At 45.8% G+C, this 144,179-nt stretch overlaps 1 protein-coding gene and 1 non-coding gene across 2 annotated transcripts; both read right to left on the bottom strand.

Moving 5' to 3' along the window:
- Nucleotides 1-52,496: 52,496 nt before the first annotated feature.
- Nucleotides 52,497-121,616, bottom strand: LOC103678562 (paralemmin-2). The gene is made up of 7 exons (XM_040631341.1): nucleotides 121,609-121,616; nucleotides 121,229-121,406; nucleotides 108,899-109,029; nucleotides 69,847-69,961; nucleotides 68,970-68,991; nucleotides 63,370-63,471; nucleotides 52,497-53,369 (listed from the first exon to the last, which is right to left on the bottom strand). The coding sequence occupies exons 1-7, from the start codon at nucleotides 121,614-121,616 to the stop codon at nucleotides 52,630-52,632; spliced, it is 1,296 nt and encodes a 431-aa protein (XP_040487275.1). The 3' UTR covers nucleotides 52,497-52,629.
- On the bottom strand, nucleotides 103,649-103,753 carry LOC121103180. The gene has a single exon (XR_005835338.1). It is a non-coding gene; the product is annotated as a U6 spliceosomal RNA (small nuclear RNA).
- Nucleotides 121,617-144,179: the final 22,563 nt, after the last annotated feature.

The following is a 144,179-nucleotide window of genomic DNA, read 5'->3' as shown; positions in this document are numbered from 1 at the left end:
AGCAAGAAAGAAGGGGACACGTTGATGGCTGTCAGACAAGCAAATAGTAGGGTCTGAAGGACAGGCACATAGGTTGGAATGTCAGCAGAATCCCTGATATTTTTTAAATGTTTATTTTTCTCTCATTATTTTAGCTAGAAATATATACTTGAATTCATAGAAGTTAAATACACAGGTGATGCCAGTACTCAGCCTTGCTTTCTAATGCCAGCTCCCTGGTGAGGTGTCCAGAGTGACATCACCACCTTCTCCCTCCACAGTGAACTCACAGCCCTGAACATTAGTCCCAATTTTTAGGGCACTCATTGGGGACTGAGCAGGGATAGCCCTTAAGTGTGCTGGCTGACAGTATTGGCTCATCAGTGATGCCTGAGAGGAACCCTATCAACTGGCTTGTAAGCACTTGTGGGCAGGGATGTGGCCCGATACCCAGTTAGCCTCCCCAGGTGTCGGTTAAATGAGAAGTGTGAGTTTTGGGCAGCCAGGTTGGAGGGATGAGAGCTTCAGAGTGGGGTGTAGGGGTGAGGGCAGAGAGTGCTCCAAGGAGGACGGGGGACGCTGAAGGAAAGGGTGTAGAAGGCATTAGAAATAGCACTACTGCTATGCTAATTCACTCTAGATGCTAAAGAAACAAACAGGCTGTCATTGGTCCTGTCCTCCCAAGCCAGGCAAGGCCTGGTGGCCCTAGTCACTTGCCTGCAAACCCAGAGATAGGGAGCATATGGAGGTGTAGTCACCAGACATAAAACATCTGGGTGGTAGGACTCCGAGCACTCTGAGTACTCTCTACACCCACCGTGGGCCTTGAACTTACAACCCCGAGATCAAGAGTTGCACACTCCACCGACTGAGCTAGCCAGGCGCCCTAAGGATGCTGAGTACTTTGAAGCCAGGGCTGTGCAGTCACCAGCCCCATCCAGGCTCACCTCACCCTCAGTCAGCCCAGTGAGGGCCAGCATATAGCAGGGGCTCATTATATGTTCCCCAAATTGAATTGGAGTTGGAAGGGGCCTCAAGCCAACTGAGCAGCTTTCTCATCAGGATAGAAAGCTCCTCTACAATGTCCTCAGCCTCTAGGTGGTAAGGGAGGTACCCTCTTTTCTTAGGCACCTTCCTTACCACCACTCAAGGTCATACTGATTGGACAGCTGGAACGTCTTAAGAGTAGCTGAGCCACAAACAGATTGGGGGAAATGGAGCCCAGATGACGACCTACGTTCCCTGGTTTTAAGGAGAGAACAGAGGACACAGTAGAGTCCCCGACTGCTAGGAGACTGTCCCTTTTGTTTGTGGGGGCTTTGGTGGATGGAGCCTGCTTAGATGTGGCCAACCTTCCTATCCATCCCAGCTATTCTCCTCCTCGTCACACCTTTGCCTCAGCCCTCATCAACCTACTGACCCATACATAACCCCAGAACTTCAAGGAAGTCTAGAGTCCAGCCTTCTGTGTTTTCCAGAGAGAACTGAGACTTCAGACAGAAAAGAGTGGCCAGGGTCTCCCAGAAAGTCACTGTTGAGCTGGGACCAGAAAAGACAAGATTGCTTGATTTCCTAGACCAGGGTTCTTCCTGGGACCCAAATTGGGTCAACCCTATTTTACAGACAAAAGATCAGCCCACTGTGAAAACATTTTACCTAATCACAATGAAAAGTATAGGGCTAGGGCCTGGGTCCCACCTTTCTTCCTTTGCCACATCTCTGCACAGAGTCACCTGGGACGGAGACTCACTCGGGTATTTCTCTTCTTGTAATTGCCTTTGGCTATCCTTGGGTTTTAAAAATCTCACTTGGTTCTTGAAGGAGTTCTCAGAAGGATGGTCATTAAAACTTACCGGAACTTCAGAACAATGATTTGCCTTTAAACACTTGGTTTTGGGAAACCCCACCCAAGGATAAGCTGATGGGGCCTGCTTCCTCTAGAGGGAAAGCTCTGCCAGGGGCTGGAGGAGCAAGCAGGATGTGGTCCCAGCCCAGCCCAGCCCAGCCTGCTCCAGGTGGAAGCTCATCCTTGAGCCTCAGCCCCAGCTTTCTCTTTCGTGGGACAGATGGAAGGGCCAGGCCCCAGGGCCTCCAGGAATAATGGTGGCAAGGGCAATTTCCCCTCTCTGGGTTCCTCTCCCTGAGAAGAGCCCATTGAGAAAGAAAAGGTCCATCTCTTGGATGACAAGTCATTTTCCTCAAACTCACCCAGAGGTCAATGAACCCCTTCCCCCACCCATACATTCCTAGGTAAGGGACACCTCTCTGGGTGCCTCTCAGGGGCAGATGTTCAGGTTGCTCAAAGATGCACAAAGAAAAACCTCAGTGTCTTGCCAAGTGTGTCCCCCATGGCTTCTTGACCTCATTGCTGTCCCTCCAATATAGACACAATAAAACCAGTCATGACAGCTAAACCGTCCTGGGGATGTACTGTGGGTCGAAGGCTTTATGTATAACATTGCATTCAATCCTCAAAGAATACAGGAACATGAGGCAGATATAATACTATCCCCACTTTACAGATGAGAAAACCGAGGCTCAAAAGACTTAAAACTGAACTATTAAGTGAGGGAACCAATACTTAATCCAAGTGCTCTGACCTCAGAGGCTATTTTCTTAACCAGTACACCTTATTACCACCCAAAAGATAGTATTTCTTTCATTTTCAGAGATAGGAGAACAGGAAACTTGAGGACATATTGAAAAAAATCAAGATTCACAGGGGGGAAATTGTCTTCCCGGAGATTCTGGTTCAAGCTCACAATGCACACATCAAATAAAGGTTTTATGGTGGGGCCCTGAAAAAAATATACAGGCGGGCACCAAACCCAATCCCATGCAATTCAGCAAACATTTACTAAGGGTTTACAGAGCCTCTCCGGGACAGCTAGGATGGGCAGTTCTCCTTTCATGCAGGAAGAGCTTCAGTCCTATGGGATCCCACATAATCTAATTCCACAGAGGGTGACCTGAGCAGCAGAAATTTTGAAAAATGGAAGAGGATTAAGAAGTGAAAGCACCTAGTGCCTCTGAGTGTCACCTTGAGTTTTAACAGCCCACAAAAAACACTGGGAAAAACTTTGGGTGATTGAAGAGGCAATCATGCATAGGAGAAGAGGTGAAGACTTAGGAGTACCCAACGCTGGAAAATAGTTTGCTGATTCTACCTGACTCTCCCTGCAAGCATGAGGTAAGAAGGAATAACAACAATAATAATAGCAGCTATCAGCTCTTGAGTGCTTATTATGTGCTCTTCATTGTGGTATATTTAACATATATTATCTCACTAACAGTCAAAAGCTCTAAGTGAAGTAGGCACTATTTTTATCCTCATTTTCCAGAATGCAAAAAGGAGTCTTGGAGAGGTAAATAATTTGCCCAAGAACACAAAGAAGCAGAGCTGGGATTTGGAGAAGGCTCTCCAAGTTCAGTGCTCATGCTCCAATATGCTGCTACTAATCGCCTATGCTAACCAAGATGCCCTTGGTGAGAAGGGCAAGAAGGAACACCCCTCTTGAGACCAAGAAGGTATACGTACACATGTATGTGCCTGACATGCATATGCTCTGTGTATGCACACACGTACACACACATGCAGAGCCACATATGCACTCAGGCATAACCCGTGCACAAACCCATGTGTGCATGCATACACGTGCATGTCTGGGCATGAAGCTGCAACCATTTTTCAGCCATCACTGTACACTGAGGAGTCTTGGACCTTCCCTTAAGGAGAAAAGAACCTTTCTCTCTCACAGCATCCGAGAATGAGTTGAGAAAATGGGTGTTTCATCTCCTGCCCTACTCTCAAAGGTGCTTTTTAAGCATCCCTCATAATGTGAAGGGGATAGCAAACTCCAACTGCATGAAAATGAGAGCAAAATAGGATCATGGTACGGTGCTTAAAATGACTTTTATGAGACTCTGAGGCCCAAACCAATTTTGAAAATGGTTTGTTTTGGCTGGCCTGAACCAGTATTCAGAAATTAAAGCCTTTTTAGGCAACCACGCTACTTGCAACAAACTCAAGGGACTGCTCACAAACAGGTTCCCTACTCAAAGGTTAGAGAACTAACAGCTTAAAATCTGGTTTACTCTCAAATTAATCTGCAGATATTACCATTCAGAGAGGCTTCTCCCCAAGTCCAATAAGAGATTCTGTTATATTCTCTATAACATCCTAATTATTATTTTTGCCATCCTGATTTTACCACGCTGTAAAGATTATTTGATTTTTAGCCCCTAAATAATGTGATATAAAATTAAATAAAAACCCAGGTCACCATCTGGGACTTAGTTTCCATCCAGAGGAGATGTATATTAATAATTAAAACAGCCAGTGATGACCAGGGCATATTCAAGGTCTTTAAGCTCTTTGGAGGGTTAACCACCCAACTGGTGTGCTGTGACTTTCCTTCTCTTGGCTGTGAAAAGAGTACCAGCGTAATGAAGGCATAGTGGAGCACGGCCCTTGGAGACATAAAGAAGCTGGTCCCTGCTGTGCCTTTCCCGCCAGATCCCTCCCCTCTAGCCCCACTGCATGTGCACCAGTTCAGGCCCTGTGAAGTCCCCCCAACTCAGATCTGTCTTCCATATCATCACCACTGTTATTTTTCAGAAATGTAATGGTCATATCACTCCCCACCCCAACCTCATTCCTAGCATTTCTGCTGTTTTCTAGACACTGCACTTGGGCTGGAGAGACCCAAATGGAAAGACCTGGTCTGGGTAGTCAGAAAGCTGGCCACCTGGGAGGAGGAGGTTTTCTCTTTGGGCAATCTGATCACCAGCACCACCCCTCTTGTCATTGAATGGGGCCTTCCCTGACCAGGCGGCCAGGATGTTACATTTCCGCCCTGAGTTCTGGGCGTCCTGCCAGCAGAGCTTCCTTTCCTCCCCTTGGGGGGCTGTGGTGGTGTCAGATGACCTGTGGGAGTTCACCCAGCCATTCAGAAAACCAAGTTGAATCAAGTAGAAGTGCATAGGAGAGAATACTTGTAAAAGAGCCCCCCAAAAAGTTCAGAAAGACACTTAGGGTGCTCATCAGCCCAGAAGTTAGGAACAGTGACCCTCAAGGCTTGTAGGCATGCTTTGTTTCATCTGCAAGGCACTGTTGTTTTAATTTTTTTAAAGTTTGGTGTATTTAAGTTATCTCTACCCTCAACATGGAGCTCGAACTCCCAACCCCAAGATTAAGAGCTGCATGTTCTTCTAAGCCAGTCAGGTACACCAACACTATTTTGTTTTAAATGACTTAGTTGTCTTCATTCATTCATTCATTCATTCATTTTAAAGTTTTTATATTTAAGTAATCTCTATACACAACATGGGCAACCCCAAGATCAAGAGTCGCATGTGCTACTGACTGAGTCAGTCAGGTGCCCCTACCTAGTTGTCAATACTTAACTTCAGGAGAATGTACAGGAACATCCAAACATCTAGTTTTTTTGAAAAAAGTTAGAAGACTGGCAAAACCAGGCCCTGTATATCTATAGCTCTACATGGCGGCAACTGCCAAGAGCTGAGTGACTATTATCACCTTTGTACAAGAGATTTGCCTGCTCTGACAGGGCTCGGTCTCCACCACATTCTCATTTTATTTGTGGGTTGATGTCACTCACTAATGTTAAGGGTCTGGTCCTCTGATGGCATCTGAATTTACAATCCCAATATGGCTTAATTCCCTCAGTATCCCTCAGGGGGAGCCTCACAAATTCCTTTTTGAAGATTTTTTTGAAGAGGATTGCATTTATTTACTTATTTTTGAGAGAGAGAGCCAGCAGGTGAGGGGCAGAGGGAGAGGGAGAGGATCTTAAGCAGGCTCCATACTCAGCACAGAGCTGGACAGGGCACTCGATCTCACCACCCTGAGATCATGACCTGAGCTGAAATCAAGAGTTGGACCCTCAATTGACTGAGCCACCCAGGTGCCCCAAAGTAGATTGATTTTAAACCATTAATTAAAAAAACTGACTTGGCCACAGCTGGTTAGGAGCTCACTGTGGGAACTGGTGGGAGAACCACAGGACCACAGCAGGCTCAAAGCCATAGTTCGCCTTACTTGTACAATGAGGACAGTAATGGGAACCACTTAGGGTTTTGGTGTGGGTTAAATGAGGTAATACACGTAACTCCACGGCTCAGTGCCCGGAACATGGCGAGTACTTGATAAAAGTTAGTCATTATCATTATCTTTATAGTGGTTTCACTTTCAAATGAACGACTTCTAGGAATATGCAGTAACAGAAATTGCAGCTAAGAAAAGTGCTGCCAGGAGAGATAACGTATATCCAGATCTAAATAGAAGGTTCTAGAGTCTTTGGGGGGTTGGAATCATAATTATCCCCTCTATTGGATTGTTCAGCTAACTTAATTTTTTCCAGAAATAGTGGTGATGATTTGGTCCCTTCTTTGTCCCCAAACGAGCATAACTCTTAATTAGTCTTAATAGAAATTACTTTAGCCACATGGGAATGTCTGACTCCCAATCTTTAACAGATTTGGGGATCTATAGTGGGAAGTCAATTCACCTGGTGTTATGAGCTGACTATGTGCTCCCACTTCCCCATTATATTGAAGGTCTAACCCTTATACCCTCAGAATGTGATTGTATTTGGAGACAGGGTGTAAAGAGGTGATTAAGTTAAAATAAGTTCTTTACAGTGAGCCCTAATGCAGTCTGACTGGTGTCCTAAAAAGAAAAAGATATTTGGACACAGGGGCAGTGCACACAGAGGGAAGACCATGTGAGGACACATGGAAAAACTGGTCATCTGCAAGCCAAGGAGAGCAGTCTCAGAAGAAAGCAAACCTGCTGACACCTTGATCTTGGATTTCTGGCCTCCAGAAGTATGAGAAAATAAATGTCTATTATTTAAGCAGCCCTAGCAAATGAATCCACCTGGGAACCATAGCGCCAGGGCATAAAACAGGAGAGCCTCTGACTTGCTGCTGATGGATGTGGGACAGCAGGCAATCCCAAGAAGCTGGTCCGTGGCAGGGTTTGGGACCAGAACCTCCCCTGAGAACCAGAGAGTGAGAAAGAACAAGACGAAAGATGTAGGACAAAGAAACAGGAGGTGGATTCCAGAGATGGAGCCACAACCCTTGACTGGGATTTTAAACGCTCTTAGCAGGCTGCTTGTGTGTGGGGAGGTTGGTTTGTTTGAAGAGTTTTCGAGTCTGAACTGTCACAGGGCTGAATGTGTTGAAGGCAGAAGGATAAGTGATATCAATTAATTTTTATATTGTTTGATGACCCAGTGTTGTTTTCAATTCAAGAGTGTTTGTGTGATTGGAAACAAACAAGCCTGATGTTTCTCAAGTTTAAAAACCCATTTGAGAGTTTGGCTTGACCCACTAGAGAAGTCTGGAAGCTAAAACGCAGACACTGTTTGACTAGACTTTTGGGATGCATCCATAACTTCACATCAGAGTATTTATATCCAGAAGTCTTCTTTTACCATCATGTGCAAATTTATCTACTTCTTTCCTGGACACAGATGCAAATTTTTAAAGCACCCACAACTCAAAATGACAAAAGATCACTCTGGTGATTTGATAGATGATGGGGACAGAATTATTAACGTGAGCTCCTCCCTTCCTTCCTCCCCTCCCTCCCCAGCTTCCAAAGGAACCTGGTTTTGGCTGGCTCCATTTTTCTTCTCTCCTTGCCCTTAAAGGGGAGCTCAGTATTTCCCAGCCCAGTAGATATTTACAATTCAGACTTTGGGAAATAAGTAGAAAGAGACAACCTGGAAAGGCAAGAGGAAAATGCAAGAGAAAACCAAAAGCATATGCTCAGCTGCCTAGATTTTGATAGGTAAGTAGAAAAATGGATAGATTATTGGATGGATGGGGCGCCTGGGTGGCGCAGTCATTAAGCATCTGCCTTCGGCTCAGGGCGTGATCCCGGTGTTGTGGGATCGAGCCCCACGTCAGGCTCCTCCGCTGGGAGCTTGCTTCTTCCTCTCCCACTCCCCCTGCTTGTGTTCCGTCTCTCGCTGGCTGTCTCTATCAAATAAATAAAGAAAATCTTAAAAAAAAAAGATTATTGGATGGATGGATGGATAGAAATAGAAATCTGTTTATCTACATATCCATTCATCTATCACCTACCTACCTATATGTATGTATGTATGTATCCATCTATCATCTATCTATCTATTTACCTACCTACCTATCAAAAGACACCAGTGGTTTGAAGCAAGGAATCAAAGATTCATAATGGACAGTCATTGCTTTGTCCTTTTAAACACTGATTCCTATTTATTATGTTAATAGCCCCTCAATTTCCCTTTGGGGATACTCTCTTCCATTCCTAGTCTGTGTGGTTTAGATAGGGCTATCTCCATTCCTCGCCTTCCCTCCTCAAAAGGTAAGCAGAATCCCAGTGATGAGTTTAGGAGGAGTGTACGACAAATGCAAGGTGACAAAGTTGAACCAATGAGTGCCAGCCCTGGGACTTGCCTTAGAACGCTGGAAAGGGAGAACTTTCCCAATGAGTTTGCTAAAATGCTGATATTTAAGTCCGGGGGTACTGGTGGACACCATATGGGAAAAGCTTTTCTGAGGACAAAGCGAGCAGAGAGGAAGACAAAGCTGGGAAATGGAATTCAAGGCAAAATAAAAACCCCCAGACTTCACAATTTTGTGAAAAAATAGGATCTTTTTTTGAACACTACTTTGAATTAGAATTCTGTCATTCCGAAGAGTACTGATTAGAACAGAGGGACCCCGAGAGGAAAAGCTGCAGGGGACAGAAAAAGGAAGCTCTACTGAGGTTTGTCAAGAATTAAAAGTAAAGATGGGAATTCCTTTTAGTGATTTTTAAAGCTGGGCTGTGTTTCTGTGCATATGACATTTCACCAAGATTGGACCAAGTGTGGTCCCAGAATTTTGTAGAGTCCTTTACAACAGGACTCATAAAATTAGCAAATGCCATTGCTGGAAGAGATCCTAGAAGACATCTGGTCCTATTCTCTATTTAATGCTTACATCTCTTTACTCATCTTGAAAAACAACTCACTCTGATTCTATTTGCACACTTCGGGGGATAAGGAAATCACTCCCATAGAGGTAGCTTGTTATGGGTTGAGTTGTGTTCCCCAAAAAGATATGTTGAAGTCCTAAACCCTGGCACCTTAGAATATGACCTTATATATGAAATAGGGTCTTTGCAGATATAACCAAAGTAGGATGAGGTCTAGGTGTAGACCCTAATCCTGTATGGCTGGTGTCTTTAGAAGAAGAGAAGGCCACATGAAGACACAGGCAGAGATGAGAAGTACGCTGCCAGACGCTGGGAGAGGCCAGGAAGGATCTGTCCCTAGAGACTTCAGAGAGACCGTAGCCCTGACAACACCTTGATTTGGGACTTCTGGCTTCCAAAACTGTGAAAGAATACATTCCAACCCAGGCAAAAAATGGTTGTTTTGTGGTACTTTGTCATGGCAGCCCTGGGAAACTGACACACAGCCCACTTCATTTTTAGCAAGTTCCAGGTTGGAATGTACTCCTTGATACTGAACTAAAACTTAACTCTGTGCAACTACTGGTCCTAGCTCAGCCTTCTGGAGTCAAACCCACACTAATTTCTGCCTCTAGGAAACAGCCTTTCAGTATTTCAGGCTGTGATTATGTCCCAGTGAGAGGTCTCTTTGTTTATGCTCCTAGACCATTCACATCCTGGTGCCTCCAAAAGCCTGGTTATGGTGGCCATGGAGCCTTTCGCTATTTCCTCAGCGGTCACCAGAGCTACGTTATTCAAAACATCCTCGGTACCTTCTTCCTTGAGATGTGAGCTAACAAGGCTTTGGGAATAAGTGCAACCCTGCATTCAAGGCGGCCCTTGCTACCACTGAGAATCCTCCCAAGTGACACTTTTTCATCCTCGTCTGAAAGAAATATGGTGGTGGCGAAGACATGATGAGAAGCTGTTGAAGGAAGAAGCAAAACCGTGAGACACGGAGAAAAGGCTGTCAAAAGGCAACATGTAAAAAATATCCTGGCTCCTTTCCCAACTGGGGATGCAGGAATGTTTCTCTCGAAGCTGGTCCCACCCCAAGCTGTGCTTTCAGGCCCCCCACATCCCTCCACAGGCAGGAACAGAGGGAAAGGGGAACTATTCTCAGGGAACCCATATCCCTGGGCCTTAACTCAGAGGAAGTCCCCGTTAACCAAAGATAAAGTCCTACATTAGTGGAAAACAAATTACTCAGTGCTGAGGGGAAATTTGGAAAACAAAGAGAAAGCCTTTCAACATCGTCTTCTTATTTTTTCTCCAAGAATAAAAATATTACCACAGACTCACAGGATTCTGGGCACACGCTGATCTCACAACGAACAAAAGGCAAGGTGTTCTGACAAATGTGCCAATTTCTGGCAACGTCACTGATTCCAACGTACCCTCCCACACTCGAATGACTTGTAGCTTTGGTCTGATGCCTACTGGGGTAAAGAGAAGCTGCCTTTTTCCTATTTCGCCAGTGATTTTCACTTTTGCTTTGAAGGAGAGTTAAATTGGGGGGGACCACTTTAAAAGCAGCTCTTGAAGCTTGGATTCAGAATCTGAAGGGCTGGTTCTAGATTCTATCCTGGGGCTCATCTTTAGACGGGGGTCAGTTTGAGGTCACACATGGCAGGTGCTTTGACACCATATGGAAACACGTGCATGCACTGTGCACCCGCTTGTGCCCACACGCCGAAGGGCAGGACATCTATTCTTCACGAGGACTTCTATTAGCCAAACCCATAAGGAAACAATGGGTTAAGCAGTGGTGAACACAAGGAGTTTGTTTTTCCCCTAAATTCTTTCCATCCTGGAATAAGAAGAATTGAAAGGGAAAAAAATGTATTTTCCCCCTTCCACAGATGTTTAGAGAGACAATTCCTAACTGACGTGGCAGTTCAGCATTTAGATTTGGATGGGGATCTCTGGAGACAGACTGACTTATGACCTACGTCCCCACGAGGCCAGTGGTAAAGGAGGGAGACACCCACAGCAACTCACAACTTAGATGGGACAAGACAGGGTGGACGAGGTTTGAATGACAATGGTAGCAGCTTGCAGAGTTTCTCTGGGTGGATCTCCAGACAGCCAGCTAAGAGTAGGGCAGGACAGAGCTCTGAATCTCCTCACTCTTGTTAACCCCAAGGGAAGTAAGCACCTCATTAAGGGTCTTTTACCAGAATAATGTATTTATTTTACTTCTTTCAAGATTTTATTTATTTATTTGTCAGAGAGAGAGTGCACACAAGCAGGGGGACCAGCAGGCAGAGGGAGAGGAGCCCGATGTGGGACTCGATCCCAGGACCCTGAAATAATTACCTGAACTGAAGGGAGATGTTTAACCAACTGAGCCACCCAGACGTCCCCAGAAAAAATGTATTTAAAACAACCTATCTGGAGTGGTAAACATTAGAGAAAAAAGCTTTTTGCTGTTGTTGTTTTAGCTAGGGTCCTCCAGAAGAATGGGAGAATTCACGGCAGATGGAACCAAGGGGCGTAATAAGGGGGTGACAGCTTGCGACAGGCTTCGTCTGCCAGCTTGACCACAAGGGAGAGGGCCTTCTGCGTAGCAGTGAGGCATCCAGAGAGGAGAGTGAGGAAGTGGCTGGAACACCCTCAGCGGTCAGAGAAGATTTGTGGCAAGCTACAGGTGGACGGGCCCGGCTGCCTGCCTTTCCAGTCGCTGTGGGGCAGGATGATAGAATGGCAGACTTGATGCTTGGATACAGGGAGGGAGGGACCGTTAGGAGAGGGCCACTTGCCATTTGCCAAAGGGGTGTCCTTCTTGCTCCAGCTACAATCTGCCCTTCGATCCCCAAGTACCTGGAATGCTTTCGCAGTGAATACCTCCCAACACACTCCTTTACTCTTTTGCTTGCTTGCTTTTTCCTATTTATAAATGTTGACTTCAGATATGGTCTCTGAATCAAAAATTGTATAGGGAATGCAAGTGGTAGTAAGCCCCTCTACTGCATAGTTCGTTGGATAGAGGTTTTCAATGTAGTGGACGTGAAACTCTAAAGAAACGCAAACAGTCTAACTCATCCTAAATGCACTGCATATACCTTGGATATCATTAAGAAACACACTGAAATAATATTTTCATTACGTATAACTTTCAAATTTATAACAATAAGTAAAAATGATAGAGACTTAGCTTTGTCAGAGAACAAGCACACTCAGGCATTGCAGGCTGGTGCTGTAAAGTGATTTTGTCTCTTGAGAGAATAACCTAGAATACATGGAAGGGAAGTGGAGCAGAAATTATCCTTCCTCTGTAGAACAGAAACCATCCAATCCAGGTATGCTGCTCTCTTTCATGTGGCCCTGTTTTACTAAATCAATCTTAGGAATCCTATGATCCTTGCCATGACTGGTGTAGGAAAGGCATTGGCCAATGAAACACTGAATGAACAATGCAAGAGAAGTCAGATAGGGCCCTTTGGGAAATATTTCCTTGCTCTTTAAAAGTGACAGGGATGAAGAAATATCTCTCTCTTCTTCCACTGAATATTACCAGATCTCTGGGGACTGGTGATGCCTGGAATGTGGCAGCCGTTTTGTGACCATGAGAACAGTGGCTCAGTGACACATATGATCCCCTCAGGCTGAGAGAACAGAAACATAGAAGCAAGCTGGGCCCTTGAGGATGTCAGCACGTAGTGAAATTAACTCCAGAGCAGCCCACCACAGGGGTTGCTATGAGCGATTATATCACTTCTCTATTGTTTAAGCCAATTGAGAGATAATTTTCTCCTACTTGTAGCAAAAGCACTCCAGGAAACTATAAGATTGTTTGCAGTCTTTGACACAATAATTCACTTTGGAAGAGATATATCAATATAGTGGCCAAAAGATTAAAATTTTCTATCCCAAACTGAAGAATTCAGAGACATGGGTACATGAAAATCACATTACAAAAAAGAAAAGCAGAATTTAAAAGGGTAGGTACACAATCCTAACAATATAACTATTCACACGGCTTGTACCAAACATAAGAAAATTCAACTTTATGGTGATAGCTTATCGTTGAATGTATATTAGATTCTGTTTCTATAAATCATTACTCAAGTTGAAATTTTTATTTTAAAGTTTATGAGGAAGGAAACAGCATCAGACCCCAAATATGAACTTGTGCACAAAATAAACGGCAGAGAAATATCTGTTGAAAAGGAATGGCATGTGCTTTAGGAAATGCTTCTAGAACTAGTCATTCCATGTCTGTGATTTGGAGACTTCTTCTTTGATATAATTACCCATTACAGTAACCCAAGTGTATGAAACATCTTTTCAAAGAATGTCAAACACACAGACTTCAAAGAAGAGAAAGGGTAGGATTCTAGAGAAATGAAGAAAGGAGACCAAGGGAAAACATTGCAGGAAACTGTCAACATCTCTTACACAATGAATTTCCGAAAATATGTCCTAAGCACAGCCTGAGGCTTGGCTTAATTGGCACAAACACAAGGGAAATAGAAAATCTAAGTCAGAGGGGCTGTCACGCTGAAAAATTTGCCTGCATCTGCCTGAACATCAGAGACAATGTGGAGCAGGGAAAATCCGGACATGAAGGAACCCTCTCAAATTCACATTCGGTGGAAAGGCTATAGGAGTATTTTTGTAGTAGCAATTATGGCGTTTTATTTTTGGAATTCCTCTTTCAAGCGTCACCAATGAAAGTGAATTCTGTTATTCGTATTGACAGCTAAATTAGGACAGATTGAAAATCAAGGCCAAGAAAATTACTGTAATATTGGAAGGTTCTCCTATGAACAGCAGCAAACTAATTCAAGAAAATACATTTAGTTACATTTAGTCAAATTCACTTTCCCCCCTAAGCTTTCACACAGCGTGCTGTCATTCAATTTTTTTTTTTTTTAAAGATTTTAGTTATTCGACAGAGATAGAGACAGCCAGAGAGAGAGAACACAAGCAGGGGGAGTGGGAGAGGAAGAAGCAGGCTCATAGCGGAAGAGCCTGATGTGGGGCTCGATCCCAGAACGCCGGGATCATGCCCTGAGCCGAAGGCAGACGCTTAACCGCTGTGCCACCCAGGCGCCCCCTGTCATTCAATTTCTTAAACATTGACTCAAACAACACCTTATATCAAGGCTTTGTTAAATATTAGCATTTTTTTTTGAGCCACAACTTAAGGTTAAATGTTTTCAGATCTGGATTTTGGTGGGGGTCAAATTTCTTCTGAATTTGATGAACTATTACCAGTCGAAGCCAGTTTAATGGGATGAAAGAGATGTCAGGTTACTGAAAGGTGTGCAGTGGAATAAAAAATAAAAAACAAACTCAGAGTTTTAGAAGACAATTAAGCATATTCCATATAGGGATTTTACCTTGTTATAGATAGCAAACATTTAGGGCACGAATAGTCTACAGACGTGCCCTGCTTTCTAAAAAGTTAATATATTAAATATCTGAAGTTGTAAAGCATACATTTTTAATTCTAAAAGGAGACACCTTGTATTGTCTTTAAAAGGTCAGTTCTCCATGGAAATAGTCATTTGACCTTTATAATTAATAATTTATTATAATTACACATAAAAGGAGATTTTTAGAAATATATATGTTAAAGATCCATTGAAGAGACTAGAGATATATTTCACTACACTAATTTATTTTAGCCACTCCAATGGTGCCATTCCAAATAGAGACGATTAAGGATCTCAAAGTCAATGGAGAAGTTAGCTCCAAAAAATGGTCAAGACACGAAGGGGAGACGAGGTCATACGCACCTTTGGTGAATATTTATTACCTCATCAGGATTCTCTCTCTCTCTCTCTTTTTTTTTTTTTAAGGATTATTTCTTGGGTGATATTTCACCTCTTGGCGTGGAAAAAAAAAAGAAACTACTTATGGTGATTTATGCAATAAATTCATATCTCATTACTTGTTTTCTGCGTAAATGATCTTCTCGATGCCACCAGGTGCTCTGACTCACAGAATTTTAAACCAGAATATCCCATGGTGGACACTCGTGTCCAGAAAGCCCGGCCTCACACCGAACGCTGTGTCTCCCATCAGCAAGGGTGTCTCTGGGTGTCAGGGGCTCTGACTGCCACGCCACAGGCTTCTGGTTGGTCCCTACACTGTAGACAGCTGAGCCCCACCAGAAGATCAGCAAAATGGGCAGAATTTGCAAGTTGGAATAAAGGGCACACACATTGGAATATTACGCAGCTGTGTGTGTGTGTGTGTGTGTGTGTGTGTATAGATATGTTCGTGTGTACTAACATGGAAAACTCTCCAGAATATGTCATTAAATAAAAGAAAAAAAGAGCTGCAAAATACTGTAGATGGTATTATACCTTTTGTATTAAAAAAGGGAGGAGAATACGTATTTTTGAATTTGGTTGTATTTGCATACAGGAACACATGGTAAGAAATCAACTCAGAGTGGTTTACTTTTTTGGGGGGTGGCAGAGGGGGTAATAGTGGGCGTGAATTCCAAATAAGATATCTCATTGTGTTCCTTTGTATCCCATTTTCACTTTGAATCATGTGAATCTATCACATAGTGAAAAAACAACTCACCGAATAGGAATAAACTCAGCACTGCTCTTCCCGCATCACAGTCTGTGGTGATAACTCATGACAATATTTTAAACCCGATGTTCCTAGACTGCAAGCTACTTTAAATGCTTTACATACGGGCCACTTTGAGGGCCACAGACTTCGGGCTCAGGAATCTGTTGCCAGAGTCAGAATGTCCATTTCCTACTTACACTGGCCTCAGTCATTCCACAGCCACCTGTTTGCACGTCTATTCCACCGCGTGCCTTGTCTGAACTGACTTTTGTGTTAGGCAATCACTCATCCAATAGGACTTCACTGATGCACACGGCAGCCCAGGGTGTACCTGCCACTGAGCTTAAAACACCAACAGCACAGGGGCGCCTGGGTGGCGCAGTCGTTAAGCGTCTGCCTTCGGCTCAGGGCGTGATCCCGGCGTTATGGGATCGAGCCCCACATCAGGCTCCTCCGCTATGAGCCTGCTTCTTCCTCTCCCACTCCCCCTGCTTGTGTTCCCTCTCTCTCTGGCTGTCTCTATCTCTGTCAAATAAATAAATAAAATCTTAAAAAAAAAAAAAAAAACCAACAGCACAGCCCTAGAAGGATCTTCTAAGTCATGTTTGACTTTTTTTTTTAAGATTTCATTTATTTATTAGAGAGAGAGAGAGAGCACGTGCGCACATGAGGAGGGGGAGGGGCAGAGGGAGAAACAGGCTACCTGTTGAGCAAGGAGCCCAAAACACACAGGTCTCGATTCTAGGACCCTGGGATCATGACCTGAACCAAAGGCAGATGCTTAACCGACTGAGCCACCCCAGGCGCCCTCATCTGAATCTTTTATGTTTTATTTATGTTTTCCTAATTTCTGTTTCTGCAAGTCACCTTAAATGGCTTGTGAGCTACTGGGGTAAGGACCGGAGAATAGGTAGATGGAGCAGAGAGGAAGGGAAGGAGGAAAAGAAGAGAGAGGGGAGAGACCGCGTGGAAAAAGAAAAAGGGAAGGGGGTGTGGAAGAGAAGGAGAGGGAAATATGTTAACCAAAAACAACACATTAACCAGGCGCTGGAAACCACGAGCACGTTTGGTCAAGAGAATAAATGTAGGTTTTCAGGCTAGCCCACAAAAGCCTGTTGAGCTGGTCAAAAGGACCATTTTCTTACCTATTCCTGAGTGTGGAGAGGGATCGAGGGAAAATGTTTTCAGTAGATGAGGCCACTTCCGGTGCCCAGTTTCCATACCTTGCCACCCCTCAACCCCCCGCTCCAGGACTAATGGAGTCTGGGTTTCATGTAGCTTGGAGAAACCCTCAGTGGGCCGATGGCCAGCTGGCTCTTCCTTCTTACCAACCAAACCAAAAAAACGCCAAAATGTCCCTCTCTGATCACCATCCTTGTCTCAGACATTAGGGAGAAGTTTGCTCAATTATACGTATGCATTAATGACTTACTAACCTGCTCACAGGCATTTTCAGGCTTCGAATGTCCTTATGACGTGGCCAGTGGGGGCCAGGGAACAGCTCAGACTCGTACAGCATCTCACAGTAAATGGCCAGACCACTGCCCATGCTCAGGTTTTCTGGCTCCCCTTCCAGCCTTTCATGGCCTTAAATCTTTGCTGGTGTTTCAAAGCCACTTAGAATTTAAAGCAGCAAAAGTGCCTGGGACCCAGGCAGCAGACAAGTACCCGCTGACTGTTTACTGGTGTGGACAGGAGGCCGGGGAGGAGGCAGATGGATGTTATTAGCCACAGCTGAGCCTGCCTCTAAGCTGCTGGGATGAGCCCAAAGACTCGAGAGAGTAGAGAAGCAGCAAGAAAGCAGCTCTGGATGGCAGGAGCTGGTCTAAGGAGATGGGACCAGGGGCAGAGGCCCTGGGCAAGCTGCTCACCTCTCCTGAGCCTCAGTGCCCTAAGGGAACATGCAGAAGCCCTTTCAAATTGTATATATCCCCCCACTTGATCCCCAAATCACCTTGAGAAAGAATTCTCCTCACATAAGAATTTGAGCAATTAAGTCAGTAATTGAGGTCAGCTTAGCCCAGGAGCAGGCAAGGTTGATGACACCCCATTCTAGAACGGAGGAAGGGGAGAGTCACCGTGACTGGATGACTTTGTCCAAGGACACCAGGAAGAGGTGGACTCATGGCCCAAAGCCTGGTTCTTTCCTCCTTACCGGGGGAGCACCCTTTGTTTGCAGAGCTGGGGGACCTCACAACTGAGAAGAGTAATGGTGGACAGGCCTATACAAGCAAGGGTACAGGTAAGGGTCAGCACAGAGCAGGCCTCCACTCCAGGGACACCCGAGTCGAGATCAGGTGTAACAGAGAACTGAGCATGTGTGGTGTGGCCTTTCCACCCTTTAAGAGCATCCCAAGGACACCTGTTTCTCTCTTCTGGCCTTTAAAAACTGGCCTGCTCTTGGGGGAGGACTGCCGTTGTCCACACCTGTCTGAGACGGGGTAGGAGATTTAATTCAGGTGAGGGATGTATTCAGCACACAGATCTAAACCACGTTTTCTAATCACCTTTACAAAACAAACACCGAAAAACTTCCTTGGGTCTTGTTTTTCAATGTATTCTTGAATTTAAAGGGGACTTAAGGGGTGCTCTTAGCATTCCCCAAAGCCAACAGTATGATGGGAGAGTGGCAGGGTGGGCATTGCTCCTATTGCCCCCCTTCCCTTTATATTAACAGTTGAGCTCGTTCCGTCTTTAGCTCCATTCATGGGGTAGTGCACTTACTGGACACCTGTTGTGGCCAAGCATGAGGAACAAGGACCATAAAGACAGGGGCCAAAAAGAAGCTCTTGGAAAGTCAGGCACAGAGAAAGGTAATGCCCATATGGAGAGGACCGAGATGATGGCAGACAACTTTAAACCTGGTTTGCTGCATTTCTGCAAAGGTTGGCGAGGTGTGTGGGGGGGAGGGTATTGGCTTTCATTCCCGTTGCCAATGGAATGGGACACAGGGGTGACATGGATGCCATACTGCCACACAGAGTTCTTGAAGCCACCTGTCCCCCAAATTCTTCCACTGTCCTCCTGGCCAGACACAAAAGGGGAGACCTGGACCAGAGAGTCGAGTGGAAAAGACAAAAATAATCAAGGAGCCCGATGACATCTGCTTGCTACCCTCTGTGCCACCATACACCAGCTCACCGCTCAGACAGAGAGATGGAGACATGCGTGTCTACAGTGACAAGACCACATGGTTCAGGAGGCCATTTGTCATGATGGCCCCATTTCTTTAAAAAGCTCTGGGAGCCACAGCTTGGGGTAGCAAGAGTCTCAGGGAGGATGTCAAGGAAATCAAAGGACATGACATAAAGGGATGGGAAAGGAGTCTCTGCTCGGGGATCCAGAGTAAGCAAACAGAAGGCACAGGGCTGACTAATATTCCTCCGCGAGATTACTCTGCAAGGGCCGGGAGAGCCTGAGTCCTTACAGGAAGAAAGTCCTTAACGTGGCCATGTGAGCAGAGTGGGGACGGCCACGAGCCACTCCAGGAGTGGCTTTTTCTCAGGGAGCTTTACGAACAGCTCTGTGAGTGACTGGCTGACCGGGGGCAAGGCTGAATGCCACCTGCAGGCATTCCACTTGACAAGTTCATTGAGCGCGGGCACCTTATGTAGCACCGAGTGACTGCTCACAGGTTGGCTGGTGGGTGCAATAGGGAGCCTGGCCAGAAGAACCTAGGTTTTCTCAAAGCCTTTGGGATCCTCCTGCCCTGCCTCCTGCTGTGAGCGGAAGAAATTCCTACCTAGCTTCATTGACATATACGGCATGTCTTAGCCTGCTTTCTAGACTGTGAGCTCTGGGAAGACCGGGGTTTTCCGCGCTCACCTCTCTCCATCTACAGCAGTGCCAAGTCGGAGCCTGGGACTGAGAAGACACACACCCTTCCACTCACCACCCACTCACCTGTGGAATTTATCTTCCTGCCCAGCACATCCTCCAGGGGTTCTGGAAAATGCCCGTTCATTCTTATGGTTGGAGGGAGATCTCACATCCTTTAAAAACCTATCCTACCTCAGCCCAGATTGGGCATAGGTAGACATCTAACATGGCCACGGGCTCTGGTCCAGGGATGGACAACTATCCAGGTTGGACCACTCAGAGCTCTCTTTCCAGAATCCTGGATCCCTGTCTCCTTGTTCCTACTTCAAGGGGGGGGCTGAAAATGGAGGGCTTGATCGTCTCCAGCCGTGTGGGCAGAGCCTGCCTGAAAGGCTGATGCCGACACTCAGGAAGGGGCACAGGCAGCGGGTGAAGGACTGAGGCCAGTGGCATTCGGAGCCCTGGTCCGTCACGCCTGCAGCCCAGCTGCCACCCCACCCTTCCTGCGACCAGGCTCTGTGAGTCAGTAAGAGCCCGATTTTCCCAGTCCAGTTCAAATTGGGTTTTGTCACTTGTAACACCAAGACTTTTGACTAATACATGGAATGAATTACTAACTGCTGTAATTAAGCCCCCGTGGAGCCTGGAGAACCGCAGGAAACACGTGATCATCGCATTCTTCCTCCCTCACAGTCTTGATGCTTGGAGTCCATGCCTGTCCAAGAAGCACATCAGGCTTGGAACAGAGTTGGTGGGACCTGGGGCTGCCTAATCACTGAAGTCCACATGGGCAGAAATATGAAAACCGGGACAATCAAGAAGTTCAGTGCAAGTATCAGAGAAAAGAAAGCCACTGGAATAGAAGGAAAGGTTGAAGACTCAGCAGTGGGTTGATTCTGATCTAGGTACCAAGAAGGAAGCACTTGCTGTCAATGACCTCCCGTGCTCGTGTTTCCCGGCGCAGCTGAGGACGGCACTGCCCCACTGTTGTTGGATCGTACGGAGTCAATATCAGTTCTCAATGTCTGGTTTTTGGACCTGCAGCCTCAGCATCACCGGGAATTTGTTAGAGATGCAAATTCTCAGCTCAGCCCCAGACCTCCTGAATCAGAATCTCTAGGGGTGGGACCCAGCAATCTGTTTTAATAAACCCTCCAGGGGATTCTGATGCATGATGACGTCGAGAACCTCTGGCACACGGTTTGCCAGGTTCTTGGGTTCTGCCAGGACCACAGTATGAACAGTGCCCACTGGGTTTGCATTCTGGCTCAGCCACTTACTATCTGTGCAACCGTGAGCAAGGTCCTTAACCTTTTCAAGCCTCAGACTCTTCCTCTGTAAAACAGAATTAAGAGTGATAGCCATTCATTGTTAATGTGAGGGTTCCGTGAGATGATGCATCCAAAGTATTTAGTTGAATACGCAGCACACATGCTGGTTATTTATATGATTTTGCTGCTGCTCGGACTCCATGGCAGGGCCTGAGCCCAGAGAAACCTCTCCCATGGGCCTTGCTCCTCTAAAACACTCACTCCCTGCAGCCTGTACTTGTGCTTTCTGTCTAGCGAACTTCTACTTATCCTTCGACCCCTCACCGCCTCTATGATGGCTTCCCAGAGCTGAGTCGTCCTTCCTCCTGCTAAGCACCCTCCATTCAAAGCCATCGGACTGCCTGGATATAAACCCTGGCCCTGCCTTCTCCGAGCTGTTTGATCTTGGGAAAGCTTCTTCACCTTTCAATGCCTGATCCGTAAAATGGGACAAGTAATTGCATTTACCTATGGGATTGTTGGGGGGATTCAATGAGGCAATATGTGCAAAGGCTTACAACAGTGGCTGGCATACAGTCAGTGCTCAGTAACTGTTATCTCTGTCTCCTGGAGCCTACCACTCTGCAGGCATAGGACAGATGAGGGAATGAGTGAATGGAGATGGGGCAGGGCTAGGTCTGCTAGGTGAGGTGAGCTAGGGCTTGCCTTGGGTGTAAAACTTAAGGGGCACAATGAACTTCGTTCCAATAAAGCTTGGAATCATTCTAATTAAAAAAGGGTTTCAATAAAACTTTACTTATAAACACAGGCAGATGGCCCATGGCCAGAGTTTGCTAATTTGATTTTTTTAAACATTGCATTAAAATATTATGTCTTGGGGCGCTTGGGTAGCGCAGTCGTTAAAGCGTCTGCCTTCGGCTCAGGGCGTGATCCTGGCGTTCCGGGATCGAGTCCCACATCAGGCTCCTCTGCTGGGAGCCTGCTTCTCCCTCTCCCACTCCCCCTGCTGTGTTCCCTCTCTCGCTGGCTGTCTCTCTGCCACATAAATAAATAAAATCTTAAAAAATAAATAAATAAAATAAAATATTATGTCTTTTTTTTTAAGATTTTATTTATTTGACAGAGAGAGACACAGGGAGAGAGGGAACACAAGCAGATGGAGAGGGAGAAGCAGGCTTCTTGCTGAGCAGGGAGTCTGACACGGGGCTCGATCCCAGGACCCTGGGATCATGATCTGAGCTGAAGGTGGATGCTTAATGACTGAGCCACCCAGGTGCCCCTAAAATATTATTTGTCTTGATTACTGAGGCATGGGACATACAACATGATGGCTTAACCGGCTCTTTCCCCTCTGGCTGAACCTCCAAACACAGGCCCTGTGGTTCCCCAGCAATGGGGAGCTCTTCCTTGCTCCCCCAGGAGTCTCAGACTCAGTGACTGAATTTTTAAAGGGGTATGAACTCAAAGCATATTGATGTCTACCTGCAGTTTTCAGATAAAATCAAAGAAGTGTTTATTCATATATACACACACATACTTATGTATAGGTACATTAAGCTTTGTAATATTTTCTTTTTTTTGAGATTTTATTTATTTGAGAGATTGAGAGCAAAAGAGCGGGAGAGCGAGCTTGAGCTGGGGGAGGGGCAGAGGGAGAGGGAGAAGCAGACTCCCCGCTGAGCAGGGAGCCCCATGCTGGGCTTGAAGGCAGATGCTCAATCGGCCAGGCCGAGCCACCCAGGCGCCCCTTTTGTGATATTTTCTGAAATTTTCAAGGATGTGTGTGTCCGTAACCAAACAAAATAGAGTCCCCTCTTTCAAAAACATTTCCTTGGAGACGTGATGCATGGCCAGGAGGCTCTGCTGCGGAACATATGTGCTCGCATTTCAGATGCCTTCCTCATCCCAAGAGGGACAGTCCGTGGCCGTGCCGGCTTTTTGCCTCGGTTTTGCCTCATTAAGAGGCGGCCTGTTTTGCAGCACATATGCCGTCTTTGTTTGAGGGGCGACTGCTCCCTACGTCATGGGTTGTGCTTGCAGAGACAAGCCAAATGCTGGCCCCGTGCTCTAATACACAGGCAGCTGTGCTAAGAAAAGGGGTTTTCTTACTATTAGAGGACACTTTGCAAACCGTGGAAGGGGATTTCTTTCCTTCTTCTTTTTAATTACCATGGCTTTAAAATGGAAACCATTCGGGGAAGTGAGAGTGGTGTGCTCTGGCAAGCTAGCGACGTGTCACCGCGCTGAGTCAAATCAGATCAAAGGCAGGTTTCCCTTTCTCTTTCAGGCTGATGCTGAAGTCTCCGGACCTTTGTCCTCTGTGGCATGTGAGGCTCTGAGTAGGTCCACTGTGGCTGGACGAAGCCCCAGGAGAGGCTGATGAGGGTTTTGGATCAGACATGATCCTAGGACCCTCCCACACAGCCACTGCCTCGGCCAGGCTCATTAGCCACGAGCCGGGCATGCGCCCATCTGCACTGTGCTCCCTCGAGTGCCCTTTAGAGTTCCGAACCCCAAACTGTTCTTGGCACTCACCCAGCCAGGCAGGCAAGAGCCATGGGCCTTGTCCTTCAGCTCTTAACTTCTGAGCTGTCATCAGAGACGTGCTCCCACCATGCCTCTCATTGTGCCCCCATGTCCCTGGGGAAGCCAAGTGCTGGCCACATGCCACTGGAACCAGCTTCAAGTCAAGCAGCCCCATTCATTCCTGGCTACATCCTGGGGCAGGTTAGTAAGCCATACCAAGCCTTAATTCTCCACTCCGTAAAATGGGGATAATAATATCTACCTCGTAGGGTTATCATGAGACTAAAATTAGATAGCATTCATGAAAACATGCGGCAGACCGGATTATTCTTCCCAATTATCTTTTGCCATCCCTATAAGAGGATTATACGTGCCCACGCACTGCCAAGAGGCTTGCCCTGTGCCCTAGGGGAGGTTCACTTCCTTAACCCTTGGACGCAAGGCTTGGCCGTATGATTTGCTTTGGCCAATGGAACACAAGTACACATGCCACATCCAAACGTGAACTTCAAGAGCCATTAATGATTCTGGTCTTTTTCCTCTGACAGGAGAAGGCCATGAGAATGGGGTGTCCCACAGAGGGACTGCTCCTTCTCCCTGAGCCCTGGAATGAACAGGCTCAGAGCAGAGCGGTGGCCAGCCTGCATCTAATATAAAATATGAGCGAGAAGGAAACCTTTGCTGGGGCTGCTTGTTACAGCAGCACGGTCTAGAGAGACAGCTGGCTGATACATGGTGCCTGTCACAAAGCAGGCATTAGTAAACCTCTGAGCAATCAATGAACACACTGGAGGCCTTCTCCCAGATCACCCAGTGCTTTTGGTTTGTTTGGTTGTGACATTCAATCACTAGAATAAATTCAGAGTGGCATTTTGTGGCATAAAAACGAAGTGGATTTTTTTTTTTTAAGATTTTATTTATTTATTCAACAGAGATAGAGAAGCCAGCGAGAGAGGGAACACAAGCAGGGGGAGTGGGAGAGGAAGAAGCAGGCTCCTAGCGGAAGAGCCTGATGTGGGGCTCGATCCCAGAACGCCGGGATCATGCCCTGAGCCGAAGGCAGACGCTTAACCGCTGTGCCACCCAGGCGCCCCGGATTTTTTTTTTTTTTTAAATGGGATGCAAGGCTGACACTACAGCAGTGTCTATAGCCTAGAAACCTCATCCAGAGTTTCCTTCCTGGATTATTCATTCTCGCTGATAGTATTTTGCATTTGTTGCGTCTTTTTGCTTATGTTTATCGAGCCCTTATTGGAGAGCAGTGTGCTGAGCGCCCTACACTTGTTCCCGTGCTTAATCCTCACAATGGTGCCCTGAGATTTGCTGATATAGTAAGGGCACAGGGCACCTGGGGGGATGTAAGCTTTGCCAGCCTTCTCCCCACAACAATGTGCCATAGTCTGTGAGGATTGGCCTCCTCATGGCACTCTCCATAGACCACCAGTGGGGTCAGACGTCCCCGCCTCGGTTTCCCCTTCACTGAGTCTCTAGGTGGGGAGGTACTGACATTATCCACATTATACAGATGAGGAAACTGAAGCTTTCAGAAGTAAAAAGCACCCCAGGCTCATCCAGCCAGTCACAGCAGAGCCTGGATTGGAAGCCAGCCTCACCCCACGTCAGAGCCCCACGCCCTGTGTCGGCTGGCTCCCGTGTTCACCCACACACTGTGGTCCCTTCTGCCTCTGGCTTCAGCCTGAGGAAAACTCACCCTAAGCTGCACAGTCATTCAGTTTGGAGCCACTGTCTGGCCTGAGCTGTCAGGCCATCCAGAAAACACCCCAGACTAAGGAGTAGTTGGAGAAAAGTGGTATTGGGGCAGTTGGCATGGGGCCTTCAAGAACATTCCTCTTCTGATTGACACCTGTATTTGGCCAAAGTGAAGCCTGCTGACCTGACATTTGCAGGTCGGAATGTGGACCCTGTGAACGTTATTTATAGGCCCTGCATTAAGCGCCGATGCTGTTCAGGAGTTCAAGACGTGGCCCCTGGTCCTTAAGGAGTCCCGCCTTAGTAAAGAGACTGATGTGCAAATGATTAACTAGATGCCAAAGCCTTCTACAGAGGGAGAACAGAAGGGAAGATGAGTAGATGTGGAGCAGAGAGCAACTGTGGCCGAACATCGGGACAGCTCCAAGGAGTAGGTCACATTTACACCTGACTTGGTAGAATGAGTCATCCTTCACCAGGCGGCAGCTCAGAAGGGCCTCTTGGAGGACGAGTATGCCCAGAGCAGGGCAAATGGTCCATCCTGGAGCAGTGTACCATGTGGCGGGTCGTAATGCCTAGAAACATCGTTTGAACCAGATTTTGAAGGGTCTAAGTCACAGCCTAAGAAGATCTGATTTTATACTCTGAAAATATCTTGAGTCCAGTCCTAAAAATCGTGCCCAGGAAGGGCTCACACCTAACAGGCAATTCAAGTCTTTCTTGAATGTGTGGGGTTTTGGAGACAAAAGCCTTGAATGGCCTGAGGTTGAAAAACATACTCTGGACACTACGTAGGGTATCAGCACAGAGGGCAACTAGACCTCCCCTTCTCCTGAAAAATTAAGAATAGGATCAACATGGCTGTCTGGAGCTCAGCATGGGTGACAAGATTGATTCATTCACTGAATCAATATTTATCGAGCACCTACTATGCGCCAGGGATGATTCCAGGCATTCGGGAAACGTCAGGGATTAAAAATCCCTGCTCTCCTGAAGTTTTCACTCTAAGGAAACGTTTTAAAGCAGCAAGCACCACTCTGTCTGATTATCCATTTATTAACTCATCTCGTCTTTATAACAACGCCATGAGATAACACTATTATCGTAATTGTACAGGTGGGTAAACTGAGGCTCGGAGCTGTTAACTCATCCGAGGCAGTAAGTGGCAGGGCCGGAATGCACTGCCAGGCAGTGTGCTCCAGAGGTGGGCTCGGGGCCCCTTGCACAGTCCTGCCTCTCTGCACTGTGAGTAGCTATATAGGGGGCTGAATTTTAGTTTCTCAGCTCACTGGGGAAGCTGTCCCGCTTCTGCCTTCTATAAGAATCTATACTTCACTAAGCTCATTTTTAAAAAATATTTTATTTATTTGAGAGAGAGAGAGTGCACACTAGTGGGGGGAGCAGAGGGAGAGGGAGAGAGAGAATCTCAAGCAGACTCCGCACTGAGCAGGGAGCCCGATGCGGGGCTCAATCCCAGGACCCTGAGATCATGACCTGACTAGGCTCCACATTCTTTGAGGGGAGGAGACACTGTCTTCCTTCCTGAGTGCTCTAAGCCCTGTTCCTCTAAGGGTATGGCCCGCCAGTTTGTACCCCTCCACAGTCCGACACCTGTCTATGACGAGGTCCGTCTACAAATGGAGAGAAAATATTTAGAAACTTTTATAGCAATTTGTCGAATCTGATAAAAAGTGGTACCTGTATTCTGTGGGTTTTTTTTTTCAATTGTTCTAGTAATTTCTTTCACTGTACTTTACAAATTTATTGTTTGGGGATGAACTGGAAATTTAAAAAGAAGAAAATAAAATCTGATTCTTCACCAAGATAGTTAGAGAAGCATTGTTCTCAGGGAGTTCAAGGTCAGGGGCTGGGTGGATTGCGTCCCTGAGAACAGAGAGACCCTACTGGCAAGGTCCAGGAAACATCTGTGGGGGTGCTTCCTATGTGTCACCCTCCTTTCCATTTCTAGCAGGTGGGTGGGTTTTGTGCTCTCTTGGTTGGGGGGAGGAGGGATCGTGGCAGAAGCCGCTTTTGGTTATTGGGCCTTCAGATCTTTTGCAAAAGCCAAAACTCATTAGGGAAATTAAGGTGGGCCTCCTGGGGGAGGGGTGGGCACTTTCCTCCTGGAGCTGACGTGGGGAGCGGGTCAGCTAGGCTGCCGCTGGGCTGGGGGCGGAGGAGAGCTGTAAAAGCAATAATGTGGCGTGTTTAAGGAAGCCGGCTCCCAGCCGCTGACCTGGTCCTCGTCCCCAAATAGGACTCAGAAACTACACAGTCTTCCTGAAGGGGCTGTGGGGGCCAAAACAAGGCATTCAAGGACAAATCAGTGGGGCCCAGTGATGGTGGGCTTCCCCCCACCTGCCGTGGGGGACACAGCACCCTGCACAAGCCTGCATCACAGGGCATCCGCGGAAAGGCTGAGATTGAATTGCCTGCCGGCCCGCAGCCCTGAACCTCAGAAGCCAATATAATTTGATTTAAACAAAGAGTTGCTTCTTGCACGTGGGTTTGTGGAGCAATGTTTGTACCCACTAACTATGGGAACAAATTCAGGAGTTTCAATAAAGGAGAAAGGCTCTGGAAGGTTAGGACAGAGGGCGCTGGATCTTTTCAGAGAGAGCAGACCCAGAGGCAAGAAAGCCCCGGGGTGTGGAGTCCTTTTTGGCCCAGATCCCCGCTGTGGAGCCACGGAGCCTTTGCAATCACTCTCCTTGCCTGCAGACTCCTGGCGTTGCTGCTTCTCTAACTTCGCAGGTGTCGGCTGACAGGTTCTATCTTCACAGAGCCTTTCTGGGAGGGGTGTGTGTGTGTGTGTGTGTGTGTGTTGTATGCACACACATGTGTGTGTGCTCGTGCATGTGTGTGTACATGTGCTGTGGACATGTGTGCTGTGTGTAAACACGTGGCACGCACACGTGTGTGTGTACACGTGGGACGTGTACACGTGTTGTGTATGCATGTCTACACGTGTATATGTGTGCAGTGCAGGCATGCGTGCACATGCATGCATGTGTGTACAGCGCAATGCGTGCACATGTGGCGTGTCGTGTACATGCATGTGCATGTGTGGTTGTGCAGCTGTACATGGGGGGAGGGGCCAGGAAGAACTACGGATCAGAGGGCCTTGCGGTTTCCAACCCTGCAGCTGTTGTTTGCTTTCCTATCCCTGTTTTAGCCCCTACGTCCCCAAGTGTCCCTCTGTCTGTGGCAAACTCCACAGTTTTGTAGCCAGGATAGGAATTGGGTCTCGGGTCACTCCCTAAAAATCCAGGGACCCTGTTCTATCCCTGGAGGAGACCCTGAGACCATCTGTGTGCACACCGAAGGCCTGCCAGGGACAGCCTTTCCTGCTGGGTGTGCTGACAGTGCCACACAGCTGCCCGGGCGGCCCTGACCGTCACGTCACTCTGGTCACTCTGCGGTCCTCGGGGCCTCCCTCCCCAGATCCCCCACGCTGACTTCACACGGAGTCCCCAGGATCCGGGGCACTGGGAGCCGCTATGCGTGGTGGATGTTGCAGGCCGGACAGACCTGGAGGCTCTTTCAGAAACCCACACTTCCCACCCCCACCCAGGGCACGATCGAAACTGCCAGGCTGCCCAGCAGAGTCCCAACGGCTTCCTGTTGTCACTCTGCCTAGAAGTCCCCAGAGCAAAGCTTCTGCTTGGAGATTTGGTCACTCTTGCTCTTAGCTGAGGCTATAAACAGGAAATGGGGAGAACTGCTTAGAAATGAGAGAGCATTATAATCAAAAGAGCCACTGTTGATATTTATTTTCTCCTGAAATTCCGGTTTCAGTTTCCATTCAGTGGAAGTCAGGAGGGAGGCTTCCCAGCCCCCGCTGGTGCAGGGGCCTGAAGCTGACCACAGACCCGACCTCTAGGGCCACCACGGCCTCTGAGCAAACAAGGAGTCCCTTTCTCCGGGGGAGCTATGCCAAAGAGGCTAATCCTGGGGGCAGTTTCCAGAATCTCTGAGCCTCGGTGCTAACCCGTTCCCCATCTGTCCGTCCATTTACCCAACAGCTATTTGTGGGTAAGCACTGTGTGGCCCTATCCTGCTGGGACTGGTGCAGAGAAAAGGGCCGTGTCCTTGCCTTCCTGAAGTCAGTCTGGTGGTGGAGACAGACACCCAGCCACCCACACGCCCTCCTGCCTGCTCGAGGAAGAACCCCCTCTTAGCCCACCGCGTACCTCAAACCCACCAATCTGAACACAAGCTGGCGGTCCCTGGTACACTCGTTTGCAGTTTTCTGCTCCTGTTAGAGCTTCCTGAAGTAAGGCCCTGGGGGCTGTAAGACATGTCTGCAAAGGTCTGGACACTTCTCCCTTCAAGACATGGAGTCGAACGGCTCTCCCCTCGTCTATTGCTTGGCTTTAGCGAAACACTTCTTTTTTTTTTTTTTTTTCAATACTTGCATAGATCATATTTCAATGTTGGAATATACAGTTATTCGACCTCATCACTCAGAATAGTTATTGGTCTCCTGCCTTATGTTAGGTCTCAGCGGTGACTACACGCTCCTCCATCTGACGTGACGTGGCTCTTATTCAACAACAAACAACAATTCCCGACGCGCGGGCACTTTGCTGAACTTAGTCACGGATGGGGCCTTATTAAACTTTCAGATCTCCAAAGAAGAAAGCAGTTTGACAAGACGTGGAAACCGAGGCTCAGAGTGAGAGGATACGCCTGGGAGTTCCTTCGCCTGGAAATGACAGTCGGGATTGCAGTCCTAGTGTTTGAAACCTAAGGCCAGAGCAGCCCTTGCAGACACGGTTTCTTTTCATTCAGAAGAACCTACTGGGTCGCTTTTTTCTTTTCATTTCTTTTTTGTGGTGAGAACATTTAAGATATAGTCTCCGTAGCAACTTTCCAGTATTTAGTACAGTATCGTTAAATCATAACATATCGTTATAATCATAACACTGGGCCTTAAATCCTGACTCGCTTCTAACAGATCGAATGTGGCAGAAGGGATGCTGGGCGACTCTTAGAGGCGAGCTTAGAAAAGGGGACACAGCTTCTGCCTGGCTCTCTCTCTGGGGACACTTGTTCTTGGAACCCAGCTGTTGGGCTATGTCCCTGTCTCACGGACACAGCGCGGGTAGATGTCCTGGCTGACAGCCCCAGCTCAGGTCCCCGCGGCCAGCAGCACCGCCTGCCAGGGACAAGAGTGAGGAAGCCTTCAAGGTGACCCCAGCCCCAGGCACGGGCTGACGACCACTCCAGGAGAGTTCCGGAGCACGAACTGCAGAGCTGAACTGTGAGAGATGATAGTCTAACAATGGTAATAAACGGCTTGGGGTTAAGCTACCAGGTTTGGGTGATTTGCAGCGATGGATAACCAGAATAGTCCCCTCTTCTGGAAACTCTGGTGGGCCTCTGTTCCTCCGCAGCCTTGCTATTCATGGAGGAGCCAGCGACCAGTGGCATTGGACCCCCTGGGAGCTTGTTAGCCAGGCAGAGCCTTGGGCCCTACCTCATACCCACTGAACCCAAACCTGCACTTTAACAGGACTGCCAAGCGTTTCACACGCAGGTGAGGGTTTAAGAAGCATCGCTCGCCCTATCTTTTTTTAAAGTACAGTCTTTTAATGCAATGCTTAAAAAATTTCAAACACAAAAAATAATGCAACCGACCCCAACATACCTTTACCACCCAGATTTCATAGATAATGACAGCAAATATATATTCTGTACCAGACGCTATTTTAGTTATTTTACACATAATAACTCATGTAACTCCATGACGGCCTTGTGAGAGAGCCACTACCATAGCCCTCACCTCTGGTGTCATAGATGAGGACATTAAGGACAGAAGACTAGGTCATTTACTCAAGGTCACACAACTCACAAGCAACAGAGCTGGCATCTGAACGCGGGGGCCTGGCTCTGGGGCTCAATTATTCTTTTTCTGCTGCTTAACACTCTGCCACCTCTTTACTCCCGCCACATCTTGTTTATCAAGTCTCCCTTGAAATTGGCCTCCAGTTCCTCCCTTCCTCTCCTCCCCACGGCCACCATCCTGGGGTACCTAGGGCTCCTCCTACAGCACCGGGCTAACTTCCACCTCTCCCGCGGCACCTCCCAGCCGTTTCATGCAGCACCCAGATGACTCTGCCCGCAAACACTGCGCCCACCACCCTCCCTGCCCAAACACCCTCAGCGCTCTGTTCAGCCAGGGCCCTGACAACCTGGTCCCGCCCCCAGTCTGCAACCGGAAACGGAACAGAGTGCACAGCACCGCCCGGCCTCCATCACTGCACACTTCCGGTTTGCTTACGCATTTCCTAGTGCTTGGATTCGCCTCCTTCCTTGCCTGATCTCCTGGTCCTACCAAACCCCGTCTCAGGCCCCACTCTGGCTACTGGTGGTTAGAGGATGAACTCCCATCCCTGAACACCTAGTAGCATCTTGAGTCTCCTTCTAGCTCTTTTTCTCTTCTTTGGGGCTATCTTCAATGGCCATGTACTGCATGAGGCATTTACTTTTTATTGGGCTTCTAAATAGGTAACATAAAACTTACGGTCTTCACCGTATTTCAGTATACAGGTCAGTGGCATGAACTACATTCACAATGTTGTACAACCATCACCATATCTAGTTCCAGAACTTGTTTTCATCAGCACAAAAATGAAACTCTGTGCCCATTAAACACTCATTCCCTATTTCTCCCTTCCCCTCTCCCTGCCCCCCCAGCCCCTGGTAACTTCTATTGTACTTTCTGTTTCTATGAATTTGACTAGTCTCGTTACTTTAGATAGTGGAATCATACAGTATTTGTCCTCTGTCTGGCTTGTATAACTTAGCATGATTTTTCAAGGTCCATCCATGTGGTAGCACATATGAGAATTTCATTCCTTTTTGAGTCTGAATAATATTCCACTATTTGGGTAGACTGCATTTTGTTACCTACCTGCTGATGGCCACGGCTGGTTACTGGGAATAATGCTACTATGAACACTGATCTCCTGTTCAAGTCCCTGCTTTCAATTCTTTCATGCAGGAGGCATTTAAAAATCTATTCTCAGAGCAAATCTGTGGTAGGGATTGTTAGTTCTACTTCTTAGATGAAGAAAATTAAGTTTCAAGGAAGTTAAGTCACTTGTCCAAGGCTGCATGTCTGGGACTTAAATATTGTTTTCCTGAGGATTCTGATTTTACTAATAAATCCTGGTTCTAGAACAGATGAGAATTTAATTTAGTGAGGATTCCATAACTCTAGGTGCCATGTGTGATCTCTGTTAATTCTAAGGGTAATGACAATGGCCAGAAACAGGTGGGAAAATGACATCCTGTGTCCAGTGAAAGTAAACTGGAAACGCCTTTTCTTCCAGCATGAATCTGGAATCTAAGCCTTCTGATAAGTCAGGGAGGCCCTGACTACACCCTTGCCATGAGAACTGATTCTGCAGCAACTGGGGGAAACCTCTGTGGTCTGAGTTATTTGCCCTAGTCGGGAGAAAATTTTGATTTATGGTTGAGGAATAGAAATAGCTGGACAGTTCGCTTCCAGAAGCAAAGTTGTCCTCAGGTCCAGTGCCCCTGGTTCTGAGCCGGCTGAGGTATAGTAAGATCTCAGTATGACGGGACCTGATGTTTAGGTAGTAGACGATGGGCCAACCTTCCCAGTGCCAGTAGGACTGAGGGGTTTCCTGGGAGGCAAACTTTCAGAACTGAAACCAGGAAAGTCCCAGGCAAACTGGGATTGGCCACCTTAACTTAAAGATCATTGTGCAAGAAAAAAAAATTCCTCTTGTTCTGTCCCTTTGTTTCTTATTCCCACTTGTTTAGACCTAGCACCCCCCCCCCCAACTGGCCCTCTTGCTTCATTCTCTGTCTACAGCAGTCCCCTGGGCACACTGTGCCCTGATCAAAAGTCTTCAACTTTCTTCTGCACTAATTGCTCATAGCAAGGGCCACACTCCTATGCCTATAAGGACCAGACAGGTTATGTCAATGGTGTAAAGTCATAGGAGCCACTGGGGACTGCAGCCAGCTTGTACTTTAAACTACCAATAGTCAAGGAGCAGGATTTGAGATGGAGTTTGAGGCTTAGAGCAAGTACACAAATGGAAGCCACATAAATATGTGTTAATATTTAAAAGTTGGAAATCAAGCTCTAAATTATTAAATAAACTCTGTTATCTCCCCCTAAGTTGGCAAATATACTTCATGCTGACTCAGAAGGCCAAGTTCAAACTGTGTTCCTGCATTCCTAGGAGCCCCACATCGAGACCTGGTGGTACAGAGCAAGGTCCTCTGGCCTGTTACCCACATTCCTTCTCTTCTGGCTCCTGGCTCTGTCCTGCATCTCCAGGGGCCTTGCAGCCCATGGTGGACACCCCAGGCTGCACTTCAGAGCTCATCTGCACATCCCCTACCCCCATCACAGTCTGCTCCCCCTTGGTACACCCCTCAGTGTGTCTGCACCCTTGGAAGGACAGACCTAGGGAAGAGGCTCATATAACCCCTGGAGGTGAGCCTGGGCCATTCAGGCAGAGAATTCCGAGTCCTGGCCTCTGGAACAGGAGAGGGGTACAGGCTCTGGAAGGTCAAGTGCCCTTGAAGCCAAAGACTTCTCAGCCTATGGAAAAGGGTGTGACCAGAGCAAGGCCCTACTAAAGTCCAGGGCCCAGGAGAGGGGCTCCTCTTGCTTGGGTCTAAAGATGGTACTGATTAGGCCCCCAAGAAAGCAGGTGTCCCATCTAAAGGAGGCAGCTGAACTCAACTCCAGCTAATTCCTGCTTCCTAGGAATGTGGGCCCAAGTGTGACTAAATACTTTGCTTTTTCAAGAGAAGATAAAACTGTGGTATGTTTTATAAATCTACATTAAAACCAAACCAAAAAAAAAAAAAAACAAAAACAAAAACACAACCCTGTGTGAGTCAATAGAGTAAAGGCCAAACACAGTACATCCACCAGCCTGTCCTTGAACTTTCAATCGGTAACTTCTTCCTTGAGGAACACCCTGTCCCTCCACATCCTGGCCTCAAGCCACTTCTTACGCTCCGTGACCTCAGTTCCTTTAGTCTCCTCCTGTTCTATAAAATTAGATGACCAGACACAGCCTGAGCCTCCCACTTCAGTCCCTTTGATCAACGAGTTCCTTCTGTCTGGAATGCCCTCCCCTGGGTCTCATCCTTGCTTACTGATGGCCACACTCGTTCTTCAAGAGCAAGTGCAAACCCACCTCCTTCAGGACGCCTGCCCTGGTGACTCCTGAAATTCTGGACCTAGGGTCAGGAGACTGGAGTATTCATCCTGGCTCTACGATTTCACACAAGTCACAAGTGCTCTGAGGCTCATTAGGTAAAATGAGCTGATACTCCCATCGACCTTGAAGAGCTACTTCTTGTGAAAGTCAAATTAGTTAATATATGTTTAAAAAATCTAATATAGTTCAGGGCATTTAATCATTACTCAGTAAATGCTAGTAGACTAGGAAAGTGAATTTGAATATCTGACTTATGCTAGCAAGTTTTTTTGTAAAGTACTAGACAATAAATATTTGAGGCTTCATGTGCTGCATGGTTTCTTTCCTGACTACTCAACAGAGCATCCCTAGGCTATATGCAAACAAGTGGGCATAACTGTGTCCCAATAAAACTTTATTTACAAAAACAGGCAGACAGCCATATTTGCCCCAAGAATGATAGTTACTGACCCCTGCTTCATACCGTTCTCAGAGCTTTCTCTGTGGCCCTGAAAGTTGTTGTTACTATTCCTGCTAAGAGTTAATACTTTAATTCTGTCCCCATTCACCAGGCAGTGTCCAAAATACTTTACAAGAGATTTAACCCTCATCACTACTCCATACAGGAAGAAACTAGGCATAAAGAAGTGGCCATTAGACTCAAGAATCTGAACTCTGAGTCATTTGTGCACGTGGGTTCATGCCTTGGGCAGCGTCTGCACAGTCTTATGGGTATTTCTTTTTTTTTTTAATTTATTTTATTTATTTTAGAGAGAAAGCGAGAGCATGAGTGGAGGGAAGGGTAAAGGGAGAGGGAGAGAGAGAATCCTCAAGCTGACTCCCCACTGAGTATGGAGACCAATGTGGGGCTTGATCCCAGTACACTGAGATCATGACCCAAGCCGAAACCAAGAGTTGGCCACTTAACAGACTGACCCACTCAGCTGCCCCATCTTATGGGTATTTCTTGGCTGTTGTTGGATGGATGTGCATTTGCAAAGGACTTTGTCACCCTCTACCCTCCCTCCCATGCATTAGTGGCAATTATAACTACTGAGGACCCGCAACAGTGAATCTCCTCCATCAACAACCAGGGACAGCGGGCAAATGACATGGGCCAAGAGCCATGTTCTCTGCTGAATCTATATCTGGCTAGTAAGTACTGAGTTTGATAGTATTCTGCTCTCTTTATTGAACTCTTCCTCTTCATCACATGCCCATAGGAATATGAAACCAACCATAAATGGCAAAGAAAAAAAGGAAATGATTTGATGTGATGGCTGACTGTCCCATGACACTCTGTCTGATCCTTCATAATGGTCAGTTTGAGTAAAGAGCCCTAGCTGTGCCCTGAACACTGCTCTGCATCATGGGGAACTGTCAAAGAATCAACCAAGGGAAAGGCTGCTCTCAGGTGTGGGGGTGGCTGACAAAGTAGAGATGCCCACCTGTATGCTGCAGGTAGCGTGATCATGTGCTCTATCATCCAAACTGGAACACTCTTGAGAGTTAGGCTGGGAAAACATGGGCAAACATGGACACAAGGTCACCTGGTTCAGAGAAACCTTTCTAAGCAGACGCAGAGGAGCCTCTCATGCCTGAACAATACTGTTCTGCCTTAGAGAAAAGAGCAACTGGCCCTTTTCATTCTGGTCCATGATCCCAGCCATAAGACCATGCGACATTCATCCTATACCATGTGTTTAGACTATATCATGCTAGACTTAACTGGAGAAAATCAAGGAAGAATAGGCCCAGTCTGGAAGTATGCGTTGATTACTGGTTCTGAGGAGCTAAAGTCAACAGTCTTAGGGTTAAAACTGGCTCTTGCACCTTGACATACGATAGCAAGTTTAATAAAGGTGCAGTGCTATGTTTACAATGTAAGTTTCTGGTTGATTTTTAGCTATGTGTTCCAAAGAACTTACCTATTGCCTGAGCGGGTACATGCCTGAGCATGCACAGTATGCATGTTGTGCGCTGCACAATTCTAAGGGCACTATTCACATCATACTCTATATGAATGGAGCCTTCTAGGATTCTGCAGTGTGCAACCTGAACAATCATACATGGTAGTCTTGCTGGGACATTCTAGTCCCATTCCCCACCAGCCAGAACTGGTATACCTCAGTAGTCTAATCCTTAATTAGCTGGTTACCCTCAGTCTGGTGTCTGCTTGCCTCTCACTTTCAAAAAGTAGGAAGCACCTACCTACCCATACTCTTGTACTATGAGGCACACAAACATGTTTTGACTATGCTCTGCTGTTAAACTTTCCTGGAACCCACTGATAGAAGTTTAGTCTCTCCTCTGGCCTGACAAGAAAAGACCATGGCTGTCAGCACAACACCAATATCTTCTCTTCTGACAAGGAGGGAGAACTAAAACAATAATTCCTTTTTTGCGGGTGGGGGTAGGCAAGGACACTTGTCCCATCTTTCCTTCTGAGTCTTGGAAGACAAGAGGTGGCATTAAATCTTGATTATGATTCTTGACCCAGAGTCTGGTAAAGTCAACTAATTTAGAGAGAAAAGATGCTGCTTTTAATCCATTTCTGGAAATAGAAAATGAGTCTTTCATCATAGGAACACAGAGGATGCACGTAAAGTCTTGGCCATGAAGAAGGGGGGCAGGAGGACAGAGGACAGAGGGGGCTGATAGCAATGGAGCTGAGGCAGAGACATGGGCAGTATAAGATGAAGGCACTTGAGCTTGGTCAAGCCTGATGATTATGACTTCACAAAATGTGGAGAGGAAAGGGCCTGTTCTAGATGCGTACCAGACAGCATGAGCAATGCTGGGGGTGAGGGTGGCCAGTGAGGGGCGGGGCTGGGCTCCTGAACTGAAAAGGAGACTATGTTAGGGACCAGTGGGAACTCACCTGTGGAGGAGAGGGGAGATGGAGGAGAAGGTGTTACATTTTAGTAAATTCTGACTTTCAGAGAGAAGAGTCTGATCTTAATTCTGGGAGGAACGAATAAAGCAGCAATTCTTTGTTCTTATGAAGTCAGGCACTGCCTTGGTGATGACTTGATGAGGCTTCTACACTGGCCATGAAGGCTTCGATACCCCGCCTTGGCCTCAGGAAATGACCTGAGAATTCCCATTTCTCCTCCCAGCATTCAGCTGGCGGAATTTTCTCCTGAGAGATGAAAAGACCTGAAACCAAACTATCTTCAGCTGAACTTCAGCCAACTGTCCCCATTCAGCTGGGAGCCTCTGTGACTAGCATTTTATCTACTGCTTCTAAAGCTCTTTGCATCAACACAAACACACTCATGCTTAGTTAACGATCGGTGGCATACTGCAAAGCATACAGACTAAGGAGCCCAAAGAGAGCTACGAAGGAGCGGAACTGATTTATTGATTTCGGATCCAGTTACACTGGACAATAAGCTATGGGGCACAAGGGAAGGAGCTTATATTTTGCCCAGAGCATCCATCGTCTAGGGAAGAGAAGCACGGTCGTTCTATGGCTCAAATATTTAAGGTTCTTTTTGAGAAACCATCTAGAATAGATGAGTAGTGGTGTGTGTCTGCCACACTCACCTCCCGTGAGCCTCTAGGCGGGTATTTACCCACTCTCCAAGACTCTCAGGGTCAGGAAAGAGTGGGGCATGAAGATGTTAGGCATTAGCTCCTAATAACGCCAGTTGTTTTATATTTTAAAAAAGGAATCCGAACTCTTGTTTTCAACCATGGAGGACCACAAGTCTTAGAAAATCAGGTGTTCCCCCACTAGATTTTATATACAGGAAAATGGCCACCAGATGTCTACTGGGCTTGGAAAGACCCTGAAGGAAGGCAGTGATAAGGGGTTTGCCCAAGGGCTCCTCAGAGTCAGGCCTGAGACACAGCAGACAGCTGATGTTTTGGTTCTGAACGGCCAAAGATTTCTGGACCTTTTAGGAAAAACACCCCTCAGCTTGATGTATTTTTCGTTTCTTTTTTCTTTTTCCCTCCCTCCCTCCCTTCCTTCCTTCCCTCCTTCCTTCTTTCTTAATTATAGAGAAAGACTCTTGATATTAACATCCACCTAGAATGTCACCCAGAACCACCTTAACAGTCATCTAGTAAAATTACTCATTTTATAGATGAGAAAGTTGGGGCCAAGAGAGGAAAAAGGACTCTTCTAAGTTATACAATCAGTGGCAGAACTAGGACAAAGTCCAGGCCATGGGTCCCTTCACACTAAAAAATGCTGAATCTATAATTTCATGTTTTCTTTGTTTTCAAAACAGACCCAAGAAATTAGCATTCAGTGGTTTGGTAGATAAAGAAGTATCATGTCCCACATTTTACAAACTGAACTGCTCAAACGAAGGAGAGAGAGAGAGAGAGCGCGCGCGCGAAATACACATTCAGAAATCTATGCTAGAGTGAGTCCCCTAGTTTTGTCTTATTTTTCTCTTGACCTGATTTCCCTCTATGTTCTTTTCTGCTGTGTCTTTTCTTATAAACTGCCTCAATCACTTTCCTTTTGTAAGGGGAAAGAAAGGAGAAAGGGAAAGCAGAAAGAAAAGTCTTTAGAATATTCCTAATAGAAGCCCTACAAAGTATTATTTTACAGAAGAGGAGACTGAGGTTTGGTGAATTGAAATCAATTGTCCAAGATTACCCAGCTGGCCAATGACAGACCCAGGATTTGACTTTGGTCCTGCTTCCAAAGCCTCCCTTTCTTCTTGGTTTTGTGAGTTGAGACAACGATTCCAGCCTGGACCTCTCCTGCCCACTCTGGGCTCCTCTGTGCTGTTGTCTCCAACTGAGCAGCCCCCATTAGAATCATTTGGAGCCATTTAATAAATGCCCCAGGCTTCACGCGCACCAATTAAATCGAGATCTCTGGGGTGGGGCCCTAGTATAATCCTATTTTTAAAGAAATGTTCCAGATTGTAATGTGCAGGAAGCAGGAAAGGAGAAGCAGAGACCTCCAGCATGGCACTTGGTGGGAGAACTCACGGGCCCTTTGAGAAGTCCAACTCACCCTGCAGGTGGGAGTGCATCTCACATGGACAATGGGCTCATTCAATAGAAAAGACTAGAGAAGAGAAGAATGAGGGAAATAGTGAAGAGAGAAGAAGAGGGAAGAGAAGAGAAAAGGAGAAGTTGAGATGTCCCTGAAGTTGAGACGGTTCTTCTTCCATTAAGATCTGCTTCATCTCTAGCGCCCAGAGTTTCACAGCTTGCATTGACTAAATCCCTGACTCTTTGAGAATTAACCAAGAAGTCTCCTGAGCCGCCTGAGTCAGCCCGCTAGAGCTCAGAAGGCATGCCGAACCGAAAGGCAGGAGTCCTGCACGCAGGAGCCAGCCCATCAGCTCCCCCTCTCTCTGGAAGCGCACATCTGAATCTGTAACTCTGCTCAAGTGAGAGAGAAGGAGCCCAATTAGATCTGGCCTCCATCAGTGAAAAACTGCTTACGCCAGAGACGGCTCGAGCTGGAACAGATGTTACTTTTGTTTGTTTAAATGATGGAGAGCCTTATGGAGACATGAAGTTGGCTGCGGATGTATCCAATTCATTCCTTATGCAAGGCGCAGCGGGACAGGCACCTGGTGTGACAGAAAGAATCTGAAGTCCCGCCTGACTGGGGTGTGAATACCAGCTCTGTGCCTCTGCTCTTCCTTCCTGTGGCTTCAGCAAGTCACTTTGTATTTCTCACCCTGATCTTCGAAGTGGCGAACTGGGATTTTTAAGGGACTATAACGTGGTAAGAAGTGTTTCCAAAATTTTAGGGGTAAATGAACGTGGTACTAAATAACACTGAGCCAGTTATTACCATTTTGGTTCTCTTTCATGCCATCTGGTTCTAGGAAAGAGATGGAGGTGTATTTCTGACAGCTTTCCAACCTGGCCATTCCCTCCTCTAATAATGAGAGAGCTGGTCTCAGGTAACTGTACGATTAGGCAGCCGTATGCAGCTGGGAATTAATAATGTTGATTTGCCTTTATTTTGACAGTCACTTTTTTTTTAAGTTTATCTTTTTTTTTTTTTTTGGTAATCTCTACACCCAGTGTGGGGCTTGAACTCACGACCCTGAGATCAAGAGTCACATGCTCTTCTGCTTGACCCAGCCAGGCGCCCCTAGACAGTTACTTTATATGGCATGGGCTACCTATTTAAGGTAGGGCTACAAAGCTACATTTTAAGTAAATTTAAGTCAAAGAACTGGTTAAAAAAACAAATAACGGGGGCGCCTGGGTGGCACAGCGGTTAAGCGTCTGCCTTCGGCTCAGGGCGTGATCCCGGCGTTCTGGGATCGAGCCCCACATCACGCTCCTCCGCTGGGAGCCTGCCTCTTCCTCTCCCACTCCCCCTGCTTGTGTTCCCTCTCTCGCTGGCTGTCTCTGTCTCTATCGAATAAATAAATAAAATCTTAAAAAAAAAAACCCCAAGTAACGGTCCATAGATGATACATATACAGGATAAAAATAAAGTGGTGCCCAAAAGTCAAAGCTTAGGAAAAACCAAGTTAAGGTATGTGCCAGAATCTCGCACTGAGTCTCTGAGTGTAGTTAGGATTTGGGTGGAATTCAGGGAAAGAAACAACTGAACCTGTTTTGTACTCTGGTTTGCAACCACTCTCTAAGACACGGGATTTGAGCCCGCATATACTGATAGTGTGGATGGGACGAGTCCCACTGACCCCGGACTTCATCTCGCTTCCAGGTTGCCCTCCAGGCTGACCTAACAATCCTGACCTGAAAAGAGTAGGTCCACTGCTCATATTTTTAATTCTCAGTGATTTGGAAATGAAAAGAAAGTGAAGGAAATACAATTATCATCTTAAATTTGATTAGCCTCTAGTTAAAGTTAAAAAAAAAAAGAAAACACTAGATCGCGTTGATTTTTGATGACAAGCCAAGGGAGGAAAGATTCCCATTTCCTCTGTTCTCTGAATTGTCGATTGCTTTTCTTAATAAGATAAGGGAGTAAACATTAGAGAACATTTGTATTCCATGACCATATAACCTCAGGAGCATGACAAAAGACCATGAATTAGGAGAGGAGAGAATTTAAGTATATGTGAGATCTGCCTCGTATTTTCCCTAAGAAGAGATGTGAAGCCCCTGGAACTATTCGACTGTTGATTACAAAGTTTTTGTTTTTTTTTCCAGGAATGAAACTTTTTACCAAAAAGCATATGATACCACAAAGTTCTTAAAATATTACATTTTCATTTAACCTAAGGAAGACAGCGTAGGATAATCTACATACTATAAATTATTGTAGGAGAAGGATTTTTTTCCCTCTTGAGTTGTAAAAGAGCTCACCAGCCTTGGGATAATCTATCATTACACAAGTAGGTGGGTTTCCCTGTCAAAAAGCAAAGGCAGCAGATACTGAGATTGGTTTTCTGCCCACAGCCTGTTCAAAATTTTAAATGCTTCTGTCAGATCCAAATCCAAACATAGTACAAAGCCTTGTGCTTCCAAAAGAGTTCAGGAGATTTCATCTCTAGCCCTGGCTCAGCTATGATCTTGTTATGGGTAAGTCTCATCTCCCACCTGGGACTCACTTGACCCAACCATAAAATGGGTGGATTATGGTAGAATAGGGATGTCAACAGGGGCCAGGGAGGTGACATAAACAAAGGAAGCTGACCAGGAGTGAGATAATAGGAGGTGGTGGTGGTGATGGTGAATGAGAGTAGGGATCCTCTAAAGGGGATAGCCGCCATCAGCTCCAGGCAACTGTTAGCTAGGAAAACAATCGAAGGATAGCACAAGCCTCTTATCCCTGGTGCCTCTCTCACCTTTCATTTATTCCCTCTTAACATGCTTTTCCTCCCTGACCTTCCTGCCACCCTCTACCCCCAACCTTCTCAGAGTCTCCTAGACTTAAGCCCTCTGGGCCAAGTTTCTCAGCGATGCCCATGCCACCCTTGGCTCCTCTTGGCATTGGTCGTCAGTCCTACCCTGGAGGCTGGAGCCTGGGTATCCTGGGACACCTTGCCTCGGTTGTATGATTCTTTCCCATGGGCTTGATTTTGCCCTAAGTAGTTGGACACAACTCTGTGCTCTCCCAGAGAGTAAAGCTGTTCAGCACCAAGGCATGGGGCTCTGTGCATGGAGCTCTTTGCACACCCACACAGCTTGGAGCCTGGTGCCTTCCAGTGCTCCCAGGAGGAGGCATCAGAGAAAGATACCCTGAGTTTAAATGGCCTGACACCCTTCTCCAGGGAAGACCTGTGAGCCTGAGCCACAGGGCTGGTATATACTTGTTTAATGTGTAAGCAAGAGTAGAAGAATGTCTAATATATAGTGGAAACTCGTGCAGAATAAATAATAGCTTTGAGACATTAAAAAAAAAGACAGAGTCTCTAAAATCTAGAGAAGCTGGAAATCCATCCTTTTAACATGAGAATTCTCTTATTATTTTTGGCAATGAATGAAAAGCTACTTGGAAGTACTATGCAGGCAAAATTTACATAGCCATAGGCCAAATTCAGCCTATGAATAGCCATTTTGTGATGTCTGAGCTTGATTTTCTCTTTGAGATCTGGTAGCCTGAACTCCTAAGTAGCAAATCTTGGCTTTTGTGCATTGTCCATGAAGTAGATGATCTGACACGGTTTGAGAAAAGCAGGAGAGGAGCTGGGGAGGTAGTGGTGCTGCAGAAGAGGTTACATAGCCTAGGTCCGAAGGCAGCTGCAACATGCCAGCACTGTTCCTCTTGGCTGTTTGCAACATGGGCGATTTAATCATTATATAGCAATCCTATCATCAACAACAACAAAACCACCTTAGCTGATTCAGAGAGGGACATGCCACTCCTAGAGTTTACAGAGTTGTTTGGGTAATTTTGTGAATCCTCTTCCTAAGTGGGGAAGGAAAAACGATCAAGCAGTAATGAACCGAGAAGAGAAGAGCAGATGATTCTACCCTCTGCTTTTCTTTTGGGATGGAAGTCTGCAGAGACACCTCCCAGCCTCCAGAGGGCGGTGATATTACAGAGCTTTTGCCTGAGTACGTAAAGGCGCAAAATAAGAAGTGGTGCCATTTTGTGGTTTGGTTTTGGTTTTGGTTTTTGCTTAGACAGCTCCATTCTCCAAATCTTCCTCTGTCCAGCCTTAGCTGCATCCTCACACCACTTTCATGGCAGAGAGCCTTCTGTGTGGAAGTAAGTTAGAGCCGGGCTTGAAACCTGTCCTTCCCACCCCCACCCCAATTTGTAGCCCTGCTACATTGGGTGAGGTGCTTACTCTCTTAGTAACTCAGTTTCCTCACATAGAAAGGGGAACAATAGCAATGTCTCCCTCATCGGGTGGATGTAAGATCATAGGAAATCCTGCACACCCTAGGGAAATGTGCTGGTGGTACTGAACCATGTTCCCTTTCAAAGTTCTTATTTTCTTATCTAAATTCCTCCTGCTATATTTGGAGTTTTGGTCATATTTTGCCCTCTCTGATGGAAAACGATCCCCAATAGAATTATTAGATTGAACTCTGTGGGACTGTCAACATTCAACACTACTGATCTCTAAAATGTCAAGTTCATATGGTTCAATGTAAGACAAAAGCAGTCCCAAACCCAAAGAAGGGAAAAGTGGCTTCCATTTTTATGCTGGTTCTGAAACACACCAGAACAGCCTATACTCTTTACATTTGGGAAAGGTAAACACTTTGGTGGAGGGACAGACACTCTCATCACATGTAAACTAACATTTGTTATCCACTTCCCGCTTACCAAGTGCTTTGCGTAAATATAATTTCCTTGAACTCCACAACAACACTGGCAGTGGATATAAACACACAGTCTGTCGCTGTTAGTATGCCCTGGGTTATGGGATGTGTAATGTGCCCATGTGGTTCTGGCCCCCATGTCCACACCCTAAGGAGTATTTCAATTAACAAGGAGAGTAATATAAAGAAAGCCCTGCCTTCCCTGTATAGGATGGCTCAGGCAAAATGTAGTTCCACAGACATTTGGGTCACATGCTTAGATGCTTCGGGACCACCCAGTTCTCGTATCCCCAGCACTGCTGACAAGGATGAGATGTCTTTGAACTTCTTCAACTATCTATCGGTCGAAACTCTTGTTAATTTCACTTGGCACTTTGAGCTGTCAACAAGGTCCCTTCACGCTTTAAACGTTCACGTTAACTTCCATATATAAAGAGATGAAAAACAAAATCTACTATGAAACCCAAACAGATGAGAACTCCCCAACTGATTTCTTTTACTCCATATCCTCAAAGAAAACAAATTTCTATGACAGTTCTACAGGTGGTATCGCATCTGCCCTTTGTCCATTCTTTCATATAATACCTTTTCAATTTTTTATTGAGTACCTACTATGTGCCACGCCCCGTTGGAGGCCAGGGATTAGCCCACTACAAGCCTGAGGGCCAAATCCAGTCTACTGTCTGGTTTTTATAAATAAGGTTTATTGGAACACAGCCACCCTCTTTCATTTACGTGAAGTGCGTGGCCGCCTTCTGGCAGAGCTGAGGAGCTGGGACAGAAATCATCTGGCCTGCAAAGCCAAAATACTATCTGGCCATTTCCAGAAACAGTGTGTTGAACCTACTCTAGATAGAGAAGATACAGTGGTAAATAAGAATAACCAAGTCCCCAAGTGTCTTCAGACGCTCCTGTTTCTAAGACTGCAGTGGAGGAAACGCCTACTGCCTAGGGGGCAGCCCAAGCCTGACCCACGGGATCACCGTCCATGCCACTGCTACGGAGCGTGCAAGGAACGAGAAAAAGGACGACAGGTGTGGAGACAGATGTGCAAGCGCAGGTGAGAGAGAGGAAGTGCTGGGAAAGTGGATTAGTGTGGAAACCAGCTGGAACAGGCAGGCCACAGGGATGTCCCCTGCGGAGCCCCCAAGCCCGCAGTCGGGCCAGGAACCACATGTATCAGAATCACCTGGAGACATTATTAAAGACGCAGGTGAGCAGGCCCCACCCGGGAACCTGAACGTGGGTTCCAGAGGTGTGACTGAGCTTCCACCTTCTGAGCGGGTTACCCCACGTGATTCTGAGGCACGCTCCGGTTTGAAAGGCCCTGGATTAGGGTTTGGGGTTAGCGAGCAGTCGAAGGCGCTCCCGAGGCGGTCTGGCCTGAGCTCCACTCGTGGCAGGTGGGAAGGGGAAAGAACCGGAGCACAGGCACACGGAGGCGGATGCAGTGAAAAGGCCGTTTATTGTCTATTAATACTGTACAGAGGAACAGAGAGAAGCTACAAGTACAGCATTGGCTGTCACTGGCAGTGTTATTTCTGAAGTCAGTTTTTGTTTTGTTTTTCATCTGAAGGAAACAGAACAGTCAAAGTACACTTCAGGTTACAAAGTACAGCAGCTAGCCCAGCAAGTCTAATTCAGAGTCAGCACGACAGGCTCCCACCCCACCCCCCAACCAACCACAGAAATGGAAATATTTACAGAGATGTCACTCACCCCGAGTGAGCCGCTAAAGCTGAAAATTCCATCAACAACCTACATTCACTGAAAAGCTGCATCAGACACAACATTTTCTGGAACCCCTGTGTGATTTTAACTCTGCTAAGTCAGGAGCTTGAGAGGAGGAAAGAATGTTCCAGAACCCCTCAAAGGACAGACCTCTTTCTGCTCGCCAGAATAGGAGATCACAGAATTGGAGTTGGAGCCGCACAACTGAACGGTTCGGATCAGGCATTGCCTGGTGGCTTCTCTGTACGGAAAGACTGGTTGCAGAACCAAGGACCTGGATTGGATGCCTCCCTGCCCGCCTCATCTCAACACTGGGAGGCTCCCGCGGTGATAAAAGATGGAGCGTATCAGCTCTCCCTTAGCACCTTGGGGCAGTTGCGTAGCTCTTTCATTTTGAGAGCCGTCTCCGTGACACTGATGTCATAGCTGGGCTTGAGGGATTCTAGTCATGATGGAATCGAAATGATTTGCATGGGAACTGGAGGGGTTACTTTTCTTCAGTTGGAGAGAATGCTTATGACCTTGTGTTGTTGGAAAAGGCTCTTGGTCTTTTAGGGTCATAGAAAAAGGGCCCATCTGGGGCGAGGACGCTGCCTGGGAAGAGAGTCTAACAGGAGTGGTGAGCAGACTCTGAGGCTTACGCTGCTCTGTCCGTCAGACAGAGGAACAGGTGTGGGTGAAGATCTTTATGAAACAGAGTTTGATTGCAGTGGGAGCTTGGCAGAAAATTGGGGGAAAAAATCCAAGAACTCTAAAAATTCAGAATCTCATTAATGGATAGAGAAAGACAATTCTTTTCTGTCTACTTAACTCTAAAAATGTGGTGCAGCCCCATTGGTATTTCAAGGCCAAAGATGCCTCCTCAGTTTTATATTGTTGGTTTATACATTTATGTATAAACAGTAGAAGGCCAGAGGCTTCTGACTCACCATTTTACCCATATCATTTATACTATAGTGAGTAGTCCCTTAACCTCCAATGCAGTGATTAGTCCTTAAATATGTGAAATAGTTGGACTTTGATCATTGCTGGGGTGGGCTTACATTTCAAATGGCTATCCCCTTCCAAAACATCATTATTTATCATTAAAGTGTAGCCCAGAGAGCTGTCAAGCCATACAACATGGTTTATCTAATGACAGGCATAGAAAGCTTGATCTTACAACCTAGGTCTGTTTGGAAACACTGGATTTCATGCAGTGCAGGCACATGGGCAGGCCACAGGACCTTTGATCATGCCTCTCAAGGTCTGGGCTTGTGCTACAGAACTCACCAGAAAGTTACCTTAATGGAATGGAGAAATAACTCAATCAAGGGTGTTTTCAAACTCAAGCTTCATAATGCATATAGATTTCATTATAAAAATATCATTCCTTAAAAAAATACATAAATGTAAAATATTCCATTTCTAATCGCCACCCCTTACTCCCACCCCTATGTACTCATCTTAGACTATCATGAATGGGCACACCTCTCAGTTATGGCTCAATCACACCATTTGAGTCCATCCCTCTTGCTTTTTCAAGTTATGCCACTTGTGCTTAAAAATATGCTCCCAGACCCAGAGAGGGGGTCCACAAGTTCCCCCCCTCACTGTGAGAAGGACTGCGGAAGACAGTATGCCCCCTGTGGTCTGCCCAGGAATGTCAGAGCGTGATATTCAGACCCAGACGAGAACACAGGAACATGCTTGGTTGATAGATGGGCACAAAGTCCAAGCTATGTCCACTTTATTCCCTCTGGGCCTGACCTGCAAGGTTCTGCCTCAAGGCTCCTGTGATGAAATTCAGAGCTCTGAAGAGGGCTGGGTAGGGGCGGGGAAGAGAATGTTGTGTTAATACAGCTTTGGAATACAACCTGCGGTTTTGTTTTTGTTTTTTTTTTATAAAGGACAGAAAAGAAGAACATAAACAGCAATGCTAAGGCAAACTTTCAAACGGCACATCAGAACTCTGTTTTGTCGTTCATCTTGTTCACAGGACAAGGCAGGTACATTCTGTAAACACACACACCATACAGTACATTAACCATAGGAAAATAAAAAGAAAGCCACCCTGTAATTCTTTTCTTTCTGTATTTCTGTTCTTTCACTCCAGAAGGACTGCCTGAAGTCTAGGGAGAATTTTATGGTTCATGACATATACTTTTCTTTTGATAAAAATGCAGTGACTTGCAAAGAAGAGCCCCCCGTTGACTAGGAAGAGGCATTATGGGGAGAAGATGACCATTTACATTTCAACCTATAGAAACTTAGAAAAGAGTCACGAAATATAAAAAAGTTATTAATTTTCAGGAAACATTTTGGCTCCTGCTTAGTAAAAGAGAGCATTGAAAAATTGGTTTTTTGTTTTTTGGTTTTTTACAAAAGTTAAGGCTGTCCAGATCTTTGATGCAGAAAGTCTGCAATCCCCAAAATTACATCTTGTATTTTCAAGTTGAAAGCAAGGTTTCAGGCTATGGTTCTGACCTTACGTTAGACTGGAGCGGAGAGGGGAAGCAGAGGCCTAGTTCAGTCATATAAAAATTAAGGGGGGTGGATGAGGCTGGTCTAAGGATCCCCAGGGAAATTGCCCTTTGAAACTTTCAGGATGTAATCTTTATTTTTTTCTACATTCAAATAATAAGTATGTTGGGTTTTGTTAAAATGGGCATTTTATCATGGAGTTCGCTGAAGCTATGAAAATACAGACACATAATTGCATTGTGCTCCTCACAAAAGCCTGACTTTTCTTTGTCCTGAGAAAATGCAGGCCAGTTTTCCTGATAAGACCAGAAGGCTGTACAATGAAAGTCAACTGGCAGCAAGAATCAAAGATCTCATCTTGCTGGTTTCTTGGAGTTGTTTTGTGATATGTACCATAACTCTGTTTACCTGCTGGGTTGGACTGTCCAACAGGACAAAGGATATTTGCTGGTTCTAGCCTCATCAGTGGAATTCTAGATACCTTGATACATGGTAAATTGAGGAGCTTCTAAAAGATTGCATATTTACAAAGTTTCAAAACTTCTTTGTTGTTTCCATAACTGGAGGTGCATGTTGCAAAACTTAAAACTGCTTGCCTTGGAATGGTTTTCACTGTAAACAAAGTAACCCTTTGGGAGATGAGACTATTCCCACGAGGAATGGGCCCTTTGGTGAGCTGAACTCCCCCGTGGGTCCAGTGACAAAGAGAGATGGCTGAGCTTCTAGATTTTTGGCAAGAACGATGACAAAAAGTCCTCTGTGAATACTTTGTCTATGTTCACGTGTTTTAAATTGACAGGCCTAATGCTTTTTAAAAAGGAAGAGCTGGTTTAGTGGTTCGATTTTTGCCTCTGTCACCATATTCCTTCCCTCCTCTTTTGCTATCCATTGGTTCCCTGGCCTTTGATAAATGGTCATTTCAAGGGCGTTCTGTGGTCCCTTGAAATGAAAATCTGCCGGAAGCGAAGAGAAATGAGTTGTGTTTGCACTTGGCCTGAACGTTTTGCTCCACAGAGGATACTGTACCTCAGTGTTTCCCCCTTTTATAAAAAACTTGACCCTAACCAAAATAAAACATTCTACTTGTATGTAGGAAAAAACACATTTATGACCAGGAAGTAAAATGGAGTTGGTGGGAATTTAAAGCTGATACGTGTATATTAGCAGTTCAAAAAGGAGTCAAATCAAATGAACTCTAGAATTTGAGTTTCCTGAAAGTCTTTGAATATTTTCAGGTTGCTCAGGAGGCTTCAGGAAACCAGGCTTTGGGTTTGACCAGAAGGGAATTCCCTTGCTCCTCATCCTCTCTACCCCCAGTATTAACTGACATCGCTGGACATTGTCAAATCAGTTGTAGAGACAACTAATTTTGCTTATAGAAGGAATTAATAGAATTAAGGGCAAAAGAGGTACAAGGTAAAAAAAAAAAATTCCCCTTAGTCTGTCCTATTGCACATCAGAGAGAACAAAGGCGAGGATAAACAAGTCATCGAGATTTGTCAGGCTATGTAAGGTTAAACTTCACCATTTTAACCATTAAAAGAACTTCAATTCAATGCCACTGAAAATCTATCTATAACAAATGAAGTACCCCTTCTTTCCCTCTTTCTCTTCTTTCCATTTAAAGGGGAACTGGTTATATAATTTTAGAAGATAATCCAACTAACCACTGGCTCAAAAACCGTGGTTTTGCAGCTTCGTTACTGGTTCTCTCATTAGTCAGGTTATGGAAGTCAATACCCTGTGTCTTTGGAGGTTGTGATACCGTCCATAATAAAGTTTGTACAGAGAGAATAATGGCAGGGAAGGCAGAAAGTTCTCATTCACGACACTGAGGATATTTTCATTACGTAGTTACTTGTTGCTGTAGGTGAGATGATAGGTCTCATCCTAGAAAAGTACTGGCTGAGCCTAAATCCTCTATTTTGATAGGAAAATGATGCACGATAAGCAAATATTTGTCATATTCAAACAAACCATTTACTATGGCCACGTATCATTTTAATAAAGGTAACATGTCTTACTTTAAACCATTAAATGATAAGCTTTCAGAGTAAAATTATCATAAAGAGACCTCTAATTCATATAATTTGCTAATCCCTATAATAATAACTGATGAAAGAAAGTGCAGATTATCATTGGTCTTTCAGATCTGTTGTGTAGGGTTGCGGTGAGAGGGGCAGGTCAGTTTCTTCACGACGAACTAGCTCACTAGGGAAGGACACGGGTAGGTCGTTTCTGGGAATTATCTGTCCTCGAAGATTCTGTTTATCAAACAGCAAGCTCAAGGGTTCTACATTCTACCATTTCACTCACTAACTGTGCTTTTAAAAACTCCTATTGAATAATTTTAATCCGCAAGTGAGTAAAAAAAGATAAGTTACGGTAAACTTTTAGATTGTTTCTGTATTAAATAATTAAAATAATAGATTGTCCAAACATTGAAACTGTTTTCATTTGCTACGTAAATAGGTTTATCTGGCATGTCATTCTCTTCAACATTTAAATGAAGCCTAAGTGACCACTGACTGAGGAGCGAGACGAGCGTGAAGCTGAGTGGGGAGATTTCTAGGCAGCAGGACCAGTTCAGTCATATAAATGATGTTATTATTATTAACATATTATTGTTAAATAACCAGATGTTATTCCAAGATAAGACAGCAGCTTTATCCAACTGCAGCTGCTTTGGTGAACCTGAGATTACTTAGAGGGAATCCCCTCTCCTATTCAAAAGCAAGCCATTGATGGAATCATCTCAGGAGGCAGAATTTAGCTCCTTTATTTGTCCCTTCTTCATTTTTTTTGCTTACCTATTGGTGATAAAATGACCTAATTTGTGCTCGTTGAAATGTAATTACTTGAGAGAAATTAACTTTGAACAAAAAAATATCATTTCCCCCCCTTTCCATTTGGAAAAAAATATAAGCTCAAGTCAACAAATTTAAAGTAATAACAGTTAGATTTAACACCGAGAAACCAATTAAAGATAAATTTAGTTGGTTCCATAAAGAAATTCTCTCAAGGCTACCTTCTATTTTTCTTGTCTGCTTTCCGCAGAGGTTAGACTTGAGGGAGCATGACTTATTGTATGTTTTTAAAAACTATGTTCCGTGGAACATAGATACATTTTGTGAATGATTCACAACAGTGCTATGACTATCTGGGCAAATAACTTCAAGTTAAGAGATCTGTTATTAAAACCAGTTAAAATGTTACATCTTTATTTTATTACTGTATTATTATTTTACTCTATTGCTTCCCTTTGGTTTTACTACACATGTGGCTGTTTGCTTTGGGAGAATGCTAAGAATTGATTTAAAGAATGGTTCATTGTATTCTAGATTAAAAAAAAAAAAGCACAACTATTCCTTGATGTTCTGAAATCTCCATAAGTTTTGGAAACATGCCTTAAGAAGTTAGCTCAGCTCTGTGCCACTCAGTCGGTACTTGTGGAAGGAGTTTAAGTACTTAACGTGGAGAAGACAGGTCTTTCTTACACATTTTTTACATTTTCAAGCTTATTCTGAAGGGTGGGTAACCCTACATGGTGACGTGATGGGAACCATTCTCTTTCTCATGGGGGACAGAAAGAAAAGAGTCCAGAAGTAAGGCTCTGTAATGAAGCGGGTAGGGGAGATGGACAGGTAAATTCAGTTCCAGCACCGTCCATCCACAATGAAGTGGAAGCTTGGCAGCAACCATGATAGGTCAGAAAGACTGTTCTAGAAATATGGTCACTGCAGAGATACTCCTCAAAATGATCCCTTCGTTGAAAATAGATTAACATGATCAGAAAATATCCGTGAAAAAGAAAACAATATAAAAATTTACTTTTTTTTTTTCTGAGAGAATAGAAGCAAGGCTCATGGATATGCCTAAGTTTAGAGATTACTACGAATGCTCAAAACAATGTTTGTTTCATGTCCTTAGAAAATTAAAAATGGTGCTTCGTATATAAAGGGTCCACCAGTTAAGCCGCAGAAAGAGACAGCTGCTGATGGGCAGGTGACGGAAGCAGTCCCTACATTTCAGCTGTGACAAGCACTGGGTTCCTTTTCTTTCCCATCAACTTCATTGCAGTTTTAACAGAAGGAAAGCCATATTTGCACAATACTGTAATCCGTAAGCTTATGTAAGGCAGCAAAAAGCATCACCCTAGATTGAACAGACTAAGTAAGGTCCACTTTTGGCCACACTAGCAACCAGCTAGAGCCCACAGCATTTTGCCACACAAGAATGAAAGCAAAGATCCACAGCAAGGGAGGCAAGTGGGAAGTCAGCGACGTGGTGACGTGTGACTACGTTATAGGAACACGCTACAACATGAAAGCCCCGGTGCCGTGGGTTCAATTCCAGTCAAGTGAGTTAAGGCTACTATGGAACTGGCTGATGTGAAGAGTCCATTCCAATCGAGCAGTAAGAAATTGATTCATTCTTGAAGACACAAGGAAAGGTTTAGAGGAAAAGCAAGTTCTCGGAGAGAGTGAAGCACACACATGCACGTTGTCTCTCAGGTGAGGAAACCGGAGAAAAATGAGAGGGGGGTAAAATAAGAGAGACCCAAGCAATCCAACTGCAAGGCAAGGCAGGTGTTTGCTTCCAGTTCACAGTATTGCAGTTAGTGGTACAGTGAGGTCTACGAAGTGGTGCCGAGCACAGAGGCTGCCCAGAAGAAAAGGGAAGAAAGAAGTGGTCACATGACAACACAGCATTGACAGCGCTTTTTCTTTTGGGTACCTGGGGCTGGCTCTGTGGCCAGGCTCTCTTCCTTCCCTTCTGGGGATGAGGGCTCTGTGGTGTCTGAGACCAGCCTCCCGGACACGAGCTCGGCTGCATTGCCATCGATGGTGGACACGTCCGTCACGGTCTTCTCCCTCAGTGACTTCTCATCGTCTTCATCAATGAGGACCAATTCCGCCTTGATGGTTTCATCATAGCCTAGCACCTTCTTAGTCTCCTCTTCATCCTCGATATTTTGGTAGCCCATGAAAATCATGGTGACTGGCTGATCCAAGTTGGCCTCGGGCCCTTCGGTGCTGGGGGCTTGGGGCTGCTGCCCTGGGGTCCCGGAAGAAGGATCTTTCCTAGACTTATGTACCATTTCTAACTTGGCTTCTTTGCAGAGCATGTGTTCCTTCGGGTGGCTGAGGCTCCCGTCCGCGATCACAGTTCTTTCTGACACGTGCCCTCCTCTGAAGCTCGATTGTCCCGCCTTCTGAATAAGCGCTTCTACGTCCTTTGAGCTTAACTTGTGCACTCCATTTTCTACCACAGTGCCTCCCGAGCGCACCTCATACACTACTTTGGTACCGTCATCATAGACTTTGACTCCTCTCTGATGGACCCCCTCTGGGCCAATGGTGGATGCAGAGAGAATCTTGGTCTCTCCTGTTTGTTTGTCTTTCTCCACATTAATTTCCATGGCGTACACAGCTTGAATGAAAACAAGAGAAAGGAAGTGCATGTTACAACAAAAAAAGCCAGTGAATGGTTAATTGCCAAACAGACAAAAAAAAAAGGTTCTGTGCCCTTTCTAGTCTAACTGCCGAGCATCTTGAGTGTTAGAGTGAGTGCACAGTGTGGACAGAGGTGGTTACGTATGTGTTGTAACACAGCAGCTTAATGCACTGGGAAGCCAGATGTACACAGTCACCATATGTCTCAGTGGCACTTAACACTTTCAAGGAAGATCTGCTAACAGAAGACCGCAAGTGGCTGTGTAGACCAGTGTAAGGAAATACAGGGAGGCTGAGAACATGCAAGTTTATTTTGACTGACAGCTTACCCTAGGCTTATAGACAGTTTTAAAGGTCCTGGCTAGGAAGTATTATAATTCCAAATTCTTAAATTTTTTTTTAACTCTTTCACCAAGTGTTCTACTGTTTTTTTTCTGCATTTCCTTTTATTGTGAATGGGGAATATGCAAAGGATTTTGCAGGTGGGACATGGCTATCCTCCACTGTACTGTAAACTAGGCTGTTTACAGGAACTGAAGTTACAAAAGCAGTCAGGTCACAGGCTCTGAGAGTACTTCAATCACTGAGCTGGGTTTCTGAAACAAGAACTAGAAAAAGAACAAGACGGAGGTAGCAGCGTCCCATGGCACTGGAATTTGAGGACGATGATCTGAGAAGGCCTCTTTCTTCAGCCATGCACATAGTGCCGAGTCCTCGTGATTCTGCCCCACACCGTCTTTCTCCTCTGTCACCTTCTCTCTCTTCCACTGCCATTACTCAACCTGAGACACTATTTCCGCTTCCCTAGATTGTGGTAAGGGCTTCCCACCAGCTCCCCCCGTCCAAACTAGCCCTCTCCAACTCATCCCGAATCCTGCTGCCAATCTGGGATTCCTAAGGACCTGCTCTTCCCTGTACTGTAGTCTTGTGTGACACTCCATCCTTTCCAATCTGTTACCTCCGAGGCTCCCTGTGAGGCACACATTCTGGATGCTGGGACGCCAAGCACTGGTCCAGGAAGCCAGCTGTCCCCAGGCACGCTTTCCCTGGATGACCCATGGATTACTTCAATCTTCACAGCTTCAACACTGAACTCACCTTCTCTAAAAACTCCTCCATAGTCTTCTTAGTTTTAAATAATACCAGTACCACATAGTCTCTCAAGTGAGAAGCCTCAGAATCACACCTGATTTGTCCTTTTCTTCCTAATTTCTTCCACAGCCAAACAACTGTAGTGAGTCACTAATTCCATTTCAGACCTCTCCCCATGCACCTTGTCCCCACTGCCTCTACCACCACTGCCTTGGGCCAGGCCCCCCTCTGCTCTCCGCACAACCGCTTTGCCCCAGTTCTTCCTGCCACTTCTCAGAGCAAGGGGCAAACGTAGCCCCAGGCTTGTTTTTAAAATATTATAAAAAGGAAATGGAAGCAAGGAATCAAGGAAGGGCGGGCAGGCAATTTAAGAAAGAGGAAAGGAAAAAAGAAAAAAAAACCCAAATAGGTGACAGAGACCATATGTGGTCCGTGATGTCTGAAATATTTACAATCAGGCCATTTATAGAAAAAGTCTGCCGACCCTGCTAGCCTGTGCTCCATCCCGCTCATAGCACCTTCTTCACAAACCCTACGTGGGTTCCTTGTGTCTGTATAGGATAAACACCGAACTTCTTAGGTTGGCATATAATCCTCTCGGGAATTTGTCTGCAACTTCCTTTCTAGGCTTGTCCCTCAGCCCCTTTCGTTCCATGTACACTCCAACCATAGCAAACGTCGTTCGCATTATTTCCAGAACTCAGCACCCTTCCCTGCCTGGTGTCTCCCTGCCTAGCCTGCTTTTCCCACGGGAACATCTCTGGTTATCATTGCCTTTGAGCCCCTACCTCTTTCTGAATAATTTACACCCTCCCCAACTCTGTTAAGAAGATCGAAATGATCTTTTCAACTGCTTCCCTTTTCTCTGGCACAAATGACACCATCCCACACCTAAACGTTTCCTGTTTTTAAAATTCCCTTCTCGTGAACTGGCCTTCTTTTGAGACTTTCTATCCATCCAAATATGACCTATCCATCAATGCCCAGTCAGCTGTCGCCCCACTTCCAGAAGGTTTCCTTGACCCTTCCATCTCTAAGTCTTCTCTCTCTTCTTAAGGCTCTCTGAACACGTCTAAACCTTTCTGCAGGCACGTGACACTTTCCACTCAGTAGTATACTTATCTGTGGGAATGTCCTATTAGTTCCACGAATCTGTAGGATCGCTAAAGGTTGATTTTTTGCCTGACATCTCTCTACGATTTCCCCTCCCCACCAGCACCTACCTTAGAGCCTTTTGTATACACGGTGCCTGATACACAAAGACCTGTGAAACAAATACTACTAATCGAAAAGTCTACTTCAGTTGCCTTAATCTAGTCGCAAAGACTTGGTATTACATGACACCAATGAAATGTACACACAGTAATTAATGTTTGAACTGGTTAGAAAAACAGCAATGATACTATTCCATCTGCTTGGGTAACAAGATACAGTCTGTTCACAGTTCACACTTCACCAAAAAGATTGTGAAGCCAGATCCAGTGCTTGATTTTCCTCATGTCCGTTTTGAAAGTTTCATTTATTCAGCACAAAGATCTTGAGTTTCCTTCAGTGACACAGTGAGAGGCCAACCGATATTTGTCATGGAAGTACATGGGCTCACACAAGGATGGTGACGTCAAGAGAAATATTTGTCTCGGTTATTTCCTCATTTCCCACCAAGTGTGTCACCAGAGAAATAGCAGAGGCATTTAAAATTGTACATGGACTCCAAAGCCCGTTCTTTAAATATTACACTTACATTAAAAAAGCACAGATTTGGGTTAAAATATTAGGTCCTATCACTATTAAAATACTCACGGGACATATTTATAAATAAGGATGATACTAATGATTGCCAGTTACAGGTATAATATCTAATCACCCCCCAAGCATCCAGTAATATGAGAACAAAATGACACATTGATCTGTAATCAATACAGACTATGAACAAAGCACTTCTAGTTTTAGATCCATAGGTGACTGGGGACAAGTGATTAACATGGGAATCTTTACAGATGTCCTCCTTCTTCTTCTGCTCACCAATGAGAATGCTGTCATTGTTGGTCCAGTTTTCCTCTCTCCACCATCCTAAACCCCAACCCTCATTTTGTCTTTGCCTGTTCCCAGAATCAGAAACAAGACAGAAAGGAGGATGAGGAGGAGTCCTGTGCCAGAACAGCCGAGTAGATGCACAGAAAAGAGTTGAGAAACAAGGAGTCTAGGAAGAGAGACCGTAAAAGCTGCGTGGGATATGGGTAGAGAGAGAGTATTTTTGTGGTGGTGGCGGGGACATGGGGAACAAAGAAAAGGAAATGTGAGAAGTGCTTCTGGGTGGGGATATGAATTGGAGTCCTTTTAATATCCTTGGGGAAAAGTAGGTAAAGAACAGATTTCCTTTTTAATGTTTCATTTTTTTGTTTTTGTTTTTGTATGGGATTTTAAACCGTATTTTGTTAAATGCGACATGGCTCTGGGACTGAACCACATGTGTCATGGTTTCATTAGGGTGACATATTAGTATTTATATTTACATATTGTACACTGTTCTTTCAATATTTCTAGAATATGAGAGTAGAACATCTTAAGACATTTTGCTAATAAAATAAGCCTAAATATGTTATGCCATAAAATATAACATCCATCCATATTTTTTCCAAGATAAAACAAGGCTTCAAAGGAAACAGATTTTTAGCAGATTTCGTCAGGGATGCTCTGTCTGCATCCACTCTCCTCTCTAGGAAGGGGTACTTAAGCGAACACTCTGAGAAGCTCTTGCTTAACACGCAGGCAGTATTTAGACTCCGTGGAAACACATATGAGAAGGTTATCAGACATTCAGAAACCCACACAGGAGGTGCGAACATTTATCTTAAACATGCTGTTTACGAATAAGCACTTTTATTTTGCTCTAGTTCTCAGCCAATAATATTTCAAATGTGAAGCACGGTGGACACGAACCAGTAGGAAAACGAGACTTACATTTTAAATTCGGCATTTTATTTTTGATGCGTGCACACCATTAAAAAAACTCTCCTGCTTTTTACTGCTGCCAAGTAGTGTTTACCAAAGGCCTCTCACTTAACGTCATGCTCTCGTGTCTAACCACAAAAAATATTCCCTGCTCTTCCCTTCTCTTCCCGGAAGCTTCCCCTTGCCACACGGGATACTCTATAATCTGTGTACTAATGAGGGGCCCGTGCTCAGCTTACTGAAAAAAGGTGAGGAAGGGGTGCTGCTGAGGAGAGGGGGCTTTCTGGGAAGCCCCTGGAAGAGATTTTGAGAGAGCCCCATGGACATACAGGAAGGTATGTGGAGAAAAGCTCTGTGAAATTTCCTCCACTGAGGAAGTTTCTGGAGGCAGAGAGGAAAGAAAGGAGGCAGTCTGATGGAAGTCCCAATGACAGGATAACAAAACTGGAAGTATATTTTTACAAAAGGATATATTTAATGACTGATTTCCCAACATGACATACAGATGACAGTAAGGTGGGAATGTATAAAGCATTTTTGCTATTCTTTCCAAGAACCTAGACAGGGGAGGAGATGTTCATGATGTGAATGAAGACTAAGAACCAACATGGTAAGTTTCTGCAAAAGGGTACAAATGAATGACGGAATTGGCGCTCTGATGCTGGGCCTCTGTGTTTGGTTTACTAGGTCCCTGCTCCCCTACAGCCCTCTGGCCAATAAGGAGAACCTTTAAAGAAACAAGAGGCAGTCTAATGGGGATTGATGATCCTAGGCTCTAGGTTCTGAAAACACCCAGGTGGGGATGAGACTGGGAGGCCCCTAGGACAGCTACTTGCCGAAAAACCAGGTGAGGGCAGGAGGTGAAGTTACTGGCGGCTGGCACCCTGCAGAGCCCAGACACGTGGGCCTGAGCAGCAGAGAACGCTCGACGCCGGTTCAAGCTTATTGCCACGGCTCTAGGTACTCTCTTGTTCCCTGTCCCCTTCAGCTTCGGTAGAGAGAAGGCAGCTATATGACAGGCTCTAAGGGGCCGAGGGAAGAGGAAACAAGAGCACCTCACACAAGTGAGGGGCAGGGTGACCAACCACGTGATTCCCTTCTAGAACCCAGTCAAGAGCAGACCAAACAAGGCACTGCATTCCGTGAGGACGGAAAATTCAATCATGTTACACCCCTTGGCTCCGGCTTCCATCAGCTCACTTGCTTTGACTCACTGTGATCAGTGCCAGGAGCTGTAAGGCTGAAGGTCCACATGTAAAATATAAAATGACACAGGCCACTGTCAGCTGTCAGTAAGATGGGAGGTGTCAGGGAGAGGGGGGAAGACGGTGGGTCTGAATTCCTATCCAGATGACACCCCATCTTTGGATCTTGCTCTTCCCACTGGTACGAAGGTACACCTTTGATACCTTCTGGTGCTGTGCACAGCCTGGGTGGCTCGTGACCCAGTGACGTATAAAGTACATGAGGAGGGCAGAAGACAGCGCGAACATGACTGTCACCCAGAAGTGAGACTACTGCCATACAACAAACATCCAGTAGCTGACATCACACCTGGAATGTGGAAGAGAAAGAACGCACATGCTTGGCTTATTCAATGAACTGTTTCCCTTTGGCCGTATGGGCACGCATATACATAAATGCTCACACCTTCTCTTGAGGATGGAAATACAAACTTGGCGGCTGTGATGGCCATCACAAAGCAAGGGAGGAAATCAATTCAGAGTGGATCTTCCCTCTCTTCCCAGCAGTGAGGCAATCTCTAACTTCAAAAACCAGTCATCACAAATTTCTTGGAATAATTGTTTTCTCAGGACACCTGAGCACTAACAGAACTAAGTATGCAAAACTGTGACGTCATGGCTAACAAGAGCAAAAGCCAATTTCCCATATCGGATTTTGCCTCCACCTTCTTGGTCAAGAAGGACAGTTTTCGGTCTGAAAAGTGCCAGAAAGAATATTACTAAGAGGGAAGTGAAGCCCGGATGAGTGGAGAAGATCGGAAAATAATGAAGCACCCAGGGATATAAACGCTCTCAGGGCTTTGGACCCAGGAATCGGCTCCCTTATTGATAAATTTGTCTCAAGAATCTTGTTCACTGGGAAAGGTGCTAGAAGAAGACACCTGAAGCTCTGATTTTAAAAAATGAGAAGGAAGGAGTTACATAAACTACGTAGAAGTCACTCGACATCTTGGCTGGCTAACTTCTAAAGCTCATTTTCAAAGAACAGAGACCACTAGAAAGCAGGAAGGATGCATCAGGCAGAAGGTGTACAGATGAATTCCATTTTCTTTTTGTTCAAGTTTTTCAGGCAATTTAGGCAAAGCCAGAGATACAGCACATCTGGATCATCACCAAGTCCCTTATATTCCTCGGGTGTCAAGACAATTGCCAGAACTTGCTACTTATTAAATGACCATGTCCCCCAGGTACCTGTTTAGGGTTCTCAAGGGCCAGGAGACCCCAAACGTGTGTCACACGCCTCTGACTTTGGTTCCAACTGTGCAATGTTTTCACCAATGAAATGATGAAAAAGAATGGAAGCTTGCTTTTCAGATCTGAGATGATACTAAATTGAGAAGAAAAGCGAGGCTGTGAGGTGCTACAGTCAATAGCTATAAAAACCCCAACAATAGAGAAGAGAGTTTTCTATTTTCAAAACTGTGAAACCCTTTATTCAGATGGAAATCTGATGCAGAAATACAATAGATAAATCCGAGGACAGAGGAGCTGCCGTGTCTGAAATGGGAGAGAACACCTGAGCCCTGACTACCAAATCCCCTTACACCATTCCCCGCCCCACCTTTCACAGATGCTCCTCGGTGACCCCATGGGGCCCTGACACTTACAAGGAACAATCTATCAAGAAGCAATTCAACAGTCACATCAAGTCTACAAAGGGCAGAAAGGCGCATAGCTCATTCTTACTTCTGCCTTTTGGGATGAAGAAGTAAAGAATTTTGTAGGTTCTCCAAACAGGTGAAGCAGTATGTGCCCGAGTAGGGAAAACAGACTACATGTTTCAGTGGAAATGATTCTGGAACAATGACTACACTGGATCTAGGGAATGAGGCTGAGCAGTGGCATATGTCAAATGGCTCTGAGGCTTTACTTTAGAACCTGAAGCTGAAAGGCCAGGGAACCAGCAGAGTGAGTCACGTGGTCGGCGGATTCTCGCTCTGCTCTAGGGGGAGATCAGCCCATCCCAGAGTGTGCGGAGCAGCTCTGAGCACCGCACTTCACGGAGACAAGAGACAAAGTGGGGAGTGTTCAGTTAAGAGGGACAAGGATGGCAGAGGGTGTCTCAAAGGAATCTTACTATTTCGGGACAGCCGAAGACTGGGGCTGTAGGTGTTAAGGGGATGCAGAGCAGGGATCTGGGAAAGACCAAAAATGACAGTCATTTTCAAATAGTTAAAGTGAAGTCAACTGAAGGTTTGTTCCAAGCAGCTCCAGAGGGCAGAATAAGGACTCATGGGTGGAAGATGGAGGCAGACATCAGAGGAAGGAATTCCCAATGGTCAGTACCAACTAGACAGTGTGGGCCTCCTGGAGGGACATGAAACTCCAATCACAGAGGTGTGTGACTGTGGCCTGGGGACCTGTTTGCAGGGCTGCTAAAGCCTGGCTTCATGTTTGATCACAATAGATGCCTCCTAATTCTAAAAGCAAGGATGCTTAATAAATTCCCATTTATATAGAATCCTAACCCACCCAAACTCCAAACAACCAGAATATTTGTCATAATACTGAATAATAACAAGTGACATTTATTGAAATGGCCCTAAGGAGCTCCTGGGTGGCTGAGTTGGTTAAGCATCTGACTCTTGATTTCAGCTCGGGTCATGATCTCAGGGTCCCGGAATTGAGCCCCGCATCAGGCTCCACGCTCAGCACGGAGTCTGCTTGTCCGTCTCCCTCTGCTCCTCCTCCCGCGCACTCTCTCTCTTTCAAATAAATAAATAAAATCTTTAAAAAAATAAAAAATAACATGGCCCTGAGATTGTGCAAATTTCCAAAAGGATGTTTGTAAAGCAAGACGGATTATGTCTTGGAGAAAGGATTCTAGTGGTGAGTGCCATTATTTGGTATGCTACCCATACTCTGTGTAGTCACTGTTGGCGTAACTGATAATGAATCTGGACACCCCATTCCAAAAACAGTCTAGACAAAGGAGTTAACCACATCAAATGTGATTCCTTCCACAACTCTGCATGTATGTATCTCCACAGTTAGATACATCTATCCAAATTAGTTCTTCAGTAATAAACAAAAGTACACATAAACTTATTTTTGAAGATTCTGATCACATAATACTTTCTAGAAAATGCATTTGCCATTGGATCATTACGTTTCTGCAGCACCTTCAACGATGAAGGGTGCTAGGTTGCAATAGTGCCTGTGTTCCTGCCCACCCAGCGCTACGATCACATTAACACTTTATATGCTCTTGCACGTTACACTCATTGACTATCAGTGCTGCTCAAACCCTTTTTATACCCCTTAAAAATGAGTTGTCACACTGTCCCTATCCTCTCCCGGAGCTGATCCATTAGTTGGATCATATCACATGTCCTGTAAGGTCCAGGAACATGTCCTGGAGAGGGGCTGGGAAGCTGTTTACCCACACTTATTGGGAACTACCAGCACCCAAGTCGCTAATGACAAGCAGAAGGTGTGTGACTCTCAGAGCACATGACAGCTTGCGGCTTAAGCCACTGCCGGTGATTCCTCGGCGACACAGCCACAGGCTCCAAGAACTGCTCTCTCGGTCCAGGGACACACGAACCTGGCCAGCGTTTGACCAGACACCACTTAAGGTCCCACCCCACTCTAGAACTTCGTGAGTCAGTAAGTAAAAGGAACACGCTGAGATGTTTACAGAGACACCCGGTAGATATTCAGTCAGTGCACGGGCCGACCACGTCCACACTTACTTGCCATTTTACGGCACGTACAAGGTAATAGAAGGAGGGACTATTTGCTTCACAAAATATTCAGTTTGGCCTATATACATGATTTCTTCTGGCTTAAAATCCCATGATTATTTTGTTTTATGAGAAGTATCATTATGTGATTTATTTTAGACATAAACTTACCTAAACTATGTAAAACATAACCGGATATGCTTATTTGAAGTCACCTACATTGTCACTAACGGTGCAACCTCGGCAATTCATTTTTTTATTTGACCCCCTGGCCCTCAGTGCATTTCTGTGTCGAGTAAAAAGATTGGCTTAGAGATTGATTTTTCGCGTCCATCCAGTTCTGATTTCTGAGGCACATTCATATTGAACAGAGCAAAGCACAGCTCTCTATAGACTTTTTATTCATAAATGTATTGTTTTATAAAACCCACCATCGTGAAAAACATTAGCAAGAAACATATATTCTTTAAATTGCTAGTTACCCCTCCTCAAATATACCACAGTAGCTCAGAAATAATTCCAGAAATGGGAAGACCTGGAAATATATATATTTATAACATACACACAGCTCGATTCCCAAAGGATTTGTCAACATACTCATACACTTTGGAAATAATTTCCCCCCCAGCTTCCATCATAGCTCATTTGATCTTGTATATTTCCAATGTAGAAAATAAAAACCCCTGGAGGCAGAGTACAGATTAACTTTGAGAATAAGGACAGATATAAAGACTATGCATAAACACGAGAGATAGACCCCACTAAAGTTAGGGGGGGAACGTTCTGTGATTTTCTCAATATTCCCTCCTATTTAGTCCTTAATTACTCATCAGGACCTAGTGCCTGCACTCAGTGGCCACCGCAAATTCTGTGTCTGAGGCTGGGCTGAGGACAGGGTCCCCTGTGGAAGGCTCTCCGGGCATCCCTTATTATTAAAGCTCAGAGAAATGCAGGCCCCATGGCCAGTCCTGGCATCAAAACCAAACTGCTCCCCAGGACTTACCAGCTTCTCTGCTAGTCCCGTCCTGCCCAGGTGATGGTTCTGCTGTTCGTGAACAGAGGATTGGCAGGTCGGGGAGCTGGGAGGAAATGTAATTTACTGCATCTGGTAGCAGAGAACAGGGAATACAATTAGGCACAGTATCGGGAGGCCCAATGGGTTCACTGCCGAAACAGCAGCTTGTCTGCCCTACATAATGGACCGCGGAGGCGGCCACTGAACGAGAGGATCGAGGTAAACAAAGACAAGCATTTGCCCAGTGACTGGTATTCAGCAGAGTAGCTGAGGTCGGAGGGATCCTGGCCAGAGAGCTCACGCCCCAGGACTGCTCTATGTATGAAAAGATTCATCAGAAAGCTCTAGATTCTAAGAGTACAATGAGTTCAGGAGGGAAAGGGGGATGGGCTAATGAGAGCCATTATCAACTTGGTGGTATTGACCAAACATGGGACATCAAATATGCCTTCAACAGTACTGAAAAATAGACTTGGGGCTCATTCCAACTGGAAATGTAGCTTCGGGTGCCTGATTCATTCAGAAGAGCTATTTTATAGGCATAAAAAAAAAAAGCTCCCAAAACTCCAGAATTTATTCCACAATTTTAAGACTTCAGGTTGGTGGTTTAGCCAGAGAATCCTGAGATTCCAAATAACAACAGCCAGTGAATTCACCATTAGCCCAGTTGCAGGAAATGTGGCCAAGCAAAGCTGGGAGACCAGCCCCACATGGAGAAATAGCCTGACAAGCCCATTCAGGGAGGTGAGACCCTCCCGGCATGAACCTCAGCAGGCATGTCAAAGTGTCAGAAGACAGGAGGAAACCACTGGGGTGAGACAAGGAGAAGAATCTGTGTATCCTCCCAGAAAGAAGTGGGAAGGCGAAGGCAAGAACATTCTAGAAAGCTATGTGATGTGATTCCTTCCTCATGTCAGAACCATGTCTCAGAATCCTGGAATGCCAATCACTCCTCGATGATACATCATCGAGCTGCTTCCTGCACATCTCCACGGAATCTCTCCCAATCACCTCAGACTCAACATGTCCCAGGGGGAACTCTCATCTGTGCTCATCCCCTGCCTCTCCTGTACTCCCTATCTCAGCTCATTGGCGCCACAATTCACCCAGGATCCCAGGCGGCACCCCGAACGCCCCCTCTTGATGCCGGGTCAGCCCCTAGCCTCCACCTCCTTCACAACTCTTACACCTGTCCCATCCTCTGTGTCCCCATTGAAAGCGCCTTAGTTCTGTCAGGTTCTTTTTTCTTTTTAAAATTTCATGCTGGAGAGGACCCAAACACTAGATTAGAATGAGGACGAGGATTAGCTCAGTTCTGCACTGACTAGACCATTTGCTGACTCGCGTGTGAATGTCAACAATCCAGAATGTGCTGATATTGGACCGTTATGTTTTTAGGAACACACTCTGTGGGGCGGGGAGAGAGGGGTGGAGTTTCACTAAGGGAATGGATTTTTCCATATCAACCACTGGGGGAGAAGGAACAGGAAATGAGGAGTAGGCAGGCAGGCCTTTGGCCATGGTGAGGTTCAAAAGTGACCATCTCTCTCTGGGGCCCTATGTGTGTTAGAGGGGGGGCCCTGCATTGGGCAGACATGGCTGAGGGTCCTCTGCTGCAAGGAAGGAAACTGGGCCTTTGAGATGATGGTGGGTGAATTGGGAGACAGCCATGAGGCAGCCTGTGGGACCCCCTGAAGATGGGCTTGGTTTGGGTCAAGGGTTCCGTGTGCGGCCTCAGGTCTAACGTTGCACATTATTCTCTCTTATTCCTGAACTTAGGTTACTCTCATCGTGGGGAGCTGTGAGCAGAGGCTGGGCCCCAAAGCCATACAACGCAGAAGCAGAGGACAGCAGAGGCTTGAGATGAGCTGCTCCTGAGGGTGTAGGGGCAGCCTGCTGACAGCGGCCCAGGGGAAGATTTGAGCAGCAGTATGGCATTAGAGAGACCGTACAGGGGCAAGAGATGACCAGAGCAGATTTGCAGAGCTTCTGAGTTTTCCCTGAGGATTTCTAGACATCTGTCGAATGAGATCTCAGTAAATCTGACTTTCTGCATTCAAATGAGATGAAGGTTCAAGCCAGGAAGACCGGGTGAGGACTCAAGACTGGTCCCACGTGTGTCTCTACATTCTATGCTAAATACAGTTTCTGGGGCATCTCTGCTACTGAAACTTTTATCGCCTGAAACAAAAGCACTTGCCGGCCCGGGCATCTGCATCAGAAAGAGCACAGGATTCCAGTGCTTCTGCCTCAGCCTCCCCCAGAAGGCAGCTCCCTGCCCAGTGTGGGTGAGGGTGACGTCCCCTCTCCCCTGTGTTCCCTGGCTACAAGCTTGAGGACTACAGCTCTTAGAAGGCTGGGGCCACATACTCGGGCTAAGATGAGGGAGTGTGGAGGAGTGGGGCTCCAGAAGGAGAACCGGGCAGCCAGCCCCCTCAATATAGCATGAAGTAGTCAACGCAAAGCTATGCAGCTGGGAGGGGGCCGACAGACCAACGCCAGCAATAATCAACAGGGCCTCCAAAGCTTCCATGGAAAGAATTTCTTCACATGGCCTCAGTCAGTGAACTGCCCTCTTCCTGCCAAAGTCAGGGTGGTCTATGGCCAGAGAAGGTAGAGAAGGTCATTGCCAGGGTAGACATGTAAGATGCATGCTCCTTGTTAGCCCAGCACTGCTGAAATATTTACTGTGGCTATGACAGACATGCACAGCCAGAGCTAGAGAAACAAAGTGGATGAACTCTCTCGGGAACACAGGACTTCGGGGCACCTGAAAACACACTGAGATTTCCCAGCAAGGGCTATGAAGGGGCTGATATGGGGACGGCTTCCGGCCACTGCAGGCTGGGACAGGATGGAAACCAAGATCGGTATACGATGACAGCAAGGGCGAGACAGGCCTGGGACAACAGTTTCCTTTGCCAGTTCTGACCAACGGTTTCACCCCAGCTCCTCGGTGCATAAAGAGTAGTTAGCACAAGATCCATACTACATGGAAATTATAGTTACACAAGACATTCTGCCAGTTTAAGGCAGTGAAAACAATCCACCCAACGGATGAAGACACTGCCATAGAACAAGTGTGTATATGGGGTGGGAGGAAGTGAGGGGGGTCGGAATGTGCACTGCCAGGGAATTCTACTCAAGATTGGAATACGGGGCTCTTGATGGCCAGGACTACCATGCAATCCGAAGCCGCTGGTGCCCTAGCCGTGCTGTACCTTTATGGCCTCTGACATGCATAGGGTGACGTGCACAGGGACCTGAAGTGGGGTCACCAGCAGCCATCTCCTTGGCACCTCATTAAACTAGGGATGTTTTTGCTGACTATAGCATCTTGTACAGTTATATAGTCCTAGTTGCCTTGGATTCTGTAATCAGCATTCCAGAAGTGGGGTATTCTTCTCAAGGCATGATTATTCTGTAATACTTTGGGATTAGTTCTTAGTAACAACAGGTGGTTGATTCTGAGAGGGTCTTGGCAACGTTGATATTGAGGGGCCTTTGAAACCAAAGAATGAGAAACTAATCAGACATTGCAGAGTCCCTAACCAGATGGCGTACTCTCAGACCACAGTGTGAGCTAAACATCGACAGCATTCTTGGAAGGATGTGTTCCCTCCTTCAAATTTCTTTCTTTGCCAGTAGATGTGGTGCCACGGAAAGGTCCGCCCAGACTTAGGTATAACCAGAGATGGCAGGAATCATAATCCAGGGTGACAGGTAAGACCACAGAAACCCTCCCTTGGCCATTTCTTGGGATCCCTAAGATGTTTGCCTCCTTGAGCCCGAGGTCACCTCTGTCAAAAAGTGACTGAGGACAGAGTCATCAGGGCAATTTTCTCTGTAGGCTCTTTTTAGTCACAATCAGATTTCTTCCCCCTTCCATGAACTGCCGGGTGAAGGAATGCCAATCATGGGAAGTGATGCAGGAGGAAATGAAAGAAGTTCAGGTTGCAAATGAAAGACAGAGTGGCAAGGGTTTATAATGTGGCTTCTATGTCGCTTGTTAACGAGTCATAGGTTATGTGAGTCCCCATGCCCCACAGAGATGTGACATTCAGGCTCCTTCCCTTCCCCAATTATAGAGAAAAGTCTAGGAAAGATTCTGGTTTGAGAAAGAAGAGGAAAAAAAAAAAAAGAAGAAAAAGCACAAAAGGTCGATGTGTACCCTTCCAGGATGTAGGTGTCTATGGGTCAATGTCCCACAGCCCCATTCCAGCCTGACGCTTACTGCGTGATTGCTGATGGCGACCATTGCCTCAGGTCTTTCCTAGCTCTAGGGAAGCCCACTATGCTTCCCATGCTGCCACCCATGACTCCCCCAAAGACGCAAGGCCACCTCCTGAGTCCATGCTCTATCCCCAAAGCACAGAACAAGGGCCCTGATTTGGCCACACCCTAGAGAAGGCTCCAGAATGTCACAGGTCCTCCCCCTGGAGCCCCTGCTGGTTTGGCCCTGATTTGTCCCTGCCCACATGTGCTGGGAACATGAGGTTTACTTTACTACCTTCCCAAATATCACCCAGGGCCCCAAAATCCAGATCCCCTGCCTTTTATTTGCTGGAAACCATCTTTCCCCCACCAAATAAAATAACACAATACTTTTTTTGGCTAAAGTCAAAATTATCCTTAGTGCAAATATCTTTACTAATCCAGAAAAATACATTGCCTATCTCTGCATTGTTAAATCTTTGCCCTTATATTTGCAAATGACATTGGGAAAACACTCATGCCAACCTTCATTCTGGCTCGTGATCATCTTCATAGTTTGGAGGTTGACTTTTTAAGAACCGGGAGAGCAGATGGCATCCGATCCTTCTGACAAGTCCTAGCCTTTTAAAGCGGGTGTAGTTGAGGGCCACAGTGAAAGTGGGAATGGAGTGGTTTTCGTGAGTTTGTAGCTTAAGTGAGGGGAGCAAGGTGAAGGACCAGAAGCACACAACCGCAAGTTCATCCCCATGGCCACAGGGAAGGAGAGCAGAGGGCAGGGCCAAGGAAGGGAGGGGAGAAGAGAGCAAGGCCGGCTCCTGCCAGGATGGGGTCAGGAAGCCAGGGCCCTGCTCCCACCCACTCTGCCACACAGGGAGGGGGGTTCTGCCCAGCCTTGTTACCCTGGAAGGCTGGAGAAATGGCAGTTTCCTGATTCCAAGTAAAAACACAGGCCTTAGAAAGGTTTCTGTAACACCAGACGATGGCCTTCTGATGTGTGTCATGACCTGGAGTCCTAGCCACAAATGGGCTCAATCTTACCAGGGACCTGGTCCCGATGTTAGCACTCTTTGCAGAGCACCTTTCAAGAAAGGTCCAAACAGGGAAACCTGAGGACCAAATGGGAAGGGAAGGAGCCAGGCCAACTGTATAAGGCTAAAAACGGTGAGTCGAGAAACCATCCTTGAAGAAGAGAGGCAGGCAAGCTTGGGGACGTATACTGCTTCAGTGCCCTGCACGGAGTGCCACTCCTTCTTTCTGATGACCTCACACACCAACACATTGCAACTCCCGGAGAGCCTGTAATCGTGAAACCCACTAAGCTGACCAGGATAAGATTCTTCTAGAGAATGGGGGCAGACAGCACGTCCACTTACCTCCATCCGCATTGGAGAAGCTCTGTGAAAACAAAACCAGGGCAAAGCGTCACTACACACGTGGGGAGACAAGCCCTCATCCACTTAACCCGTCTCTCTCCCCCAGGTCCAGAATTTGACTGTGATGGGTAAACCCCATGCTCTCGTTTCTTCTGGGAAATTTGTTTGGGATCCTGAAATTTAAGGGAAAGTGCTATCATTCCCACCTCATACTGAATTTCTCCCAGTAGGGATTTATGTCGATTATCCAGCAAATACCCTTGGCCATGTTGGAGAAGTGACATCAGAAAATCCCATCTTAAAATTAACTTGGTTGGATTGTTGCTTCGGTCTGGGTACCTGGGTGATAAAATGGAAGGAAGGTGCTGAGATGTGCAGAGCCTATGGGCTTTACGGGTTCTCTCTGTGCCACACGGCACCATCTGTTTCCATAATGTTTACACTCCGTGTATTTGAAATTCAGATCCATTTGATATGGTTTTGCCTCTGGCCTTTTTATAAAGGAAAGACTTAAATTAAAGCCACCAGGAGCAGGTCTAATCTGCTTCATAAGAATTGGCTTTAGAATTCTGAAGTCCAAGGGGAGATGACTTTTCAGGAACCAGGCATATAAAGGGCTTGGACAATACGTAGATGGGGTGGATTTACAGGCTCTCTCCTCTGTGCTTCCCCGCAGACAAGGTGGTCCCACACCTGACTACAGACCACTCTCAGGGTCAGAGACAGCACGGGTCCTCGCACACCCGCACAGCATTTCACAAAGCGTGGGGCTCAACTTCTCATCGGTACCAACGGGCCTCGTCTCCACTGGTGCCAATTCGCGAGCGCTTACTTCCCCGTGGATATAATTTGGAGACATCACATTTGTTTTCTTTACCTTCTGAAAGTCCTTAAAGGATTTTTCTGTCTCCTTTAGTTTCTCTAGGATGATTTGCTCTTTGGCAGATATCTGGGACTCTTCACTTTCTAGCGCTTGTATTTCCTGCTCCAGCCTGAAAAACACACAAACAGAGAACAAGGTCCTTTATTGTCCTGCCATCCCTGGGCCGGAGAGCAGCTCCTTCCTGTGGGGTGACTTCCTGGCAGTGTCCGTCTCACGTTCTAATGTGGAGGTGCCAGACGGTTTCAGCTCACAGAGCACCCTGCGCGTTCAGCTAGGCCACTCTGCAGACAGTGAGCAAAGGAAAACAACCCAGAGCGACCGCCACTAGTTCCTGCCACCGCTTTGCAATATGCTTTGGTGTCTCCCCCCGAACTCTGTTAATGTGCCCATTCTTAATCTGGGGGGTAGATATTTTTGCACAGCATAGGGCATAATGGCCAAAGCAAAATAGCTTCCTAGTCTCCCAGTTATCTCAGAATAACTGTTCTTCTATCAGTTCTTCTAAAGGATGAAGAGCTAATCTCACTCAAAGGAAATACGTTGCCATAGGCTGCTGGCCAATACCCTTGCAAGCCTGCTGTCATCGCCCTCAGTGGCTCATCCTCTTCCACCCACAAGAAGGGAAAAGTGGTGGTGGGGGGAACTGATACAACTTGAACTTTCTTCTGGAATTGTCTCAATTGTCATGGCCATCCTAGGTATTTTCTGAAAGGGAAATTTGGGCACTGCCAGGAGACTCTGGGAATATTCCAGAACAGTTACAATCTGGGAGAGCTCTCAGTAGCTTGTTCTCTCAATGAAATGATCGTATTAACTGTGAACTTTTATTGAGCACCAAATCTGTGCCAAGAACCGAGCTAAGAATTCACACGGTGGATTTTATCTAACTTTCCCAATGACCTTTTGAGTAGGGAATCCCCATTTTATGGATGAGACCAGTAAGGCTTGGCAAGGTTAAGGGGCTAGCTGATTGCTGCAGAGCCTTGAAGCAAGGACTCAAGCCAGAAGTCAAACTCTAGCTCCTGCTCCTGACCATGGTGCTGAACTCTTACCACATGGGTTCTATAGTACCTCGCGGAGTTGCTGCCTTGCTAACCACGAGTAAGTTGGCATACTAGGGTGGCACTGTCATGCAGCAATGTCCTTAGGGTTATGAAGGGATGGATGTTCTCCGCCCTAAGGAATTATTTGGCCTGAATGTATTTGTTTGCTCATTCAATTTTGCTTTTGGTTTCTTTCCCCTCTGTCATGCTGGAAGCTTTGCTGCAGAGTCTGGGCCCATTTATATCTGTCCCACCACCCCCTTCCATCTTCTAATCTGCTGGTGGCAACTGGCTAACCAAGACTGTTCAACCAAGACCTAAGATAAAGAGTCCAGAATGAGATCCTCAGACGGGTAAGGGACACCAAACTACAGGCATGGGTTTATTTAGGGATGCACTGTGCCCCTCAGAGGTTTCCTTCCTGCGCATCTGAAAAATGACCTCTGGATGGACGAGACTTTGCAGCAATTACTTTGGGTTATGAAGACAAACTCTATGTATAATCATATTCCCTCCAAATGAACATGAATATATTTATCATTTTACTTCCAGTAAAAGTGGAAATCCTTAGAATGACTTAGATGGCCCTACAGTAGCTAGCCTCCCAGTACCTACATGACCTCCGCTCTGGACAACAAGAGCTACTCCTTATTCACCCATTCGTGCCCCATGTTTTCTCCTCCTCCAAGAAACCCATCTCAAAACCCTAACCATTCTTGAAGTCTCAGCCACCCCATGAGGCTTTCACAGACGCACCACCAGGAAATAACACTAGCCTCATTTATTAGCACATTACTTTGGTTTATCAGAGGTCTTATCAAGTCTACTCTATGTTAGAGCAGTGGTTCTCAGCCGAGGTGATCTGTCCCCCAGGGCATATTTGGCAGGTGATCTGTCCCCCAGAGGATATTCGGCAATGTCTGCAGACATTCTGGCTGTCCGTAACTCAAGGACAGCGGGGATGGTGCTTCCAGCATCCAGTGTGTAGGGGTCAGAGATGCCGCGGAACTTCCCACAATGCCCGGGACAGCCCCCACCACAAAGAATTGTCTGACTCCAAATATCAATAGTGCTGAGGTTTGGCAACCCTAAACCCCATATGATAGCACATAGAAGTCATTCATTTCCCCTACCAGATTATAAATTCATCATGGGGCTGGAGGGCACAAGGGCTCAACTTATGAATATTGAAAGAATCAAAGAAACTAAACCAAGTTGAGAAAAGACATGGCTCAGCCAAATGAGGCCTTTAGGATTTCTGAGGCCAGGGTGAATTGTTCAGCAAGCCTGGATGAGAAGCTGTGTGCGGGCTGAGATGCAAACAGAATCTACAGGAGAGGCGGCCGAGTGACACAGATATATAAACAAATAGATACAAAACTCCTTTGCTGTTTATGTGCAGCAAAATCTTCTACCGACCTCTGCACAAATTATTTTGGGAGGATCCAAGGAAAGGGAAATGAATGTGCAACAGAAACAACACACATGGGGCAGACAAATGATCCAGAAACTGAATTGGTTCAACGGGGAGAGGAGCATTGGAGGAGGCTTCCTGGGAAGACTGGATGATAGGACTTGCCAGGCGGGCTCTGAGCAGACTGAATCTCAGAGGACAGAGTTCCTCAGCAGATATGCAGGACGTGGGTAGAGTCTATTAGTCTCACACATATTCCCTCCCTGCCCTCTTCACCTCCGTGGGAAGTGGATATGTCCCTGACCCACTGATATTGGTCTTGGTCACATGATTTGCTTTGGTCTCATGGAGGGTGGGTTGTCCTTCCCTGCCCCTGGACTATGGGCTCCGCCACGTCTCTCGCTCTACCCAATGGGATGTTAGCAGACACAGCACAGCAGAGACTTAGAAGGTGCTTGTGCACTGAGGTCTGTCCGTGCGTGCCTTGGCGGCACCAAGAGAAGAGCTTCTCTGTTCAACGGCTGTCCCTCCAGCCTTGGCCCCGGGAAAAACACATGGGGAGTAGACTGGAGCCCAACCCAGAGGCGGACGCCATGCTCAGTTGGTCCTATACCTGAAATTAGACTTGCTTAGCGGAGCCCAGCCTGGATCAGCAAATACCAGTGTAGTCGCTGAAGCGTGAGCAACAATAAGTGACATTCTAAGCCACCGAGTTTTTATACTACTATTGTGGCAACAGCTGCTACAGCTCAAATATTTATGTATTACATGGGTCTCTATTATATATGTATGTATTACATGATATATACATGTGACTATATATCCGAATAAAACATATGCCAATAATATATATAAATTTGTAATATGCGTGTGCATACCCCAGTAATGCCTGAAGCATTATTCAGGACCCTCCCCCATGACGACTAAGATTGAGAAAATAGGAAAACCTCAGTGGGAGCTGCCTTTGGGTAACGGGATATTGGGTCGTTTTAATTTTGTTCTTCATAATTTTCAATATTTTTCAATTTTTAAAAAAATCATATATTCCTTGGTCTAATCGGAATAGAACCCATAGATGGCTTTTTAAAGAACCCTCCTTTTTAAAAAGTTTTAAAAATTATTATTTATTTATTTATTTAATAATTTTTTATTTTGTTATGTTAGTCACCATACAGTACACCTATCCCATTCCCCCACCCCCCTCCCCTCTGAAGCCCTCAGTTTGTTTCCCAGAGTCCATAGTCTCTCATGCTTCATTCCCCCTTCTGTTTACCCCCCTTCCTTCTTTCCTTCCTTCTCCTACCGATCTTCCTGCTATTCCTTATGTTCCATAAATGAGGGACTGGAGGAGATTATGCTAAGTGAAATAAAGAACCCTCCTTTGACCTCGTGCTGAGAAGGCAGCATTTCACAGACCGGGGCACGGGAACGGAGCCAGCTTCTCCCATGTCCCCGAAGGGTTAAACGGCACACTCCAGTATGGATTGCCATTCAACTCAACCAACACCTACAGATGTTGTGTGGCCGGACTCAGAGCTAGGCACTACAGGGGATTCTAAAATAAACAAAATCGCGTTAAGAATGGCTGACTGAAAAAAAGCGGGGGAGGGGGGGGAAGGCTGACTCTGAGTAGCTCACGTCTCCCCGTGAAGCAGCCCCAAGTGGTTAAGAATTCTCTGTGGACGGATGCCCACTGGCTGGCCGACTGTCTCCACAGCCTGTCCCCGGCCCTATGGGTTTCAGGGCTCTCGGCTATATAGTTCAAGCACTAAAGATTTGGGTCATGATACTGAGTAACTGAGAAGGCGGAGAGAGAGAGGGAGGCAGAAAGAGAGAGAGAAAGCAACAAAACTAAACTTTTGCAGTAACTACAAATGAGTTTCCCTCCAAGGGGATGAATGTGGGAAATCGACAGTTTGTTTAAGTCTGGGCAGGTCAGATCCGAGTAGCAGATTTCTCTACAAATGCCCATGTGGGCTGGGGCCAGGTCCTGAGGGCACTGAACGGCCCAGGCCGCTATCGTTCTGTGGAAAACCTCAGTCTCGGAGCCGGGGAGCGTCCCCAGAAACGGAGTGTCATGGGTTAATAAGAGTCATCTCAGCCAGGCCATAGAGGCCACTGTTTTAGAGTTTCATGACTGAAATCTAACGCAGTCTTCCCTGGAGGAGCCAAGTAGATACAGCTGAGCTAAAAATAAAGAATGGGCAGGAAGTGTAATTTATACGTGAGGTTAATCGAGGCGCTTTAGGCTGAGACAGGTGCACATGGCGGCCTCGGACCGGCTTGCTCAGTTTCTTCGGAGCACAAAGCAAACTGTAATGGGCGGTAAGCAGAGGTGACACACTGCAGCTGTGCAGGCTTAATTTACCAGAGATAAAGTTGCAATCATGGCCAGATGGTCTTATAAAATCTACCGAACCCCAATGGACCGTCCTCGCAGGAAAATAAGACCTATGGCTCTGTGAGGTGCATCCATCACTCTCATTTCAAAACCCATTTATGCATTCATCCATCCACCCTTCTGCAAGCACCTTCGTTCTATCAGGCACCGCACTGAGCACCAGGGACAGACAGCTAAGTCAGCCTCAGCGTCTGCTCCCGAGAGCTCTTGGTCAAGTGACCAAAACAGCCAGGTAAACACATAATTACAAGACAACTCAAAAAGCATCTGGACTGTCAGCTCCAGGTTTGTAGGAGTTTAAGCTCCCATTGAGGTCACAGCTGAAAGCAATTTCCAACTACTGTAAGGTGGTGAGAAAAACCTAACTGAGGAGGTGATATGTGAGCTGGGCCTTGAAGGATGCATTCAGCAGGTGGAAAAGAGAAGAAAACGTGCCAGGCCGAGGAGAGAGCACAGGCCATGGCCCAGAATATCATATGTCCCTGCTCTCAGGGGCATGTGGCCTTGTATGGCCTTTTCAGGCACAGCAAGCTCTACGCTCCAGTTGACACGGTTCAGCACGATGGCCCCAGAGAGGGCCTCAGCATTTCTGTCCCTCCTCCCCATGGCTCTTCCCCATGGCTCACTCTGTGCTTGCATTTTGCTGTGCCTTGTCTGGCCCAGAAATAAACACCTGCCCTGAAGGGCTCTGCTGAAGACCTACCTTCCCTCCTCTGCAGTGGGAGAAAAACAAGGCTCCAACGAGGAAGAGGCTGCCTGAAAGGGGCCCTGGGCCGCTGATTCTCTAGATACTGTTTCCCACAACGGTCTGCTACACCTTTAACCTTCTTACTTACAGGAGCCAATAAATGTTTCCTTTGTGTGGGCGTCTCTGAGTTGAATCCAAAAGAATACAGACTAATACAAACTGGGTTTCCACTCGTCTTACTGCTTCGAGAGGACTTGGCCTGTAAACTCAGGTGTGCTTTGTTTTTCTTTCTCCATCAGTGGTGGTGATGATCATTATAATACTCATAATGCTGATATTGCTTTTGTTATGTATATATTGCTTGTATGCAACAACCATAGTAATGAGGAGGATTTTTGAGTGCTTACTGCGTGCCAGACACCGTTGCTAAGTCTTTTATAAACATTACAATACTGAAGCTTCACAATAGCCCACGAAGTAGGACTTCTTTAACCCCATTCCACAGATGAAGGAAATGAGGCACAGAAAGGTCACTAACTTGCCCAGGGTCACAAAGATAACGTGGGACCAGGATTCGGACCCCGGTGTCTGGCTGGAGAACTGCTATTCTTTGCCACTTCTTTGGACTACCTCCCTATGACCACTTCCTCTTTCTGCCCTCGTTTCCCGAAGAATGCATAATGCAACATAATGTATTTTTCATGCCCACAGAAGGTCAGGCAAGGAGTGCGAGCTATTTAATCTAATTGCTTTTCAGAAACATGAAGCCCCTGAGCGGTACTCCACTCAACAGTCATCCTACCTCTGTTTGAAATCCTCCCCACACAGGGAGCTCACCACCTCTAAAGGCAGTCCATTTCCTCTTCCGGCAGTGCTGACCTTCAGATCAGACTGCTCCGATTTAGGTGACATTCATGTCCCTGTAGCGTTCACTATCTGAGCACTGTCGTTTGGAAGTGCAGAGGTCAAGCTCAGCAAACACCATGACGTGTAGGGGCTCCATTCTGGGAAATGGGAAAGCCCAGGCAACTGGGACTTGCTACCCAGTAGGGGAGGGGGCACTGAGGATATGAATTGGGGCCCAAGAGTGGGGAGAGGGGTGGTGGGAGGAGTAGACAAGTAAGGTAGGAAGAGGAAGGGGGGCTTCTGTGCGTCCCCATGGAGGAACTCAGCACTGAGTCAGCTGAGGGAAGCCGAACGGTAAAGAAATGTTCACGAGTCTGTTTCTGAAGGAGCTCTGAGCCCACGGAGTGAACCTTTACAATTTTCCTCTCCATTGAGAAACCTGAGCTTGGGTTACACACACAAACTGGGAAAGGCCAAACAGGGCTGCTCTCAGTAAATTCTCCCAGAATCACAGGAGAGGCTGGCAGATGGCCGGGCGGCTGGATTAAGACCTGTTCTCTTCTCTTGCACTGCAGGTTCATAGCTGAGCAGTCAAGTGGGGTGCCTGTCTGGCCAACCTGCCAAAGCAAGAACCTCCGGAAGAATGTTTTGTGGGCAGAGAAGAGCCGCCCACATCTTTGTGTACCCAGCACAAGGAGACATGTAATCAAGACTGTTAGTTGTTCATTGATTTCCATCCTTTCTTGCATAGCAGTGTGATCCCGAAGGCTTGGCTAGGCATACAGCCACGCAGAATAATGACCACATTTCTCAGCCTCTTTTGTAGCCATGTACAGCATATTCTGGCCAAAGGGATGTGAGTGAAAGCCCTGTAGGGCAGATTCTAGAACCTTCTTTAGCCCTTTCTTCTTCGCCTCTTCTTTCATCATTTGGCCTGAGATGCACATGCGTGCAAATGGAGCTCTAACTACCATCTCGAACTCCGAGGACAAGGGTAGGAGAGGGATAAACTGAAAGAAACCTAGGTCCCTGAGGAATTCACAGAGATGGCCACCAGACAGCTCTTGACTGCCTACCTGTGGATTTTTACTGGAGGGAGAAATACACATCTTGTTTAAGCCACTGTTACTGTGGGTTTCTTTACCTGCATCCATATTTAATTTTAATAAATAGAAGACATTTAGTGCATATGGTTGAATTTGAATGAATGCTCTTAGAATATGCTGAGGATGTGGGGCCAGAGCTAAGCACAGCCCAGAGCCTCATTAATGACTCAGCAGCAGAAGAAAGAATGAGCAATTGCAAAGTTTGGAATTCATGACTGCCAATCAACTCTTGTAAATGGGGCTTAGCTGAAGCTGTGCTTGACTAACCCCCTACCTCAAATCCCTGCCCCATCCAAAGTCTCACTCTGCTCAGTGATAACCACCTGTGTCTTAGCATCTCTTTGGTGTGCTGTGTCTGTGATGTTTGTGTCAGTGTGACTCTCAGAGACTTTGCCAGCTGAATTAACACGAGAAAGAGGCAAGTCAGTGCCGTCTATATGTGCACACTTGAAACACCTTTCCAGCTGAGCTGCTCACCCGGACACGTAAGACTTAACAATATGGCGCTCATCAAGGACAATGAAGTTGCCGTTACATGATGGAAATAGAATCATATGTGGTTCAGAAGTGAGTGTCGTGAGAGGCTAAGGGGGCCAGCCACTGTGAATTGTGCCTCCCCCGGATCCCTGATACTTTCCTTTTGGAAACAACATCCAGCTCCTCCACAATTCCTCTGCAGTTCCTGTGGGTTTGGTGAAACCACTCACTGATGAGAGGGCCCCACATCCCTAGCCACGGAGTAGAAATATAACTAACCTGGGTTGCCTGAACTCTTGGCCAGTCTACATCTTGAGAGGAGTGACCCAGGAACGGAGAAACATCAAGGGTGAGTTACTCCAACAGCAGGATTCTGAAGAGTGCCCTGTTACTTCCGGGGTCCTCAGTTCTGCCTGAGACCTGATCCTCTGACCCCTCCTCCATTCTTAGAATACTTAGCCTGTCTCTCTTTCCCCCCACTACCTTCTCTTTCCCAGTCTCCCTCTCTCTCTCTCTCTCTCTCTCTCTCTGTCAATACCTCAATCTCTGTTTCTATATTCTCGATAAAGCATTGGGAAGAATAGTGTTTGTTTTCACACAAATGGATGTTACAAAATTCCTTTTCCATATTTCAGGAAGACAGTACATTTGTTTCTATGACACTCCCCAAAATATTTTCATTTGTGACTCAATTTGTAAGGAAACAGCTTCCCTTGACTTAGATGAGCATATCTGGAATCACCCCAGATCGTTTGGCATTTAACTACGAAAAAAAAGGTTAATGGCTCTTAAATAAACAGAGGATTTCCACTTCTCCTTATAACAGAACAGGACCTTCCCTGACTGCAAGGTGTCAGTGGAAACTCAAGCCCATTTCATTTTTTCTTTTTTTCCATGTCATCGCTGAGACAGAAATACGGCAGAGAAGATAATGGGCCCGTCAAGAATTCTTCAAGTACAGCTCATATCCTTTCCCTTGTTGAAAAGCTCCTGGTGGATCTCCATCACCTCCTTCCCGGACCCAGACTTCTTAGGCTGGAAGTTCACACCCTCTGTGCTCTGCTCTAACCCCTTCCCAGCCTTACGCCCTCCCCCGAGTTCCAGCCAGAGCAGATAGTACGCTGCCCTGTGAAAAAGCCAGGAAGGACTCCTTACTCTCAACCCCATCTAACACACCTAAGAGTCCAAACCCAAACCAAATCCTGTCTTTTTAGTCATGTTTTCCTTAAGTCACTTCAACCTGATGTGTTCACTCCTCCCCATAGCATTTCTAGCTCTGTGAGGTATTTGGTATACACCGTCTGACAGGAGTGGTAAAGATGTGCTTACCCTACCCAAGCCTACCTGCACCACCCCTTGCCTCAGGATAGGCTTCCTGAGAGACAGGACTCTATGTGATTGTGTTCCGTGTACATCTATGTCGAATGAATGAAAAGCAAGGCAAAGCAAGAACACACTTTTAAAGGATTCCATAGCGAAACTAATTTGGAGTTGGTGCTATTCAATATAGTTTTTTAAAACTTGGCTTGGGTTTGCTACTTCCCCCCTCCAAATACACTAATTTGTATATACATTGAGAAAAAAATAATATTGGATTGACTTATATCTTGATCTAAGTATACAGCTGGGACATATTAAGACTTTTCATTACTGATATTGGTGCAACCAAATTTAATCCCAAATGAATATAAATGCAAATTTCTCTGTCCATAAGTTTTCCTTAGCCCGAAGAGACCAGCCTATCTCTCCTTCTCTTGTGTGTTTATTCCGTCTGGAATCACATTGGCTCATACCGTCAGATTCTGTGCAAGTTGATTTCTGCTACAGGAAATCATTCCCAAGCTTGTGCTGAGCATTGATTTCTTGGGTGTGATTCTTGTTTGAGGCTATTTCATCAGAAATAAAGAGTTTTGATTACATGACAGCAAGATGAATCTCCTTTGAAAGCAACACATTTCTCAGCGGCTTAAACCCTTTCTTACCCAAGAAGTGTCTCTTTATGGAAGAAGAGAAAAACATCTCAGCCAGCCTCTACCTCCCGACTCTGACTCAGAAACTCTCCTGCTCGAGGCCTGTGCCTCCACATGTGCACCTGACCTTGCAGATTCCTCTGGGATGGCACTCCATCAATTATCCCTCCCCTTATAGCTGCAACCTCTCCCCAAATGCCTCCTTTCCTTTAGTCCATAAACAAGAATAAATTCTCTCACATTAAAAATAGGTGAACTCCTTATGACCCTGCATCCTGTTTGAGTTACTGCCGAATCTCTCTCCCAGATTCCCCCAACAGCACTCACCTCTGGCTGCTTCAACATCCTTGTGTCCCAATCACCCTCCAACTTGCTCCCCTCTGCCTTCTGCCCCCGCAACTGTGTTGTATCTGGTCTCGTTCAAGTCCATGACGTCCTAACTGCTGAGTCTCGTGGATACTCTTCAGGGTGAATCTACTGATTTTTCCATTTTTTAAAATACTGTGGACACTCCTCTTCCCCTTCAGAGACCATGACACCAGATTCTTGTTATGGGTTCCTCTTCTCTCCTTTATTAAATGTTCATTTGGCTCCCCGTCCTTGCTAGACATTTTATCCTTGGCTAATCACGTCAAGTCTCACGGTTTAATCTCCACGACATGCTGACATTTACCTAACCTACACCTTCAGCGTCTCTCCTAGCCTCCAGCCTTGGTATACAATCGTACTTCCCATGTCTCCCTGTGGACAGTCCACAGGTACCTCAAACCCCATACAGGCAGGACCAAACTCATCTTTCCCCACAAGGCTGTTCCTCCCTCTGGCATTCTTTTCCTCCGTTCCCGGTACCACCACCAATCCATTCTACTTAAGACAGAAACCTGGTTGTTATCTTGACCTCTCACCTGCCCTCTCTGGTAATCACCACACACGTAAAGTAGCACTAAATCCTGCCCAACTGCCCCACAAATCTCTTTCATATCTCTCCCTCCTCAGCCCACTGAGAGCTCTTCCTTCTTTTTCCTAAATGCCTACAGCAACCGTTCCATCAGTCTCTTTGCCTCTACCCCGCCTTATCACCCTCAAATCCAGCATGTGTGTAGACACACCACAATTGCATTCCCCTGCTAGAAGCCCCTCACAGGCTCTCTGCTCTAAGTTCCTTAGTCTACATACTCCCAGCCCCCTATTTATGTCCAGGAACATGACTTTCTCAGAGATCCCTGCGCACAGGGTGCTCTTTCTTGATTCAACACCTTTGCTTCTACCACCGCTTCTGCCTGACCTGCCCTTGTCTCCCCTTCCCTTCCCCTGGGTAACTACTGCTCATTAAGAACCTGCTCGGGTATCCTCTCTCCCTGGAAGTCTTCCCTGATAGCTTTCCTGTGAAGGTGCCCTTCCTCTTTGCTGCCTTATCCTGTGCGCATATTTCTATCACCAATTTTCTCCCATTGTATTTGAGTCACTTGTTTATGGATTTGAGGCTCCCTTCCGATCTCCCTTTTGTAAAACTCTTAAAGATAATAACCATCTCTTCTTTAGCTTTCTTTGACTATGGCTTCTAGCATCTAGCTAGTTTACATCTTGCAAGGAACGTGGCTCAGGGAAAGTTCTCCAGAAACGCTGGTGGAGGAAATACACGTTTCCGTGCATGTATAAATTGTTTCTCAACCGGCAGCAGCCTCAAGGCAGACCCACTGGCTCAATGCCTTCAGTCAAAAATGATTTTTGAAAGAAAAAATTCAAATTAATGGCGACTCTAGACTTAGTAAAAAGAACTGATTGAGAAGCAACTTGTCTTACTTGTTTTCTCCGAGATAAGAAAATGCAGGAGGTAACTGCTGTGTTTTCTAGACTTTTTACTCGCTTCCCCAAATATCTCAAATATATCATTTCACCTGGCCCCAGGTGTGTCTGTGCGCGTGTGCATGTGTGTGTGTACATGCATGTGTGTGTGGTGCGTGTGAGCATGTGTGTGGTGCATGCATGTGTGTGGAGCATGCGTGTGCGCGCGTGCATGTGTGTGTGTGGTGCGTGTGTGCGTGTGCACATGCGTGTGCATGTGCAGTGCACTGTTCTTATGTACTCTGGGGCTCACCTACATAAAACTGCAGGCAGAGGACACACAGCTATGCAGGAATTGGGCCAGGAGGACGGAGAGTCTCAGCGTTCTCTTTGTTCCACCCCAGATTCTCTTTGGGTTTGCCCTTCGTGCAGGAAGCATCTGGGCTTTCATATCTGATTGTGAAAATTGTTTATGTGGCACATTCCTCTCATCTAAATCCCCGTTTACTCATTGTTTGTGTCTAAATCCAGCACTCTGTGATAGCTTTCCTGCTGAGTTAGAGTTCCCCACTAGCTCCTGAGAGAGTGTGTTTGTGTGTGCATTTGTGTGTGTGTGTGTGCGTATCCACATGGCTTCAGTCACAGCTCTTATCAATGCCCAAACTGCAGATAATCAACACATTTTTGCCTGTTGTCTGTACTGGAGGTTACTCTGAGGAGACGGATGGAGCTTTCAAGATACTTGAATTAGCATCTTAATGAGTCATTCATCAGGAAAAATGATTTAATGCCCAACAGTAGTAGTGGTAAAAATAGCTAACATTTATGGAGCATGTACCATAAGCCAGACACTGTGCTAAGTTGTTTGTAAGCATTATTCAATTCTCTGCAATCTGCCTAGCAGCCATTACTATAATCCGCACTTAGCTGAAGATCGAGATTGAATGGAGGTTCGGAGAGGGTCAGGAACTTGTGGCCCATCACCAGGAAGGGGCAGAGCGGGGATCCAAACTTAGGCCTGCCTGTTGCTGGGGCCTAGGGTATTAGGCTGCCCTGTCCTGCCCAAGAGCAAATGAAACCGTTCCTACTCCAGAGGTTGTCAGTATTTCCTCTTTCCGGTGCAGAATTTTCTTTTCCAGTATCTTGATCAAATAGATCGGCTCTGGTTGAGGCCTGAGTGGACTGGGAGCCCCTCCTGCTTCTCCTACCCCATCCTTGCCTCGGCTGGGCCCTTCCACAGAATGGAACATGGTTTGGAAACCACTGCTCTGTGAGAGTAGAAAGAGCATCTGGTGTATCAGTAAGGCCCCCATGGTGCTTTGTACACGGCCAGTGCTCAATCAATGTCTACCACAGGAATGTGGGTCTGAAAGGGGGCACTGCTGCCTATGGCCACCTACAGGCCGAGTTTCCCCGAGCTGCCTGACAGGCCAACGAAGGACAGAAGGTACCTCTGGCCTTTGAGCCTGAGAGGAGAAAATGCTCTCCCTCTGGAAGGTACAGGTGACGGTGAATTGTGCCTCAAGTAGAGTCTCAGAAGGAGCCGTCCAGGGAGCCGTGGCAGCGGCTGGGAGACCCGGCAAAGCCAAGATGTCTTCCTAAAGGGAACTTCGTCTTATGTTTTGTTAGTTTTGTTTGTTTGTTTGTTTGTTTTCGGTAACCATGTTGTCCATGCTTGATATTACCAGGTGACAGTTCCCCTCCGTGGAGAAACTGGTCATCCCACTGGGATAATTCCAAAGTTATTCTAAGAGTTCCTGCTCAGAACAAATCAAGCCAATCAGGAAGCTCCTCCATATGGGCTGAGCCCGATGATTGTTTCCCACTCGCACACTTCCTGCTATTGTTCTCCGGCATGTTCTCAGAGACACAGCCGCTGAGCCCTGCCCCTTCCTCTCAGGAGCCAAGGGCCGCAGTCACGGCTACAGGCTGAGGTGTATGAGACTCTGAGACCAGACACCTGGCCAGGAGAGAAGGGTCTGAAATCAAAATAGGGGTGGTTGCTGGCTGGAGCAGAAACCACAGGGTTTGGGTCTCCCTGGCCTCGGATGGGAGGTATGAACTATTCTGGATCATTCACTCATTGCTTATCAAGCATGTGTTGAGCTAGGCACAGTGACGGTTGTCTCGTCTCTACATTTAAAAAACTCCTCTGATGGGGAGGCAGGTGTACGAACAATTAGAAAGCAGTGCTCAGCAGAGCTCAAGCTGGAGTTCCTCAAGACGGTGGGAATGCAAAGAAGAGAGCCTGACTGCTGAGGGACTGGGGAGGGAGGGCAGGATTTCAGGGTTTTGGAACATTTCAGGGGGACCTTGAGGGATGAGAAAAAGTATCAAGGCAGAGTGTGTTTAGAAGGCATTTCAGGCCAAGGCAACAGCATGGACAAAGGGGCTCGATGTGCCAGGAGGGTTCAAGCAAGTGAGTGAGGACCTCTGTCAGACTGGATGTCTCCAGTGTGCTCATGATAGGAAGAGGGTGACAGGGAGGGTCGGGTCCCAGATGACATGACGCTTGAATGCAACCTCTGGGGTTTAAATTTGATATTGAAGGCAACAGAAAACCACTTAAGCTTCTTGCTATTTGTCTGTTTTAAGGGAGTGCCTGGATCAGCTATGTTCTGGAAAGATCACTGTGGCAGCTGTGTGAGAATGGATGTGGACGTGTAGAAGGGCTCTAGAACGAAAGCCTAAAGACCAATGAGCGGTTGTCCAGGCAAGAGATGAGAAGACCTACTGTGGGAAGCAGAAAGGGGCTCCACTTATTGATTTTTACATTCCAATGACATCAAGGTCTTTCTAAATCAATTTCTGGCATTGGTGTGACTCCACAGGCTGGGCTGAAACAAATGGGCACGTTAAATTGTGAAACTACGCCCAAAAGTAGATTGTGGTGGTCCGGTGGCTAGAGTCTGCATGCGTTAGTGAGACGCTGGGCTTCACTTTCCTGCCAACCCCTCTCTTACCCACCTCCCTGCTACTGCCCAACTGTTAGAGGTATCAGAGCGCTCCTATCTTGGGGAGGGGAGGAAATACAGCTGAAGCCAGCCATTTCTGTCCCTTTTGATGGTCTAGGGTTCACTGTTGCCCAGGAAATGAATTTGAACCTGGAGGCCCCAATTTAAGAAGTTCCAAAGACTGAAATGGTCTCAAACCCATGAGTTCCTCTAAGGGAAACCAGCCCTTAGACTGATTAGCTGCACCATGACCCCCAGATGGCTGCAGCAGGAAAGGGCTCAGAGTAACAGACTAATAGATCATCACTCATCACGGGTCTGGGCAAATGCTGAGGCTTCCCTCTCCCTTACACAGAGAGGCTGAGTCAACACTGAACGCTGTCCTCCTGGAGCGTCCTGTGTGGACTGCAGGTACGAAGTGGTTCCGCACTATTGGTTTCCCTTGGCACATTCACAGGAGTCCCTCTGACAGCCCCCTGTCATTTTTCTTTCTTATAGATACAATATAGACATTCTGTCAAAATGCCATCAAGAAGGCCCTATGGGGCCCCAGTGGCACAGATGGTTCTGAGGCAGAAACAGCTACACCCCCCTATCTCTGGCTCATGCGTGCCTCCTGGTGCCCCAAAAGCTGGGCAGGTAGGGATGGAATGGCCTTGGAGGATGAGTCTCCTTGGCCTGAGCTCTGAGAAACCTGGTTTAAGGCTGCTGTGTGGGCCAATGTCTCAAGGAGGCCCTACAGAAGGTAAAGAAAGTCAGGTACCCCACATTTATCATGAGGTTTTGAGACAGAAACTTGAGGACTACACATAAAGTTACAAATACTCTCTCTGATGAACTTTATCCCTGTGGACTTATCAGCCCTAATTCTGTTTTACAACAGCTAGTGTATTAAGAAGTCAAATGAGAGTGATGTCTACTGCTGGGTTTTCGAACCCAGATGGAAAACAGAATTTTCCTTATACCAAGAGCCTGCCAATGAGTAAGAACCTCCAGATACAAAATGATTCACACCTAGGGATCAAAGTCTGGGTCGGATAGCATGACTTAAGCCAAACTGGAGAAGCTCTTAGGAGCAACACGAAAGTGGCTTGCACCAGGTCCAAAGAAGAAGAATGCCCTTTAAATATATCCAGAGACTTGTGCTTTCTCGTTGAAGCCCTCTGTCAGAGAGATGATCTGATTGGCCATTTGAAATGGAAACTCTTGGATACAGAAATAGTACACTGTGTTCCAAAATAATGATTTAAAAACCCCATCTGCTTCTTGCTGGTGGTTTGGCTTATGCAGAGGTGGTGCTGGCCATCTTCCTATTCAGCTGTGGTCCCACCTCTGCAGTTTTCCTACCATTGTCTATTATTTCTGGATCCTGAGGCTAAGGGAGGGTTACCTGCTGAAAGCACAGGGAAACCTCATTGCAATGCTCAACCGTAACCGTGCAGGGCAGACCAGATTTGTCACTGAAATAGCACAGGCACCTCGGTGTGGGAGATCTCAAAATAAATACTTTTTGTGTGAGTGAGTGAAGGACCAAACACCTCCTGGGCACATATGAGAGTTCTACATTCCCACAAAACCCCAAATATCCCCATAATAACAGTAGCAGATATTTGTGTAATACACACATTCCCTTCACAGCAATTAGAGATTGTTTTATTTCTATGTTTTCCATAAGAAAATTGAAAGGAAGGAAAAAAGAGAAATCAGAATTCTGGTATCTTTCATGCCACAACTGGATTTCTGCTAAGCCCCTCCCGATTGTTCTAGACCAGTGGGAGGCAGCAGGACACAGTGCAAATGAGCCAGGATCAGGATTTCAATTAGCCTGGCAATTCCTGGTTGAAACACAGAGTAAGCTCCCCAGTTTTCTTAGTCTCAGTTCCCTTGTCTACAGGATGGTTATAATGATGTATACAGAAGAGCTATTTACACTATGAAGATTAGATAAGTTAATATTTAAAATATCTCAGAATACTTCCTACCAGGGAGTAAACAAGCATTATTTTAAAAAAAAAATTGAACTTAAAGATTATTCTGTTAAACACTCCTTGGATTACTTTAGAAGACAAACCAAAACATACTATTTAATAGAACAGATTCAAATCCAACTTCTTTCTCAATCATGTAGTTTATGGCCTAGAGGATCCAAGAACACCCAAAGATTTTTATGTTAAACCAATTTTCCAGAGAATGTCAGTACCATCATTTGAATGTTAAAAGGAAAATTAATGAATTGGTTATCAGCTTCAAAGATGGTGAAAGTTAAGATTTTTGTGTCTGTGTGTATGTGTATGTACATGTTTAAAAAAAAAAAAAAATCCAGAAAATGTACTTTAAAGTCGCTTTGTGGAAAAGGCTTGTGTGTACACGGGGGGCCATCTAGTGGCAGGTGATAGTCATAGTCCACAAACTAAGGTAGTATGTTCGAGAATTTAGATAAAGCTTCTAGGAGGAGACTGCTGTCATTCTGGAGATCTGATACTGTGTGCTTATTTGGGAATAGAAATCTCAATATATCAACCCCTCCCAGCACACTGTCCTCCCTTCCACTGAAGGCCAGGCATTGGGAAGACATGGACCCCAAGGCCCATGGCTCTTCCCACTTCTGCAAAGCAGCAGTAAGGCCCTGCAGGGCTACTCCCTCTCTGAGGCTGTCTTAGCACACTTCTCCACATCTGTGTGTCCCGGCCCTTCCCTTAGGGAGTGCAGCACTTCTCTTAAGGAGCAGCTTTTTCGTCCGTACATCTGGTAACCCAGTGACCAGGGCCAGGAATGACATCTAGCCCATGAGGTCAAGCACAAGAAAGGGTTCATGAAGTCTGTGAAGTTCCAAGTACAGAGGTTGAGTCTGTGTCATCTCAGGAACCCCAATACCCAACAGAAGGACCTGCACAATGTAGACCCTGGCTATCTGTGGAATTGAGGGGGGACCTACACTGTGTCCACACTTGCTCCCCCAAGTCCTCCTCTCACTGGGGCCAGGGTAAGGGTATAGCTGTGTTCTCTTCTGGACGGAGAGTTCCACCCAGAGCTAACTGGTCATATGCATCTTGAATTTCCAAGTCCAGCCAGGGCCCGGGGCCCAGTGAGAGTCTGGGGAGAGACAACCAGGCTCTGCGATGAGGTCGTAGGTCCTTCAACCGTGAGTGCTCGCTGAGGAGTGGCTGAGTAGCTAGGCAAGTTTACAGATGCACTCCACCCGTAGATGAATTCAACTTGGTAGAATCAACGTGTATAAAAAACCTCAAAGACGACATATCTCACTGAACAAAGGACTACCAGCAGGACTCTACCTGGGGTAGCCAGTTGCTTTAGTGCATTAACATGGTAATTCACTCCACAGTCTTTCTGGGAGCCAGTGCCAAGTAACATGAGGTATGGCTGAACTGACTTCATAATGAAAGATGCCACTGTTCTGATGACATCCCTCCCGTCATGGCTCTGCCTCTGGCTAGAGAGAAACAGGATCTGTGGAAGACAAACTCTGTACTGTAAGAAGAGAAAGACAAAAGGATACCAACAGGAGCTGGGAACGCATTCTGTGGCCAGCACTGATTAGACACTTTACATATATTAACTAAGTTAAGCCTCACAACTGCCAAATGAGATACCTGTTACTGATTCCTGCTTTACAGATGGGTTAAGTAACTTGCCCAAGGGCCCATGCAATTAATGAGGTGCAGAGCCGAGACTCAGACCAAGGTCAGTCGATGCTGAAGAACATACTCTTTTCACGGCTTCAGTAATAACCCCTCCTCAGCCTTTGGAACCCAGAGGCGGGAAGAGGAACCCCTGATTAGAAGTCCTGGTAGAACTCTATTCAGGCCTAAGATATTGTTGAGACTAAAAAAGAAAAAAATGCACAACTGAGCTGGGCTAGAAGTGGTTCCAAGGTTGGAAGTTTGCCTTCACAGCGCAGCAATGTCTCTCCCTGGGAAGTCTCTAGAGCCCTGGCCGGCCTCTGCCATGCCTTCTCTGGCCCAGGTGTGAGTGAGGAGTATGGGACTGTTGGGTGACCTGTTTTATTTGTGCTCTGTGTCCTGGTCCATCCGCTGTCGGTGGACTGTCTTCTTCTATCCTGCTCAATTCAGCCTAAACTGGCCGCCTGCCCAGTTGGTTCCCAGTCTACCCTTGACTCGTCTATCCCTCTCTCTCTAGTTGTAGCACTGAGCCAGCATCCCGCTTCCACCACTGGGTTTATTACAACTCCCCTGCTCTGAAACTTTCAATCCTGCTCCACGGCTTCTAGAATAAATTCTAAATCCCTCAGCTTAGCATTCCAAGCCCTCTGTGATCTGGTTCCAGCCTGCTATTCTAGTCTTTTCTGCAGAGCTGCTTCTATTTAGGTCTGCGACTCTCCTGTCTTCAAAGAGATGGCAGATCCTATGCAGAAGGACCACCCATGACTGGCCATGCCTGGACCGTTGCTTCTGACAAAGAGAGTGACTCTGTGAGAGAAGCAACTGTTTACTGTCCTCCCCATTTCCACACACCCTTCTCTTCCCAGGGAGGAACAACATACCAGAGATAGTAAAAACCTCCAAATGGAGCCAGGGCCCCTTCAGCTGTTTACAACAGGTGGCTGAGCTGTGAAGAGCCAAATGAGCTTGGTCAAAATGGAGCGTCCATGACAACCAGCTGACCTTGCCAGTTAAGCTCTTATTCCAGCAGGCCTGCAGCCATGGTCTCTAATGATTGCATCCTCCAGGAGCTCAAGCCCAGCTCTTGAGCTGGGACCTGATGTGAGGCTGAATGGGGCCAAGGCCTCCCTGAGGTCAAGGAAGGGCCGCCATTTTCCAGTCTGCTTATGATATCCATGAGCATTTGCTCCATCTCAAGGGTGGCCATTCAGTGCACATCCCAACACAGCCTCCATAGCTTGCTTCCTACGAGCCTGGAATTTCTTTCTATTGAATTGAGGCACATTAAATTTGACCTAGTATCTTTTATTTTTGGAGAAGTGGAACCATGACTGTTTTACAATATTCAGGTATTAATGGTTCTGGGTTAGGACCATAATGTACTGTCTAGAGTCAAAGTGAACACTCTCTGGGTGATAAATATTTCTTGGAAGGGGACCTTCTAATGATGGGACTCCAGACCAATAGAAACCTAAGTCTAGAAGCTTCTGGAGATCTCTGAATACCCAAAGTCAAGGGACTTTGAAGAGTTGTCTTCTATTATAACTGAGTGGATTACAAATCTCTTGAGGGTAGCAATTGTGTCTATCTTCATTTGTCTATCTCCAACTTAGCTCGGCCTCGATCACAAACATTCAGTAAGTTTGTTGAATGAATGCATCAGTCTTCGAAATCCCACTGGAGTGAAAGCCCAAATCCTAAAGCCTTCAATGATCATTCCTCCCTCTGAACATCTACTATCCTGAGAACAGGTATGACGTATCCTAGCACCTGTCATGTACATATACCATCCATCAGGCACCTAGCCTGTCAGATTCATAAAGGCAGGGGAGAGGACTCTTTCTTCTTTTCTATAATTCCAACCTCTTACCACTGCTAGGTATGATGCTCAAGGAACACGTATTTAATCTTGTTCCAAATGAGTATTATGTCGACCACTGTAGAGCAATCAGTCGGGAGTGCAAATGTTCGTTCACGGCTATACTTGCCCATACTTCTAGTTAAATGAAAGTCTTGTCAAGAAAATAGTCTCCTTCCTTTAGTTTCTGTCACGATCACATGTTAATCAAAGGAATAGAGACAAAGGCCCGAGTTGCAGTTGGAAATGCCTGTGCAGAGAGAAATATTACTAGGACTTATTTTCAGAGTAACTGTGGGTGTATCACTTTACTACCTTCATTCTTTTATTCCTCCTTCCAGTAAATATAAGTGAAAGCCCTTTGTTGGAGGCAGTGTGCTAGGATCCGTGAATACAAAAGTAAACACTACACTCTCTTTGCCTCCAAGAAGCCGAAGCTGGAGGAGAATAGAGTGAAAAAACAACTTCACATGTGCTCTGATACAATAAGTTCTGGGCTAAAAATGCCTATGGGAGACACTGAACTAGTCTTCAGGGCTCAGGGAAAGTAGTGTCTTAACTGAGGCCTGAGGGGTCAGTAGGAGTTAGCTAAGTAAAGAGGAGCTGAAGAGTGTTCCTGGCAGAAGGGACAGCATGTATAAAGAACTTTACCCAGAGAGAGCTTGGTACCTCCAAGGAACTGCAGAGAGTACTGGGGCAGCCAGCAATGAAAGGAAGAGGAGGCAATTATGGGGGATAAGCCTGGAGAAGTAGGCAGAGGCCATATCATAAATGGCTCTCTAAGCCATATTAAGGAGTTTGGACTTTATCTTAAAGTCCAAGGGGAATGGGTGAAGGTTTCTAAACTGAGAGTGCTGCCATCAGGTATAAATTCTGCAAGATACTTCTGATGGCTGGGTAGAGTGTGGGTTAGAAGGACACAATGCCAGAGGCAGAGAGACAGGGTGAGAGAGTGTTGCAGCAATCCACGTGAAAGATAGTGGTGACGTGGACTAGTGTCATGGCGGTGGGCACAGGAAAGAGTGGAAGGATTCTAGAAATATCCGTGATATAAAAATTACTGAATAGATATGGGGTCAAGTGGGGGAGAGGAGTCAAGGATGCTGCCTTGGTTTTAGATTTGGGTAACTGGGGGCACAGTGGTGCTTTTCAATGAAACAAAGAACCAAAGAGAGGGAACAAATTTGAGAAAGTAAATAGTTCAATTTTTGACATGTTGAGTATTAGATGTTTGGGGGAGATCCAAATGGATACAGGCAGGACGTGGGTGGCTGTACGGATAACCAAGGGGGGAAAAGTGGGATGAAAGAATGCATTTCAAAAGCCAGGGGAACAGATGATACCACTCAGAAATGGCTGTTCCAAAGTCAGCTACACATTGCAAGCTCTTTCACACGGACTGTCCTGTGTTCACCAAGACTCCTAAAATTCAGTCTCTCGATGGACTTTTAAAAGGTACAATAATTCAACAAGCAATGTTGAGTCCATCCTAATAAAGGAAACACTTACTGGCTTCTATGAATATGAACATAAACGAGTCTAGGCAAAAGATAGTTCTAACATATATAAAAGCAGAACCATGAATTTAGCGCTCTGCAAAATTGTGTCTTCAAATAGCTCAGAAAGAGAAGACTTTTGAGCTGTGTGTCCTCATCTCTAAAATGGTATGGAAAGAAAACCTGAAGAACAGGAGTGTGTGCGCACCTTGGCGTGCATAGGTGAAATTGTAATTTCCCTTGGAATATTGGGACCTTGACCTTGATATATTGCTATGTCCTGGCGAAGGACAATGTATGAAGATATAATTGTTGCAGAGGAAGTAGGGTACCACTGCTTATGTGACCTCTTTGTCTAAATTCTTTTTTTTAAAGGCGTATCTATATGAACTCTCTTTAGAGATAGGAGACAGCCACAGATAGATTTCATAGAACATGTAAGTAATTTATATTTCACCCTTTCACATCACAATCTTTTTGTTTTGTTAATGCAATTACCTCTAATTTATTTTAATGCAAATTACCGTACTCCAGTGATTAAAGGACACTTCGTCTAAACAGTAAGGGACCCCTCTACACCCGCTGTCTTACTGAATGAGCTGGTAGAAAACACAGTGGAATTTGGCGAGAGGTGAGCAGGGTGAGGCACAGAGGTCACCGTTACAATGGCAATGTGGAATCCTTACCACTCCCTTTCCCAAGAAGAAACCACAACTGGGTATCTATACTTCTTTTCTATATTGAACACAATGAGTATGATTTGGAACAGAACTGAAAATCAAATTAAACCCCCCTCTAGGGGCGCCTGGGTGGCTCAGTCCTTAAGTGTCTGCCTTTGGCTCAGGGCATGATCCCAGGGTCCTGGGATCGAGCCCCGTATCAGGCTCCCTGCTCCGCCAGGAGCCTGCTTCTTCCTCTCCCACTCCCCCTGCTTGTGTTCCCTCTCTCGCTGGCTCTCTCTCTGTCAAATAAATAAAATCTTAAAAAAAAAACCAACCCTTTAATAAATGGACAGTGAAAATTCTTGTTCTGAGAATCCTTCCATTTTGCTTGAAGCAAACACAGGCTTCGGGTCGTGATAGATAATGCCAGCTACCATCACTGCTAGATGTTATTTTGAGCATTTTACATGTGTTAACTTATTTGATCCTCACGATTCTCAAAGTATATGCTACAAATATTTCCATTTTATAGATGAGGAAACTGAGATACAAAATATTAAGTAACTAGTCCGAGGCCATCAGAGGTGGGGAAGTGAAGGTTCGAAACCAGTGAGAATGTTTGCTGTTGTCCCCACACCACTCTGTCTCCTGTGAAGGATGCCAGGGTGGCCTCAGTGCTCTGAGCTGAAAGGTTGAGTGGTGAATATTTAAACCTTGTGGAAAATCCACATCACCTGTTATTAGCATGGGATTCCCATCTAAGGAGTGGCAAAAAGAACTTGGAGCTAATTACTAAGTGAAGCAGAAGTTGGCTGGGGAAAATTCCAGTTAGGGCATTTGAAAGCCAATAAAATTATACCATCTGAAGAAAAGCCTGAGGACATCTTAATAATGTTCTTTATCAGAACTGCATCGGGCTCCACTCGACATAGGACACACTTAGAACCCAAGTGCCGCCATCCTTGAGATACGAGGACATCCCTTCTGACTCTCCACCTGTAGGGACTGTGCCTTGAGGAAGCCGTACTTCCTCCCTATCTGACTCCATTAATATTATCGTGACCATGGCAGCACTGGCCAGAAGAAAAGCCACTTAACTGTACAACCTCCTTTCCCTTCTTGAAAAATAGGAGAAACGTGCATCACTTAGGAATGGTGTAAGTGCAGTCCTACTTGAGGGCAGAGGGCTGAACAAGCCAATTGCTAAGGGTCTCCCCCCGGCTCCACATGATTTTTTTAAACCATGGAGAATCTTACAGAATCAAGAGCCAAGTTTTACTTTTGCCTTCCCAGACCAAACCATCTCTCCAGGCCTCTTTTAATAGCCTGACAAAAAATCCTAGGATGTCCCCAAGGAAAGCAAATCTTATTGTTGTTCCTACTTACAGGATCAGCTGGGACATTAACTGATTTTCTCAAGATCACAAACCAAGACATCTGTGTGGCTAATATTAAAAGGTCAGTGTCTTAGATTCCCGTCCTTTGCTTTAACAGAGCAGACCACAGCACAGCCGATGACCCTGTACGGAAGGCCTGAGTTGTGTTTGTCAACCGGCTGCACCCGAGAAAACCATATCACTCTGGGGTGTTAATCTGGACTTTGTGACTCCTTGTTAGGGGCTGAAATTTGCTTTTGCATTAGCTACGGGAGAGGAGCGGCAGCTCTGAAAGAGCCCCGGGGACCTGGGCGTAGTTCCAGGTCACCAGCGGGCTGGGTCATTCTGAGAGCCCTGTGGTCTGCCCTGGCCTCAAGTTCTTCCCCTTTAAGGTGAGAAGTGTCGGGAGGGGCTATTCTAAGGACTTTCCAAGTTCTTCTCAAAATCGAAAGATAAACGATGCACAAAGATAGCACGGGCAATATTTAAATATTGAGGCAAACGCGTGGTTTGGAGGCTCATCATCTCTCTGCCATCTGGGTTGGGGCAGAACTTCTCAGCCTCTCTGTGGTCAGGGACTAGGGTTTTACCCCCGACCCCTCACACACCAGTACTCGCACCCGGCTCATGGTGCCTGCCACTCACCACGGGACTGAGGCAACACCCAAACCGGTCTGTGTGGTGAGACAGGTCCACCGGTCACCCGCCCTGTTGCCATGGCAATGTCAAATTGCTATTAAAGTTTCCAAACTGGCAATTTCTGTCGTTATCTTGTCATAGACTGGTAATGAACAGTTGTCTGACAAGACACAGCCCATGGACCATACTTTGAACAACACTGGGTTTAGCCATTTTTCTCTAACAAAGCAAGTCTCCTAAGGACCTGAGGAGGGCATCACTCAGACAACTAGATGATTTTTTTCTTTTTAAAGATTTATTTATTTATTTTGGAGACAGACACCACGGGTATGCATGAGTGGGAGGGGCAGAGGGAGAGGGAGAGAATCTCAAGCAGACTCCCCACTGAGTGCGGAGCCTGACACGGGGCTCGATCTCACAACCACGAGATCTTGACCTGAGCCGAAACCAAGAGTCAGACACTGATTGGACTGCAGCACCCTGGTGCCCCGATTTTTTAAAAATTAGCAACTGGAAAGCACAAAGTACCTTTCATTTATTTATTTTTAATAACCTGCTGAGATAACTCCTGCCTCTCACCCTAGTCTGCCCCACAACTGATCTGGATTCTTCTCAAATCCATCTATCATATTGTCCTACTTCTTCTGCCCTTGGAGTTGTTTTTATCATCCTCCACTGTAGCTGACAGCTCCTAGGCAGGCTGAGCAGCCCTGGAATTCCTGCTGAGGGCCTCAGGGTAATAGGCAGGAGCTGATCACAGGGCAGGAGGGTATTCGAGAGGCAGGAGGCGGGCAGCTGCCCTGGGGACAGAAGCTGCTTCTCACGCTTGTAAGGCAACAGTCACTCCACTTTCAGGGTTGTGCTCGCAGCCCCCCTTCTCTCCACTGCCCTGGACCTGTCAGCAGGGAGAGCTGGTGCTTCCAATCACCACTGGATTCCTATGTCGGTGGCAGCTGACCTCTGAATCAGCTAAGCTTAGGGGAGTGGCATCACTCTCAGCTGTTTCTGAAAGTGGAGAGGGGATCTGGCAAAATCAAACAATTGGGATTATTTACATATGGTACACTGTCACATCACTGTTTCATTTTTATAATAAAGGCTAGAGTCTACTGGGTACCAAGTCCTAGATCCTTCTAAGCACTCTGCATATATTAATTTAACCACCACCACTACCCAAGAACGTTCATCTCATTATTATTATCTCATTTTTGTAGAAGAGGAAACTGAAGTAGAGAGAAGCTAGAGGAACTTGCCTAAGATTTCACAGGCAGCAAGGGGAGGAGGTTCAAGAACTTGAACCCAGCAAGCGTAATGTTGATGCTTGTGCCCCAAACCATGGCTCTATACCGTCTCAACATGGAAATGTTGGTTTTGAATCACATGACAATCCTATGGATGATTTAAGGCTGGTGCAGATCAACTCAATTGAAAAATATTTATTGAGCAACCTGCTAGGCATCCTGCAGTATTCTAGGCACTTGGGATGCACACAGTGGGTGTAGTGTGTTGAATGGTGCCCCCCAGAAGGATATGTCCACACCGTAGCCCCTGGAATCTGAGAATGTGACCTTATCTGGAAAAAAGGGTCACTGCAGATGCAATTAATTTAAGGATTTTGAGATGCGCTCATCTCATACTTCTGGATGGACCCTATAATGACAAGTGTTCTTATAAGAGACAAAAGAGGAGAAAACATAGGGAGCAGACAAGGCCAGATGAAGACAGAGGCAGGGACGGGAGGGACGCAGCCACAAGCCAAGGCTCACCTGGAGCCTACAGAAGCTGAACGAGGCAAGGAAGGACCCTCCCCTAGAGCTTTTATAGGGAGCAAAGCCCCGAAGACAGCTTGATTTTGGACTTCTGGCCTTTAGAACTTGAGCAAATAACTTTCCGTTGTCTTAAGCCACCAAGTTGGTGGTAATGTGTTACAGCAGCCTCAGAAAACTAACACGGGGCAACCAATAAGTCCTCTTCTCATAGAATTTACATCCCAGCTAAGAACCAATGGAATGGAATGGAATGGAATGGAATGGAATGGAATGGAATGGAAAAAGAGAGAACCTACTTATCTAACAGCTGAAAAGCATTCCTCCCCACATATCTCCTTCTCCAGGAAGTCTTACCTGCACTCCCTAACCTGAGCGTGAAGTGCCCCTCCCCTCATATGCTCCTCTAGACCCTTTTTGAACTTCCATGATCAGACCTTTCCCACCATTGTGCAATTGATGGTTCCCATGTATAATTCTGTGTTCCCCAGCTGCCTATAAAAAGCTTCATGTCCATCTCGTCTGGACTTATCCAAGATCATGAGAGAATGGGGGAGACTGGGAATACCTTGATGACCAACAAGGAGTTGTGTGCAGACCAAGAAGAGGGCAGGGCCACTGTACATGGTCATACAGCTTGTTTCTGCCCAAGGACACCGGCTGAGGGAGCAAAGCAGGCTGGAATTCACCCTGTGTCTTTCCAAGTGGTGGCCCACTGCCATCAAGAAGTAGAGTCTAATGAAATCTTGCCATTTGCAACAACATGGATGGAACTAGAGGGTATTACGCTAAGTGAAATAAGTCAGTCAGAGGAGGACAAATACCATATGACTTCACTCATATGTGGAATTTAAGAAACAAAACAGATGAACATAGGGGAAGGAAAGGAAAAATAAATAAGATGAAAACAGAGAGGGGACAAACCATAAGAGACACTGAACTCTAGGAAACAAACAGGGTTGCTGGAGGGGAGGCAGGTGGTGGGAAGGGATAACTGGGTGATGGGCACTTGATGTAATGAGCACTGGGTGTTATATGCAAATGATGAATCACTAAATTCTACCCCTGAAACTAATAGTACACTATATGTTAACAAAATGGAATATAAATAAAGAATATAAAAAAAGAAAACACTTCTATCTTCATGAAAGATGTTAGTTGAAGAATGTTCTCTTAAAAAAAAAAAAAGGAAGAAGAAGTAGAGTCTAATCTCCCTCTCCTTGAGTCTGAGGTGGTCTTAGTGGCTCAGGTGAAACCAGGAAGATACGGCAAAGGTGATGCTATGTGACTTCCGAGGAGCCAAGACAGAAGATGTCTTGCAGCTTCCAGCTGGGTCCCCTGCCATGCTTGCTCCCTGGACACTCCCCCTTGGGGTGCTCCCTGTCAGAGCCCAGCTGCCGTGTGCTGAGAAGGCCGAGCCTGGGGAGGGACCTTGGACATGAGTCCCAGCCTTTGAGTCACTCTAGCTCAGTCCCTAGACATGCAAGTGAAGAAGTCTCTGCGTGATTTCAGCGTGCAGCTCCCTGAGTCACCCCACCCATTTGCGTCTTCCCAGCTGAGGCACGTGTGTGGAGCAGAGACAAGTCATCCCCACTGTTCTCTGCTCAAATTCCTGACATAGAATCCAAGAGCACAATACAAACAAAGAGCAGAAGCAGACCCCTCAATACAGAGAACAAAGTGATGGTGGCCAGAGGGAAGGGGTGGGAGGGGGATGGGAAAAACGGGCGAAGGGGCGTAGGAGACACAGGCTCCCAGCTTTGGAAAGACTAAGTCGTGAACACAAAAGGCACAGCACAAGGAATATAGTCAACGGAGCTGTCATAGTGCTGTATGGTGACAGACGGCAGCTACACTTGAGGTGAGCAGAGCATAAGGCATCGAGAAGCTGAATCACCATGTTGTACCCCTGAAACTAATGTGACATGTGTATCAACCATACTTCCATAAAAAAAAAGAATCCACGAGCACAGTAAACCTGAATTATTCATTTTGCAAATATAACTGCACATGTGCTCCAAATGGGCTAAACATAGGTTCTCAAAAAAGGGACAGGAAGGAGGATGTCGGCAAATCCCTCCTCATAGATGTGCCCCAACCTATAACTCCCCTAGGACTGTGCACCCCTCCCCTCTCCCCTGCCCTAAAGTCCCCACTGCTGCTGCGTACACCGTGGGGAAGAGAGCCAAAGAGTCCCTGACGGCAGAAGTTGCTTTCAGGGTGGGAGAAAGAAGGGGGATGTTTCCTTGCGGATCCTGGCATGGGTTTGCTAGGGAACTGGAACCTTAGAACGGGAGCGGGTCTGTGCACTGATCTCCCACTGCTGCAGTGGCGAGCTTGAGTGTAGAGTGAGGAAAGGAGAAACTGGCAGGGCCAGCGGATACAGGACTTGCCATGACAAGTGTCAAGCAGCCTCTGGTCCCACTGAACTCTTCTCTGGGGCCTCAGACATGAATAGAGGGGGCTACAAAGGGGGGGTGTGCCTAGGAGATTGACTTGGCTCCAGGCCCCAGCTGTGGAGTATCAAACTGGCCTGCCTACACACATCTGCTTCCCACCCTGGTCAGAGCCTGCCTGTCCCCCCAGCGCCGCCAGGCCACAGCCCCCAGACTCCACGGTCATGACTCCAGGGTGTAAGATCACAGACTGTCCTTGCTGAAAAGGATCCGAGAGACCATCCACTGCCCTCACCATGCACGACTGGTGAAAACTGTGGAGGAAAATATCAATGGGACACTTGATGTCTTTGTTTCATCAAGAATATAGGGAGGTTACAAGTGACCATATTACCGGCTATGGGGGCAGAAAAATATGATTTTCAGAGGGGAAACTTTTTGTAGAGGGGAGACCTGAGGCATGACATTCATAGGCCAAAAAGCCTGGGGCCAGCTCACAAGACAGTTGAATTTGCACAATTTCTACAATTATAGCAATTGTTCTAAGGGCTGGAAAATGCAAGCGTTCCCCAAATGTGTCTCTTATGTGGTCTCAGTGTGTGGACAAAATTCTTCCATTATATTCGTAATTATGGATACTTTAAACCCAGTTTACCTGACCAATAATGAGGCAATTATGATGGAGCCCACAAAACCCGAAGAAGGCAAGACGCTTGGGATCTCATAGCAGGCTCCTGGAAGTAGGTGTTTCCACCACTGCCACTAAGACACACACAGGCGATGCTGATATGCTGAATGCAAGAGGACAGTGTTTCCTCCCTGACCTGTCCCAGCTTCCAGAATGGACCACAAACCATAAGCATTCACATTTCAGAGTCTATGAAGAGGGCCTTTTCTATGTGGTCCCAGAGAGCAGGGACCAGAGAACCGGTGGAAACTGCAGGGAACATCACTTTCACCCCAAAGGATCCTCTGTAAGAGTGAGGGTTGTTCCAATGTGGACTTGGGAGTTACTCTGTGAGGGAGTGAGGTCCCTGTCATTTTCAGCCTCGGGGAGAGACTCTGTATGGGCTCCCACTCACTGGGTTCATTGCAAATTCAAGTGTCAGACAGGAGTTGATCCAGATTACACCTCCGTTAGGTGTACTCTAGGATTCTGCGGTTTTATGAGCTGTCATAAAATCACTGCTTTTGCAAAATCAGTGCAGCCCTGGATGAAAAGAAAGAAAAGAAAAGAAAAGAAAAGAAAAGAAAAGAAAAGAAAAGAAAAGAAAAGAAAAGAAAAGAAAGAGAGAGAGAAAGAGAGAGAGAGAGAAAGAAAGAGAGAAAGAGAGAGAAAGAAAGAAAGAAAGAAAGAAAGAAAGAAAGAAAGAAGAAAAAGGCCATCATTTCTTTTTAACTCAGAACTGACTTTCATGGTTCAGTGCTTGAGAGAAGCCTTATACTACAAGCCCTGCACTGAAAATCATGAGCGTTATCTTCATAAATCTTTCCCCCCAGTTTTATTGAGAAATAATTGACATATGTCACTGTATGAGCCTCAGGTGTACCGCAGGATGGTTGGTTTACATATATTGTGAAATGATCCTCCCAAAAGTTTCTGCTAATGTCCATCTTCTCAAACGATAGAAGAGAAAGAAGAAAAAAAGGAAAAATATTTCTCCTTGTGATGAGAACTCTCGGGATCTACTCTCCTAACAACTTCCCTGTATATCCGCCAGCAGTATCAGCTGTGGGCATCATGTCTACACCACATCCCAGTGCTTATTTACTGCAAGTTTGTCCCTTTGCACCACCCTCCTCCCACTTCCCCTTCTTCCCCACCCTCTGCCTCTGAGAACCACAAGCCTAATCTCTTTTCCGACAAGTTTTGGGGTTTTTTTGTTTTGGCTGTTTTTTGTTTGCTTGTTTAAGATTCCACATATAAGTGAGATCATACAGCATTTGTCTTTCTCTGACTTATTTCACTTAGCATAATGTCCTCAAGGTCTACCTATGTTGTCACAAAGGGTAGGATTTCTTCATTTTTTATGGCTGAATAGTATTCCATTGTGGAATCATATTCCATATATGTTTATCACATCTTCTTTACCTATTCATCCATCGATGGACTCTTAGGTTGTTTCCATGTCCGGCTATTATAAATAGTGCTGCTATGAACATGGGGGTACAGATATCTTTTTTTAAGAGAAAGGGAGTGCTTGTGAACACAAACAGGTTAGGGGGTCGGGACGGGCAGAGGGAGAGGAAGAGGGAGAATCTTAAGCAGGCTCCATGCCCAGCATGGAGCCCAATGTGGGGCTCGATCTCACAGCCCTGAGATCATGATCTGAGCCAAAATCAAGAGTCGGATGCTTAACCGACTGAGCCACCCAGGCACCCCGGTGTGATACCTTTTTGAGTTAGTGTTTTCATATCCTTTGGATATATTCCCAGAAGTGGAACCACTGGACATTTGGTAGTTCTATTTTTAATTTCCTAAGTAACCTCCATACTGTTTTCTACCAATTTACAATCCCACCAACAGTGCACAAGGGTTCCCTTTTCTCCATATCCATGCCGGCATGTGTTCTCTCTTGTTTTTGTGCCACATGCATCTTTTTAGGCTTCTGGGTTCTGTAGTTACTTGATGGGGTGATTTTATCTTAGTATCAACACCTGTAATTCCAGGCTTTAGCGTCATGTTTCTCGGCTGGGGGCTATTTTGGCCCCAGGGAACATTCAGCAATGCTTCAAGACGTTTCTGATTGTCAGACTGGGGGTGTGAGGGCATTATCGGCATCTCCTGGGTAGAGGCCAGGGACTCTGCTAAAGATCCTGCAACATGCAGGACAGCCCCCCACAACAAATAATTCTCCAGCCCAAATGTCAATAGTGCCGCTATTGAGAAACCCTGTTCTAGAAGCACGGAGGAGAAAGCAACAACAAAAGCACTACTCTTACCTACTGACAACCTACTATACTTGGCACTTCACCAAAGCATATGATCTGCACAACAACTCTTCAAGATGGACATCGCTATTGCCAGGGTACCCGGCTCAAGTCCGGATAGTTACATTGTGTCTAAGATGGAACAACTTGCAAATGCAGAACTAGGGCTCAAACCGAGTCAGACTCCAAGGTCAGGTTCCTCATCAGTATGCCGGGGGCTTCTTCCATCATTACGTACTGTTTGCAGCAGAGACTTGGGCTCCATAAAGCCAAGAAAGAGCACTCAGGAGTGAAGGGCTCAGAAAGAGACGAAGGAACCAAGCCTAAACCGGAGCCTGCACTTCCAGGCAGAACCTGAAGGGGCAGCCTCTGGAGCCACGTGACCACTCTCAATGGCGCCAAGCCCAGCCCCTCTGGGGTCTGGGCACATTTGCTACACTGCTTCCTGAGGAGACAGTGGGGGGCTAAGGAGGGGGGAGTATCCACCTGTCATCATGAGGTGAATTTCAGTGTGATTTCAGTGTGACAAAGACATCACATGTCTCAAAAATTTTGAACTTAAAATAACTTTAAAAAAATTTTTTTAGATTTTTTTTTTTAAATTTGACAGAGAGACAGCCAGCGAGAGAGGGAACAGAAGCAAGGGGAGTGGGAGAGGAAGAAGCAGGCTCCCAGCGGAGGAGATCGATGCGGGGCTCGATCCCAGGACTCTGGGATCACGCCCTGAGCCAAAGGCAGACATTTAACAACTGAGCCACCCAAGCGCCCCTAAAATAACTTTTGTTCAGATTTTTGAGAACGAGCTTTGGAGTTAGACGGAGCCCAGTTGAAATATCCCTTTTACACTCTTGTTGTTGTTGTTGTTTTAAAGTAAGGTCTACTCCAACATGGTGCTTGAACTCATGACCCTGAGATCAAGAGTCACATGCTCTACCTACCAATGGAGACAGCCCCCCACTTTTCCACTTATTAATGGGGTCGTTTGGGGCAACAAGTTACTTTATCTTCTAAGCCTCAGTTCTCCCAACTGTATTATGGGCATCATCGTCATCACCCCTGCTTCATGGGAGTATTATGAGGATAAAAACAAGAAAATTAATGAATTAAGTGGAGGCCAAAAAGGTAGGGACCCAGAAGTAAGTAAGAGACCAATGAATATTAGACGGTATAGCGATGCCACTCTATCATTATATGGTTTATAGTATAACACAGAGAATGGGGAGAACGGGGCTGGATTGCCGGATGTGGCTGTGTGGGGCGGGGCGGGGCTGAGGGCTGGAAGTGCATAGATGTGGACGGCTCCGTACCCTGTTTCGGAAGAACAGTGCATCATGGACTCAAAAATAGCAAGTATGAAGGCCAGAATGAATTCCAAGCAAGTGTCCTTTGTGATTCCAATGAACATTTCTGTGGTTGCCTTTTCTAGAACAGTTATTTGTGGCTGGCTGTCATCCTGCTGGTTGCCAAAATCCCATCATATAACACACACATGCTTCTGCCTAATGTCTCCAGTCCTCTGCTTTGAGCTTCTTAAGAATGTGGAAAACTAAGTGCATTCTGGTATCCATCAGAGACCAACGGAAGCACTCCAAGAATCTTAATTCAGAAGCAGAAATGAGCCAGTCCACTTACATCTTGAACTTTCTTTTGGAAAAGCTGCAACGCCCCTCTCTGGGTTAGCAGCTGGGACTTCAATATTTTATCCAGCCAATATTTGATGGGCCATCTTTTAGAACTGACAGCTGATCAGATGAATTAGTCATTGAGGTGATGAGTCAGTGATTCACACATGGGGCTTTTGTCTCCTGAGAACTTCACCTCTTTCCCCAATTCTGGCCTGTCTCCAAAAGCACTTCCTCTTACAACAGTAGCATTTCTCGGCACAGGTATATTCGCTCAGAAAAGGGATCTCTAGGGGCACCTGGGTGGCACAGCAGTTAAGCATCTGCCTTCGGCTCAGGGCGTGATCCCTGCGTTATGGGATCAAGCCCCACATCAGGCTCCTCTGCTATGAGCCTGCTTCTTCCTCTCCCACTCCCCCTGCTTGTGTTCCCTCTCTCGCTGGCTGTCTCTATCTCTGTCAAATAAATAAATAAAATCTTTAAAAAAAGAAAAGAAAAGAAAAGGATCTCTATTCAATTTCCCAAATTCGAGACTCTTAGAATACCAGAGCTGGAGGATTCTGAGAGACTCCTCGCTAGGAAGATGAGGAAACCGAGACCAGAGGGAGTGAGAGCCTTGCCCAGAGTCACACAGCAAGTCAACAACAGAGCTAGAATTAAGTCAACAACAGAGCTAGAATTAACATTTCTCCCATATTTCTCACTAGTCAGAGAAAGTTAAGAACACTATATTTCAAAGCTTCATGAATTTGCGTGTCATCCTTGTGCCAGGGCCATGCTAACCTTCTCTGGATCATTCCACTTTCAGTGTATGCACTGCCGAAGTGAGCACTAGAACACTGTATTTCAAACGTATGAATAAAACCTGATGAAATTAGAAAGAGAATCTTAAGTGGGAAAATCATAGGGCAAGCAGCAAGCCTTGCTGACTGGAGCAGATGTGAAGTTGACAAGGCTAGCATGGATCTAATTGCCAGAAGTCTCCAAGAGTATAAATGTGACTCCACACGTGGTCCCTGGGACCCATCACACACAGTGACAACATGGACAGTGGTTGACCATGGGCCCAAGCAGAAACAATCCTTTGGGCTTTCTCAATATGGTACTCCAACAGGAAATAAAGCATACAGAAGATGTGACATTTGAAATTAAAAGAAAGAGAGAGATCTTTGTACAGATTTTGCTTTCAACAATGCTGACCATATTTAGCCTGTTTTACTTTTCCTTTCTAGAGAGCCAAGAATATAACCAATAGACTGGGCTATCCTGACATTGCCCAGGGAAAAGTTGTACAAAAAAAAAAAAAAAATGACCATCTGTTTATCCACTGTAGGGACCAGTCCTCTCCTTCCTTTCCCACTGCTGTGATGTAATCACGGCAGTGCTATTGTGCTCTTAGTTAATTACATTTTATTTGTGGTCTATTCTTTTTCCATTTACAGCAATCTTTCTTGAACCTGACTGTGATTTGCACAGATAATCAGGAGCGCTCTGAAAAAAATCAATTCTCGGGCTCCTCATGTGGGTCACTGAATCCAAATTTTCTAGAATAAGTCCTGGGAATCTATATTTTTAAAAAAAGCTTCCCAGGCGGTTGTAATGCCGAGGACTTAATAGTCTAGTTCCTTTGTCCTTCCTCCGTCCCTCCTTATGTGCTGCCCTCAAAATCTAAGCGCCACGTATAACAGTCTTGGATAAGAGACAACGTTCTTAGTTCCAAACAACCACCAATTTACAAATAACACTTTGGTAAAAAACCTGTCTGGACCCCTGGAATTTGTTGTCTGACTCCTGGCACTATAAAGAATTTTAGACTCAGAAATGGAAAGATGCTCATGTTCTTTCTTCCTGAACATATCTAGGGAAAGAGACATGTTTAAGTGCAAATTCTTGTGCTTTATTTGAAGTCTTTATTATATTTGGACTTCAAGAATTAATTAATATTAATTGATATTAATTCAATATTCAGACATAAAGAATTAAAACACAGGCTAAATCCTACCTACACTGAGGTTCCGAGTTAGGGTGCTATCACCCTTTCTTTTTCCAAACTTAAACGACACAGATTTCCCTTTCCTTCAGTCTTTCCTTGTACACATTCTCTCTGCTCTTTGATTACTATTCTCTATTGCTCCTTCAGGTTCTTCAAGCTACTCTTGTTTCACTAGGAGGGACTAAAATACCTTCAGGGCACAACTGTCCTAATACACTTTATGGTATGAAAACAGTTTGCATATCCTTTTTTTTTTTAGATTTTTGAGAGAGAGAGAGAGAGAGAATGAGTGGGGTGGGGTGGGACAGAGGGAGAGGGAGAGAGAGAATCTTAAGCAGGCTCCACACAAAACGTGGAGGCCGACACGCGGTTCGATTTCACAACCCTGAGATCATGACCTGAGCTGAAATCAAGAGTCGGACGCTTAACCAACTGGGCGACCCAGGCACCCATGCACATCTCTTTAGGAGAATTTATTTTACTACTCAGGAGTGACTTAGATTAGTGGATTCAAATCTAAAGATCTAAAGATTGATATTCTGCTTCAAACCAAGCAAGACTCCTTTAGAATTCCTTTATTTAATGGTTCTTCTGCATTTGATCTGTAGCCAATTTCTGGGACTCCTATTGCATAAGATCAGGTTCTGAATTTGATCTCAAAGCCATTCCTGTTTTCTCTCATTCTCTTCTTCCTGTCCCGCTGAATTCTCAAGTTGTTTTAGCTCCTCTTCCTCCTCGTGAATTCGCTTTTCTATACTTTCCCTAATGCTTGCAGTTTTCTCTTGAACGATCACACTTCTGGAAGAGTGAATTAGTAGCCCCTGTTCTCCCCCTTTCCTGTATCTGTGCCCCGTGCCACACAATTCTGAAGTTCCCTCTACTAAAGGTGGATTGTCTCCCTGCCTTGGTTTTTGGGCTGGACATGTCTTGCTGTAGCTAATGGCTTACGGGCAATTCTGTTTCCTCTCAGTCCTCTTGCTCCTCTGCCATTGTCATAAAAGGAAAGAGTCATGGTTAACTCATTAGTGCAGCGGGAAGAAAGGGCAGACTTGTCCAACCTAAGTCTTGGAGTCACTTAGCTGAGCTCAGCCAAAATGAGCAGAGCCAGAATGGCCCATCCACGCAGGCTGTAAGACTGCAGGACGCCCGTGCTTCCAATGAGCCTTTAGGGCTGTTCAAGTGGTTATAGGACCGTGAGAGCGAACTAAACCATGCCTGACTAAGGAAAGTGGCTTAGGTGGCTCAGTGTCCTTCAAGGGAAGAGGCAGGAAAGCTCCTTTCTTCCCTTGGCACTGGAACTTAAAGACGCTAACTGTTCCAATAGAGAAGTTGCAGGTAAGATGAGGAGAAGCAGAAACTCACTTCCAGGGTAGGAAGAAACTCCTCCCTCCAGAGGCCCTGAGGAAGAAATAATGCCCACCCGCAGCCCTGCTCCTACAGAAAAGCAGCTCCAGGGAACACAGCTCATCCTGCAGCAAACGGCCACTGCCCAGCGGAGCCATGACCTCGGCAGAAAGAAATGCCCCCTGAATCCAGGCCTAAGCACGCGCATCCCCGCCATTTTAGGCTGCTATCATTTCTTTCCTTCCGGCCTGGCTATCTGTCTCTTCGATGGGCTCCAAGACACTGCCTGCGTACATGAGGGAGCTCTTTATTCTGCTGACTCAACAGATAAAAAGAGATTTCCCTTATTTTTCTGAATATGGTAATGCCCACAAGAACAATAAGCCAGCCCCTAACTCTTACACCTCACTCCGGGGGTCAATTTAGCCAAAACTGAGTCTCGATTTAAGACTCTCCCTCCATGCGATGGCTCCTCCCACAGGTAAGGGTTACCACCTGTGAGGCCACGGTAATGGCATATCTGTACGCAAGCCACAGCGAAACTGCCAATTTGGTGGGAAGACCACATTTTCTAAGGCCATTAAAAAAAAAAAATCCAGAAAAGGTCACAGAACTAATTTTATCCTATTGACCGAATCCTTTCTTCCTTCCATCTCTAACACCTAATGGATGAAATGAGTGAACAGGTCAGGCTCAGTGAGAAAAGATATCCAGTGTTTGAAAAATGATTTTAAACAAAATTTTCTACCCTTCAGTGCGTACACTGTCTCCCCTCACATCTGAGGTAGTGAATAGCCTGTGCTCAGGCCACTTGGCTCCTAGGACTTTGCCGAGTTAGCCTGGAGAATAATCTTCCAGGCCTTGTCTGCCAGGCAGGGCTCCCCTGACATGTGGCGTGCCCGGTCCCAGTTCTTCATCCAACAAAGAGTTGTGGGGCTTCTGCTTTGCACCAGGCCTGTCTGCGGCGAGTATGTAAAGCCAGTGAGAACGAGACAGGAAAATGATGGAACTTTTAAAAAGAGTAAGGACGAAGCGATGCTGCTGGACTATATCTGTCACCTAAAGAGGAAAGCAGCACGGTGCCACTGCTGAGACTTCCTGTCAACCTGCTTCTCCGAGTGGCCTTTTCCTCCCCGACTCGTCAATATTTCCAATAATCCTTGGCTCCCTCGCCTTGTCTAAAACGCAGCCAGCTGAGCCACTTCCAAGGAGAGGAACTCCCGAGGCTCAGACTCCAAGTGACTTGCTCCTGCCCCCTGCACCTTCTACCTTCTGGGCTTCTAACAGGAAGACCTTTCCTACTTTCTCAAGATACTTGTCTTCACAGGCTTGATGCCGTATTTCTGGGACTAAGATTTTCTTCATCTAATGAAATATACAGATCTATATATCTATCTGTCCATCTAAACTAGCTAGTAATAGTTAAGCCTTTACCCTTTGTATGCTAAAAAAAAAGTGTGTGTATATACACACGTGTAACAGTCACATATATTTACGTGTATATACACATGTATACATATCCACACACATGTATGTGTGTGCACACATGCACATCACGTATACACTTTTTCTTAGTGAATTTCCCCCATGAGCAGAATTTAGCTCAACTGCTCTTGAGAACCCTTCAAGGGACATTAGGGCCCAAGCAAACAGGGACCCAGGCCTTTAGGGCTTACGGCCAGTGTGCTTTTTCCTCTGGTGACACTACTGGAGCCCCCAGGGACTCTCACAGTCCTCATTCACGCTAGGGTATAAAGGCGGGTAGTGAGGTAGCCCTCACCCTCTGTATTCTAAATGAGCTTGCACCCCCAGGAGAAACAGATGGAGCTCTTGAGGCTGAGATTTGAGGTGGGGTTTGGTGGGATGGGATGGAGGGGGAGACTGGGTTCTAAGGCATCTCTGATCACTACCTTCCATCGCCTATCTCTGACTAGGTGTCCTGGGAACTGGGACCTGGTATGACTACAATTTTCAAGTGAAACCTATGTTTTTGCTCCTTTGTGAACCTGGCCAACCACTGGCCACAGGAGGGTCACTTATCTCCTAGACAGAAATATCCAGAACCTGGTTGAGAACCATAAAGGAACCCAACTCACCCTCTGAGCAGCGCAAGCAGACAGTGCCAAGTTAATTTTTAGAGCGCAGGCACGGAACTCACAGTGGTGCCCTCATTCGGCACATCTATAGTTCTAAGACCCCTGGCTACCGTTTCCCCACTTCAGGTTGGTCAAATGTAGGAAACAGACCCACTACAGCAGCAATAACAGCTAACAGCTTGACTCACAGGAGGAAAAAGACAAAAGCTGGTGGGAGAACTCAAAAGGTGGGCATTTAGTGAAGGGGCAAGCTGCTTCCAGCACCTCACTGCTCCAGGAAAACATCACTGTACCGAATGACAGCCCAGTACAGTAATTAGTACTCAGAGTCATAACTCGGGGTTATTTGGAAACGTGTAAACAATACCAATGTACTCTGTTTTTAGGAAGAGAATTCCCAAGCTCTGGCAGAAGGGGCCGGCACTGGGAGGGGGGCCCCCTAGAGGACAGTAACGGTTACTGCACTGTAAGACCCCAGCACAGGGGGATGGGGGGGGGGGTAAGGGGGTAGAGAGGGTGGTCCGGCGCTGGGAACCACCTACCTCTGGATGTTATCTTCCAGTTGTTTGACTCTGAACTCATCCTCCTCAGACTGCCGCCTCCTGGCTTCCTCCTCTTCGGCAGTTCCGGCGGGGATACCCTGCAGCAGCCATTTTTCGCGAAGCACTTTGGACTGTGGGAATGAGGGAAGAGAACAGACTGGATGATACCTTTCCTTCCACAGCCTTCTCTGTGTCGCGGTGCCTCGGTTTTAGCCCCACCCCTCAGCAGTGGTCACCTCAATTACTGCCTTTGCCTCCTCACTAACTTGGCTCCTGCTTCCCTCGGGCCCAACCCCTAGAGAGCCACCAGAGGGATTTATTTCGGCATTTTCTACTATAAAAAGCTTTTGAAAACATACAGAAAAACAGAGGAAACCGTATAACGAATGCCAGTGTAACTCAACTAGCTTTAAATGTTAAACAGTTTGCCAGATTTCCCATATATTTTTCACCAAAGCATTTTAAAGTAAATAACGAACATCATGACATTTCACCCATAAGTATTTCAGTATGAATCTCTAAAACATAAGGACATTTTGCTGTGCGACTGCAATTCCATTATATAATTTCTTAAGATCACCCGATATCGAGTCCATCTTAAAGTGTTTTTTTAAAAAAAGATTATGTCATGCTTCTTCTTAGAAGCTGTTTAATGATTCCCAATCATCCTCAGCAGTGGTCTCCAAATGGTATTAAAATCATGCACTCCATTTGCACCAGTGTACTAATATACCGTGGAGTGAAATAAAAAAATGTTTTTTTTTTCTTTTTTAGTAGGCTCGCGTGGAGCCCAACATGAGATCAAGACCTGAGCTGAGATCAAGAGCTGGACGCTTAACTGACTGAGCCATCCAGGTGCCCCGAAATAAAAAGGTTTTGAGTTTCTGGTCAATGGCTGGGAGGGAGCCATTACTGCTTTGATAAGGGAAATGAAAACAGCTCAAAAGAAAGGCATGCTGAAACTCCCTAAAACAAAGAGCCAGGTGAGGAAGGCTTGGGAGAGGCTTTTTGATTTGGGTTTTCATTACATGGTCCCTAGATGGCAGATGGTGGTTATTAGATGTTTGCAGAGGCTGGGCCTGGGCATCGTGGCTGAGCGTCCCCTGGGCAGGTCAGCGGTCCTGGGAATGGAGCGCTGTAAGGGAACACCACTGAGTCTGCCAGAAGCAGGCCACGTGACCAGTTTTTCCCTGGTCCTATAATGGCTATGAAGCCAGTCAACAGAGAGTAAGCACAGAGTAAGCACTGGGATCCCTGGCTCCCGGCATCCCCTCCATCAGAATCTGGTTTGACCTCACCAGGCAGGCTGAGCAAGGTAAAAGAAAGGGAGCCCTTATAATGACTAAGAGCCCGGGTGATACATGGCTTGGAGCCAATTAAATATGATGTACAGAGATGAGAGAGTGGGGTATCTCTAATATCATGGACACAGAATTCGTACTCACTTCAGTTCCCTTTCTACAGCTCTTAGAAACAAAACGTAGACAATTCCAGAGGCTCACATTTTTCTTGAGATTAAGAAATAAGAGCTACTTATGATGAAGCTATAAAATGAGTTACAAAGAATTACCAACATTTAGTAATAGTAAGAATTCATTAACGGAAGTTCTGATTCACCATTCTATTGAGAAATCCAGCAGCTACACAGGGTTATGAAGCCCCTGCTGGATACGCAGGAGCAAGTTCCAATGGCTAGAATCCCTATATTTCTTTTTTTAAGATTATTTATTTATTTATTTGATGGAGAGAGAGACAGCCAGCGAGAGAGGGAACACAAGCAGGGGGAGTGGGAGAGGAAGAAGCAGGCTTCCCAGCGGAGCAGGGAGCCCAATGCGGGGCTCAATCCCAGGACCCTGGGATCACGCCCCTAGCTGAAGGCAGACACCTAACGACTGAGCCACCCAGGCGCCCCTAGAATCCCTACACTTCTGAACAGACTTTTTGTTAGCAACGCATGGGTGTAGTGTCCAAGTAGCCATAGTTTTCACTGGTGTTATTCTTGCCTTTTAATTATAAATCGCTGTTGGTGGAAGTCTGTTTGGTTACTCTCATAGTATATAGAGAAGCATATTTATAGCACTTGACCTGTAGCTTTCCATTCATTAAACACGAGTTTGTTCATATATAAGTTATTCCAACTGTATGCTAAAGCGATTGTACACAGGAGTCACCCTTACCCCAATAGACTTAAACAGCTATACATCATTAGTAACATGGTGCCTGTAAATGTATTTATGACTACCACCAACGACAGTGGGAAAAAAGTACTTTAAAAGTGTCTAGGGCATTGTTTAATAATATAAAACCATGTGTAAAAGCTCACAGTACAATTTGTTTACATTGGTTGCTCTTTCTTATGGGCTAAATCATGGCCCCCATCCCCCACCAATTCATATGTTGAAGTCCTAACTCCCCTACGTCATAATGTGACTATGTTTGGAAATAGGGTCTTGAAGGTTATATGAAGTCATTGGAATGGGCTCTAATCCAGTATGACTGGTGTCCTTATAAGAAGTGGAGATTAGGACACAGACGTGCACAGAAAGAAGACCATGTAGACACCAGAGGAAGACAGCCATCTACAAGCCAAGAAGAGATCATTAGAAGACGTTAACACTACTGATACCTTGATCTTGGACTTCTAGCCCCTAGAATGATGAGAATATAATCTCTGGTGTGTAAGCCACCCAGTCTGTGGTCTTTGTTACAGCTGCCCTAGCAAACTACTACATTCTCCAAAGCTTTATCGTGCAGATGTTTCTTTCACTGGAAAATGGGGATGAGTGGGTTAAACTGGTTTCTCTTCCTAAGTGGGCTACGGAAAAAAAAATTCAAAACCACTGTCCTCCTCTCAAAATTCCCCAGATATCATGCTCACATACGTGAGAAGCTGTGTGAACAGTGGTTAACTGTGGTTAACAGTGGTTAACTGTGAATTCTGGATCGGGTCTCCCACTTACTAGCTGTGTGGTCTCAGACAGTCTCATCAGACTCACCAAACCTCAGTTTTCTCATCTGTAAAATGGACATGATGACAGAGCCCACTTCAGGCTCGTCATGAGGATTAAATGAGTTCATACGCTAAAAGCGCTGAGCCCATACTTAGTACTATAGAAATGTTTGTTATTGTTGCTCATGCTGTTCCCCTGGCCTCTCCTGCCTTCATCTGAGAAAGAGCAGGTAAAATGTCCCCTGAGAAGCCTTCCCCTGCTCCTGCTGGCAGGATCCATGGCTCTCTGGTCTGTCTCCTCTAGCAGAGGACATACTCCAGTGCACTCTCACACTGTCCTCCATTTCTTTTTGTATCTCTCCCCTCTAGACCCCCAGCGCCTCAAAGGCTGGGACTGTTCTTTATTTCCCTTTGCATCTCATTGCCGCACCCAGCCCAGTTGCAGGGGACGAATGAGTAAACGGGTGAACTGGAAAAATCGCAAATTTCTGTCACTCTAACTACTCAGGAGGGGGGGTGTCACACTTTCATTCACAGTGCTCCCTGAGCTGAAATGTTTGATACTCACCTAGTTCAACCCATAGAAGGTAAAAACCCCATTAGGATTATTGGGGGACAGATCTATTGGCATCCTTGTCTTGGTGTGTGGACTCTTCTGGAATGGCAGCCATGGACAGACCCCGCTTTCTCTGCCCCAGCAGGGATGCTCTGCAGCCGGGGCTTCTTGAAATAGGACACAGTGGCTGCTCCTGGGGATGTTCTCTCTGCTCTTCTTCACACTGTGCCTCCTGCCACCAAGGAAAGGGTCTAACCGCTCATTGCTGGCTGGTTAGCCCTAGCCGTCCATCGGTACTTCTGACAAAAGCAGCCTGGTCACCGTGAACACCGAAAGCACATGTGCCCTCACGTGTGGATAAGGCAGTGATGTCACCAAAACATCCCCAACAGCTGGTGCCCAGAAGACAGATTCTAACAGAACAAGACAGCGGGCCTGGTCTCAGGTCTGTTTTACAAAAGTGTCTGGACGTTACAAAAACAAAAAAGCAAAGTTGATTTTTTCACTTGGCCCCAAAGTAATGCTGCTAGGGCAAACCACCAATTCAAATATGCTTACCACTGGCGGTTCCCTTGGCCTCCGCCAGATCCCCTCCCCTTGTCTCTGAGGGTCAGCGGTGGTACCGCCTTGGAATATAACGCACTTGTGCACGCCGATCACACGCGCCCATCGAAAGCACCAGTTTCCCTCTGCTGTTCTGGTCCTTATTGGCTGCCTTAGTGCTTTAGAATTGAGTGACAAGCAGAGCACGGCAGAAGGGAACACTAAAAATAAAAACTTTTCTTTTTTTATGTCCAAACAGCATATACTAAAAAAAAAAAAAAAATGTGTCATAGCTTACAGGGTGAAGAACTGTGAAAGTTCACCTTTGTCAACTGCGTGCAACTATGAAGAGTCAAGACAAAGGAAGAATGGGTAAGGCTTCCAGGAGAGCTTGCGGAAGCACAGATTCCCACCTCCAGAGATGCTGATTCTCCCAGTTTGGGATAAGGCCTAGGAATCTGAATTTTAATAAGCTCCCACGTGATGCTGTCGTTGATGCTGCTGGTCCGAGGTCCACGATTTGAAGCCCTGCATGAGAAGCTGTGACTATCCAAAAGCCTGAAGCATGCACAAGCGTTCCCACTGGCTAGCCAAACACCGATCCGAAAAGGAGCTCATCCTTCTCCCACACACCCATCTCTCCTCCTGCATCCCCATCTCGGGAGCAGTGGTGTCCCCATCCCTTCCCTTACATGCCAGACACTCTGCCAGGTCCTGAAGACACCGCTCTGGAAGACAGGCAAGTGCCCAGGATCACTGAGCTTTTGTCCCAGTCAACAAGAATGCAAGATAATTTCAGATGGTGATAACACGCATGGCAGGAGGTAGGCAGGACCACAGGACAAACAGGGACGGATGGGGGACACTTCGGGTGGGAAAAGTCCCTGTGAGTACTTGAACATTTGAGCTAAGATCTGAGATCCAAGGAAAGGAATTTCAGGGGGAGAGACTGGCAAATGTAATAGCCCAGATGTGGGACAGAGCTCAGCACGTGTGGACCGGACAGAATGCCCAAGTGGCTGGATCACAGTGAGTGGGGGGTGGGGAGGGGAGGGTAGAACAAGCTGGAGATGGAGAGGAATGCAGAGGCCAGATTAGGTAGGGTACGGCAGACTTGCTAAGGAGTCTGGTATTTGTCCTAAGCACGGTAGGAAAAGAACAGTGTGGAAGGGACAGGATTACAAAGTATAAGTGATCGGGCTCTATCATATCAACAGGTGACAGAGCATGTTAGCTTGAAGCAGAGGAGCAGCAGAAGAAATGGAAGGCACAGGGCGAATTTTAGAGGTAGAGTCAACATGACTTGCTGACAGATTAGATGCGGGGCATGAGGGAAAGGATGGGATTAAAGGTGACACAGATATTTGGTTTGAGCAAAGGGGTGGATGGCGGTATCCCACCTGGAGACTGGAAAGACTAGACGAAGAACAAGGGCTAGAAGAGCAGAAAACCAAAACTTCCATTTAGGGCAGGTTAAGCTTGAGAGGCTTATAAAGGGACGTGATGCCCATCTAAGTGGCCATGTCGGGAAAACAGCTGAACACGAGAGTCTGGAGTTCAGGGGCCCCTGGAGCTGGAGACATCAATTTGGGAGTCATGGATACATAAATGGTATCTGAAGCCATGGTATCGAGTGACGACGATGATGATGATGATAATTCTCATCACTCTTGCTGTTGTAAGTGCTTTATATAAATTCATTAAACTTTCACAAAAATCCCACGAGGCAGGTGCTCATATTAAGTCAGTGACCCATGGGCACACGTTTGGTAAGGTGCGGCTCTGAGATTTGAAGCCAAATACATGGTGCATGCCAAGATCCCCAAGAGCCCTCTTTTTCTCAGATAGGGTTTACAAAACCATCAGGCACCGCTGACCTACCCCCTGACCCGGATAAGTCCTCTCCAGCTTCTCTGATGGCAGGCTCGTCTCCCATTCATCCCTGAGTTCCCACAGCCAAGTGCCCTAGCTCCTATTCGTCCACGGTGGCTGACGTGCAAGGCTATTGGTGATAGTTTATGATAATAAATACCCATTGAACGAATGAATGATCGAAAAACCATGCACAAGCACCATGTTTAGCAAATATAAAATCATAGACTATTAATATTTGACTATTAATCTTAGACTTTTCTACTTAGAGATCTAACCAAAGCTTTTCCCCCAGCTTTCCTGAGGTACAACTGACTAATAAAATTGTAAATATTTAAAGGGTGCAACATGGGGCGCCTGGGTGGTGCAGTCGTTAAGCGTCTGCCTTCGGCTCAGGGTGTGATCCTGGCGTTCCGGGATCGAGCCCCACATCAGGCTCCTCCACTAGGAGCCTGCCTCTTCCTCTCCCACTCCCCCTGCTTGTGTTCCCTCTCTCGCTGGCTGTCTCTGTCTAATAAATAAATAAATAAATAAATAAATCTTAAAAAAATAAATAAATAAAGGGTGCAACATGATTAATCCAACTTTTTCAATCTACAGATTAGATACCTGATGTTAACCAACTTTTCCAGGTGATCCAGGTAAGCAATGAGTAGTGTCTGGGTGGTGGGGGTGGGGAATGGGCAGTGGAGAGAAGTCGGGACCAGTCAGTCTCCAATTTTTTTTTTTCTGATTGTTTGTAATTTGTATAAAGTCATATCCACCAATCTTTTTAGTTTATAATTCAGGGTTTGCTGTAATCATTAGATGAGGCTGCCCCATTCGAAGACTATGAAAATATTTACCTGTGATTTCTTCTTACACTTTTATGAGTTTACTCTTTCCTCCAAATCTTGCATTCATCTGTAATCTGGCTAAAGCCAACCCTGGCTGTGTTGGGGGACGATGTTGGGAATCTGGCGAAATTCAACCTTCTAAAATGGCTTAAACACAATGTGTGCCAGTAGCTGTGATGTGTTTTTGATCATCTGTGTCCTCTCTCTGTTCTCCTTCTCCTGCCCTGGGACACGTCCTTTCCCCCCCCATCGACTCCCTGTAAGATCTTGATTTGGTATTGACTTTTTGTTATATGATTTTAGTCCACGCAGACGCCAAACCGAGACTTCGGATAGAAGAAACCAAGGTCTAACTTCTACTCCAGCTCTGTTTCCAGGGGCAGTGGAGATGTGATGGGAAAAAGGGTGAGATGGAAAGTTCCCTTACACTGTGTACCCTGCTTGTCTATTCAATATTTTAAAATTTGAAATTGGCCTTTCACACATACTAATAATCAAGAAAGGTCTAAAATTAGTGCTAAAGGTTCACAATAGTGGGAGACACAACATGTTTGCAGCAAGACCCCTGGTACCTTCAGGCTATGCAGCAAATGACCTTGGTGGCTGACAGTAAATAGCTTGCAGGGTCACAATTCAGTCTTTGATGTGTTTTCATTCATGCTTCTTGAAAGAAAAGGCTGTGGTTTTTAAAATATAATGACAATTTTCATAACTTGGACTAGAAAAAAAAAGTCTAGTCAGGGTTCCCTGCTCATAAATAAATAATTCAAAGGCAGCTTTTGTATTGAAGAGATGATATTAGCAATTTGATTCTGACAGTGCTGCCTCTGTCATACAAATCTTTATAAATGTGACAGTTCCAAAGGGATTCATGTGGCAATCCTACTGCATGCCTACTCTTGCTGGGACCTTGGACTGACCAATAAAACAGACAAATCTCTGGTAATTCAACCAAGAGCGCAAAGGGAATATTAAATTTAGTCTGTCTGGTATAATATAAGAGTTGATTTATTTTTAAAACTCATATTATCACAAGTCACATAGTAAAAACAATAAAAATAAATAATTGTTTCCATGGAATACAAAGCCAAGACGATTTTTCAATAGAAGAATAATGATGGCTCTTGCCTTATGACATATTATTAATCCTTATAATACATTAAAAAGCTAGAGGGGTTCAATGAGGATGGTATTACCACAGGAGTGGCAGATTCATGGACTAAGAAGAATCCATAAATGGTGGACTTGAGTATAAGGGAGAAATATGTATATGATAAAGAAGACATTTACTTCAGTGAGGAAAAAGGAATTAATCAATAAATCATGTGGAGGCAACTGGCTCACCATCTGTAAAAAGTAGAGTCATTCCTACCCTATTTCATAGAGAAAAATAAATTCTAGATGGGTTAAAACTATTGAAGGACAAGAGACATCCTAGGTAAGTGTTTGGGATGTTCTTTGCAAGAACCATATCAAAGTCAGAAATCATAAAGCAAAAGAATGTTAGATGTGATGTCACAAAAATTACAAAGTTTTGTGTGAGAATTTATTTATTTATTTATTTATTTATTTATTTATTTGAGAGAGCTCAAACCGGGGCGTGGGTGGTGCGGGTAGAGGGAGAGGGAGAAGTAGATTCCCCACTGAGCAAGGAGCCTGACATGGGGTTGAACCCAGGACTTGATCTCAGGACGCTGCAATCATGACCTGAGCCGAAGGCAGATGCTTAACCAACTGAGCCCCCCAGCCACCCCTTTTATGAGAATTTAAAAGAGCCCATATAACAAAATCAAAAAAAGAGGTAAAGGTGAATGTATTTTGGACCTGAATGTTAATACCATCTCATTTTAATCACCAGCTGATGATGCCTGTGAACAAGGGTCACACAGCTTAATCTATAAAAATATACTAGAGAAAAAGCATAGAAGAGTATACCTCTGTGTGAGTTATATCTGGGTGACCAGTATACAGCTGATATGTGTTTTTTTTCTTTATATTTTCCTGTACTTCAAAATTTTGCTTTTGCAAGGATCGTGCATTCCTCTCTCTTATAATCAGCAAAAATTATTCAGCTATTAAAATTGCTTACTGGTCCCATATGTGAGTACTTCTTGGAAATTCTTACATCATAAATATTAGATACTAAATATAGCTAAGTATCTTGTAAAAAGAAATCTGAGCTTAATTTGGTGAGGACTTCAAAGTACTTGAAGGTTTCCTAATCTTCCTAAAGAGTATAGCAGCTCTTTCAGTCCTTGGGTCTTTCATTGCATTGCAGAATTTGTTTATTGTCAATATATAAAGTAACAATATTCCATTTTGTGGCATTGCTCACTGCATATCCTAAATATCACGATTACCAAGAATATTAATCAAATAAGCATCAAAACGATTGTCTTGCATTCTATTTATCTGCTTTGCCAAGAGACCAGTAAATGTATCTAAATAATTCATACTCACTGCATGAGAATAAGTGTCCATAGACTATTTGATGATGAGAACTGTATCTTAATAAATACGAAATCTAATTCTAATGCTTGTCATTTAACTTTGCACTAAGCATATATTATTTTTTTAGGGAGCATCCCAGAATTTATAAATTAGTGAAATAAACATTGTTGGCATATTTCTTAATATTTTCTACTTCAAGGAATAATCCATAATGTCTCCAACATGTTCTAAATTTTCTGGAGTCCATGGAAGTATAACTTTAAGAGACAATGAAGACGGTAACCGGCCTCTCTCTAGACAAATTATTCAAAATGGAACATTTCATTTGAAGAAAACAGTGTCCTGGAGAAGGCTTGGTTTTGGAGGCAGACAAGCCCTAGGGTTGAACCAGGGATCCCTCACTTATAGTCTCTATGTTCTTGGGCGAATGACTTCACCTCATGAGTTCGTTTTCTCACCTGTGAGACAGGGAATGTGGCCACTTAAGTCAGCGAGGAATTTTGTGGCCATTATTGAGGGGATGTATTTAGAGTGCCAGGCATACATTAGGCACTCAAAAACCATGACTATTATCGAGGATGGACAAGTGGATGACAAGGCTGCCAGGCTTCCAGGACAAAGCTGGCTGAGTCTCTAGCAAGAGGCTCACAGAGGAACCATAACCTCAATGAATTTACTACCATCCAGGGGCGAGGCTGCCAAGCTCAAAACTGAATGATCACAAGGAAGATGACTCACGCTATTCAAGTTCAGTCAACAGCTAACTGATTGAAAGTCGAACCTATTCATTTCTGGTGCCTGAAGTGATCATATCTCCCAGTCAGGCACCACCAAAATAACTCAGTTATTTTGGGAAGGATGGACTCAGAACAAAGAGAGGCAGAGTCAGGAGAGAAGTTTCACCTGAGCCGAGGTGAGGCCTGATGACACTCCTCGCCTACCTCAGGCCCCCCCTCACCAGAGCATAGAAATTTGGTACCGACAGAGCTGGAGTTTCTCCAGGGAAGTCTGGCTAAACCACCTTTGGGACCGCTGGGGCTGTTTTTGTTTTTGCTTTCATTGTTCAAGGCTACTGGTCCACCCTCATTCTGTCCACACGGGCCTTCCCCAGAGAGAGAAAATTACAACCCACTGTTCTCCACTTATTAAACTGCCATCACTTCCAGTCCTTTCTCTCCAGGTTACTGGAAGGTTTCTTAGGTGAAAGGGCTGGGCGTTCCCTTAGATAGCCAATTTCATCAACAATGTGAGAATTTTACCAGGAGAACCATAAAGAACTATCTGATTCCCTTGTTTCCAAGTCTCCGAAGGAGTCTCACTGCTTCTATGTGCAACACTAAGTCCTTTTTACTGTTCTCTCTATTGCTTGGATGGCTGGATACATGGAAGGATGGATACAGGGATGGATACTGTGCTGGACATCAGCAATGAATGAGTCCTTGGTATCTTATCTGGCATCCAGAATGATAAGAAGTGGGATAAAAGACACTTAATCTTCTGACATATGTTTATTGCCTGACTTTTGATTCAAAGAATGCAAAAGCAAAGTTGTGCTTAAAGGGGAGAGGGGCTGTCTAGTCAAAACAGCCTCTCATTTTTTCAGTCCCCTTCATAAAAAACAAACAAACAAACAAACACAAAATCCACCTTAAACCAAGAATTCACTGAGGTATTAGTACATTTTGGTCTCTTGTAAGGAGTGAGTTGGCTGTACACTGAGCCAGAGTCCCAGCTCTGTCCGGATTGACCTTGAAGAATTCACTTGTTCTATTAAGTGTTTTTAAGTCCCCCTCTCTGTAAGAAGAAAATACTAACTTTTGCCCTCAGTGCTTCCTCAGGAATGTTGTAAGGAGGGAGTAACAGCATATAGGATATATTGTAAGCTCCTACAAAGAAAGGTCCATAAATGGTTTTACAAAAGCGAAGATAAATGGGCAATATTCTCAGTAACATGCTGCTGTTCTTCCTTTTAAAAACATTTCTCTGGTTAAAGTTGATAGTAAACTGATGAATACGCGAAGCAGATTTAGGTCATGCTGCTATTTGAAATCAGCTTGCTGACAAGTCTCATCTTAAGGATTCATTTAGCACGGCCCTATCTTCTAGCGAAGAATGGGAAAGACAATCATAAAGACTCATCTTGTTTCAAAGAATCTAAACTATCTCTACCGAGCATCACCCTGAAAGTCAGCCCCACCTTCCCCACCCGCCCTCTGAGCAATGCACCTCTGTGCACGAATGTCACAGCAACTTGAGTTGAGCAGGTTTTCCTGAAAAAGCCCAGAGCAGGAGAAGGCATGTAGCAACTCCCAGCTGGCCACTGGAACGTGTTCACAATATTCTGCAAGCCTGCAAAAAGCAACATTTGATAGCCTGTGGAGTCCTTGTGACAGTGACAGAGCTTCTCGTAGGCTGTAATCAATTATGATGCTTAAGTGCCTTATGTTTTAAAGAAAAATAAATAATGAAACATCTCTCCCTCTCTCTCTCTCTCTCTCCCCCCTCTGTGCAATGGAGACCCAAGCAAGTCAAATCATTTCAATACCATCTTTTGACCAACTGCTCATTCTAAGAGAACACCTTCCAAAATTGTGAAAGTAGAAATAAAACGAACGAATCATCGGAAATACACAGGGTTGCTCTTTTATCAGATCACAGTGCTTTTCTCTCTCTTTTCTCCATATCAGGAAAGAAAATATGAAGATTTTTAAGCTATAAAAGGACTGTATGATCAATGCATCCTTGGGAGCCTCCGGACAAACACACGCAGAGCACCTCGCGCACTGGGGTGCAGCTCTGGAACGCTGCCTCACCCACCATGTGGAAATTCTCCTCCAGTTGCTATATATATAACCACCACATTTCACATGCACACACCAGCCCCCAAACCCGTCCACAGGCACACGCTAATCTCCTCATGCTCGCAGAAACTGGAATGCTGTAACAATGCCCTGAATTGGAGAAATGCACAAGAAAAGCCAAGAGATGGTTTCCCGACAGAACGAGACAGGGCTGGTGCAGTCAGCGGCGGTGCCTTCACGCCAGGGCAGGCTCTGCCCAGCTCTCCGGAGTGTGATCTGCATGTCTAATAACGGAACAGGTTCGCGGGATCGGCCACTTACCTTGGAATGCTGCAGCAGAAGTATCTGCTCGTCAAGCTCCTGTCGCTTGCCTTCTATTTCAGTCTGCCTCTTTCTCTTTTCCTTGAAAATAAAGAGAGAGAGGCTGTAAGAGTAGGTGGGTGTTGGCTCCAGGAATTTTAAGGCCGGAAGCAGCGGCGACAGCAGCAGCAGCACACATCTGGAGAGACACTCGCAGAGATGCTGGGCACACACGCAGTGTCACCTGCCCTCCGCCTCCAGCGGCTTTCTCCTAACATGCCTGCTGTGGGCTCGGCGAGTGGGAGAGTCTCCTCAGTCAGCCAGGCTGCAGCAATTTAATCCAGAAGAAAAGGCGGTTTCCACACACACACACACACACACACACACACACACACACTCACACAGTCATGTTCTATGCAGTGTTAATTTGGAGACAAAGAATAAAAATGTCTCAATCGAAAAGATAGAGGTTGTTCTAAACTGCCTGTATGGCAGAATGAAACAGTGGGGATTCCAGGGTCAGCTTTCTCTTACCGAAATCACATACACAAGTAATCCAACATAATTTCCAATTTCGTAGGACAAATCATCCCTTTGGACATCACAAACGATGCGAATTAGATGGGTGGTCTTTGCTGAAACTAGCCTCGGGGTGGGGGGAGCACTGCATGTGGGCGGGGCTCCCCGAGCTTACGTTAAATATGAAACCTGAAGTTGGTCTGCCTGGATCCAATGCCCAGCTCTGCCATTTGCTACCTGTGTGACCTCTGGCAAGTTCTTTTACCTCCCTGAGTCCAAGCCTTCTCTCACATACAGAGGAGACCATAACTGTACCTAAACCATAAGGTTGGGGCGTGGATTCAATGATAATGTGAAGGATTTGGAACAATGGTCTGCCACATAGTAAATGCTCAATAAATGTTATTTGTTCTTATACTTATTGCCACATGTTTACTCCTAGGTACTGCCTAGACATTGGCTCTAAACGGAGGTAACTCCCTTGTATTCAGAGCATGCCCTTTCCACCGGAGTGCACACTTAATGCTTTTCTTCTCCACACTTCTCAAATGCAGACAACAGACATCATATAAATGTGACTGATTTAAGAACAGAAAGGCCTGTCTTTAATGACAGCTTACTTGTTCCACGTTTTGTTTCCAAAGTGCACAGTGGGGAGGTCTGCTGAGACATTTACGGCACTGGATTATTTTCCTTTACTCACACATGCAGGGAGAAACTTGCTAGACAGACAGAGTGGCATTCGACAACACGACAGCCAAACCCTGGAGAAGACAGTAATGTGGAAGGCTGGCTGCTGGGCTCTGTGATAACAGAAGCCTGTATTTTAAGGAGCTGCTATGTTTCTGGGGATGTGCCGACGCCACTGCTATTCAAGTCAACACGGCAATGATTTGTGTTACAACCAAGTTCCTTGTGCAATGCACAGACTTGTAAGAAATATTAGTTTATAATCTCAAGCCGCTGGGAGACATGATATCCAAGTCAGGCATATAAACTCCCTGTCAAAGGGAGGCCCGAGAACGTACCATTTACCAAAGAACTCCAATCAGTGGCGCATTATGGATGCTGCTTAATCCCAGAGTATGTGTAAGGACATATAACATACGACAGTGGATGGGAAAGTGAGGCCTAACGGGAAGAGCCCCCATACGCAGTGCCTCAGAGGCCCACATGATAAAGCAAGGACCTCCGGAACCAGCCCCCATCTCGACATCCTAGCTACTCCAGCTCCTTGAGAGCAGGCTCACTGGGGTTTATCGTTCACTCCCACTGGCTGTCAAGATATGCAGCTGTCCAAATTTAAACCCAGAGCCAAGCTACAGCATGCCACGGACACAAGATGCAGAGACACCATACTTTCATGCATGTGAACTGTGTGCTACGTGTTTTATGGACAGAATGCTTGTGTCCTCCCCCTAAATCCATATGTTGAAACCTAATCCCCAAAGTGACAGTAATTAGGAGGTGGGGACCTTTGGGAGGTGATGCGGTGATGAGAGTGGAGCCCTCCTGAATGGGACTAGTGCCCTTAAATGAAAAACCCCCGAGAACTCTTCTGCCCCTTCTGCCATGTGAGGACACAGTGAAAAGACAGTTGTTGCTTAACCAGGAAGCAGGTCCCCACCAGACATGGAATGTGCCAGTGCCTGGATCTGGGGCTTCCCAGCCTCCAGAACTGTGGGAACCAAATTCCTGTTGTAGATGATGCACTCAGGCTATGGCATTTTGTTATGGAAACCTGAATGCGCTAAGCCAGAGTTCTAATTACATGTCTGGTCACTTGCAAACCTAGGCTTTCCCAACTCTTTGTTTCCCTCTTTGTTTATATAGAAAATCCTCTAGAGATGCCCACCATGATATGAGTGACTGTGCCTTGTATAGAGAAAATATTACTGATGGTACAGGAAGTGAACCTTTATATGCCCAAGCAGCAGACTCATAGGTGGTCACTGTGAACAGACATGATCATGACAGACGCAGGTTTTAAGTTAGTTCATTAAGAATGGGTGGGAATTTGGGGCGCCTGGGTGGCTCAGTCAGTTAAGCGTCTGCCTTCGGCTCAGGTCGTGATCCCAGAGTCCTGGGATGGAGTCCTGGATCAGGTTCCCTGCTCAGTGGGGAGCCTGCTTCTCCCTCTCCCTCTGCATCTCCTCCTGCTTGTGCTCGCTCTCTCTCTGTCAAATAAATAAAATCTTTTTTTTTAAATGAATAGGAATTAGGTAGATATAAATTAATGGACAGCATATTCCAGGGAAAGATAATTGTGTGAACAAGGGTAGAAATGTCCCTGCACATTCCAGGGACAGGGAGGAGGGAAATCTCTCTGAAGGGTAGGGCTTGCTCTTTGGAATAGAGATCAGTGATTCAAAAGATTGGCTAGGACTAGACTATCAAGGGCCTTGAATGCCAGGCCAAGAAGTCTGGATTGTATTCTACAGGCAATGATATATTGTAGGGTTCTAAGCAAGACAATGATACGGTAAAATGGCATTTTGGGAACATTAATCTGGCACTGGTGTGTAGGATGGATGAATAGGGGTTGGGATGCTTTTTCTATAAAGGTCCAGACAGTAAATATTTTAGGTTTTGTAGAACACACAATTTCTTTCTTTCTTTTTTTTATTTATTCAACAGAGAGAGAGACAGCCAGCGAGAGAGGGAACACAAGCAGGGGGAGTGGGAGAGGAAGAAGCAGGCTCATAGCGGAGGAGCCTGATGTGGGGCTCGATCCCGTAACACCGGGATCACGCCCTGAGCCGAAGGCAGACGCTTAACCGCTGTGCCACCCAGGGTCCCCTAGAACACACAATTTCTGTTGCAACTACTCAAAGCTGTCATTGCAGTGTGCAAATGGCCTTAGACAATAAATGAGTGAGTGTGGGCTGTGGGTTTTTTTTTTTTTTTAAGATTTTATTTATCTGAGAGAGAGAGAGCACAAGCAGGGGGAGAGGGAGGAGAAGGCTCCCCGCTGAGCAAGGAGCCCAAGGCAGGGCTTGATCTCAGGACCACAACCCAAGCTGAAGGCAGACACCTATTTGAATGAGCCACCCAGGCGCCCCGCATGTGGCTGTGTTCTAATAAACCTTTATTTACAAACAGAGTTAGCAGGCCAGATTCAGGCTGCAGTCAGAGTTTGCTGGCCTCTGGATGAAAAGATGATGAAGCGTCTTAGGAGGGTGCTGCGGTGCGGTGGGGACAGATAAACTGACAAGCCACTCTAGTTTAGAGCTGTTCCAATCAGAATGGAAAGGAAAGGACAAATACAAGAACCAGAATGGATGAGACTCAGGACTAGTAGGATCTAGGGGGGCAGGCAAGGCAGTGTCTTGGCTTTCAGCCACACAGACCAAAGCATGTTGGTGCAGGAACGGGCAACAGTGGGAAAGCAGTACTTTCCCACTGGCGCTGTATTCTTATTTTCCTGGAGGAAACTCCTTATTAGGCTAAGACTCAAAACCAAACAGTCGTTAATATATACAACCAGGCCCCAGCAACAGCACGTTCACATCTGTGTTCTGTCTGCTGCAGACTCAGGCTTGGCCCTGTCCCAAGGGCCCTTTGTACAACAATGGCTGTTACAGGAATCTCGGATGAGTTGAGTCCCCTTCCACAGTGATGGGCTTAGGTCCTGAAGTCCCTACGAACGCAACAAAAGAGGTCCACTGTGCAGTCAGCCTCTGTATAGAATCAGTGATGAGTCAACATCTGGCAAGTTCCTGGTATCACCTGCCTGGGCTGTTGAGGTCTGAGCTGTGCTCCTCACCTGCTAGCCTGCTGCTTCCCAGACCTCTCCTTCCCGGGGTGAAGGCAAAACCACTAACTCTCTTCCCACTCCAGACAGTTAGATGATATGATTCCCTTTAGTCCCATCGGCATAGAACTATATGTTGATAACTTCCCCCATCTATATTTTCAGCCTAGATCTCTCTTCCGAGCTCCAGATTCCCACATCTGATGGCCAACGGTTCACACCCATTCCCTCAAACTTAGCGCTTGCTGGCATCATCTCGGCCACCCCTCTCCCGCAGCCTCACTTCTGCTCTTTCTATTCCTCGTCTCAGCAGATGACACTACTCCACTAGGAAACTGCAGTTATTCTAGACACGTCGCTTTCTCGAAAGACCGAGTCCTGTTGTTTCTGTCATTTTCCACATCTTCTGCTACCCGAATACAACCCTTATTACTACCTTCATATTCCTCCTTTATCTCCCCACGTGCACATGTAGAATATTCTATATTAGTATCTTTAGCACTCTGTAGCACTTAACTGTTACACCCAATTTCTATCTGGATTACTGCAGGGGTATCCTCACTACTCTCCCTGCCTCTGAGTCTGGGCTCTGAGTAGGTCTCTCTGCACGGCTGCCAGAGTGACCGATTCTCTAAAATGGAAGTGTATCTCCGTCCCTTGCTTCAAATCCCAGAATGTTTCCCATTGCCTGTAATGACAAATAATAAGTTTTCCCTCACTGCTTCATCTGACCAAAAAAGTACTGGGGCACCTGGGTGGCTCAGTCAGTTATGCATCCAAATCTTGATTTCGGCTTGGGTCATGATCTCAGGGTCATGGGATTGAGCCGTGCATCAGGCCCGCACTCAGCACTGAGTCTGCTTGAGATTCTTTCTCTCTCCCATTCCCTCTGCCCTTCCCCCTACTCAAGCTCTCTAAATAAATAAATAAAATCTTTTTTTTTTTTAGAAAAGGATTCCTCTTTGCCAATACAGTTTAAATATCAATGAAACTAGAGTAACCATCTGCCAGCCTTCTTTCCTTCAGAGAATTCACCTACCCTCACTGTAAATGGAGCAGGTGGGTATGACAGTCATAAGTTAGTCCCACGTAGCCAGGCTCATCCCTGCCACAAGGACTTGCATGTGACACAGGCTGGGCAAATCATTCTACCTTATCTCAGTGCAATAGCAGTTGGGCCAACGGCTGGCTAAATGACCCAAGCCCTATTCTAGGGATAGACACATGAGTCCTGGGAGAGAAAAGCTCCCTTTCCCTAAGGTTAAGCCGGGAAGTGCACATCTGAGTGGCAGTTTTCCCAAGCCACATGGACGAAGTGCATCCGTGTTGGAGAAAGGTCAAACATGCAGAGAGAAGCAGAGCTGAAAGACAGAGAAAGAAGGACCCTAATGACACTAATGGGTGCCAGGTCTAGCTATGCACGAAGCTGGAACCACACCCTGGCCTTTCTAAATTATATACGCTAATACCTCTCCCTTTTGCTTAAGCTTGTTGGAGTGTTGTTTCTGTCACTTGCAACTCAAAGAGGAGTGACAAGTACAGAAGCCTTTCCTGCTCCCTCCAAACAGAATTCATCACGCCCTCTTTGTCTGCTCCCTTTACAGGCTGTGGCTCTTTCTGCATCGGCACCTTGGGCACTTTACACATGGAACCATTTACATATCTTCTCCCTTTATCAAACTACGTGCTCTTTGAGGACAAAAATCTTGGCTGATGCAGGGGCACCTGGGTGGCTCAGTCGGTTGAGTGTTCAACTCACGATTTTGGCTCAGGTCATGATCTCATGGGTCGTGAGATTGAGCCTTGCGTTGGGGGGTCCACACTCAGCAGGGAGTCTGCCTGAGATTCTCTCCCTCTGCCCTTCCCCTCATCTCACTCTCTCTCTCTCTCTCCTTCTCTCAAATAAATAAATAAATCTGAAAAAAAAATCTTGACTGATGCATCTCCAAAGCTTAGAGCACTGCATCACGAAGACATGTAATAGACAAGTATATCTGACTGAGATACTTGCTCCCCTCTGATCATATTTTGTTTGTACAAATCCCTCACTCAAGTGCATTATGAATTTCTACTCATGATTTCAATGGCAGTAAAATATATCATTGAAAACACATTAGCGATCAGTCAATAGAACCAGAAGGGTCTTTCTGTTGGAGACGTTAGCCCATATGGATTATTGCCATGCATATAAGAACAGAGTTGAAAAATCTAACTCTGGGAAGGAATCATGGAAAGCTCATTCTGGGGAGAAAAGCTGGGGTAAGGGGAAATTCCAGGGAAAGTATAATGAGCTGACAGTAGCAAGCCATTCAGGGGGAATGTGACTCAAGAGACATCTGGAATGAAGTGATCTCAATCCATTAGGAAGGTTTCCAGATCCCTCTACTATCTGGGAGGCCTAGCAAGTCACTTTCATTGTCTTTCTGTAAATTATATATTTTCCTGGCAAGTATTTTCTGGAAGTATTGCAACATTATGAAATTGCAGGCTCTCAGTATGGTAAGGAGCACCCATGGAATGGAGCACACTCTGGGCAAAGATGGTTAGTAAGTATAATGGGAAATCACTAGGAAGCCTATGTTCACCCTTATGCAGTTAGAGGCAGACTCCCTCTTCTCTCCTCTGCCGTGGCTGCAACCCAGGGAAGGCGGTGGCTGGGGAGGCATCCCAGATGAGTCCCTGAGGAACAGTGAGAGAGGGGAAAGAGGCTGAGCAGGAAAGGCAGTAAGGAGCAGAGATAGGGAGTTCCCTTTCCTCTGCTGAGGCCCACGTTGACTTGAGCAGATTATTAGAGCCCCAGCATGCAATTGTGGGAAGAAACCAGAAGACCTACTTATTCAGAGCACTATTGCCTTCAACGGATGCCAGAATTTAGATGGGGGGGGGGGGAGAAAATATGCTAAAATTTAAATGTTGCAGTCTTTCCTCCAGCTATTGCTAGATAAAGAGAAAGTTGCTTTGATGCCACCCATTGTGAGCCAAAGGGAATTGTGTGTCCCTTCCCTGAGTCACACAGGCTTTTCAGTGCCTCTGGGCCAGCTGGTTCATAGGCTTTGCCATGCAGAATCAGAGAAAGGGGCAGAGCGCTGAACTGCAGACCCAGACTGTTTTAAATAGTTTGCACTTGGAAAAGGAACAGGGCATATAGCTGATGAGGGGAAAATCAGACAGAGAAAAGGAGGGAAGGAATGAAGAAAAAAACTGAGATAGCTTGGGGACAGCTTGAAGTTCACCCGTTTAAAAAGAAAAGGAGCTGAGATATGAAGACCAGAGGATCAGAAGGAGAGAATCTTGCGATATTTTATTGTGGCTTATCAAATGAATCCTCTTTGATGCACTTCCAAAGATTCCAGTAAGACTCCTGGACTTTTCCTCAGACCGTGCTACTTTGAATGTGCCTTCCAGCTGAAACAGAATCGCCAGGGTGCCAGCGTCTATCTAGGTTACGCTAACTAGTAAGTGTGAGAATTAAATTATGGAAAATCAACTTGTAAATGGGGGCCCTGTGAGCTTTTTCTATTAAGGAATCAAAATGTCATCTCAGTCGTGGTTGAATTATAATTACCTGTTTCATGCTGCTGTGGAACCAGTGTTATTTATATCTGAGGAAAGAGAAGCAGGATGGTCGGTCTGAAAACTGAGAACCTGAGTGATCACGTGTAAAACAATCGAGGAGGTGCTCACTCACTTCTGTCCAACTGCCTGTCCAGCTAACCTGAATGCTGAGTTTGCTCAGCGGACGTACCCCTACCAGAGATCAGTTATCTGATCTCAATGGCACCAGATACCAAAACTCTCACTCCTGGCTCTGACTTGAAGGGCATCAATCATGATCCTGACTATATTCAGGCTTCCCCAAGTCATTAGCTAAATGGAGAGAGAATACTTGTTAAGCCCCCTGCAATGTCCATCCGCCATAAAATGAATAACGTGGCACTTAGATTTAGGTTGACCAGTGTATTGAAAGCCACGTTGTTACGTGATTTTCTGATCCCACAAAACTAAGGAGCAGAATCTGGAGTCAGCTCAAAAGGCTTGGTCAAAAGGACAAGTAAACGACATTTCCTATAATCACACTGCTCTGCTCAGCTGTGCACCCATTCAACCTACAGCATCGCCCTGTGAAGTAGAGAATTCTACAACTCTATTCATTTCCCATTGCTTAGTTTGGACCAGCATTCCCATTGAGGTAATTACCTTTTATTCAACTGATTACTTGGCCTTGAACTTGCCATCTATTGGTAACAGGGAACTGCCTGTTTTGCTTTCAGCCAAAACTATAAAGTCAAGAGAAAGAATTTTAAATAGGAAAGAAGCCACTGATTAGTTCAAACTTCCCTATGGATTTTTGAAAGGATACTTGAACACCTAAAATCTTAACAAACATTACACAGAGTTTAGATGCAAAACTGAACAGTTAATATAGCCAGCCTATTAGTGACAAGTTCAATGCACAGCACAGGAAAGTTTTAGCTGAAAGTCTTTTGTAGATACTTTATACTCCATATGGATAATATCTTAAGTCTATTTTTAAGATCTGCCCTCAGTGTTACCCTTTAAATAATTATTTAACCATACAGCTATGTTTTTGCTTTAATGATCATAACATTCAGTTCTTTGTTAGGTGTCCTTCCCTTTAGCATCTTTTCTGGAAACCATAAAGAAGAGCGGTCTGACACAGCTCTTGTGAGAAAGTAAGATCTGTTTTACGGTATCATGTAGATAAGTCCACTGTGAAGAAAAAAACTGAGCACTTTCTATACAGATGGAATGGTAGAGAATTCTGAGAAAGTCCCAAATGCCAGAAATAACATAACTAAGTTCACCCATAGAACGTAATCTCCATATATCATCACTCTCAAAGTATTGCATTAATCCCACGTGAAGCCACATGAGCACTGAACTCGGAGTCAGGAGATCCAGGTTTGGGTCCAGGTTGGACCCCTAACCTCTGGGTGACATAGATGGGTCTAATGTTCCTAGGCTTTTGATTCCCCACGTGTGAACTGAACAGGTTGGAACAGTTTGCCGTAAGCTTCCTCCATCTCTAAGAATCCGCAATACTAAGGAGAACAACGGTTTCACGTTCTAGACAATGACATACCCTTCCTAACGTATGAAGTCCCACTAGCAAACGTTTACATAGTGCTTACTGTGTGCTTGGCCCCGTTCTGACTGGTAAATATTAACACCTGGAGCCTTCACAATGACCCACTGGATAAGGTACAATAATTACCCACATTTTACAGAGGAGAAAACGGAGGTACAGGGAGATACAGAGATGAGGTCAGATGGCTAGTGTTAAACAGAATTCGAACCCAGTATGAAATATGGAACCATAAATGTCTTAAGGTGCTATGTGAGATACAACACAAAGTGGAACGAAGCGCATCTCCTGACAGAGTGCAGAGCTCAATAGGTAAAGGTGCTTCCTTTATACCTGGTATGAAGTTTTTGGCTTAGGATTTTGCCTAGGCAACTGCAATCTACTCATGGAACCAAAATTCAGATCTGTACTGGTTGAACCTAAGAATAAGGATGTTGGTGGTGGTAAAAATATCAACAACAAAAACAACAATAATAATGGTAATGAAGTTTGTTGACTCCTTGCCATGTGCCAGGATCCCTCCAGTCTTTCATTTAATCCTCAGAACACTTTCTGTTTTTGTAAAGATTTTATTTATTTATTTGAGAGAGAAAGAGAAAGACAAAGAGAGAGAGAGCACAAGCGGGGGTGGAGGGACAAAAGGAGAAGAAGAGGGAGACTCCCCACTGAGCAGGGAGCCCAACACTGGGCTCGATCCCGGGACCCCGGGATCATGACCTGAGCTGAAGGCAGACGCTTAACCGACTGAGCCACCCGGGCGCCCTCAGAACACTTTCAAGTAGGTAGCTTCACTATCCCCCTTCAGATGGATGAGAATAGTCAAAACTGAACGTGAGTGAGTAAACACATCCAAGGTCATGGGCTAGGCAGTGGCCAAGGAGGGGCTGAAGCCCAGACTGTCTGACTCCTGAGCACGTTGCTGTGAACAGAAGATGTGTTCTGGCTACTAACATTTGCTTAGCGCCGAGAGAGCTCCACACAAGACCCTTGGAGCGCACGACCTCGCCACCTTCGTGCGCATGAGCCAAAACCTTCCAGAACAAATGAGAGGTGGAGGATGCAAAACATTTGATGTCAAATCTGTCCACTGCCACCCCAACCCCCCAAACAGGAAGGCTTTTACAAAATCTGTGAGCATTTCCCAATTCCAAACAGAAATAGGTTGAGGCTGGATTGGAACCTTCAGCAATTCCTGGTGAACCACTCTATTCATTTACTTCCATTCCTACAGGAGACACATCCAGGGGATTGAAACGATTTCATAAGGAGAGCAATGCAAAATAAATCTCTTCCATTTGAACTTTTCATCTGAGAAGGACGGTTGCAAAATGAGGCAGCAGCTGGGAAAGCTCTCAATTTACCATGTCAGGCTCATGAGTGGAGAAACTCTACATCTGGGCGTCTAGGTATTAGAATATATCTCTCTAAAATTAGATGACAGGAAGAGTAAGGGGCAGAGGCATCCACTAATTGACAGTCCTATCTTGGGAAGAAGTGCAAGACCTGCAGGAAATGTCCCTCGGCTGGAGGCAGGGGTGGACCCTGCATGGACCTCATGGGAAGCAGTTCTCCCCTCTGGCTGCTTGCAGGTCTCAGAGCAGCAGCCCATGAACAGTAGCGGGGCTGGGGAGCACCCGAACAGAGCTGTGGTTGTCGGAAATACAAGACAAAACAGTGTGCACAGAAATAGAACGTGAACGCGATGTGGGGCATTCTGACAGCAAAGGAATGCCAACTCCGAGAAATGAGCATCATTTTAAACAGAGATGGACACACCTTTTCTGACTCTTGCCAATCACATTTTTGTTTGTTTCTTGCTTTAGATGTCAATATCTGGTGACCATCTACCTGTATTTGGATCTATATCTACCTATACCTATGAGAAAAGTACAAAGAAGGAAATATAAATAGCCCAGATAAATAGGGCATTTAAAAACATAATATAGGGTGCTTGGGTGGCTCAGTAGGTTAAGGGTCTGCTTTCAGCTCAGGTCATGATCCCAGGGCTGTGGGATCAAGCCCCGCACCAGGCTCCCTGCTCAGCGGGGAGTCTCCCTCTCCTCCCCACTCATGCTCTGGCTCACTATCTCTGTCGCTATCTCGGTCTCTGTCTCTCCCTCAAATAAATAAATAAAATCTTTAAAAAATAAAAATAAAAACATAATATAAATCAAACTAATAAAGGTACATGGTGAGAAAATTCAAACAACACACAAAGAAATAAAATGAATAACTGAGTCTCCCTATACCCCACCCCCATTAATTTAGGTTTTATATGTATCCTAATAGAGAAAAAAACCCCACAGGTATACCAGCCTAGTATCCATAGAGATCTTTTATTCTTTATGTAAAAGAAATTATAACATATGCTCCCAGCTTTCCACCTTCCTTTTTTCTTAAGGATGTATCTTAGGGATTTTTCTGTCTCAGCATATGGGGGTCTCCCCTCATTCTTTGTAACTGCTGCTCAGATTTACTTTATCATACTCGTCAGCTGCTGATAGATGATTTACGTGGCTCCCAGTATTTTGTAGGCTGTTATAAACAGGGCTCTAATGAATCTTTTTCTGCATACATCTTAAATGTATTTTTATGGCCATGTCCATGGGGTAAATTCCTAGCAGAAGGACTGCTAAGTCAAAGGATGTAAGCATTTAACACTTTAATAGGGCCAAACGGCCCTCCCCAAACCATTTTCTCTGTGTTTTAAATGATATAAATCTGAGTTGAAAATAAGACTCAAGCAACTAATATAAAGGGCGTTGACAGTTTCCCCTTTATTAGCCATATCCTTAGTGACCCAGGCGGGAGTTTAAATGAAAGAAACTATCTACCACTTTGTTAATAAACTGTAAGTTGTTCTTAAGCCATACTTATGTCATCTTTCTTTACCACAGACTGTTATTCTGTGTTTTCAGGCTTAAAAGGACACTTCTGAGGTTTAAAAAAGTGATGCTTTTCTCCTTTATGAACAGAAGTCTATCATGGCTCCATTGGTTTCCTAGCAGGAATCAAATGTGTACTCCTCTTTCTTGCACTGTTAATGTCAGAATTATCATAGAGCCAAGTTGTGCCCTCTTGTCTATAATGAAAGAGGGTTTATTTCTGTTGTTGCTGCGGTCCTCTATGGTTTAAAAGTACAGAATTTTCCATCTACCAAAATAATTTCTAGATGGATTCAGGCAAATGTAAAAAATGAAAAAATGAGAAAACACAGTGATTATCTGCTTTTAGGAGGGGAAAGGACTTTAAAAACATAAAGCAGAGCAAGAAACCACAAAGTATGAACCTTCATTATATAACTTCATTGCATAAAACTTAAAAATGTGGTTTTTATAGTACCAACGAAATAGACAACTCAAAGGCAAGTGCCCATCTGGGACAAAATATTTGCAATATTTATGTCAAAGGGCTAAGACCTTTAGTAAATAAAGGGTTCTTACAAAACTATATGATTTGTAAATAAAGCCATGAACACTGAAATATTAGAAAAAGAACAAAATATAGGGGAAATGTTCAACATTATCACTAAGCAAAGAAATGCAAATTAAGCACTGGGATGCCATGTTCCACCTATGAAATGTACTCTCTTGCTTCCTACATACCCTCAGTGTATTTTAAAATATCATGTGTTCTGTGTTGGAGGGGGTGTAAAGAAAAAGACCCTCTCTTTAATCTCGGTCAGAATTACAAACAAGAATGGTCTTTCTGGAAGGCCATTTCAAAAGTATTGATTGACTTTATCATAAAGAATTTATGCAGAGAAAATTATCTTTGACATGCTCAAAGATTTTTGTAAAGTATATTCATCCTAGAGATATACATGCAACACCAAAAAAAAAAAAAAAAGCAAACAGCAAGTGATTAGTTAAATAAGATGCATATTAGAAACCATCCAGTGACTTCCCCTTTCATCTGGGATAAAATCAAAGCAACCTCATCCATGATGCATCGCCTGCCTTTCTCTTGCACCTCACCTTGTCTCTCTTCCTTGCTCACTTTTCACTCCGGCCACATTGGCTTTAACCAGAGATGGGCCATGGCATGGAGGCCAGGCAGGTGGGTGGGAATCTGTGCTAAGTCTGCCTTAGAATAAAATGAGACTTTGCTTTCCTTTGCCATTATCCCCCATGTATATCTGTTCCCAGGGAACCCTCCAGAGTTATGGCTACAGTCTGGGGCCAGACTCAAGATTTCTGGCTATTAATACCATGAAAGTAGTGTCCTGACCTCTTTGTTTCTAACCTCTGGCTTCCAGTCTCATCCAGTTCTGAACATGCAGAAGCCAGCTGGAGGCCTCCACACCTTGACCTTCATTCTCCCCACAGCGTGCAGCCCTAGATGAACATTAAGATTACCTGAAGAACATTACAAAGTGCCAAGCCCAGGTCCCACCTCCCAAGACTTCGGGCTCATTGGTTTGGGCACTGGAGGCTGTGAATGCTCCCAGGTAGTTTTCATGTTAGCAAAGGTGGAAAGTCCCCACAGGGCATGTGACAGTCCCACAGTTCAGGCTGAGAAGCAGTTCCTTCTGCTTAGGCTGGTTTGAGTTGCCTCTTCATCAGTCCAAAATAAGCCATTTGGTTAAATTTTGTGGAGACTCAGCACGGGGTCAGTCACCTGCTTATTTTTGCAATTAAGTCTTTACTTACTTTGCTCTTCAAAATCTGGGTTTCAGCCAAAGGTCGTTGGGGTTTTTGACGTAAGGGCTGTAGAGTGTGTACAGAGTCCATGTCTCTCAAGAGTCAACATGGCTTCTCTCCGTAGTATTTATCGCCCTCACCCCTCTGGTGAGGCTCCTAGACTTGGTTTAGATGACAATTTTCTACCCCAGAACATGGATGATAAACCAAGTCAGACAAAGTCATGGGGGAGGGGGTTGAATATAGAACCCCAGAAACACCTCAAATGCAGGTCAAACTGAATCTGGCTTCCATCCAAAGTAAACATGTTTTGTGCTCTGAAGATTTATTTAAATGCCTCGATGCAACACTGCACTTCAAAATTGAGAAAGACCATGGTTAGGAAGAACATCATCCCTGAGAATGGATTCCTACTACATAGCTTCCAACCGTAACACCTGGTGAGTACTGAGAAAAAGCAATTGAGGTAAGCTGAGTAGGTTCTCCGCCAGATTTGAGTGGCAGGCAGTGGATCCCATAGGTACATCCAAAGTCTCCCAGAATTCTCTATTTGGTCTCCTCTGGGGGCTGATGACAACCTGAGAAGAGGAGAAGCAATCCATACTACTGAGGGTTCATGAGACCCATGGGTCTCTCTGACCTGGCCCAGACTCCCTGGGGCTACCCTACACATAATGAGCACTTCTCCTTTGTTCTGGCACTTTCCATGAACTTAGCATTTAATTCAGGCACATTCCTGATCAGGGAGATGGCTGAAGAACGCTTGCTGATATTTGATAAAGGTCTCATTGAATGAAACAAGGACAACGATAGGACAAGAGGGGAAATCACAGACTTGGTAAATGGCACCCGTATTATTACATGCTTTTTTGACATGTGAATGCCAACTAACTTACAAAAAGAAAGAAAGAAAGAAAGAAAGAAAGAAAGAAAGAAAGAAAGAAAGAAAGAAAGAAAGAAAGAAAGAAAGAAAGAAAGAAAAGAAAAGGCTATCCAAGAAACAAGATTATATTGTGACACCACCTAGTATTTCTCAACAGAGAAGATCTCTATCGGCAAATCCCCAGATGGATGCCTTCTGTTTAAGCTCATTTTGAGATGTCTACCTCCCTGAAGAGTTATTAACTAACACCAGTCCAGGATCCTGGGGCTTCGGGCCCATACATTCGATCTTTGGAAGATTCCTGCCTTCAAGCAGGGGGCTGGAAGTGCCATAGGTAACACCTAATATGTAGTATTACATTTGTTAGGAAAGCAAAGACTGTGAAATCTCTGAGTGATCCCTCTCTCTCTCTCCCATCTCACACTCGCTCTCTTTATAAGCAGTCCATGTTGTGTCCTGGATCCTATAACCTCTATCTTCCAGTGCAGGGCTTGGCAAACTCGCCCTGTAAAAAGCCACAGCGTAAATATCTTTGGCGTCCCAGTCCGTGCCACAACTACCCAGCTCTGCCCTCGTCCAGCCTCAGACAGCACATAACCAAACAGACGTAGCTGTGCTCCAACTGACTCCCGCCCCTGAGCTCTGCTGTTGACGCGGGTGCTCGGAGACCACCGTCTCTGCAACAGGCCGTGAGAGTGCCCTGAAACTGGTGGTGCCACCGGGAGAGGAAGGACGGCCCGCCTCACAAGTCTTGAACTGGTGTCCTCCTTCCTGCCAGAGGAAAGGAGGGAGCGATGGAGGATGAAGGGAGGGGACTGTCACCGAGAGTTCTGTGCACCTGGAACTATCAGATGTGATTTTAAGTCTCACAATACCAAGAAGATGATTGCACTGTCCCTACTCTGCAGAGGAAGGAAGCAGGCTCAAGGGGGTAGAGTGCCCAGGGCACAGAGGGAGGGAGTAGGGGTGGCGCTGGTATTTGCACCCAGATCTGTCCTGAGCCCTCCCTGTGTCTTCCCCGAAGCCAAGGCTTCAGTAATAGCAGTAGTTGGGACTCGTGCCTTCCTTCTAACACCTGCATTCTACACCACAAAGCTTGCCCAGGAATGGTCCATGGTGTTGGGGGGGAGGGGGTGGAAGGGGGCGCCTCGAGCAAGAAAGAACCATAATGGCCAGAGACTTCTCATGTGATGCTGAACCCTGGCCAAGGTGGCTGCCGCCCCGCCCCGGGGAGGGGGGAGGCTTTTTAGATACATCTGCCTAGCAGCCTTGACACCAATCTGCCCCTTACTTCATTGCCTCTAGAGGCAGGTGCCTATTACTGTAGGCCTCAGTCTGGGTGCCTGGAGCTTCTCTGGCTGCCTGAGCCTGGGGACAAGGCTTTCCCACTCTGAACTCGTCCTTTGCTACTCTACCCGCCAGTTTCTGGGCAGGGCCTCAGAGAGATGCGGGAGAGAGCAGAGCAGAGCTGCTGTCCCATCAGGGCTTCTTCCTCCTGCCTCCTCCTCATCCTTCAGATCTCAACTCAGAAGTCACCACCCTGATACCCCCAATCCAGGCTGGACCTTCTGATTGTCCCAGAATGCCTGGAATGGTGTCTGGTGAACAGTAGACGATAAATAAATGAGCGAGCGCGTGAACAGACACACACCCGGCAGCCTCCGTTTCCAGCGAGGACGCTGAGCCTACTGGGCTTTCAGCACACAGTATTTCTGCCTCATCATGGAACACATTCAGATGAGGGGGTTTTCTTCCTCTCCCCAGGGCTGCGCGCTAAGACTCACCCAGGAAAGCCCGAATACCCATTTGCTCTGCTCACCGGGGGCCTCGAGCAATTACACCAAGCAGAAGTACGAAATGAATGCCGTCTAACCCAGAAACCCTGAAAATCCCTGAATCTAGTTAATCGAGCAGTTTTTAGCAAGTCAAGCACTTTTTATGGTTGCCTCCTAGCCATCTGGGGAAGCGACTGCTCTCGCCTAAATTGTGAACTGTCTTCATTCCAGCTTTACAGGGCGGCCCAGGAGACAGCCATTAGCTGAATGACAATCAAGATATGCTCTCAGCATCACCACGACACATATTAAGAAACAAGGCAAAAGTCTGTGGCCAGCAGCTCCTCAGCTCACCTTTTAGGTCAGAACTGCCAGGGGCCCTTGGTCCTTTTGGGCAGTGGATGAAAAGACAGAGCAGAGGAATCCTCCAATGTACTTGCCAAAAAAAAGGTCCCTGCAAATGGCCCTACCTGAGATGAGCATTTAAGACATAAACTGGTCACTCTGAGCCCTCCCTGAGTTCATCTTCATGACTGATTTCCCAATGCCCTCCTACCAGCACATACACACCGCTTCCCGACTTTTCCACTGGCACAAGACTACCACCCAGATACAGAGTTGTGACATCAAAGGTGAGGTGTGACACAATGACAGGGCATGTCATGTGTGAGTTTTGCAGGCTTCCCTCTGGTTGGCCCCCTTGTAATTCCCACGTGGGTGGGCATGCCTTACTGCTTGAATCACAGGGCACGCGGGGACAGCAGCAGGTGTGCAGTAACGTGCAGAATGGGTTGCTCACAACCATCTGTGTGCCCATACGCAAGCATGCATGTCCACAAACGTACACACGGGAACTCGGCCTTTCCATTTGTAAATACACTTTCAGTTTTAGGATAATTTTAGATTTATAAACATGGTGCAGAGATAGCAGAGAAGGTCAACTGATAAGCTTTACCTACCCAGCTTCCCCTCGTGTGAGCATCTTGCATGGACCCGGTGCAGCTGTCAAAACTAATTTCACAGGAATACAGAGCTCTTAACTACTCTTTGGATTTTATCATTTTTTTTTTAGACTAATGCCCTTTCTCTCCACTTCAGAATCCAATCCAGGATACCACATTGCATTTAGGGCATTTCTATTTGAAGAGGTAGGATGGTACATCCCCTCCATTCCTAACAAAACGGGCTTTGCAAACAGAAAATGACTCTCAGGCCAATGAGACACTAAGACCCTTGCTTCCACCTTTACTTTCCTTTAGTAAAATTACTAAGCCTCTCTAAGTCTCAGGTTGCTAACGTGTAAAATGGAGCCAGGAGCAGACCTAAGCCATGTGATTGTTGGGAAAATTAAATCACCCCGGAAGCGTGCTTAGTGGAAGGCTAGGCATACTCCCTGCTCAGCAGATGTCATCTACCTCAATCTGCCCTTACCACCGGGAAGGGCAACTGCATCCCAAGTTCAGATTTACCAAGACATGAATGGTCTGGAGCTAGTTTGAGGAGTAGACCCCCAAATCTGAAAAAGTGTAGTTTTTGTGTCTGACCAACCAGAAAACTGGGTGTGGCTGGTGGGGACAAGAACTACAGATCTGAATCTTAGCTTGTCTCTGTGGCTGTGTCTGGTGGTTAAATGCCAGGGTTGTGACAAATGCCCGGTGGTGACAGAACAGGCACGAATAGGCAGCCAGCTGGCCTCGTCCTGGCTGGGTGTGAGCAGCTGGGATGGGGCCAGGCCTAGGGGAACACAGCTGTTAGCTTTAGACGCACCCTCTTGCAGAAATCACACCAAACTTTCTTTCTATCAGCAAAGCCCACTTCAGTATGACAGACTCCATTCCAGGGGACAGAGGATGGAAATCAGTATTTATGCCAGGCTCTGCACATATATTACACACAGCGGCCTTCAATTTTTTTTACCCACCTTTATCTATAAAATATTTTCAGTACATACCATCTGCATGTATACAAATAATAGACAAACATAATACATATGAACAACTGAACCGAGGTGTACCTTATGGAGTATACACAAATTGGGCATTTAAAATGGATAATTTGTAGATGAAATAAGCAATCTGTTAAATCAATGAACAAGTAAGAGAACTGTTCATGAGAATAGATAGAAATCTTTACATCAAGAAGTCTTGTTGATAATTTTTAACTGCTTGGGGCCAACTTCTTATCAGATATGATTAGCCCGTCTGTTTTTAACATCTAGCTGAAACTGACAAAAAAATAAAAAAAATCCTTCCAGAAGGGTTAGCTCTGCCATCTTCTGGTCTATGTATACATATTCGTATTAGCTCTTAATTCATCGTGTCTGTGCACAAACCTTTTGTAAGTCACATCTTCAGTTCGGTGCAGTTTAAAATGGGTAACGAACTCTGTGAGCCCGTCACCCGCAGAGATGTACTGTGAGACAACACAATGTGCTGAGTGAAGACAGACCTGCCCCCCTCCGCCCCCCGCGAGCCCTCCTGGCTCTGGAACTCCCTCTTTCCTCTCGGGACACGCCCAGGACACACAGCAGGCTGTGGGTTTCAGGGGCAATCCTTATATTAAATATTAGTGAAGCTTAATTTCTTACTAAGGAAAAAATAAATAGAAATGCTCAAATTTTCTACCTCCACTCCCAAAGATTGTCCTGTTCGCCCCTGGGGGGCGTTTGTCTCTCTTCAGAGGCCACTGTCTCCCTTCTCCGACTGATCCCAAGGGCCCTATTAGGTAAGCGGATAACCCCATCCCTGTTTCTTTTTTTTTTTTTTTTAATCTTTTTTTATTATATTATGTTAGTCACCATACAGTACATCCCCGGTTTCTGATGTAAAGCTCGATGATTCATTAGTTGCGTATAACACCCAGTGCACCATGCAATACATCCCCTCCTTACTACCCATCACCGGTCTATCCCATTCCCCCATCCCCCTCCCCTCTAAAGCCCTCAGTTTGTTTCTCATAGTCCATAGTCTCTCATGTTTCATTCCCCCTTCTGATTACCCCCCCTTTCTTTATCCCGGGAAAGGGAAACAGACCCAGAGAATCGGAGCGCTCATGACGTCATCCAGTGGGTAAATTTTAAAGTCGGATTTAAACTCAGGTCTCTCCACGCCAGCTCCAGCCTTCCTTTTACGTCCCCCTCCCCTGTCCCTCCTCCCCGGCCAGCGTGTCTCTCTGCCTCTTCTCATCTATCGGGCTGTTGGAATTAAATGTCAGCCTCCACGAGGCCGAAGTCTAAGCAGCGAGAGCAGCCAGCACCGACGTCGGAGGGCTTCCTGCCTGTGGTCCCTTCTAGGGTTTGTGTGGTCTCAGATCTCACAAAGAAAAAAAGATTAAAAAGAAACAACAACAGCACCAGAGCAGAGACCCCTTCCCGATATAAGAACAAAGGTTTATATGAGAAGTGCTGCTCATTTTTAAAGAATTTGAGATGGGAGGGGGGGAATCAGACTGAATCCATAATGAATAATAAGAGAACAAATCTAGCCAAAGATGCGTGAGAAGGTGGACAGTACAGTGGTCCAGAGTCCTGACTCTGAATGTGCACAGCCTGAACGAATCCCAGCTCCACTCTTCCTAGCTGTCCGACATTGGCTGCTAAGCCTCAGTTTCCCCAACTGCAAGATGCGAAAGCTTTGGTTGTTGTGAGGATTTAAGAGGTCCTTCTTGGCACTCAACACAGTGCCTGGCACGTGGTGACATGCAGGGGGCAAAATCTGTCACCTCAGCTTGATTTCTGTGTGTGGTGATCAGACAGAACTGAAACACCCTGCAAGTCAGGGCCGCAAGCTGGCCCCTCTTTTCTCCAAGACCTCTCCTCCCGCCAGCCTGGCCCCGCTCCTCACACCACTAAGGGTCAGGCTCAGACTCCACACAACTTTCCATCCTGAGAAATGCTGATTATGATTTATATGATTATAAATCGTATTTACTCACTAAGGCAACCCTTAGACTCTCACCTGAACATGCCTGGAAAAAATAAAATGATTTTTCTTTATAGAAAAAAAAAACTACAAGTGCTTAAGGACCCTCTTCATCCCAACTGGTTTCTCTCTGTTATAAAATGACTCTTCTTTCCCCTTGGTTGATACCATGTTAACTTATTTGCATTTTAAAACATATCAACTTTGCACACTGTCAAACTCAGTCCCCAGAAAGCATGTCCCTGGGGGGAGGTGGTCACTTCTGGAGGGACAGAGCTATAGACAGAGTGAGAAATAGCTAAACGGGAGGGAGGCCCTCAACCTGGGGCGGGATCATCCCACCATGGTAGCGCTTCCTTCCCAGACTGTCACAGTGACAGGGGTGGGGCACAGTTGTCATTCAGTGTTGGGAGGGTAGAGGTGCCCAATATCCTCCGATGAGCTGGGCAGTCCCACACAGTGAATAACTGTCCTGCCATATACACCAATAAGTCCCCGAATGAGTCACGCTTGGAACGTTCCTTGATGCTCAAGGGAGTCTTCAAACTAGGTGAGCCCACAGACCAGAAACTGGGACCTGTGTGCGGGCCTTAGGGGACCAGGGTGGTCTGGGCCAGTGCTGATCTCACGATCTTTCGTGAGCACCTTCATTATATTTGGAAGCCCATTTCTGAGGGTGTCCTCTGCTGGACTGTGAGCTCCATGTCAGCATGTGCCATGCTGAATTCATCTTCGTAAACTCCGGACCCATCATGGTGCCTAGCACACAGTAGGTGCTCAATACATGGTTGGGAAGTTGATTTTAAAAGGTGAGACAGCTTGTCTTTAGTGGAGTTGTTTGACTTCCTCAATCAGGAGAAAGACCAAGGAGCACCTGCCCTGGGGAGACAGGTCCTGTAGGGATGAGAGGAACCCAAAGGCCTAGGGCAGTATATCCCAAAGTGCTGTCTATTAACCTCCTCACAGTAAGCCTGGCCCTTGTTGAGTGTGGATTCCCAGGCCCCCATCAGCCTTTCTAGGGATGGGGCTCAGATACGTGTGTTTTAAACAAGCTCTAACCATTTGAGAACCACAATGAAATTGTGTCAGATGATCTGTGACCGGGGAATGGTTTTTTTTGGCATAAAGGAACTCTGGGGCTTGCAAAAGCTCTTCATCACTACCAATGAGGAATTTTCTAGATCAGAAATCTGTATTTCGTGAAACTCTTTTAAGGTATCTGGGTCTTTCTGTTAAGGTATGGAAACTAAATTAGAAATTGGATTTCTAGGTACATTTTTCTTAACTTAAAAAAGAGCAATTTCTTTTGAAAATGGCAATTGGCCTTAGATTACCATTTGGCAGGAAAGAAGGATTAATGTAGCCCCCGAGACTGAAGTAAGATAGCTCCAAAGAGCTAATAACTGACATCAATTGAGCATCAAGTATGAGCCCAGCACTGTGTTAACCTCCTCACATGGACAGTTCATTTGCTCCTCGCAACACAGCATCCTTATGAAGTGAGTAAGGTTACCATAATTCTATTTCACAGAGAGTAGAATAAAGTCTTAGAAACATTAAGTAATTGGTCATATTTACATACTAGCAAGTGACTGAACTGGGTGGGATTCGAACTCAGCCAGTGAGACTTGCCAAACCTCAAGCCTGGAGCACTTCCAGAACTTTCTGTGCAGCCCAAACTGCCGCGCACAAGCATGCTCTGCTCTTGTCCCCATGAGAGGTCAGGGTCTTGCTTCTTCAAGCACCGAATCTTTTACACCTATTCACTCTTGCCAGTTGGTGAGCTTTCCCTTGTGTCTACATCTGTGAGTGGGGAGGGCCACTGGAATTGGAATAAGATGGAAAGAATCTGCGAGTGTTCCCTCCAAAAGGAAATCTTTACTCTTTGGATGGTTGGTTGGCTTCCAGTCTGCAACTTTAGAATTTGTAAGGCTCTACTGCTCAAAAATAATTGGCTTTTAAAATTTAATTGACAGTTCAAGTCACCCAAAACAAGGAGTTTTTAGATCATTTTCTCTACCAAGACAAAAAAAGGACTAGTTCAGCAATCAAAAAGACAGAATTCTATACTGACTTAGACAGTTGGCTCATCAGAGAAATGGACAGATTATTTTAAGCACCGCAAACCTCAATATTTTCCAACGATTATCAAGAAATACGGGGTGGTATCAATTATAAACAACTAGAAGGGCTTGCATCATTTTAGATTTTATTCTGTTCTTCTAATGCATCTGTCACTAACTTTGGGATAAGTCCAGAAAGGAGACTCTTGTCCAAGGGCCTGCAAACAACTCCCAGAAGTTTCTGACTTTGCTAGAAATGTTCTTCTTGTGATTTTAAAAAACTGTCCAGCTTCATTTGATATGCATCC

The sequence above is a fragment of the Ursus maritimus genome, unplaced genomic scaffold, assembly GCF_017311325.1.
Source record: "Ursus maritimus isolate PB19 unplaced genomic scaffold, ASM1731132v1 scaffold_17, whole genome shotgun sequence".
NCBI classification, from domain to species: domain Eukaryota; kingdom Metazoa; phylum Chordata; class Mammalia; order Carnivora; family Ursidae; genus Ursus; species Ursus maritimus.
The sequence above is the reverse complement of the archived record's forward strand: the minus strand, read 5'-3'. Positions and strand labels throughout refer to the sequence as shown.

Coding starts and splice junctions, on each gene's coding strand:
- LOC103678562 (XM_040631341.1), bottom strand. Junction 109,030..121,228: donor TTCTGCTGCAGCATTCCAAG/GTAAGTGGCCGA, acceptor TCATTCCCACAG/TCCAAAGTGCTTCGCGAAAA. Junction 68,992..69,846: donor CCTTTAAGGACTTTCAGAAG/GTAAAGAAAACA, acceptor TTGTTTTCACAG/AGCTTCTCCAATGCGGATGG.